A 125,596-nucleotide genomic window follows, 5' to 3' on the forward strand; every position below is an offset into this window, starting at 1 on the left:
TGTGTGTACATACATACCACCTCTTGTCTATCCATTCATCAGTCGATGGACGTTTGGGCTCTCTCCATAGTTTAGCTATTGTTGACAATGCTGCAATAAACATCGGGGTGCATGTGCCGCTTCAAATCTATATTTTTGTATCCTCTGGCAAATACTTAGTAATGTAATTGCTGAATCATAGGGTAGTTCTATTTTTAACTTTTTGAGGAACCTCCATACTGTGTTCCAGAGTGGCTACATGAGTTTGCATTCCCACCAACAGTGCAAGAAGTTTCCCCTTTCTCTGCAATCTTGCCAACATCTGTTGTTTCCTGTGTTGTTAATTTTAGCCATTCTGATGGTGTGAGGTGGTATCTCATTGTGGTTTTGATCTGTATTTCCCTAATGAGGAGTGATGTTGAGCATCTTTTCATGTGTCCGTTAGCCATCTGGATGCCTTCTTTGGAAAAATGACTATTCATGTCTTCTGCTGCCCATTTCTTAACTTGATTATTTATTTATTTATTTATTTATTTATTTATTTATTTATTTATGGATGTTGAGTTGGATAAGTTCTTTATAGATTTTGGATACTAACCCTTTATCAGATATGTCATTTGCAAAAGTCTTCTCCCATTCCCTAGGCTGTCTTTGAGTTTTGTTGATTTTTTCCTTTGTTTGGTGTCCTTGTTTAAAGTTACCCCCACTCAAAAATTTCTCCAAGTGTGCAGGGAGTGTCTCTCATGTTCTCCTAAATGAGGCCAAACCACAGTTCCTGCCATTCACTACTGTTAAGGTACTCCAGCCCAGGTCTTTGCTAATTGCTATCTACACACTGCTACTGGCTCTAGCTCCGTGGGGATCACCCTAGCCACCAGTGTCTTCATTTCTATGATGCTGTTAGAGCTGGAACTGCATTGGGACTAAGGGCCCCTGCCTATAGCCTGCCCAACTTGAATGACCCACCCTCAGTCTGAGTCCACTGCTCTGTAGCTTATCCCCAGCCATGCCAAATGTGATACAGCCACCTCAGTCCTGGAGTACATGGTGAAGGGATTAGGCCTCCTGGGACATTCCCCTTGATATCTCTCCTTTCACCCAGGCCTCCTCCAGCAGTACCCCCAACTGCTTTTATCTGTATTCAACCATTCCTCTCCTACCTGAAGCCCACTTCCTAGGCCTTTCAGACTGTGCTGTGATGATCAATTCAAATAAATTAGGTGTATAAATGAGGGTATTATTTACAGCAGTGATTCTTTTTTTTTTTTTAATTTTTTTAGCGTTTATTTTTTTTTTAATTTTTTTTTCAACGTTTATTTGTTTATTTGGGACAGAGAGAGACAGAGCATGAACGGGGGAGGGGCAGAGAGAGGGAGACACAGAATCGGAAACAGGCTCCAGGCTCTGAGCCATCAGCCCAGAGCCGGACGCGGGGCTCGAACTCACGGACTGAGAGATCGTGACCTGGCTGAAGTCGGCCGCTTAACCGACTGCGCCACCCAGGCGCCCCTACAGCAGTGATTCTCAATGGGAGTGGGACATAACAGGGGAGAGGAAGATTTTGTGCCTCAGAGCAAATAAAAAAGCTGCTTTTCTAATTTATGGAGATAATTTTTTTTTTTGGTCACAACTTCAGAGTGCTGCTGACATCTAGTGGGTTAAAACTCTGTCTTAAAAAAAAAAAAAAAAAAAAAGATGCTTCTTAAACATCCCACAATGCTGGACAGGTTCCCACAACTAAGACTTATCCAGCCCAAATATTAATAGTTTCCAAGGTTGAGAACTCTGCCTTATATCTATTTCTTAGAGGAGCTACTGCTTAACTTTCAGTTTCTCAAGCAGATTTCAGAATAGTTGCCATGTTTCACTTTCTATCTCCCTTTTTCTCTAGTTTCTGTGTTTCACATCTTGATAAGAATAAATTCAAGAGACAGTGCATTACTGATTTTCCCAAGAATGCACCCAATCCAACATTCTGTGAAAAAAAAAGATTGATATTCAAATTTCATCTAGTAATTTTAATATGTTCAACACCCACCCACCAGTCAGGTCTTTGTTTCTCTTCAAACCTGAAAATGTATATTCTTTAAATTTTTTACAGATGGTTTTTGCCTTTCTGAATTTGAATTCCCAACAATATAAGTAGACATCCAGGATTTTTTTCCTTTGATGTTTACCTCTGATTGCTTAGTTGCTAGCCATTTAAACTTTAATAAGTAAAGATCATCTCTTGGCCCAAAAGTAGCTGAGAGAAAGGAAGGAAAAGAAGTAGGAACAAAGAAGAAAACACATGATCAACACACTGGAAATTTAAAAAAAAAAATTTTTTTTTTCATTTTAGAGAGAGCAGGGGGAGGGGCAGAGGGAGACAGAGAGAGAGACAGGTAATTTTAAGTAGGCTCCACACTCAGAGTGGAGCCCAACACGGGGCTGGATCCCCCAACCCTGGGGTCATTACCTATGCTGAAATCAAGAGTTGGACAGTTGCACATTCAAACAACTGAGTCACCCAGTTGCTCTGGAAATTTTTTCAAACACTGGACCACTATCAGATTTTTATAATTCCTTGGGAAGGAGAAAACTCTGGTTTTATTTTTCTGCCCACAGTAAAACATTCAGGGGAGAGGAGTTAAGATGGCGGAGGAGCCGGGGGACCCTAAGTTTGCCTCATCCCTCAAACACAGCTAGATAAATATCAAACCATTATGAGCATCCAAGAAATCTATCTGAGGACTGAGAGAACAAAACTGCAAATCTACAAGTAGAAAAATGACCACCTCATGGAAGTTGGAGCTGCACAGAGTCTATTTGGGGGAGTTGATAAGAACCGTGGGATCTGTGGAGGGGAGAGAGCACTGTTTACAAGACTACTGCAAGTTATTATAAGCAGTGGAGTGTAAAATCTGAAGTTTTAGAAGTCTGCACCATCACTGGGGTTGGGTCTGGCCAGCTTAGTGGTGCTCCTATGGGGAAGGAGGGCCAAGAGGAGCAGGTGGTGTGGTCTGAGGATCCCCTGGGTCACACAGGGAGAAACAGTTCCCCAGTTTGGAGTGCCCTTGGGAGTGGCAGCATGGCCTATCTGGGGACAGAAGAACTGGTGGTGCCAATGTCCTACACTGTTCCCCAGCATAGGAATGGGGACACTGGCTGAGGTCAGTGAGCCTTGATGCCAGCTTTCTGCTGCGCTTTACCATAAACTCCAAACTGCTGCACGCTCGTGCAGCTGCTTTTCTGGGAGAAACTGGCAAATGGCAAAAGTGTGGTGAGACCCTCCAATGGAGGATCAGTGAGGGGTCACGCTGCACAAGTCCCTAAAATTTGGAGTTTTGAAATCCAGCCCTGCGCCTGAGATAAAACACAAGAGTACTGTGCCACCTGCTAGGCAGACTGCTCATTCACACACAGGGTGCAGGCAGGCATCTGATGGAAGCTGGGGACACAAGAGCAGTGATTGCTCTTCTGTGAAGTCTTCCTGAAGAGTGGTGGGTGGGCGTGAACTCTCCACTCCAGGGATGAGATACCCAGGCAATTGACCAACTTCAGTGAACAAAACAGCACCACCAAGACACTTACACCAAACCCTGCCTCCTGCACCCTGAAGGTGCATCTCCACTAGGGCAAGTCCACCTGGGAATCAGTGCAATAGGCCCCTTCCCCATAAGACCAGCACAAACCCTTCACATACACCAAGTTTACTGATCATAGAGTGCTGCCAGCTGTAGGGAAAATAGGATCTCGCTTCCTTTAGATTTTTATTTTTTAATTTTTAATTTTTAAATTTTATTTTTTGGATCTAGCTTCTTTTAACAAGCAGACCAAAACACACCTAAGATCTAGCTTTTTTTTTTCCTTTTCTTTTTTCTGGACAAAATGACAAGATGGAAGAATTCACCCCAAAAGAAAGGACAGGAAGAAGTAATGGCCAGGGATTTAATCAATACAGATATAAGTAAGATGTCTGAACTAGAATTTAAAGCAATTATAAGGATATTAACTAGGCTTGAAAAAAGCATAGCAGACACTAAAGAATCCCTTACTGCACATATAAAAGAACTAAAATCTAATCAGGCTGAAATTAAAAATACTATAACCGAGGGACACCTGGGTGGCTCAGTCGGTTAAGCATCTGGCTTTGGCACAGGTCATGATCTCACAGATCATGAGTTTGAGCCCCACATCGGGTTCTGTGCTGACGACTCAGAGCCTGGAACCTATTTCAGATTCTGGGTCTCCCTTTCTCTACCCCTCCCCCACTAGCACTCTGTTTGTCTCTCTGTCTCTCAAAAATAAATAAATATTTAAAAAAATACTATAACTGAGATGTAAATGTGAATGGATGCCATGACAATGAGGATGGATGAAACAGAAGAACAAATCAGTGATATAGAAGATGAAATTATGGAAAATAATGAAGCTGAAAAGAAGAGGGAAATAAAGTATTGGATCACAAATGTGGACTTAGGGAACTCAGCGACTTTAAAGCATAATAACACTTGTATCATAGGAGTCCCAGAAAATGAAGAGAGAAAAAAAGGGGGCAGAAGGTTTATTTGAGCAAATTATAGCTGAAAACTTTGGGGAAGGAAAACAGATGTTGAAATCTAAGAAGCACAGAGAACTCCCATTAAATTCAACAAAAGCTGAGACATACCATAGTCACCAAGACATATCACAGTCAAAATCACAAAACACACAGATAGGGAAAGAATCCTGAAAGCAAAAAGGGGAAAACAGTCCTTAACCTACAAGGAAAGACAGATCAGGTTCACAGCAGATCTGTCCACAGAAACTTGGCAGGCCACACAGGAGTGACAGGATATACTGAATGTGCCGAATGGGAAAAATACGTGGCCAAGAATACTCTACCCAGCATGGCTTTCATTCCGAATAGAGGGATAAATTAAACAGTTTCCCAGACAAACAAAAACTAAAGGATTTTGTGACCACTAAGCCAGCCCTGCAAGAAATATTAAAAGGGACTCGGGGTGGGGGGTGAAGGAGACCAAAAGCAACAAAGACTAGAAAAGAACAGAGAAGATAACCAGAAACACGAGCTTTACAAGTAACATAATGGCACTAAACTAATATCTTTCAATAATCACTCTGAATGTAATGGACTACACGCTTGAATCAAAAGACATATGGTATTAGAATGGGTCAAAAAAAATAAGACCCATGTACATGCTGCCTACAAGATACTCATTTTAGATATAAAGACACCTGCAGATTCAGTGTGAAGGAATGGAGAACTATCTATCATGCTAATGGATGTCAAAAGAAAGACAGAGTAGCCATAAGTATATCAGACAAACTAGATTTTAAACAAAAGACTATAACAAGAGATGAAGAAGGGCATTACATTATAATTAAGGGGTCTATCCATCAAGAAGTTCTAACAGTTGTAAATATTTATGCCCCAATGTCTAAATATATAAATCTAAAATATATAAATAAAATCTAAATATAAATAAATTTATAAAAAAATAAATAAATCTATAAATAAATCTAAATATATAAGTCAATTAATCACAAACATAAACAAAGTCATTGATAATAATAAATAATAGTAAGGGACTTTAACACCCCATTTACAACAATGGACAGATCATATAAGCAGAAAATCAACAAGGAACAATGGTTTTGAATGACACACTGGACTAAATGGACTTAACAGATACATTCAGAACATTTCATACTAAAGCAAAAAAAATACACATTCTTTTCAAGTGCATATGGAACATTCTTCAGAGTAGATCACATAGTGGGTCACAAATCAACAAGGAAAAAAGATTGATATCATGCATATTTTCAGACCACAACACTATGAAACTTCAAGTCAATCACAAGAAAAAAAATTAGGAAAGAGCACAAATACATGGAGGTTAAAGAAAATCCTACTAAAGAATGAACGGATTAACCAGGAAATTAAATAAGAAATTTTAAAATACATGGAAGCAAAGGAAAATGAAAACAAAACGTTTGGGATACAGCAAAGGCAGTCCTGTCCTAAGATTGAAGGATACCGCAGGGCACCTGGGTGGCTCAGTCGGTTAAGCGGCTGACTTCGGCTCAGGTCATGATCTCACAGTCTGTGAGTTTGAGCCCTGCGTCAGGCTCTGTGCTGACAGCTCAGAGCCTGGAATCTGCTTCAGATTCTGTGGCTCCCTCTCTCTCTTCCCCTCCCCCAGTTGCACTCTCTCTTTCTCTCAAAAATAAACATTAAAACATTTTTTTTTTTAAAGTAATACAGGTCTACCTCAAGAAGCAAGAAAGTTCTCAAATATACAACCTAACTTTACACCTAAAGGAGCTAGAAAAGGAACAGCAAATAAAGCCTAAAGCCAGCAGAAGAAAGGAAATAATAAAGATTAGAGCAGAAATAAACACTATAGAAACAACAACAAAAAAACCAGAACAGATCAATGAAACTAAGAGCTACTTTTTTGAAATAATTAGTAAAATTGATACACCCCTAGCCAAACTTATCAAAAAGTGAAAGGACCCAAATAAATAAAATCATGAATAAAAGAGAGAAATCACAACCAACACCACAGAAATACAAATTATAAGAGAATATTATGAAAAATTATATGCCAACAAATTGGGCAATCTGGAAGAAATAGACAGAGTCCTAGAAACATACAAACTACCAAAACCGAAACAGGAAAGGATAGAATATTTGAGCAGACCCATAATCAGCAGAGAAATGGAATCAGTAATCAAAAATCTCCCCCAAAAAACAAAAGTCCAGGGCCAGATGGCTTCCCAGGAGAATCCTACCAGACATTTAAAGCAAAGTTAATACCTATTTTTCTCAAATTGTTCCAAAAAATGGAAATGGAAGGAAAACTTTCAAATTCTTTCTACAAGGCCAGCATTATCTTGTTTCCAAAACCAGACAAAGATTCCACTAAAAAGGAGAATTACAGGCCAATATCCCTGATGAACATGAATGCAAAAATTCTCAACAAGATGCTAATCAAATCCAATAGTACATTAAAAGAATTATTCACCACGATCAAGTGGGATTTATTCCTGAGCTTCAGGGGTGGTTCAGTATTTGCAAACCAATCAATGTGATATACCACATTAATAAAAGAAAGGATAAAAACCAAGTGATCCTCTCAATAGATGCAGAAAAAGAATGTGACAAAATACAGCATCCTTTCTTGATAAAAACCTTCAAGAAAGTAGGGACAGAAAGATCATAACTCAAGATCATAAAAGCTATATATAAAAGACCTATCACTAATATCATCCTCAATGGGGAAAAACTGAGATCTTTCCCCCTAAGGTCAGGAACATGACAAGGATGTCCACTCTCACCACTGTTATTCAACATAGTGTCGGAAGTTCTAGCTTCAGCAATCAGACAACACAAAGAAATAAAAGGCATCCAAATTAGCAAGGAAGAAGTCAAACTTTCACTCTTCTCAGATGACATGATACTCTACGTGGAAAACCCAAAAAACTGCTAGAACTGATCCATGAATTAAGCAAAGTTGCAGGATATAAAATCAATGTACACAAATTGGTTGCATTTCTGTACACCAATAATGAAGCAACAGAAAGAGAAATCAAGGAATCTATCCTATTTACAATAGCACCAAAAACCATAAAATACCTAGAAATAAACCTAACCAAAGAGGTGAAGATCTATACACTGAAAACTATAGAAAGCTTATGAAAGAAATTGAAGAAGACACACACACACACACACACACACACACACACACACACACACAAAATGGAAAAACATTCCATGCTCATGAATTGTAAGAACAAATATTGTTAAAATGTCAATACTACCCAAAGCAATCTACACATTCAGTGCAATCACTATCAAAATAACACCAGCATTCTTCACAGAGAACAAACAATCCTAAAATTTGTATGGAACCAGAAAAGACACTGAATAGCCAAAGCAATCCCAAAAAAGAAAACCAAAACTGGAGGCATCACAATTCTGGACTTCAAGCTGTATTACAAGCTCATCAAGACAGTATGGTACTGGCACAAAAATAGACACATAGATCAATGGAACAGAATAGAGAACCCAGAAATGGACCCACAAATATATGGCCAACTAATCTTTGACAAAGCAGGAAAGAATATCCAATGGAAAAAAAGACGATCTCTTCAGCAACTGGTGTTAGGAAAACTGGACAGCAACATCCAGAAGAATGAACCTGGACCACTTTCTTACACTATATACAAAAATAAACTCAAAATGGATGAAAGACCTAAACATAATACAGGAAGCCATCAAAATCCTAGAGGAGAAAACAGGCAACAACCTCTTTGACCTTGGCTGCAGCAACTTCGTACTTGATATGTCTCCAGAAGCAAGAGAAACAAAGGCAAAAATGAACAATTGGGACCTCATCAAGATAAAAAGCTTCTGCACAGTGAAGGAAACAATCAGCAAAACTAAAAGGCAACCGATGCAATGGGAAAAGATATTTGCAAATGGCATACCAGATAAAGGGTCAGTATCCACAAAATCTGTAAAGAACTTATCAAATTCAACACCCAAAAAGCAAATAATCCAGTGAAGAAATGGGCAAAAGACGTGAATAGACACTTTTCCAAAGAAGACATCCAGATGGCTAACAGATACGTGAAAAAAATGCACAATATCATTCATCATCAGGAAAATAAGATCAAAACCACAATGGGATACCCCCTCACACCTGTCAGAATGACTAAAATTAGCAACGCAGGCAACAACAGATGTTGGTGAGAACGTGAAGAAAGAGGAACCCTTTTGCATTACTGGTGGGAATGCAAACTGGTGCAGCCACTCTGGAAAACCGTATGGAGATTCCTCAAAAAAAATTAAAAATAGAATTACCCTATGACCCAGCAATTGCACTACTAGGTATTTATCCAAGGGATACAGGTGTGCTGTTTCAAAGGGGCACATGAACCCCAATGTTTATAGTCCAAACGTTCACTAATTGCAAATGACACAATATTCTATGTAGAAAACCCAAAAGACTCCAGTAAAAATTTGCTAGAACTCGGGGCGCCTGGGTGGCGCAGTCGGTTAAGCGTCCGACTTCAGCCAGGTCACGATCTCGCGGTCTGTGAGTTCGAGCCCCGCGTCGGGCTCTGGGCTGATGGCTCAGAGCCTGGAGCCTGTTTCCGATTCTGTGTCTCCCTCTCTCTCTGCCCCTCGCCCGTTCATGCTCTGTCTCTCTCTGTCCCAAAAATAAATAAATGTTGAAAAAAAATTTGCTAGAACTAACAGATGAATTCAGCAAAGTCACAGGATATAAAATCAAAGTACAGAAATCTATTATATTCCCATACATCAATAATGAAGCAGCAGAAAAAGAAATCAAGGAATTGATCCCATTTATAACTGCACCTAAAACAATAAGATGCTTAGTAACCTAACTAAAGAGGTGAAAGATCTATACTCTGAAAACTATAGAACACTTATGAAAGAAATTGAAGAAGACACAAAGAAATGGAAAAGCATTCCATGCTCATGGATTGGAAGAACCAACATCTTTTAAATGTCTATAGTATCCAGGGGGCGCCTGGGTGGCGCAGTCGGTTAAGCGTCCGACTTCAGCCAGGTCACGATCTCGCGGTCCGTGAGTTCGAGCCCCGCATCAGGCTCTGGGCTGATGGCTCGGAGCCTGGAGCCTGTTTCCGATCTTGTGTCTCCCTCTCTCTCTGCCCCTCCCCCGTTCATGCTCTGTCTCTCTCTGTGCCAAAAATAAATTAAAAAAACGTTGAAAAAAAAATTAAAAAAAAAATAAATGTCTATAGTATCCAAAGCAATCTACACATTTAATGGAATCCCTATCAAAATACCACCAGCATTTTTCACAGAGCTAGAACAAACAGTCCTAACGTTTATTTGAAACACAAAATGACACCAAATAGCCAAAACAATCCTGAAAAAGAGAAGCAAAGCTGGAGGCATCATGATTTTGAACCTCAAGCTATATTACAAAGCTGTAATCATCAAACAGTTATGGTACTGGCACAAAAACAGACACATGGATGAATGTAACAGAACAGAAAACCCAGAAATGGACCCACAACTATATGGTCAACTAATATTCAACAAAACAGTAAAGAATATCCAATGGAAAAAAGCAGTCTCTTCAACAAATGATGTTGGGGAAACTGGACAGCAACATGCAGAAGAATGAAACTAGGCAACTTTCTTACACCATACACATCAATTCAAAATAGATGAAAGATCTAAATGTGAGACAGGAAACCATCAAAAATCCTAGAAGAGGATATAGGCAGCAACCTCTTCCACCTTCCAACCTTCTACCCTCCATCCACCAGTGGATGTAGCCACTTCTTACTAGACATGTTGCCAGAAGCAAGGGAAACAAAAGCAAAAATGAACTATTGGGACCTCATCAAGATAAAAATCTTCTGTACCGCGAAGGAAACAATCATCAAAACTCAAAGACAGCCTAGGGAATGGGAGAAGACATTTGCAAATGACATATCTGATAAAGGGTTAGTATCCAAAATCTGTAAAGAACTTATCTAACTCAACATCTAAAAAACAAACAGTCCAGTTAAGAAATGGGCAGCAGAAGACATGAATAGTCATTTTCACAAAGAAGACATCCAGGTGACTAACAGACACATGAAAAGATGCTCAACATCACTCCTCATCAGGAGATCAAAACCACAATGAGATTCCACCTCCCACCTGCCAGAAGGGCTAAAATTAACAACACAAGAAACAACAGATGTTGGCAAAGGTTGCAGAGAAAGGGAACCCTCTTGCACTGTCGGTGGGGATGCAAACTCTGGAACACAGTATGGAGATTCCTCAAAAAGTTAGAAATAGAACTACCCTATGATCCAGGAATTGCATTACTAAGTATTTACCAGAGGATACAAAAATACAGATTTGAAGCGGCACATGCACCCCGATGTTTATTGCAGCATTGTCAACAATAGCTAAACTATGGAGAGAACCCAAACGTCCATCGACTGATGAATGGATAGAGAAGAGGTGGTATGTATGTACACACACACACACACACACACACACACACACACACACACACAGGAATATTACTCAGCCATCATAAAAGGATGAAAGCATCCCATTTGCAACAATGTGGATGGAGCTAGAGTGTATACTATGCTAAGCAAAATAAGTCAGTCAGAGAAATACAAATACCGTATGGTTTCACTCATGTGTGGAATTTAGGAAACAAAACAGATGAACATGAGAGCAGAAAAAAGAGAGAGGGAGGCAAATCATAAGAGAACAAACTGAGGGTTGATGGAGGGAGGTGGATGGGGGAAGGGCTAAATGGGGGATGGGGATTAAGGAGGGCACTTGTCATAATGATCACTGGGTGTGGTATGTAAGTGATGAATCACTGAATTCTACTCCTGAAACCAATATCCCACTACATGTTAACTAACTAGAATTTAAATTAAAAATTGGAAGGAAAAAAAAACCCTTTCAGTACTTTTTCTAAAATGTGGTTTCCCACTTAAGATAAAGATTACAATAGCCTTCAGGCCCACCACATTACCTCTCTGATCTATATTCTTATGATTTTTTCCTTGTTCTCACCACTCCAACGACACCATCCATGCATGCCAAGTATGCTCCCTCCTCAAGCGATTTGCACTTAGTGTTTCCCATGTCTGGAATATTCTTCTCTAGCTCCATATCTACAGTGTTCACTTCTTCACCCACCTCAGATTTTTGCTCAATTGTGACTTTCTCAATGAAACCGGCCCTTATGAACATATTTATACTAGCAAAAATCACCCTGGAGTCAAAACCTCTCTATGCTTTTTCTCCATAGCACCATCTGATATATAATATTTTATTTGTTCTTTATTATTTCTATCTCCCATACTAGAAGATAACTTCCATAAAGCTAGGTCCTCTATCTTCATCATTGCTATATTGACAGTGCCTTGAACAATGGTTCTTAGCAGTTGTTCAATATAACTTGTTGAATGAATGAACGAATAAATCCAAGAGGAGCAAAAATTTTGGTTTATGGATATTTGGCATTTTCTGCTTAGACTACCAATACCACCCCATCTTTACGAATCTCATTATACGGAGCACGGTTGGCAAAGGCACAGAAAGCAGGCACTCTCACACAACTGTGAGTGGAGGTGTATAAACCTCTTTGCAAAGGTATTCTGCAATACCTATCAACTTTTTAAATGTATATGCATTTTGCCCCCCAAATCTCTTTAAATTTGCCCAACGGAAATAATGGCACGGGTGCACAGCACTGCACCTGTTTTGTTTGTTTGTCTGAATCAAGACTGGAAGCAGGGGCTTCAGTTTCAGCTTAGGATGCAGGAAGCTGGAAAGAGCATCGCTGCCACCCTTAAGACAAAAATAATGCTGAAGGATCTCCTGGCGTTTTATTTAAAAATAAATGAGGTTGCTCGAGCGCCACGCAGCCTCAGCGAGACAGGGGAGAGCCCAAAGTCCAGAGGGCCAGCTGCAAATTCCACACCGAACCACCGCGAGGTCCGTAAACGTACCCCCCACCCCCACCCTGGGTTCCTCAGCCCCGCTGGGGCCCCACTCAGCTCTCGCATAAGTTTCCGTTTCCTGGAACTGGACTCCGCCTAGTCCGGGATCAGATTCACTTTTCAGTTTCCTTTTCCCGCTCGGGTCCTGCGTTTAACAAAGCCCACGCCTGGGCAGCGACCTCGCGCCGCCGACGCCCCGCGGGAAGCGCGCGCCGCCCGCCCGCACTCCCCGCGCACGCGCACACGCCCGCCCGCGCGCGTCCCGCCGCTCGGCAGCTGGGGATCCCAGTCCTGAGGAGAAAGCCCGAGGGGACAGCCGCCCCTCTCCTCCCTCCCGGACGGCCCGCAGCGCCCAGCCACCATGAGGTGAGGGCTTTCCCCGCTTCTGCTCTCAGACTGCGTAGGCCTTTGTTTCAAGCCGGTGTTTTTCTTTCATTCCGTTGCCAGCGCAGCGGCACGGCCCTGCCGGGGGCCGAGCCCCTTGCACCCTGCAGCCGGGCGTCGTGTTCGGAGCGCTCCCCGAGAGCCCTGTCCCGGTCCCGGGCGTCTGGAGTCGGGCCTGGCGGGGAGGGTGACCGCGCGCGCTTCCCGGGAGCTCCGACCCTCCAGGGCGTCCGCGGTCAGGACTGTCGGGTCGGGGAGCCAGGCGACGCGCCCCGGGAGCCTGTGCCCTCCCTGCGGCTTTTCTCCGCGGCGGCGACGGCCGTGCTTGGTTGTCGGCCGCCCCCGGGCCGTTCCCGGGCGGCTTCTACGTGGCACGCGTCGCCTGAGGCCCGTCGCCTTCCTCCCCTTCCCGGGACCGCAGCTGCCATTCCCCCCGAGGTGGACAGACGCGGTTTGGCCGCAGCCCTGCAGTTGTCACCTAGGTCTACTACTGCCATTTTGCCTTTCCGATTCTGGGTCTGAGTCCTTCCCTTCCTGGGAGCTGCCTTTGTGCCGCGTCCAGATTCTTATTGTTCCCCCCAATCCGCTATTTTACGGGGGTGTCTTCATCTGTCTCCTTTACTGCCTTTTGGTGGTGGGGTCCTTTTCTCGCCCGTTTCGTATCCCCGGGGGCTGGCACCCTGCCCGGTGCGTGATTAGTGAAGCAGTTAATAAGTTGACGGATGAGATTTGGGGCTCCTGAAGCTGAAAGCCCTTTCTTCTCAATCCTGACTCTGAACATCTACTACTTGGGTGACCCAAAGCAAAGTTGCTTCCACGCTCTGAGTCTGTTCCTTATCTGTGCAAATTACTGGCATCCAAATCTTAGGCCTGTGGGCTTAATGCACGGCGTAGTACCTAATATTTGCAAATGTTTACTATTATTTTAAGTAAAAAAGAAATTTAATAAGTGCCTCGCTTCTCACATCTGTAACAAGGGAGGGAGGTATCAGGAAGGTGCCTGAAGAAACGAGGAGGAAAAGGGGGGTGCTCTGTATGTGTATGCAGGATGGGCTGGAAGAGGGGTGGACCCCAGTGGGGACTTTCTCCCAAGGACGATGAAAGACTGCTTCTTCCTGAGAAAAAGCCCCAAATTGCCTAAAGATAAATGTTGCCTTTTCAAACACAATAGCCTCTCTCTGCCAGCTTCCCAGAGACTGAATTTAAAAATTAAGCAGAGTTTAAAAAATAACATTTCTCGAGGCATCAAGTTGTGCATAAATTCCAGAGCCTGGGCAAGGCACTTCAGTGACTGAATAGCCCATTGAGATCTCACAACCACATTCGAATTACCTGAGGCAGCCCTCCTTAGCGTTCTTGAGCGGGGCTGGTGTAGACCTTCACAACAAAAGCAGATGTTCATTTTACTCTGTGGATGGACAGGGGGCTGGTTAGCCCATTTGTCACCCATCTGGGCAGGCTGTTAAGGAGATGTCTCGCCTCTGAGTTTGGTGCAGTTACACCAGAGTAAGGAACAAACTACCACGGGACAGCCATACCAGGTTTCCCAGTCAGGACCATAGGAAATAGTCCAAAACTTATTTTCAGAATCAAAACATGGAGCCAGACAGAGAGTATGCCAAGATATAAAGACAAGTGGGATAGGGAGAACTGCAGTGGGAGAAAAGTTTGGAGCCACTAGCAGGAAGCGAAGAACTAGTAAGAATTCCCTCCTCTGGAATCCAGGTACTTGTTATGCTGATCGCCTATACCTCTGGGCTGGACGTGCCAGAAATTGCCAGCATGTAACTACATTCATTCAACAAATATTTATTGAGCTTCTGTTAATTGCCTGGAATAATAGATTCCAGGGACACAGTAGTGAAAGATACAAAACTCAGAACAAGGTCCCTATTCTTATGGGGCTTAATTTAAAATGGGAGAAATAGGGGCGCCTGGGTGGCTCAATTGGCTGAGCATCTGGCTTCGGCTCAGGTCATGATCTCACAGGCTGGTGGGTTCAAGCCCCACATCGGGCCTGTGCTGACAGCTGAGAACTTGGAGCCTGCTTCAGATTCTGTGTCTTCCTCTCTCTGCCCCTCCCCAACTCGTGCCATGTCTCTGTCTCTCAAAAATAAATAAACATTTAAAAAAATTGCCTTTAATGGGGGAAATAAACAATAGATCAATACAGAAAGTGTTAAGAGCTACAAGGAAAATAAAATAGTGTAATGGGCTAAGAAAGTGATCTAGAATGGAGGGGGCTATTTTAGATAGTTCTGCCACAGGTGGCCTCCTGGGTAGGGAATGTTGGAACTGAGTTACAGGAAAGAACTAGTCATGTAAAGACTTAGGAGCAGAACATTGCAAGAATAAACACAACAGGGATAAAAGTCCTTGAATTCGATATGTTTGAGAGAGGAAGAAGGTCAATATGTCTAAAACAGTGAATGAGGAGAAAAGTAGGAGGAGAAAAGATTGGACAGATAGATAATACCAAGTCCTTTAGGGACTTCTAGGACATGACAAGGGCTGGATTAATATTTAAGGGTGACGGGGCGCCTGGGTGGCGCAGTCGGTTAAGCGTCCGACTTCAGCCAGGTCACGATCTCACGGTCCGTGAGTTCGAGCCCCGCGTCGGGCTCTGGGCTGATGGCTCAGAGCCTGGAGCCTGTTTCCGATTCTGTGTCTCCCTCTCTCTCTGCCCCTCCCCCGTTCATGCTCTGTCTCTCTCTGTCCCAAAGATAAATAAACGTTGAAAAAAAAAAATTAAAAAAAAAAATTTAAGGGTGTTGGGAAGCCATTGGGAGATTTTAAGCATGAGACTGACCTATCTGGTTCACATTTTCAAAAGTTTACTAGTACTCTGAGGGGATCAAGAGCCAATGCTGGGAGACCAGATATTTGCTCCACCTCAAAGGAAAGGTGATTGTGGTTTAGACTAGGAAGAAATGGAGTAGAAATGGAGAAAAGTGGATGGATTTGAGATGTATCTGGGTGATAGAATTAACAGGACTTCCTGTTGTATTGGATGAGAGGTTGAGGGAAGAAGAGAAATCAGATTTCTCCTAGATTATTTGGCCTGTGGAACTAAGAGGTGCCAAAAAAGATGAGGTCCTGAGGAGCAGGCTCAAGGAATCCAGATTTCTGGATTGGCTATGTTTGTTTGAGATGCCAGTTGATGTTTATTTTTAATGTTTATTTATTTTTTTTAATGTTTATTTTTGAGAGAGAGAGAAAGACAGTTTGAGCGGGGTAGGGGCAGTGAGAGAGGGAGACACAGAATCAGAAGCAGGATACAGGCTCTGAGCTGTCAGCACAGACCCCAACCCGGGGCTTGAACTCACATCTGTGAGATCGTGACCTGAGCCAAAGTTGGATGCTTGACTGAGCCATCCAGGTGCTCCTGAGATGCCAGTTGAACTTCTAACTGAAGATGTGAATAAAAAGTCATTAAGTTTGGAATTTAGGGCAAAGATCAGAGATCAAAGAAATATATTGGAAGATCATCAGGTCTACGTTAGAAAGTCTTGAATTGTGGGGAAAAAATATTTTAATTCACTTCTCTTAATAATAATGATAATTGGATCTTGATAACTAAGAGTTTTGCCCTTCCTTTGCACCATTTCAAAAAAATGTTTTAATCTTTATTTTTGAGAGAGAGAGAGACAAAGCAAGAGGGAGACACAGAATCCAAAGCAGGCTCCAGGCTCTGAGCTGTCAGCACAGAGCCCAACTCCTGAGCCAAAGTAGAACGCTCAACTGACTGAGCCACCCAGGCACCCCTGGTTCATTTTTAAAATATTTTTACCCAGCTTTTTTGTTGTTTGAGAGAATCACTAATCATCCTTAAGTAAACCTCTCTGCCACTCCTTATCTAAAGCACTGTGCACAGCAAGTCCTGGCGAGAAGTAGTTCATCTAAAACAACTGCAGCAATGTACAATGTTGTGACTTTAGAATGAGGGTTCATATTTGAAACCATTGTTTTCTTAACCTGAGACCTTTAAGTAAATATCTGGCATATCCTTTCTAATGGGCAGCCACACAGACCTCTTACCTGCTCTTTAAGCTGCTCTCTAAAATCCCTTTATTTTTATTTTTATTTTTATTTTTTTAGGTCATCCTGAGGCAAAGTGAATTTTAAATACATTATATATATCACGTATTTTAAAGCAAGCTCTTCTGTAAACAACCTCTAATTTTTATATTAAAGAAGTAGTATACCATTATGGTCGAAAGGCATTAGCTTTTCAGTCAGGCAGAACTAGGTTTGAATCTGGGCTCAGCCAGTTTATAGCTGTGTAACCTTGGAAACGTATTTTAAACTCTTATCTCCCTGTCTTCATCCATAAAATTGGGAAAATAATAAAAGATTCTTAGAAAAATTACATAGAATTCGTATAAAGTGCTTGGCACACTGCCTGGAATATAGTAAACTATCAATGAATGGTAGCTTCAGGGTTGTTATTTTTTTTTTTTTTTTTTTTAATTTTTGTGTTTTTGCTTTTTTTTTTTTTTTTTTTTTTTAAGTTTATCCATTCACCTTGAGAAAGAAAGAGATCATAGGGAGAGGGGAAGAGAGAGTGAGAGAGAGAATCTCAAGCATCTCTGCACTGTCATTGCAGAGCCAGATTCAGGGCTCGAACTCATGAACTGTGAGACCATGACCTGAACCGAAATCAATAGTCGGATGCTCAACCGACTGAGCCACCCAGGAGCCCCAGCTTCAGGGTTTTTTTGTTTTGTTTTGTTTTGAGTACTCATCTGATTCTAGATAGTATGTTATAAATAATATAACATTCATACTAACAAACTGAATCTGCAGTGAGCCCAGGTCCTTTGTTTAAGTTGTTTTTTAAAAATATGTCCTTGTCTGTCATTTAATTTAGCTCTTCACCTTGAATAAATAGCAGAAATTTCAAGTTAAAGGAAAGCTCTAACCTGTTGGGCTTGAAATCTTTTTATCTGTTAAGCCCTATAGGCCCAGTGTCTCTAACTCTCCCATCCCATATAGTAGCCATTAGTCATATATGTGGTTATTGTAATTAATTAAAAGTAAATAAAAAATTAGATTCCTTACCTGTACTAGTCACATTTCAAGTAATCAGTGGCCACATGTGGCCAGTGTGTCATATTATACAGCACACATAAGAACATTTCCATCATTGCAGGAAGTTCTTTTGGAAAGCTCTGGTGTAGAACCTACTACATATGCTAAAATGTGAGACCTGTATATTTAATTTTATTAATTAATTATAAATTTAAATGCCCCCTAAATATAATATTAAGTCAATTATTTATGTTTACATTTAGTATTTATTAAAATTGGAAAACAATTCATGGAGTAGTATTTGAGTTATAAATATGAAATGGTTTTATTTTTCCAATCACTACTACTAATGTGCAATTAATTCAGTTCTCTAACTCTTCTGTTACTTTTTGCTATTAGGACAGCCCCTTTCCAGTTCCTAACGACTCTGTCTGATTCCATTTAAAACCTCAATCTCATATTTTTTGGGTTTTTTTTGAGAGAGAGAACATGCATGCACAGGCAGAGGAGGGGCAGAGGAAGAGAGAGAATCTTAAGCAGACTCTACACCCAGCACTAGCCTGGCATATGAGATTATGACCTAAGCCAAAATCAAGAGTCATACACTTAACCAACTGAGCCACCCAGGTGCCCCACCATATGTGATTTAAAGCATTCTTCTCCTCCTTCTCACCCCCCACCAAATATTGATGTAAGTGCTCTACAGAAAGGGAAATATGATAGACTAGACTTTAGGATGACTGGCAAGGTGGGGGTGCAGCTTTAGCTAAGGTGATTAGGGGTACCACTCTTTAAAGCGCTGACATTTGAGCCAAGACAAGAATTGTGAGAATAAGTAAGCCCTAGAACTCTCTTAGGAAAAGTTTACAGAATGTGGGAATAAAAAGTACATGCAGATGCCCTTAGGTAGATACGTACTTCGCAGAAGAAATAACAAGGAAAATTTTTTAAAGGACTGTATGGCTGGAGCGCAGTGAGTGGGAGGAAAGTTGTACAAAATGAGGACAGAGAAGTAGTCAAGGGCTGGATGACATGGTTAGGAGTTTGAGACCGGAGATAAAGATTTGAATATTAACAATGTATAGCTTCGCTTCTGCGTCATGTTCTATCTTTCTTGCAGTTATCCTCACCTCTCTCCCCCAAGCATCATTTTTTTCCCTTACTACTGGATCATTCCTATTGGCATATCATTAAGTTATTAAAAATATTGTGAGTAAAAATTATTTTGACGATTCCCTCAGCCTCCTACCTTCCTTCCAGATATAGCTCTATTTCTCTACTTCCTTCATAGCAAAATTCCTTGATAAGAGTGGCCTGTATTCCCCATATCCACTTCTTTACCTTGCATTATCCCCTCAACCCACTCCAGTAATATTTTCATCCCTACCATTCTAGTGAAACACTTAACATGGTCCTCCACAGCTTTACTCCTGCTAAAACTGTGATCTCCTGTCTGCCCTCGATTACTTAATCTCTTAGAATCATTGTACACTTGAATATTGATCTCTCTTTCTCAAAATAAACATTTTCTTCCTTAGGCTTTCATTGATACTAGGTTTCTTAGTTTTCCAGCTCCCTCACTGATTATTCTTTCTTGGCCTCCTTCCCTGGTCATTCTACTCTGCTTCATTTAGAGTGTCCTGCGGCTTAGTTTTTGACCTTCTCTGTCTATGCTCACTCCTTAGGTAATTTCATTCTAGATATTGTGGTTTTAAAGGTCATCTGCATGTTGATGACTCCCAATTTTATATCTGTAGTTCTAACTTCACTCCTTGTTCCTGGTATTTTCTTCATTAATATCCAACTTCATACTTGGTATCTTCACTTGAGTGTGTAATAGACATCTCAAAATTAATATTTCCAAATAGTCCTCTTGATTTATCAACTTACTTCCTGAATTCAAAAGCATAGGCATCATCCTGCATTTCTTCTTTTCCTTATGGCCCTCCCTATACCCAGTCCATCAGAAAGACCTGTCAACTCTGCCTCAAATATAACGAGTCCAGTCCTCACTAACCCCATACTGCAACCACAGTGTAAGCTTGCATCATCTCTCCTTGGATTTCCTCTACAGCTTCTTTCATGTCTCCTTCAGGGAGATTTGCTCTGGCCATGTTCTTGAAATTTTAACCACTTCTCAGAACCCCTGCCAACTTTCCATTCCCCCACCACCACCCTTTCTGCTTTATTTTTCTTTTTATTACCATCTCACATACTCTATACTTTCATTTATTTTTTTTCCATTTATTTTTTTGTCTTTTCTTGGTACACACCACTGCCCTATCTATTATAAGCTACATGAAGTCAGGTTGTTTTTTCTCTTTTGTTAATGGGTGTATCCCAACACTTAGAACAGTGCCCTCTACATTGTAGGCTCTTAGTACATCTTGGTTGAATAAATAATTTCCCTATCAGTTTCCCAACTTCCTCTCTTGATGCTTGATTGTCCATTCTCCTCAGAGCAGCCAGAGGGATTTTTTTTTAAAAACTCTTACTTCAAATTGCCCCTTTCAAAAAGGCTATTCATTCACAATTATAACGGAAGTACTCCCCCAACCACCATCACCCTTAATCCCATTACTCTGATTTTTTTTTTCTTAGCTTAATTAGCACTTACTACTATCTGGAATTATAGTGTCCATTTGTTTTCATATTGATTTGTTTACATATTTGTTTTCCATCAACTCCTTTTGTTCCTTCCTCTCCCAGAATGGAATTGCCATGAAGAAAGGGCCGTTTTCGAACTTGTTCACTGCTATATCCATACAACTAGAATATTGCCTGGCATATATGACATGAGGTGGTCAATAAATGTTTTGAGGGCACTATTACTATAATTCCCAAAGACATTAATATAACTATATATTTCACATACAAGTGGGTGGAGGATTCTGTGTGCATCAGAAAGGGAAATAAACATACATTCACACACACATGCCCTGTATACTGTTCATCCCATAATTAGGGCATTTTCGTCTTTGAGAGAAGACTTAAGGAATTTATTTTCTGTACATTTCTTAATTATAGTTAATAGTAGATTTAGAAAGTCTTTCCTGACTGCCACACCACCACTATCAGCAAAACAAATGAATAAAGCCAGAAATGTTAATTAGTTGCAGACAGTAGAAACCTAATTCAGAGTGGCTTAAGCAGACAGAGAGAGGTTATTTCCTTAAGTAAATAGAAGTCCAGAGCAGACGAGGTGATCCAGGCAAAACTAGTTACTGTCATGAACAATTTCTCTTTCTTCCCATCTAAGCTGTGCTTTCCTCTCTGTTAGATTCTTTCTCAAGCAGGCTGACTCTCCCCGAGTTTGGAAAGATGTCCACCGGCAAATCTAAGCTTATATCCTACCAACTTAAACTTTTTAGAAGGAAGGTGGATAGTTCTATCAAAGTCCCATTTCAGCACAATTGTATTTTAATTGGACTATCTCTGAATAAATCCCTGGGACCAGATGATGGCCGGAATATCATGTGTCTTCCCAGACTAAGCAGTAGACAGCCCATTTCAAATCACATAGACTGAGAGTAGAGGGAGATGTTCCAGAAATGGAAACCAAAAGAGGCATCCTTACCAAGTAAAAACCACAGATGTCCACAGCATCGGATTACATATGTTTCCTGGGTCACTTGCGAGAAACTTCATGCTGAGTTGTAATTGACTACTTATAAGGTCTGTATAAGCAGGGCTGTGTCTTGTTCGCAGTTACATACCAAGGGTTATCTAGAAAATCTTACACATAAAAGGTTCTCAGTAATGAGTAAATATTTCCTTGTCCTTCCTTTCCCCTTCATCTTCCTAGTTTCAGAGATAGTGTTTCCAGTGTGCCCTGCAGATATTCCACTGTGCCTTGCACAAAGGGAGCTCAACAAATACTGTAAAGTGAATTTTAGGGGCAATGATAGGGTAATAATAAGTATTAGCTATTGTTGCCCACAACCCCAGAGTTCAGAAGGATGTAGCACTTAATATCAAATTTACTAAGCTTACTAAATTTCCTTTTGCCTTTCCCCCATCTATTTGGAAATATCTGTTACTCTCCTTTTATCTGTCTCAAACTTATGCTTCTCCTCATCTTGTGGTATACCAGTTACTGTGTGTTTCTGTGACTTTTCTCTCTGTGGAGTTTCCTTCCTTTCCTTCGTCTCTCTCCTCGTCCTTCCTTCTTTCACAAAAATGATGCGTTGGTATGGCTTCTGTGTCTCCTCCAGTGTGCTTCTTTTTCTTATTTCTCACCTCCTCTTCTCCCCCTTCCTACTCATAATACAGAAGTGTAATTTTTATATTAATTATTGACTGTGTATATAGTTATTATTCTTAATTTTTAAGGCAAGTAAATAAAAACATTTTAAATTCCCTTTTGTAAAAATTGGAGGTACTGGTGGGTTAGTGACTGCCAAAGGAAATATATATTCTGTGACATAGAAAACCCTGACATCTCTCCAGAGCTGCTTTTGCAATAAATAATGATAATATTTCTAGACTTTAATTCTACACCAAGGAAATTAGTATAAAGTTGTAGGGGACTAGTGCTTGAACTGTAAGATCAAATAAAAGATAGAAGTGTTGTTAAGCAAAAAACAGTATTTAAGGTTTAAAGATTGATTATTTCCTTTATTTCTTCAAAGTTAAAAAGGATTTTATCTTTGCAGTGAAATTCCTAAGGACTCCTTGAAGGCCCTTCTGTTGGAGTTAGAATGTCACTTTACATGGAATTTACTTAAGGAAGACATTGACCTGTTTGATGTGGAAGATACAATTGGGCAACAGCTTGAATTTCTCACCACAAAATCCAGACTCACTCTTTATAACCTATTGGCCTATGTGAAACACCTAAAAGGCCAAAATCAAGATGCCCTAGAATGCTTGGAACAAGCAGAAGAAATAATCCGGCGAGAACATTCAGACAAAGAGGAAATACGAAGTCTGGTCACTTGGGGAAACTATGCCTGGGTATATTATCACATGGACCAGCTCAAAGAAGCTCAGAAGTATATAGACAAGATAGCAAACGTTTGTAAGAAATTGTCTAGTCCTTCTAACTACAAGTTGGAGCGTCCTGAGATTGACTGTGAAAAAGGGTGGGCACTCTTGAAATTTGGAGGAAAGTATTACCAAAAGGCTAAAGCAGCTTTTGAGAAGGCTTTGGAAGTGGAACCTGACAATCCAGAATTTAACATTGGCTATGCCATCACGGTGTATCGGCTGGATGATTCTGACAGAGAGGGGTCTATAAAGAGCTTTTCTCTGGGTCCTCTGAGGAAAGCTGTTACCCTGAACCCAGATAACTCCTACATTAAAGTTTTTCTGGCACTAAAGCTTCAAGATGTACATGCAGAAGCTGAAGGGGAAAGGTATATTGAAGAAATCCTGGACCAAATATCATCCCAACCTTATGTCCTTCGTTATGCAGCCAAATTCTACAGGAGAAAAAATTCCTGGGACAAAGCTCTTGAACTTTTGAAAAAGGCCTTGGAGGTGACACCAACCTCTTCTTTCCTGCATCACCAGATGGGACTTTGCTATAGGGCACAAATGATCCAAATCAAGAAGGCCACACGCAACAGACCTAAAGGAAAGGATAAACTAAAAGTTGATGAGCTAATTACATCTGCTATATCTCATTTCAAAGCAGCTGTGGAAAGAGACTCTATGTTTGCATTTGCCTACACGGATCTGGCCAACATGTATGCTGAGGGAGGCCAGTATAGCAATGCTGAAGACATTTTCCAGAAAGCCCTTCGTCTGGAGAACATAACTGATGATCACAAACATCAGATCCACTATCACTATGGCCGCTTTCAGGAATTTCACCGCAAATCGGAAAGTACTGCTATCCACCATTATTTAGAAGCCTTAAAGGTCAAAGACCGGTCGTCCTTACGCACCAAATTGACAAGTGCTCTGAAGAAATTAGCTATCAAGAGACTTGGTCACAATGCTTCAGATGTGCAGAGTTTAAGTGCCCTAGGGTTTGTTTACAAGCTGGAAGGAGAAAAGAGGCAAGCTGCTGAGTACTATGAGAGGGCCCAAAAGGTAGATCCAGAAAATGCAGAATTCATTACCGCTCTCTGTGAACTTCGACTTTCTATTTAAACACATACTCTAGGAGATTAGTTATAAGCTTTTGTCTCCATTTTGGGTTGTATTTTTTGTTTATTATTTTAATCCATTGTTCATTATAGAGCCAATTCTTTTGAATGATTATTATGTACTAAGCATTATGCTAAATACTATTTTATATATGTAATGATGAATCTTTTTGCTGTTTTCTTCTCTTTTAAATTCATATAATCTTTGAGAAACAGAAACATTTCAGCTCTTATAACTCTTAAAAATGGTTTGGTCATTATGACTTTATACCCTTTATCTTTGTTATTTATAATAAGTTTTTATTAAATTTTATCAAATTTCCCATATTATTCACACAGTGAGTATAATTCTGCATAAACGCTTGACACCTAGGTCAGGAATATTCTTTCAGCAGAATTATATTAGTTAAGCTTTTAACTGTGTAGCTTGCAGAAGATGAACCCTTCAGTTACAGATGTTCTCACTTTGAGAACCTGATAGTCACCTAAAGAATCCTCTTTGGTGAAAGAAAAATGTTCATAATAATAAAAGACTTGTTATCTATGGTGCCTTTAATAAAAGGAGAAAAATCTAGAACAGGAAAAAAAATTTCTTTAAATACAGAACTAAGGGACCCATGAGAAATCACAAGCATTATCTCCCAAAATGTTCATTAAGTAGCTAGAAATAGTTGTGAGAAAAAAAAGTGAATGGAAAATCATATCTCAAGTTTCTCTGGTTCTTTTAACTAGAAGAATGAACTTAAACTAATCTAGATGAAATTAATTTTATTCTTTCACATTAAAATTGCAGTATTTTTAGTTTAAAATCGTTAAGCTTGAAAGCAGACTAATTGGGAAATTGGGAGAAATGATAGACAAATGGGTAAAATAGATGTCCCTAACATACATCCCTAGATTAACAAGATTTCAGTGATTTGGGTTTCGGTCTGGACTGGATCATTCTCATACCCCCAATTTCTGATCTTTGGTTCACTATTTCAGTATTCTGAAGTTACTTCTGTGAATCTTTTTCTTTTGTCTAAAGTTTTCAGACTGACATGTTTTCCTACAGATCCTTTCAGTTTTAATATCCATCTTGAAGGGTCACTGCTTAAGAGCGCTTACCCCAGGGGACATTGTTAATTGGGATATTGCTAAAAGTAGCATCTCTAATGTTGCTTCTTTGATTATGGACTACACAATTATATTTACCACCACAGTATTAGTGGGAAAGTGTGCCATGTGATTTAATTCTCCATACCTCTACTGTAGCTCTGAAAACTACTGTATATATGTTTGTGTGTTTTTTACTTTTTGTTACTTTTTAAATTTTTTTTCCTGTTATGGTTTTGATTATTACAAAAGTAATGAATTCTCACTGTAAAATTTCAAACTTAGCAGAAGCATATGAATTTAAAATAAGAGCACTCCCCTCACCCTTCCCTAATTCTATGCCCCCATGGTAATCTGTTAACAATTTAATATGTATCCTTCCAGATATTTTTTCAATGCATATTCAAACATACATCCATACTACAATGTATTTCATAAATTAAATTTTTAAAAATGTTTGTTTTACTTAAGCCCCTGCTGTTTTTGTTTATTTTGCTCATTTGCTTATTCAAGAAAGAAGAATGGGAAGGGAATGATCTTTACTTAAGTATTTCAGAAATTTGGGACTGAAGTCCTGACCTATCAGTAGAAGCCTGTGTTACACTCTGCAGCAAATATTTTATTTTGCAGCAAGTCATTTTCCCCCACTGGGATAATGTAATTAAGGTTATATTCCCAAGTAAGGAATTTGCACACAATGTAATACAGATATGATATCAAAACAATGGCACAACTATAAGCCTCTATTTAAATACTTAAATAGAGTCTATTAAGTGACTTTAAAATTCACTAGAGGGGCGCTTGGGTGGCTCAGTCAGCTGAGCATCTGACTCTTGATTTTGCCTCAGGTCAGGATCCCAGGGTCATGAGATAGAGTCCCACGTGGGACTCCACACTGAGTGTGGAGCCTGCTTAAGATTCTTTCTCTCTCTCTCTCTCTCTGTCTCTCTCTCTCTCTGTCTCTCTCCCTGCCCCTCTCTCTCATGCTCACTCTCTTAAAAAAATAAATAAAATTTACTAGATATTATAACATACCAACATATATAAGAAGTCATAAACACCAAGAAAGTATAAAATTGGTATATGAAAAATACAACTCTATAAAACACTGAACTAAAATTAGTGTGCTTATAATAACTGTAAGTTTTGTCACTAATTTTGGGCTTGCCTTCCTAAAATTTAAAACTAGAGATAATTTCAGAGAGTCTTAGGTTTTAAAAAGACCTCAGAGTTCATTCACCTTTATCAATTAACCATCAAAACTTGGAGCTTGAATTATCTTCCTAAATGATAATTTCATCTTCAGATAGTCCTAATCTTAGAAATTTGTTCCTTCCATTTAACTGCATACTTTTGGCCTGAAGTGTATACATTTTGGTCTGTCTTTAGGGGCCTCAAAGATCTAATCCTTTTTAGAGGTGACATTTTGTATCAAAACTCTTGATTGCAGGTGGCATAAAACCTAGCTCAAACTGACCTAAGAAAAAATGGGAATGTAATGGCTATTGTAATTTAATAGTCTAGGGGCAGTACTAGGTTCAGATAAATTTGAGGGACGAGTCACCAAATACATATCAGTGGCTATTATTGTAAGTCAAGTGATGCTGAGTAGCCAAAAACCAAGTGTCTACTATATATGTCTAAAAGTATTTGAAGACAATTGCTCTCTGTCCCCTAAGAATTCTTTAAGTTAAGCATGCTATTTTCTTTCAGCCCACCCCCATCTCCATCATGGTCAGTTTTAGTTCTCTCCAAATTGTCTCTACCCTTTGCTAATGGTTTGTGCTCAAAGTTTAACTTAATACCCAAACTGAGGTTTTAGGACTATAGTAGAATGATCCTTTCTTTTTTCTATGAACTATACTCCTATTAATGTGGCCCCAACCAAAATATCTCCTTGGTATCTACCCATGTGTAGGTTTTTCCACCCATGCCATTTAAAGGTATGTTTTTCATATCCTATACCTGAGCATTTGGCTTTTAAAAGTGCTTTATGTCACTTGGTAGCATTCAGCACTTCAATTCAGATAACCCATACGTCTTTAAAAAGTTGAGGAAAAATTTATATATAAAATGCTACTCATTGCAAATAACAACAGATAATGGAATCCCAACTTAAGTTGTCTTTAAAATAGTAGCAGAAATAAATCTTGTTTTCAAGCAAGACCTACTCTTAAGAGGTGTGACCAAGACATAATCACTCTACTCAGCTCTGATCAGATTTGGCTCCATTCTGAGAAAGCTCCATCTTTGTGATACTAAGATGGCTGCCGCATGTACTCTTATCCCAATGCAGTGGAAAAGAGTGTATTTGTTCTCCCAGCCGCTTAAGAAGTCTAGCTTTGCTCTCTGATAGGACTGCCTTAAGTGATATGCCATTCTCAAATCAGTCATCATGGCCAGGGAGGAAGTTATGCTCATTAGTTAGGCCTGAGACACATAGCTGACCCTGAACGAAGAATGGGGAGAAAATGGACTCCCCTAGAAGCATATGGATTGCAAGCTGCAGGGGTGAAATTTTCAGGAAAATTGGTAGTGGATACTGACAGCCAAAACACCATGGGTATATAGATTCAAATTAATACCTTCTAACTCCACTGCATACATTTCTCGGTAGCAAGTAAAATATTTTGGAAAGGAGTTAGAGTCATTCTTATCACTGAAGCCCCCAGTAAACTTTCTGATGGGATCCCAAGTGCTGTGTCTCCTTATTCTGGTTCTCTTAATTCCTCTTCTTTATTCCTTCAGATCTGCACTCCACCTTGGCATCATAGAGGGCAGCCTGGTAAGGGGGTGGTATGTGGAAGATGGAGGGAAGGAAGAAGTCAAACTCACACTGTAGTGATGGCTACCAACTGTAATTCAGACAACTTCAAAAAATAAAACAACCAGAGGCATTATGGACTGTGTTAATTGAATAAACTATATCCAGTAAAGCTGAGCAGCCCTTGAAAGGGCCATCACCAGCTTATTCACCAGCTGCTGTGAGGTCTCCAGGTCTTGAACATGACTAGTTCAAATTCAAGGTGACAAAAGTAGAGAATAAGAGTGGGCATGGAAATATCTGGACATCAAAGCCCAAACAGATTACATACGTGAGATATATACTAAATTAGCATTACGGTTTTTACGTTCCCTAGGTGAAATTATTGTACTGCAAAGTTTGAGAGCCTCTGGCCTAAAATATGGAAAATAAGGACAGAGAACATATTCTCTATCCATCATCTATCTATCTAATCTATCTATATTACTAAGCTACTAAGTGATGAGACTAGGACTTAAAACCAGACCCAACCTAAATTTGTAGTCTACTCTCTCTCCATCATATCAGTGGTTCACAACCCTAACCCTAAATTAGAGTCACTGATTAAGCTTTTTAAAAATAAAATCCCAAGGTTCCCCCCACAGACTACTAAACTAGAACCTCTACGGGTGAGATCTGGAAGTTTACATATTTACAAAGCACCCAAAGTGATCCTGAGGATTAGCCAGGTAGGGAAATAGCTGTTACAGCCTACACCACCACTGGTGGGTGGCCTTGTTGTTCTATATCCTATGCATTTCATTTGCAACTAGAAATCCTAAGGGCAACTGTATATGTGTTAGGTGAAAGTTAACAGTCCAAATTTAGACACAATTCTCAACCTGTTATGTGCAAGCTCTCCAAATAAAGAGGTTAGGGGAAATAACTGAAGGAAAAGCAAGAATAATGATCAGTCGGATTTGGGAAGGGTCTTGCCTCAGAATGTCAGCCTAACTTAGAATTCTGGAGCCACATCAGCTAAAGTAGAATCAGATAACCTAGGATTACCTTGAACCTCTTCCCAAAATTCTACCTCATCAATTATATTGAGTCTCCTCAAAATCCATCAGAGTTGCCCACTAAAAGTTTCCATCTCTCCTTCTCTCTCACGTGCATATATACCTTAGCCCTTTCCACTGCGAAATTGGATTTTCAGGATCAGCTCTCTCTTTCCCCCTCCCCATGGCCTTTCTCTGGGACCTCAGTATGAACTATGGAGCCATCCTGTTCTTTAACCTTAAAGTACATAGTAACTCCAACATTTGCCACCTAATTCAGAAAACTCTCATATTCGGGGGCCATTGGGACAGTGAGTCATAGAAAAGGGTATTCATTTCATCTAACTTGTTTTTAGAAATCAGCAAACAAGAGCTGCCTTATACGCAGAAGTCTTTGGGAAACATGGCCTACTGCAACACTTATCAAACTTTAATGTGCTTGCAAATAACTTGGGCATTTTGTTAGGTAGATACTGATTCTGTAGATGTCACAGAGGGTCCGAGATTCTGCAAGATCCCAACTAATAACAACACTGCTGTCAGGTAGGAGTGTACAAAACTGTTCGTCAAATTTGGCTACATATTGGGATCACCTGAGAAGTTAAACTATTGGTGTGTGGGTCCCACCTCAGAGGCTGACTAAATTGACAGTATGATTTTTATGTTCCCTGGGTGAAATTATTGTACTGCAGAGTTTGACAGCCTCTAGTCTACAATATGGAAAACATAAACAGAGAATAAAATTAATTAGGCTAATAGACTTAATTCTGGGGATCCTAGATTTCCTCAAGTATCTTACTTTTATTTGACTTTCTCAGCATATAACACAGTGCTTGGTATATAATAGGTCTAATAAAAGTTGCCTAAATTGAATTCCATAGTTTTTGTCCCCACCTCTGAAAGCTGGCCTTACTAGTTGACTCAAAGCCTGTGAAATGGGTCTAAAATCAGACTAGTTAGATAAGCTCATCATTTGGCCTGATAAAGTCCAGAATTATCGGGCCCGAGTTTATTTCTTTGCCTATTAGACAAACCAAAAAATATGCTCAAGGAAAGTGACTGTAATTGATTTCAGGTAATTTGCCCCTTCAGGAAGACAGAAATGCTTCTCTCCGAGACGGAAGGTGCTCTTGGAAGCTGTTTTGTTCAGCACTAAAGCTATGCTACAAGCCTCACAAAAGCTGAGATAAACCCTTTCAACAGGCAAATCAGCTGGCAGGAAAACCAGCTTCAGAGTAATGGAGCTTTAAACATTTTCTGGGGGCACCTGGGTGGCTCAGTTGGTCAAGGATCTGACTTTGGCTCAGGTCATGATCTCACAGTTCCTGAGTTTGAGCCCCACATTAACAGCACAGAGCCCACTTTGGATCCTCTGTCTCCCTCTCTCTCTCTCTGCCTCTCTCTCTCTCTCTTTCTCTCTCTCAAAAGTAAGTAAACATTAAAAAACAAAACAAAACATTTTCTGTCCTTTCTGGGTGCAGAGCTGACTTTAGCAGTTGATCACATTCCCTCTGCTGGACTTTCAATGACAATAAAACCGGGCAATATTCTTTTCTAAAAGTCCAAGATGCAAATTACCACAGTTCAAGAAAAACCGCATAGACCCACAGAACTTTGGAACGAGGAGGACCCTGCTCTAACCAAACATATTGATAAGAAAGTTGGGATCCTAGGTGGTGATGTCACTTAAGATCTCACAAGTTATGGACTATGATTTCTTCTCCTTGCTCCTGGTTCAGCAACACTCTTCACTGTTTGACAGTTTCTACCTATAATCAGTAACATTTGTTATACCAATTAAACTTTGACAGTTTGGCCATGATATGCCTATGCCTGTATGATATCAACCACAACACAAGCAGGCCCAAGGATGGTTCTTTTATGGAATGTGTTTATTGTTGAGATTAAAGAACATGAAAGAAATGTAAAACAAATGAAAATGTAGCATGCTTTTGTATAATTGGTGGATTATAAGAAATGAAAATCTATTTGGCCTTCACAATTAGAATAGTTTCCTCTGAATAGTTCAGGGGCAATAACATTGTAACCCTAGTGTGGTGGCCATGAGAAGCACCTCTAAGATCTCCAGCTACATGGAGACTGAGGGTCCCATCTGCTATACACTGACATCCATTATTGAATTTGCACTGAGGCCATTCTTGCTGCCATGGCAGGGACACCAACTCAGGCCCTGACCTGGGAGACGCACAACTCCTCTGACAGATGACTTCGGCTCAAGGATTCTCGATCAGCCTTGCCAAATTTTACTTAAAACTCTACTGTACCCTGGGGCACCTGGCCGGCTCAGTTGGTGGAGCATGTGACTCTTGATCTCGGGGTTGTGAGTTTGAGCCCCACGTTTGGTGTAGAGATTTAAAAAATCTTTAAACAAAACAAACCAAACCTATACTGTACTCTAAGATGCTTCTGCCCAACTTTTCTTCCTTCTCTCTCTCCTACACTTGGAGACAGACATGAATCACAGTCAGATGGCTCTCCAGCCTCTCTTTGCTCCAGTCCATTTTCTCTCACACGTGTTTCCCTAATGAGTTTTTTGTATTCAATCCTATGTTTTGTATTCAAAGTCCTAGGATTTTGTATTCAATCCTATGTTTTGTATTCCATCCTATGCTTTTGGAGGTCAAATTAACTCACCTATTGAAAGAAATACAATTAGATGACTCTAACTGGCTGTCGAGTAAATCATGTTTACCTAATATTAAATGCTTTTCAACTTTTTGGATCAGTAATATGGTTAAAGAACAGAACATAATCTTTCTAACCTTGTAATTTTTGAGTTGGAAAAGAAAGGGGGAACGAGGTTAGGGGAGGGTAGAAACCAAAAAAAAAAGACCTTATCTTGCAAAAAGGGAAATCAAGACACTGAGTTACAATCTGACAGAAGAAATAAAGGTTTAAATATTTTATTGTACATTATAAAACTAATTGATAAAGTAACTAAGAATTGAGCCATAACTGTCTCAAAGCTGTGAGGAATTGGAATAGGAGTTCTTCAAATTCATAATTAAGTCCTCTCTTAACATAGCAGGCAATCAATAAGGTCTACATTAAATAGATCAAGAAATAGCATTGTAAGCCCACCACAGGCACCCACTGTAGGTTAGGATGGACTCCTCCCCTAACCCTGACCTTCCTCTCTCCCTCCCCACAGAACAACAGAGTTATTTTATATTTAATGGCCACAACTTTTATCATTTACCTCTCTACTCTGACATTTCCTCCTCTCTTCTCCCCCAGGACCAAGGCTCTCGTGCCTCTCCAATTCTCTTCTTAGCCAAGGTTCTCTGCATCTTTGAGATGTGGTTTCTTCTCCTTAGCTTCCTCTTTCTCTGTGATCACGCCATATATCCCTCATCCTACCCCAAACAAAACTACCACCTTCTCTGGAAGTTTCATATTTTCTAAAATAAATTTGTTCATTAAGCATTTGTTGCCATTCACTATAAATGAATTAAAAAACAGCATCTAATTACTAGAAACATGCACAGAAATGCCATGTATGTATTCCCATATCTGCTCCGAACCTAGAGGTCTTTATAAGTGATGAACTAGAATTCTCATCATCTCCTTTCATGTTGGCACCTAGGCAGAGTAAGCAATGAAATAAGGTGAGATGTGTAAGTTTTGGGGAAGCCGTATCTTATGACAGGACATAGACGCTTCACAGATAAACTCCGAAGGACAAGCATGGATTGGTGTCATTTGGATTGAATACTGAAAACACTGAACATACTGGCCTTTCCTCTTCTTCAGGAAAAGCCGTTTCTGTCTAAGCTTCTTCCATTCCTACACCCGGGGTAAAAGGGAGTAAAGGTAAAGAAAGAAAGAGAGGAAATGCAAGAGTTCAGATGTCAGTCTACTGATGAGTTCCTTCTATACCTGTCCCTAACTAACCATCAGACTGGAGCAAAGCCCTAAGAAAAAGGGAATGCCACATCTGTAGATGCTGGTGACTCAAGAATAATCACGGCTAACTCTTATTTAGTACCCACTATGTACCAGGGGCTGTTCTAAGTACATTACATGTATTAAACTTATAAAATCCTCACAAAATCCCTACAGATAGCATTTTTATTCCTTCCTTTGCATGTGAATAAACTGAAATTTGGAGAAATTAAGTTAGCCCACGAACACACAGCTAAGAAGAGGTGGAAAAGGGATTCACACCCTAAATGTCTGGTTCTAGAATCTAGCACTTAACCACTGTATAGTGTTTTCAAGATAGTCTTAAAATTGGTAATGAAGGATGTGGGAAGATAGGACCAATTTTTACAGAGACTGTAGGAAAATGCTACAGAGGATCACACCAAGGTCAGACATTCTACAATCATAGGTCACCCAACACTGTTTTACATAGGGTCCAAAAACTCCCCGGACGGAATTATGAACAAAGAAGAACTGGTTGTTCGCACTAGCTGCCTTTGATGCTGGGATTCAAAGCTGCTCTCAAACTCCAAAGAATGGCCTTAAGAAATCAAGGAACTCAATCTAAGGGAGAGGCCTATCTCAAGGTGGATGTTGGAAAACAGAGATTTGGAATGAACCTACTTTTGGAAGGCTGGAGAACCAGTAGACAATTAGAAGCCAGGACACCCAGTCCTTCGTCCTTGGGAGAAAGGATACGTCTTCCACACCAACCAGAGTCAGAACCTTCTCCCAGTGCGGAGAGCAGCACAAGAAGGCAGGGAAGGAGAGTGCTGTAAAAATGTAACCACCAGAGGTAGGCTAGGACCACCTCCCCTTTAAGATGGCCTGGGTTTGCCTTGGGCCTCCAAGCTGTGGATTTTGGAAAGTGGCTCTGAGCCCTAATCCCACTGAACATTGATTTAGTGTAAGAGTAGCTTCACATGACTTTCCTTCTCCACATCACATTAATTCCAGCAACCTTATGTGCCAATCTCACCAAAACACACAAACAACAACATAAGAACTAAAACAAATCCAAAAATATATAAGCCACTTATATATCATTTGTATATAAAAACACTTCACTGAGGGTTCAGGGGGAAAGAATCTACAACTTAAAATTTAATATTAGATAATCCCCCCCTTTTTTTGACAGAAAGGAGGGAAAGAGGGACAGGGTAGAGAAAGAAGTAAGAAAAGGAATGTGAGAGGGATTGAGGGACAGGGAGAAGAAGGAAACACCCTCAACCATTTCTTGATGACCCTGCCTCTTTCCATGATTCTGGGCCTTACCTCTTCCCTTTCTCTCTTCTCCCTCTGAAATAAGAACCAATTCATCCATTTTTCTTAAACAGCAATTCAGTTCTAACTCATCCTCATCCACAGACCCACTTAGACGTAGCCAAACTCATCAAGTTGCTTAGTTCAATAAAAGGGTCTTTAACAGAAATATACTTCCCTTTGAAAGCAATTGTTGTTATACACAAATAGCATCTCCTCACAATTTCATAGGAATTACACATTTTTAAGGGAATCCAATCCCTGAATCTCGTAATTTGTGTACAATACAATAAACATGATGTTTTACGTTTCCAAATCGACACAATACACTCCTCTATATCACTTGGTTTCAACATTTCTCAAAATTTGACTTCTGATAGGTGTTTGAGATTCTGTGTCTCACACTCTAACACTTCATTAACTCATATCAAAGCAATTAACATATTAGTAGGGGACTGGCAAGGGGACCCAGAATGGCAATCTGGATTCCTAAGGAAGACAAGAAGACTCAGAAAACAGTTCCTCTACATTACATTTACCAATTGCTATCTTTAGTCAAATCAATCAAAAACCATCGTTCATATTAACTTTGATATTCCACACAGAAAACTGACCCAGACAATCAAAATGCTGAAAAATACAACATAGCATCTTTATACCTGTATTTATGTGTGCTGCAAGATACACGTGGGATGGGTAATGAGCAGGGAACTGGGGGCTGGAGGAGAAGGAAACAATAATAAACGTCAATGTTTATTTGAAGGCTGTCCTTGTCCAATTGAGCTATAATTGGAGGAGTCAGCAAATTCTGGGAGGTGGTCTCATAATTCCAGCAGATGGCAGTACCGCATAACATGTCAAAACAAAACCAAACCAAACCAACAAAAAACTTCCGGAAGCTGTGGACCCTTTAAGATAGAAAACTTACAAAATGATTCCTTCTTACTTATTTTAGTTTTCATTTATTTAAGTAATCTCTACACTCAACGTGGGGCTTGAACTCATGACCCCAAGATCAAGAGTCACATGCTCTTCTGCTGAGCCAGCCAGGCTCCCCTAAATGGTTCCTATTCAGAGTTGAGAAGTGAACATCGAAGTATATGGGTTATAACCCCATTCCCTGAAAATTCCCGTTTTCAAATTAGAGACGCCAAATGCAACCCCAAATCCCAGCAATCCGCAAAGTCCCAGACACCGTTATGGATCCCTTCATCAGAATATTTGTTAGTGTTAACTTAGTGCTGCATTGGCCTCGGATATCTATCTGCTAGAACCTCAAAGAGCCACATGAAGCAGCTGCCCCACATCCCTTACCCCTGCTCCCAGCTTCTTACCTTAAAAAGAGTAGAGGCCGGGGCGCCTGGGTGGCTCAGTTGGTTAAGCGTCCGACTTTGGCCCAGGTCATGATCTCATGGTTCACGGGTTAGAGCCCCACGTCGGACTCTGTGCTGACAGCTCAGAGCCTGGAGCCTGCTTTGGATTCTGTGTCTCCCTCTCTCTCTGCCCCTCCCCTGCTCATGCTCTGTCTCTCAAAAATAAACATTTAAAAAAAATTAAAAAAAAAAAAAAGAGTAGAGGCCGATTCCAACCCATTCGGTCCTATACCTGAGTTGCTTGGACCAGCCTTAAATTTCTCCAGCCCTTAATGAATTCTTCCTCTTCTAACTCCTTTGCTTACGGTGCCCTGAGCCTCAGGTCAGCATTTAACAACTTCATGGTGTTGTTCTCATGGTGATGGTTTCAATTTACCAATTAGGCAATTAACTTGAACTCATGGGGCTGTGTTCCGTGTATTTTCAATTCCCCACCAGAAAAACACAATATCAACTCCGGATGAGGCGCTTAATACATAGCTTAGTTGATTAAATTCCTCTCACCAATTCTTAAACATATTTGCCAGCACGCTAATTTTCAGTAATGTCTTATGAGTTAGAGGCCAGCCATAGGGACTGTGCAAAAGACTAATTGTAGACTTCTCCTGGCCAAATACTGGTGTCATTTTCCAGTAAAGTAAAAGCGGCTTGTGTGGTGCCTGTTCCTGAAATCCCCTCTTCTCGTGCATGAGGCACACGTGCTCCACCTTTTCCTAATGTCCCAGGGCTCCTTGTGCATTGCCCCAGCCCCGGGCCTTCCACTCAACTTGAACACAACCGAGCTTTCCAAGTAAGCCTGTCTGGGTTGAACACAATCACATCATTTTTACTTTCAGGCCTCAATCGAAAGGTTTAGTTATTTAATATACATCTGCCAACCCTGCTCTTTGCCACCTTTATTTGCTTTCACAAACCTGCCCCATGATACCCCATGCTCTGGAGCTCTACTATTCATATAACACTTCTCACCAGTGTCTTACTGAGGCCAACCGAATGGGGAACATCTAACATGTCCTATCTGTTTTGGGTACAAGGGCAATTTCAAGCAAACCCAACCCTTCAATCAGTCCCATCCATGCTGTGTTACAATTCTCTTGAACAGCTTCTTCATTCCTTCTTGTTTTCATCTGATTTTTTTTTTTTTTCCATTCATTGACTCATTCACCAAGTATCTATTGAGTGCCTGCTACATTTTAGGCACTGGACTGACCGGTGAATAGTCCGTTGTTGTGATCCCCATCTTCAGAAAGCTTATGGTTTTGTGGGGATGACATTTTAAACGCACAAATGAGTATTACTTATAATTAAACTCTATTCTTTAAAGGAAAAGAACAGTGTTATGAAAATGAGTAATGAGGGTGGTGATGGTGTGGATATGTAATTTAGATGGGGCAGTGGTTAAAGATGGGTTGTCTAGAAAGTGACATGTAAACTGTGGCCCAAAAGTTGAGAAGTGAGTACAGTGAAGGATCAACATGCGTGAAATGACCTAGGGCACCTGGAGAGCCGGGCCCTGCAGTAGAATGAGCAGCGAGAGTATAGCCCAACGTGTGGGTCTGGAAGTTAGGTGGGAGCTACACCCCGCGCGACCTCGTAGGCCCTATTCCGGTGTGCGTACCCAGTGCTCACACCAGGCCTGTAACTTGTGATTCCAAAACAGGGTCTCCTCTCCCCTGTTGAATTTTGAAAACTAGAGTCAGATGTCCAAATTCTTCCACCTCTGCTTGGGCAGGGATCAGCAAATTTTAGACCCAGAGGCTTTCAGAGTCTGATGGAATCTCAGGTAACCACATGGCCCTTTCCCTCACTCGCATCTACTTCCCCACTCTGAGCCACAGCCAGACTCTGCTCAGGGCCAGTTGCAGAAACAAGTTATCTGGGAATAAGAATATGTCTTCAGCACAGCTAGCACTGGGGCCTCTCTTTTTCTCCCGTCATCGTGTTAGTGAGAGAACACCTAACTTGCCATCACAAGCGAAACAATTTTATGGGAAAACTAAAAGGGTTGCCTTTTTATTTTTTAATTTTTGTTTTTGAGAGAGAAAGAGAGAATGCATGCATGCCAGAGAGCACAAGAGGGGGAGGGGCAGACAGAGGGGGCAGAGGATTCAAAATTTTTTTTTTTTTAATGTTTATTTATTTTTGAGACAGAGAGAGACAGAGCATGAACAGGGGAGGGTCAAAGAGAGAGGGAGACACAGAATCCGAAACAGGCTCCGGGCTCTGAGCTGTCAGCACAGAGCCCGATGTGGGGCTCGAACCCACAGACCACGAGATCATGACCCGGGCTGAAGTTGGACGCTCAACTGACTGAGCCACCCAGGAGAGGGGGCAGAGGATTCAAAGCAGGCTCTGCACTGACAACAGCAAGCCTGATGTGGGGCTTGAACTCAAGAACCAAGCTGAAGAAGTCAGAGGCTCAATCGACTGAGCTACCCAAATGCCCCAAGGGTCATCTTGTAAAATGTTAATTTTAATACCTTTTAATGTCAACTAAATCTTAAGTGGGCCATAAATTAATTCCTTAAAAATAGGGGCACCTGAGGGGCTCAATCGGTTCAGCATCCAACTTCAACTCAGGTCAGATCTCACTGTTAGTGAGTTCGAGCCCCACATCGGAGTCACTGCTGTCAGCCTATCAGTGCAGAGCCCATTTCGGACCCTCTGTCCCCCTCTCTCTGCCCCTCACCTACTCGCACTCTCCCAAAAATAAATACATAAATGAATAAATAAATAAATAAACGTACGTATGTATGTATACACATATAGTGCTTTTACTCCTGAAAGAGGTCGCTGACACTTAAAATAACTAAGAGTAATAATCATCACTTTTTTCCAGAATTCAAAAGCACTTTCACTGATATGATACCTCCTTAAGCTTCAGGTGGATAGATCACGTGGGGGCTGGGGAAAGACAGAGGAAGAATTTTAACCTGTAACTTGGATGCCCAAAGTCCACAGAAAGAAAGCGGACCCAATCAGCTTTGTAATGAATGTGGTCCATTAATAGGTGATACTAAACCACCCCATACCCTCTGCTTGCAGGAATAAATTATTCTTGCCAGGTTCAGTTATTCCTTGGCAGCTGAAGGAAGACATACCCTGTCAGCATGTTAATGTATTTCAAATAGGTTCATCAAGGGGGAGGGTGAAAGACAGATAATTGTAGGTGCTGTGTGGTAGTTATGTCGAGTTCATTTTACTGTTCTTTTTTTTTGTACGTTTGAAAAGTTCCATAATAAAATGTTTTGTTTTAAATGTCAGTCTTTTGATCATGATTTAGTATTTTCCCATTCCCCCCTACCAAATATTTCTCTGTGTTATGGGACAAAATCCCAGTCGTCTCTCACTAGTAGCTGCTCTGGCAACAGGTATAAAAACCTATTGTTTGGTTTAGAAAAAAAAAATAAAGGCTCGAACTTTGAAGTATGAGAAGAGAAACTCAGATATCTACCTTGATGTTTCATACTAGCTCAGCTCAGTAAACAATTTCAGAATTAGACCCACTAAGACGAGGAAGGTGAGTGCCAGATAGACATTACCATCTTCGTCATCAAGGGGCAATGGTGCAGGCACTTAAGAAAGAATTCAACTGTTGACTGAGAAAGCATGACTCTGGTAATGCAGAAGGTGGAACTCTCTTTTGGGACAAAGTATGTTTCCCAACCTTCTCCTTCTCCCTGTTACACACACGTAAACGCTCCCCAAGAGAGGCCTGGATCAATAGACAGCAAATTAAACCACTTAGCCTGGAAGTAGTGGTCTTGCTAGAACCAGACTCTTGGGAAAACTCTTGGAAATTTCCATTCTAGAATCTTCCTATCTATACGAATTGGTAGATTGAAGCATAATCCAAAGGTTTTTTAAAAAATTTTTCTCGAGGGAGGGCCTGTTTCCAAATGGCTTTTCAACACACATAAGATAACCCAGATAGGCACAAGGGGAAGGAGGCAGGGTCCAGCATCAGATAGATTCCTGGCTTTACCGGATTTCCCTGGAGGCAATGGAAGTGCAGTGGCCACGTGATACCCCAGCTTCCACATCTATCAAGTGGTGACAATAGAGGTTACGGGGATTAGATAATACAATGCATAGGAAGTGCTTAGCACAGTAGCTAATACATTGAAAACACTCAATACATGGGTTTGGCTTTTGTAAATTATTTGATTGTTTACCACATCTTTATATGCCAGCTACATTTTAGCATAATCCAGACAAGCTCACTCGCCATTCAATCCAAACCCCTTGTACAGGGAAAAATGTGTTTCCAAACACAAATATAAACTCATTTTATTACGCTTTTGAAATAAGAAAATATGAGCATAAATATCTGATCTACTAGTAAAATCACAATCTGAAAAAAAAAAAAAAGGCCCAATGGTACAGTGTATCAATAGAAGTTAGCTTCTTTGCTTTTCTACTCAATTTCAAAGTAGAGCTCACAGTGATATGAAGAAATATTTAAGATGCAGAATCATCCTACCACAATTTTGTTCTTGATTCCACAAAACACATCATTCCTACGAATCTCTCCCTTTTGGAAAAAACAGTATAGGCACATGGAACCTTAACAGTAAAATTTTGTGGAGATACAATGGTGGAGTCTAAGATCTACATTTTCCTTGATGGTTTTCTAAAATTGCGCTCCAAATGGGCAAGTAAAATACAAATTTATGCATGTAGAAAGTAAAAATATCCCAAATACTTTAAACAAATTTTTTAAAGCTCTGGTTTCTATACTCATTTTTCAGGAACACTTATAATACTTCAGAGAAATCATATTGCAGAACTTGAGAACGAAAATTTTACTCTGGCTGCTAGGAAAAAATATGTCTAGGAATGTTTAGAACTATTTATATTTCAAAAAATCTTTAGGCTTGAAGATTCAAGAAACGATATCTAGTATAAAGTGCTATTCCAAACACACATAAGTTCATCATAACTTTGATTTTTTACAGATATTTTCCAAGTATTATTTGTAGATTGCAAATGATCTAGTAAGTGGGTTCAAAACTTAATTCTTGAGCTAAGTAAAAAGATAACAGGCGACATTCAAATTTATCTTTGGAAAGCAGCAGTGAAATATTACAGTTTTCTTCCATTAAATCAAGTCAGTATTTCATTCTGAAAGCAATGTATTAATATGCAATTTTATGAAATAATCCAGTTATAGGCGAAGACTCTTGGTGAACACGCTTCGTCAACCTAGGATCCTCCTCAGTGCCGACCAGGCATTTGTGAGACCGCCTGAGGGACAATGGATTAAATGGCCTTTAGGGTAAAAATATTTCTTTCAGGTTCAGATTTAAAATTTCTCTATAATTAAAATCCTTTTTCAATTGTGTAGTCTTCTCCTAATTTACAGGTGTGACACGATTTGGCGATTCAGGGCTATCACTCTGTGGATTTAAAAGCGGTTGGAGACAAGCTGGAGGCTCTGGCCTTTCTCTTCTCTTTGATACCCTCCCTCTGAAGAGTCAGAAATTGTCCCAAACTATAGGAAAATAGAGTACTTGAGAATGAGTAAACTATTCTAATCCAAGGAGTGAAGGTATGTGAAAGAGTTCTATGAACTGTAAAATACCACACCTCTAGCCTTCTTAACCTTCTCCTCCCTCTCGCCTGAACAAAGCTCTAATTAATGAGAGGGCTAGGATGCTGAGGTTAACCCCTGAAGCCTTCTCATTCATCTGGAGAGGCCCGTAAAGTTTCGAACGATTATCCATCAAGAGATAAAGGGCAGTGGACACTGGAACAAGAATTAACACAGGCAGAAAGGAATCTCACCTCTGGAATATCTCTAGAACAATCTTTTTCAGGCAAACCTCCCTCTTGGGTAATGATGAACCTAAATGTCTGGTCTGAAAAGAAAACTCCCATCAGACCCCTGCTGATTTGAGAATTCAATTCCTGCCCAGTTGGAATACTGCCAGCATTTTTCAGTTCCTAACAGGAATGTGTGTGCAAGTTCAATAAAAGCTTTGTTTCTAAAGACGTGTCGGTGTTAACATTTCAGGTGAGACTGAGGAATCACCCTTGTGACTTGGCGTATTCTGCTAAACTCATTATTATATGTGATAGGAACAGAGGTGAGGGCCGGGTCAGAGGTGAGGGGCTCAGTCTTAGGAAGAAGGCTTTCAGTGGAGGTTGAGAGGTGAAGATGCCAACCCTTCCTCACAGTGGAGATTCTCATCAGGGCTTTAAACAGAGTCACTGAAGAATACTTTAGATTCTTCAAAAGGCAGTGATTCCTACAGACCCCCTTCTCCAAAAAAGCATAAAGTAAGCTCACCTACACGTCATTGTTTCTCTTTACCTTCTGACTGAGGAAGATGGAGGGCCAGAGAGTTGGAGACAAAGCTTCCCAATGTCATCTTCTTTGGTCATGCCTTGAAATTACCCCCAATTACCACTAACTGCATCAGCTATGTCCTAACATTCTCCACGGAGTGATGCTCGTTGCCTGAAAGATGTGAGTTCAATTGTGAGCACAAATCCCAAATGAGGAAACTCTGAGCCAGTCCAACGTGCTTTGTTATTTGCTATTTTCCCCTACAAACGCGTTAATAAAACAATAATAATTTCCTCGGAAGGCAGTGCTTCTGCCAAAATAAAATGCTTCAGAGACACACACGGTCTGGTGGTCCCAACTCTCTCAGCCCTGAAGATTCCCAGGCTCCAGGCCACTGGTCATGTGGGGTTGTAACCAGACACCGCGACAGCGACAGATTCCTCATCTTTGTGATCTAACTCTTTTGCTACAGAGTAAGCCACCGATCCATTGGTCCATAGCTGCAGCTTCGGATCAGACTCTTTGGCCAGGAACTGCAGCTGGGTTTTTTTCATCTTCTTTACAAGTCTAGCAAAGCCAAGCAACACAGAACTAAATATCATTGAGAATCCACAGAGCAGAAAGGCTGCAGTGTAGCTGCCCGTCGTATCCACAAGCCATCCTGTAATAAGCAACAGCGAAATTACATTGTGGAGTTGACAATTCAATTATTTACCTACTCTCAAATCTAATCATTTCTTTTTTTTTTTTTTAATGTTTAATTTTGAGAAAGAGAGACAGAGAGACAGAGTGTGAGCAGGGGAGGGCAGAGAGAGAGAGAGGGAGATAGAATCCGAAGCAGGCTCCAGGCTCTGAGCTGTCGGCACGGAGCCTGACACGGGGCTCGAACCCACGAACTGTGAGATCATGACCTGGGCCGAAGTTGGACACTTAACCAGCTGAGCCACCCAGGTGCCCCAAATCTAATCATTTCGAAGGATAAGAACAATAGATTGCTAGCACCACCATTATAATTTTGACATGAGAAGCAGATCTAAAAATGTGGTGCAGCAACTGAAAATGCATTCTGTTTTCTAGGAAAAGTTCTTAAATGGATTGTCACCGCTAGGTAAAGTGTTTGGAGGAGTGTCCCATTCTTAGTAATCGCACAAGAAATATTGTTATTAATCCTAGAAAATATGGTAGAAAAGATAAAAATAGCATCAAATTATTGATGTTGGGATCACTTATCTCTGGTGTTAAGAGAATATAATTGTACCAAATGCTGGTAGTATTCCCAACACCCACATACTGTCTATCTTGAGTGACATTAACATGCTCCTGGATATAGAAGAATCCAAATTTTCGGCTGGATCCAGTCATTGTACCCCATACAGTGAAAATCAGAACTTTGGGCCATCTTAGATGCGGCCAACGCAAACTTCACAAGATATCATTCTGCAATCATGGCTTTTTTTTTTCTTCTTCTTTTCTTTAGCTCCTTTGCAACAAATTAATCCCAATATCAATTCCCGCTCTAAATTTTGAGGAGAACCAGGGCATATGATATGCAAAATATGGGCCACAATGATCAGGGAATCGATGGCATCAAATTAGACCTTGGCAGGCAATTATTTTACGATTAAAAAGTTTTTTTAAAAACTCCTCTAACTGTTGAGAACTGAGAGCAAACTGAGGGTTGATGGGGGGTGGGAGGGAGGAGAGGGTGGGTGATGGGTATTGAGGAGGGCACCTTTTGGGATGAGCACTGGGTGTTGTATGGAAACCAATTTGACAATAAATTTCATATATAAAAAAAAAAATAAAAAAATAAAAACTCCTCTAAACTTCTATGCCAAGAAAATCCTCTGGAAAAGTATATGATTTTTCCTTTCACCCACTTCATTAGTCAAAAACGGTATGCAGAAATTGTTACAAGCCCCACAAAGTTTCCTGTAATCCAAAGTACTCTCGAATATTTTAGTTATCCTGTGATTTGCTTATGCATTTCTGTAGCACCAAACAAAAGAGACTGAGTAGAGAGTTGTCATTTTAACGGTAATTAAATAAGAGAAGTATTATGGTAAGAACTCACACCCTAATCCTCCAATGCCTGGCAACGAGAATGTCTAATTTGCCAAATGAAGGCCATGAATCCAAAAAAAAGGATCCAGGAATCCAAATTTCATTTATGCACTGTGACTTTTTAACTGAATCACACTGCTCCCTCCAAGGTTGGTACACACAAAAATTGGCTACCAAGGGAGGATGGGGGGACCTTTTGGGGGCAGTTTCCAAAAAATGAAGCACTAAAAAGATGGTCCTGTATCACGGAATTTAAACTGACCAGGAAATTTTTTAAATGTTTATTTAGTTTTGAGAGAGAGAGAGAGAGAGAGAGAGAGAGAGAGAGAGAGTATAAGCAGGGAAAGGGCAGAGACAGAGGGAGATATAGAATCTGAAGCAGGCTCCAGACTCCGAGATGTTGGCACAGAGCCCAATGCAGGGCTCGAACCCACGAACCATGAGATCATGACCTGAGCTGAAGTCGGAGGCTTAACTGACTGAGCCACCAAGGCACCCCTAACCAGGAATTTTTATCTGCAGCTGTGAAACAGCCACAGTTTCCCCTAGTTGGCTGCTTTAGCAACGGCTGGGTTTGGAAATCATTCTATAGTTTCACTATACGCTAACTAATTTGGATGTAAATTAAAAAAAAATAAATAAATAAAAACACTATCCATAGTCTCTTAAGAATATAGGGCCCCTTTGGCTCCTTTGGCTGGCACTCAAGACCCTCCGCTATGACACCCACTTACCATTTCAGCCTCACTGCCCACTCTCCCCAAGTGGAATCCTGTACTCCCTCCAGACTTCCCTCTGAATGTGCCTGACTTATTTATAAGCCTGAACAGCTGCTCCATTCCACTGCTCCCATCGTTAGTGTGGAATGGAATCAAGACCCTAATTTTGGACTTTTTCTTTCCAAGTAGGCTAAAGTCTCCACTTGGCTGGAAGAAAATGATAAAACAAGGATACAAGTGAGCCCATGATACCTCGGTGGCTCTTGAATCCCTTTCCCTTTCGCTCTTCCCAACTTAACTTCCAGTCCCCATCGTCTGCGTGCGAGTTGACAGTTTTCACATCGGTATGACAAATGGAAGAAGTGTCGGGGGGAATCTCTCTGGAAACTTACCTGCGATGGGTGGGCTCACCAAGTACGGCACTGCATGAAGGAAGTACACCACACCGAGGGCTGATGACAAAGACGTGGTCCCTACTATTTCTGCAGTCACTACTGGGATCAGAGTCACGTAGGCACCATCAAAGTAGCCAAAGGTACAAGAGAAAGGCACGAGGAGGGGAAGACTCTGGAGCATTGGGAGGCAGAGATAGCAAAGCCCATCCAGTCCCACGGCAAAGAGGTAGCAGACATACCGGTACTTCTTCAGGCACCTGTGGATTTGAAGACCAAGAATGAGTGCAGAATGCACAGCTTCTATCAAAGAGCTTTGGAACCATGGCCATGCAGCGATAAGCACTGCAGTTATTTATAGAGAAGGCTTCCCGTTATCCATGTCGTCTACCTCTCTTTCTTTTGGTATAGGAACACACAAGACTTCATCTTCCCAGGAAACATGGTGTGGCACAAAATAGGCTCTAAAACTAGAAAGACGGAAGTCCGAATCCAGTTCTGTCACCTACTAACTGCTGAACTCTAACCTCCATTTCTTTAAGCTGTATAATGGGAAGGTTACCTATCCCATACGGTCACCCTAAGGATAGTTGTAAAATAACAAGTCGAGTGTCAGGAGACTATTTTCTAGCCGTCTACCATATTAGATGCTTCCAGGTACGTCACCCATTGGTGTCTGCTACATCACATGTGGTCAATAACCCAAGTTACACAAGGGAGAAGCTAGAATATGAAGACATTAAAATGACTGGCCAGAGATGATGTCAGTCTTGTACTAGGACTAAGTGTTATTTTCAAGACCTCCCCAGTGGTACTTCCGTTACCTTTTCCCCCTATAGCTCCAAACTCATCATTGATACCAATTATTTCAAAGACTCGGTATAGTATCAGCCCTGGCCATTTATGCTTTACAAATGTTTTTCAACCCGCAGTCTCATTTGAGTCTCACAAAACGCTAAGAGGTCAACAGAAAAATAGTGCACTCGCCTGTTTTACAGTTGAAGACCCCTGAAGATCTGAGGGTCACTAATTTTCCCTAGGTCACAGGGATAGTAAGGGGCAGAGCCAGCAGAAGAACTTAGGTCTGGTATAGCCCCTGAGCAGAGATGCCTCTATCAAACCTACACTGGGGTTGCTTCTTGTGGTCTTAGTTGTCAAGATAGAGACCCCAGCTCTTCCCGCTTTTCCTTAGCCATTAAATTTGGAATTAACTTTAAATATTATACTCATAGCACTGGAGAATGGCTGTTGGACACTGAGTAAGTACCAAAGACATAATATGTGAGAAGCCACGTGATGACTGCTCTCCCAGGTCACAGCTCGAGTGTGAAGAGAATCTGAGTATCTCACTCTTCTTCAATCCAAGCAGTAAGCATTAGCTTAAGAAACTACCTAGTGGATTTGTTACAACTTGGGTTTCTAAGCCTAAAATCATACTGTAAGTATTTGCTATCCGCATGGTCAAACACAAATGTGTGGCTATAAATAATGTGTTAGTTTTGCACCTAATCTCCCTGCCTGGACTCAATTCTGTTCCTCTCTCCATTTCCAGCCAGCCTCTGTGTTTTTTGTTTGTTTGCTTGTTTTGTTTTGTTTTGTCTTTAAACTAAAACCACAACACCCAGCCTGAGCACTGACTTGACTTCGGATGGAATGAAATGTGTCACCAGAACTTGTGGTTACCACAGGTTTCTGCAATTTAGACATACCCATCATCCTGAACCGTCTAGAACAGAGGTTGGCAAACCATGGCCAAATCTAGATCACCACCTGTTTTTGCACTATCTGTGAACTAAGAAGCGTTTTCTATTTCTGAGTGGTTGGAACAAAAAATCAAAAGAACAATACTATTTCAACGTGTGAAAATTATCTGGGAAATTAAAATTTCAGTATCCATAGTAAAGTCCTACTGGAACATAGCCACTCTCATTTCTTCACATATTGTCTATAGTTGTTTTGTGCTACAACAGCAGAACTGAATACTTGTGATCACATGACCCATGGAGCCAAAAACGTTTACTATCTACCTCTTTACGGGAAAAGGTTTCCAACCTCTACCTAGAAGAAACAGCAGGGGGGTTGCCCTCAGATACTGAAAACTCATTGACGTCACTCAGATGTGGGTTTTGTACAGGGTAAGGGGATGAGGGGGATCTCAAAGCTGGGAGTCCCCTGGTAGGGCGCCGACTGTGGTTTCACGGATTTTACCTTCTGTCAGTTAGCCATCCAAATGTGATGTTGCCAATAATGTCAATCACCCCGAGAATGGACATAAGGAAAGCAGCTTGCTGGTGACTCACTCCGACACTCAGAGCATAAGGTACCAAGTACACAAAGAGAGGGCTGCAGCCGTAAGCCATGAACAGAACAGAGATGGCTAACACAACGAAGTCTGACATCAGTAAAAAACTGTATTCCTGTTGCAAAGAGCAACAGAGGCAGGTCTGCACCCATTTTTTAGTCAAAGTTGCACAGGGAGACACTCGCTTAAAGTCTTGTTTCTGAGTTCTACAGATGTGGTCCTGCTCTGGAGTTGTAGGGTCCTCTTTCAGAGTAATAGGCCGCATCAAGGCGCCGCAAACACAGAGATTCAAAACGAAGCCCCCAAGAATGAGTAACGCTCCCCGCCAGGAAAACTGTTCAATAAGGAGTTGAACCACCGGAGCCAGTATGAAGGTGCCAATGCCACTTCCTGACATAGCGATCCCGTAAGCAAGGGCCTTCCGTCTGCTGAAATATTTGCCAACCATGGCAATAGCTGGAGAGTAACAAAGTGCAAATCCGAGACCTAAGGATGAAGAGAAGTATATGAGTTTTGGTATACTGTGAAACAAAATATTTCAGGATAAACTTATTTGGATTAAAGAGAATCTGACCTTCTGTCAAACCCTTTTAAAACTATTTTCTACACCAAGCTAAAGAGGAGTCTCCCTGACCAGTCATTCATAGTTTGGGAAGCACAGTGTGTGTGGATGGATGGATGGATGGATGGATGGATAGATAGATAGATATCTACAGATATCTATATCTGCCATATTTTTTTAAGGTTTGCTTCCAAAGCCATATTTTTTTAAGGTTTGCTTCCAAAGAAGAAAGTCATATATATAGATATATATATAGATAGATATATGAAATGAAATATATTTTAATATATGAAATATTAAAATGAAAGGAAGAGCTTAAAAAATCATTACACGAACTGAATTTGAATTAACTAGAAAACGAAGATAATGCTGACCCAAGAAACTTATTCTCCCCACCCTATACCTCTTTTTATCTTGAATTATCCAGAGGATTACTTCAACTCTTCACTGCCTATGAAAACACAACTCTGATCATCTGGACCACTCATGGAATTTGAGTTTAAATAGCATATATGACCCCATGAAAGTTCCAGAATCATTTCACATAATGGGGAAACTTCATGCCAACTTTGTGTATGAACACAGCATGTACACATAGTAACCTGAACATATTCCTTAAAGTCAGCAGAAAGCCTTTTAAGGATTTTCAGTTTCTATTCCTTTTAAGTCAAGAAAATCTGAAGAGTGTAAAACCTTGAACTCATGGCATCTAAATGGAAAAACAGAACGACCTTTGGCTCCTATTCCCATCTGCAGTGCTGGGTGACCAATGATCCAGATTTGCCTGGACTGATGGGTTTTCGGGATACGAGATGTTCAGTGCTAAGACCAGGGCACTCCTTGGTAAACTGGGATGACTGGACACCTAGCGGTTGGGACTTTTGGGTTACATGGAACAGATACCTTTTTTTTTTTTTAAGCGGACAGAGCCAGATTTATAAAATCACTATGAGATTATGTCCTTCATTGACCAGATCATGCTACCCCTACGGCCCAGACTGAGTTAGTGCTATTCCCCATTCCTCTGAGTGATGGGGCAAAATGCCACTCCAGTGCCACCGAGTGACCCCACCTTGATGCTATGCAGTGCCCTTAGGTATGATTTATGGGATGCACATAGATTACTTCTCTTCTTGCAGGGTTCGTCATAATTCTTTAAAGCATAATTCCATCACATTGAGAGAGAATGCATAATCTAAAAATCTTCACAATAAGGGGCTTTCTTTTTTAAACTGTAAACCCCCATTTATTGGATGATGCTCCTCACTCACTATAAAGCAGGGGCAACTCAGGTCGAGCGCAGATAGTGTTTTGGTGTCTCGGCAAAGATGTTGGGAGAATGATGACTGCTGAAAATTTATGGTGCCCTGGCTAACATCTCATTGCTTCTGAGTACAGAATCTCAGCCATCCACTGCTACCAGAGGGGAAGCCGGAAATCACTTCTATCATGTGGCTGAATTGAAGGAGTGATACATTTTCATTCCAGGAGTGCAATCAATTGCATTTCCAGCTCTTTTAACTGCTAGGTAGGTAGACATAAGCTAAGTCAACTAAATTATGCAAGTATGGGGCACCCAGGTGGCTCAGTTGGGCGTCTGACTTCGGCTCAGGTCATCATCTCACCGCTTGTGGGTTCGAGCCCCGGCTCTGTGCTAACAGTTCAGAGCCCGGAGCCTGCTTTGGATTCTGCGTCTCCCTCTCTCTCTGCCCCTCCCCTGCTCATGCTCTCTCTCTCTCCTTCAGAAATAAATAAACATGAAAAAAATTTTACGTTACGCATCTAACAAGATGACTACTTTACGGAATACAGTTCTGTTGATTGCTTGACAACACCTGAAGGGGGTGGGGAGACAAGCGGTACAAAGAGCCCTTACCTGTGAGAACTCCCAGAGTGAGGTAGAGATGCTTCAGACTGGTGGCAAATGAGCCCAGGATGAGACCAGTCGATGCAAGCAAGCCACCCAGCATGATTCCCACTTGACAGGATAAATGGTTACTGACGACACTCCCAAGTGGAGCTTCAAAAACAATAATAAATAGGTTCAGCAGAGAGGCCTTGAGGGCACTGTGGAAAGGCTGTGGTGTTGCGTTGACAGAACAGAGAATGGTTGACCTTTACGGCATCAAGCCCGTCTCGCTCATTCCACATATTTGGAAACTGAGGACAGAGGAAATGACTTGCCTATGGTCACACGGAGAACAAGTAGCAAAGCTGGAATTAGGATTGGTTCTGCTGAGTTGCATTTCCGTGTGCCCTCCGCTTCTCCATTCTATTATAGTCATAATTCCAGGGCTCGGGGGTGCTTTTAAAATAGTGAAATAGCTCCTTATTTAAATTACATGCCACTTACACAGGGATGTGGCTTGTATGTTTCACATAGTATTAATCATGCATCATTAGCAATAATTATCACAGTTAACTAGTAGGGAAGGAAAGTAGGGAAGGGAAGGCAACACTGTGTGGCCAGTAGTGTTGTGCAGGAAAAGGCCAAGGAAAAAGACCATTCCACAATCTGGTACTGTTTTCGGCCTTTCGGAAACCCTGTGGATGAGAAATCAAAATCCAGAAAATCTAGGAAAATGCCTCACATCCGTAGTGACATTTGGGTTGGCCTCACTCTATTTGTGGTTTAACAATGTGTTATAATTGTGCCAGCTTTCAGGTTTATAGAATATTAATTAAGCTGGAATAGACCAAGGAGAAATTGAAGTTCAGGGGACTATGACATGTCCAAGATCACCAACAAGTATAGCTCAGGGCACCTGACACCAAGTTCAGGGTTATTTCACCCTGTTACTCTGTCTCCTTGGGCCTCCCAGACTGATGGCAGAGGAGACATGGGGAAAGCATGAGAATTCTTTCTATGGAACAACTCATGCTGAGCAGCATTCCTAGTACGAAGATCAGAAGAGCAAGTTCTTCGGGTATCGGTGGAGTATAATTTTGTGTTGGTCAGGTTGAAACTGGGGCCCGACTCAAATGTACGTGACAGAACCAGCCGTCAGCCTGATGTCTCCTGCCTAGTTAAAACAGTGGCAGTGTGTCTATATAATCTCTGGAGAACAGGAAGGAGCAAAACTGCCGAGAATATATCTAATTCTCCAGGCTGCTGCCGCTATGGCTATTGGAAAGTGACAAAACTTACACTAAACTCAAAGAAAAGTGCCCCCAGTGGGTGTCTGCAGCCTCTTCTCCATCTCCTGACCTCAACTAGTGTTGCCAGATGAGCAACATGGAAACTGGTACATGGAAACTGGATCCAACAGGCCTCAAGTCCTTGCATGGCCTCCAGTCCTTGAATTTTAAAATGCCGCATCTAATACGACCCAGCTGTATCACACAGTCACTGTGATCCTGTTGGTCACCGAAGGCCATTTAGTCCTCTTCTGGGGATAATAAATATTCTCCAAAAGATAACAGTGAGGGAAATGAGTCACCTGTGTCATCTGAGAAAGATAAACATGGCTCACTTGGCATGGTCATACAAAGGCTGTGACTAATAACATGACCCTGAAAACCAAGTGATAGTCTTCCTGATTAAAAAAACAAACAAAACAAACAAGAAAACAGGGTAGAAAACCCAAAGATATGGGGCGCCTGGGTGGCGCAGTCGGTTAAGCGTCCGACTTCAGCCAGGTCACGATCTCGCGGTCCGTGAGTTCGAGCCCCGCGTCGGGCTCTGCGCTGATGGCTCAGAGCCTGGAGCCTGTTTCCGATTCTGTGTCTCCCTCTCTCTCTGCCCCTCGCCCGTTCATGCTCTGTCTCTCTCTGTCCCAAAAATAAATAAACGTTGAAAAAAAAATTAACAAAAAAAAAAAAAAAAAGAAAACCCAAAGATATTATTTTCTGATCCCTTAAGACCTTCCAGGGTTATCAGTAGACAGAGTCAACTTAGCCTTCTCATGAAACGTGCTCTTCATCCCAGAACTGCTCTCAAATTCCTCCCAACAAAGGAAATACATTTCAGCACAATTCAACTGATTCCTGAGTATGTCCATTTTTTTTTCTAAAAATAAGTATGAATCAGTACCTAGAGTGGAATCAGTTGATGTTATTTATAAGTTATTAAATAATATGGGATTTCCTTTTTGCCACAAGACATGGCCTGAAGAGATAACAGTGGGTTTTTTTTAATACTAAGGATTCATTTAAATGAAATGATTAAATGGGTCTAGACTGCAAATAGATCATTCCAACTTGTCCCAATCTCAGAAACTCTCTAAGACATTCATTTAAGAACTTTGGTTTAAAACGTTCGAAAAGAAAAATCTCAAGACTAGCGTTCCTCTACGACATAGATGGATTGAGAGATTCCATGGATTTTGAGATGACTCTGTATGTCCTCTATAGTACCCTTGGGGTTTCCTGAATGAAATTATAGTGACGGTGAACGTGCTGATCACATGACTGTACCATCCTATCCTTCCCTCATACTTCTCTAAGAATGAAGGTTTACGCATGAAAAACAAAATCCATGAGCCACATTTTGAACCTCTGGGAAGGGAACAGAATAAGAACAAGATTTCTTGGCATTTGCTTAAGGAGATCATATAGGAATGGCTCATAGTGCGATCCAATGACCGTTTTCATGACTGGAGAATGAGGGACCATAGCATTTAGCAAAGAGAGGTCAAGCATATACTGTATGGTTAACTGTTTCCCAAATCAGGATGAGTCCTGTGAGGTCCAGCACCCTATCTCTATATGGGAGCACCAAATAGTATGTCTTTTTGAGAGTGTTAATCACCTGTTCTATCTGCCCTCAGCGAAGACCATTAATTCCAAGGGCAGGTCTGGTTGGGTTTGGCTGAAGGTAGGATCGGTCTCTTCTTTTTATATAGTCTTAGCCAACTTTTAGCAAAGCCCTTCTATTCATAAAAAGCTGGTAAACAGAAGCAGTGGAAGGCCAGTGTCACGTACAGTTCAAGAGTAACCAATAATTGTCTAGCCCTGGTGATACTCACCACAGAGCATGGTCACACAGTCTACAATGGAATGGATCCAAGCTGTTTGTGCATAATCCTGAGTGAAGTATGTCTGGAACTCCACAAAAAAAATGGAAATACATCTGAAAAATACAGTGCAAGAATTTTATACAAAAAAAAAAAAAATGAATGAGCATGGATCAAAACCACAGTTTCAAATTCTGGTTCAGCTGGTTTAATTGGTTTTCAGTGGTACATTGCTGGACCATAGTAGGTAGGAAGTCAGAATGGCCCAATGGCTACGGAGCCACTCTAAAGGATGAGAAAGAATGTTCATCCACTAGAAGGGCTGCTGAAGCCAAGTGGATATGAGGATCACCGCTGTAGGGAAGGTTTTACGGGAAATATGGCAGGTCAAAAATATGGGTTCTTTTTTATCTTCATATTTCACCAACATCTGTGACTTCTAAGAGGTTGATACACAAGTTAAAATTTGACAATTAAGAATTATACATCTCTCAGGGTGCCTGGGTGGCTCAGCCAGTTAAGCATTCCACTCTTGATTTTGGCTCAGGTCACGATCTTACAATTCATGGGATCGGGTCCCATGTTGGGGCTTGGGATTCTTTCTGCCCATCCTCTGCTCTCTCTCTTTCTCTCTCTCTCAAAAAAAGGAGTTCTACATCTCCTCTCCCAGCAATTTCAGTTCTAGGTTTTAACAAAAGGTAATAATCAAATGATGATAATAATAGTAATAATAGATACACATAAAAGGATATATTTTAAAGAACTATTTATAAAGGCCAAATATTGTAACCAACCTATTTGCCCATCAATAAGGGACTGGCTAAGTACATTTTGACATCAATAAAATGAAATATTTTTAGGTGTTAAAAAATGATGATTTGATATGTATTTATTGATTTGGGAAAAAATTCACAATACAATGTTAATTAAAACAAAGTAGTTTATATAGTAAAGGCTTATTTTGATAAAATCATAGTTCATATAAATAGAGAAAAAACCAAAAAATTACCCAGTCATTATATGTGAATGGTGACATTATAAATAATCACGAGAGAGAGAGAGACAGACAGACAGACATACAGAGACAGAGAAACTTTACACTGAAAAATTAATTAGGAAAAAAAGATGTAAGTGATTTTAGAGCAATGATTTGTATCACTGTACAAGTTTGAATGAATGTCATACAGATTAGCAAGTTTCCCAATTCAGGGCAGGAGCTTCTAGTACTCGATTACAGCCAGGGAAGGATCAGGTCTTGGTGAGGATGAGATAGGAGGTCGTCTCTCTGGATAGGGCTACCGTCTAACCCATCATGCTTCAGCAGCCCGCAGTAACCTGTTATTTCTCTCCCCAGCCCTTTCCAGTTGCTGCTAGATGTGAAGGTGGGTGATGGAGAAAAAAGAAGGAGGAGAATCAGGTAGAACCAGGACAACTGTGTTAGGCAGGGCCAGCTTTCCCAGCGTGCATCCTCTGCAATCGCACAGAATCTGGCACTCAGAAGCACAGAATTTCAGCTGTCACGGTCTTAAAATTTCTAACACGTTCATCTCTGAATTCATGTTTTGTAAGTAAAGTCCAAAGGAGCAACAGGGCATGCACGCGAGCAGAGGAGATACACGCACCACGTGTGTTTGCGACTCTCCGTCTTCCCATGGACACGTGTGGTATTAGACACATAAACTCTGGCAGACTCACAATGTGTGGGTGTTGGGTTAGACTCAGAGTGTGTGCAAGTTATGTTACATTGACAACTGAGTAAGCATGGGGGTAGGGGGAGGAAGGCTCTCACTCCTGAGAGAGGCCATGCTTTCCTTTCAAATCAGAACTTGTTTCAAATGCAGAAAGCAAGCAACAGTGTTCTAGGAAACACAAAGCACTGAGGATTCCTATATCCTCTCTGACTCAGGTTATGTCTCTGTATTTTACTAGCCAACCACTTACGCTGAAAATCATGACATGGAGGAAAAAAGAAAGGTAGGGCTACCCACCATTCCTTTCCCTTTCCTTCTCTGTCTTCCCTTATTCATCAGGAAGTGGAAGATAGAGAATGTTGACAGAAAGTGAGTGCATCAAGAAACGAAGTGAAAACGGTGGAGGTCGTTTTGTTTTGTTTCGTTTTGGTTTTTGGTGCAGGGTTTCCCCTGTTCTGGTGAAAATGAAATACATACACGTGCCTGAGCTCCAGTGATTCTGCATGAGTTCAACGCTCACGTTTGTGTTCAAAACGGGGATTGCAGGATGTAAAGATGAAAGGTAAACTCATGCTAGTAAGAACACCGAAGAGCAAATTAAAAACTCCATGAAGGGGCACCTGGGGGGGGGGCTCAGGTGGTTAAGCATCCGACTCTTGATTTCAGCTCAGGTCATGACCTCACAGTCTGTGAGATAGAGACCCACCTCAGGCTCTGCACTCACAGCGCAGAGAGCGCTTGGGATTCTCTCTCTGCCTCTAAATTTGCCCCTTGCCCGTGTGTGCACATGCATGCTCTCTCCCTCTCTCTCTCTCTCTCTCTCAAAATAAATAAATAAATAAACTTAAAAGAGAATAATAATTTCATAGACATCGCCTCATTATCAAAATAGTTAAGTGATCGTTAGCCTGGGTTTCTCAACCCAAGTCCTACTGACATTTTGGCCATCATCTTTAACAAAGACAACTCTTGGTTTTAGGGGTTGTCCTGTGTATCATACAGTGTTTGGTAGCATCCCTGGCCTCCACCCCCCAAATGTCTCCAAACATTGCCCACTGTCCCCTGGAGGTCAAAATCAGCCTGGTTGAGAACCACTGATCTAATCTATGGTCAGGTTTTATTCTACCTTATACATAGCTCTCAAATGCCTCCACAGCTCTCCATTCCCCTTATCATTCATAATTCATGCCCATACCTCTCTCCTGGACTGCAGCCCAAACCCTCCTAACTCATCTCCCTGAATTCACACTTGGCTGCCTTCTGTACATTTTATATGCAATGGTCAGTGACCTTACTAGAACACGAAAGAGATCCTGATGCTTCAAACTCTTTAACATGACTTCTGAGACCCCGCAGGAGTTGACCCTTCTCGGTGTTTCCCCTAACCTACACCATGCATTCCTCATTTCAGCCAGACTGAACTTATTTCCATCACTTTCAACACACCACCCATACTTTTTCACACCTCTGAGCATTAAAGAGTTTTCTTCTTTTCTAGGCTGCTCTCTCAGCTGCCCTCATTCTTATAGTCTAAAGATAGTAGTCAACTCCTCCAGGAGCACCTGGGTGGCTCAGTCGATTAAGCATCAGACTTCGGCTCAGGTCACGTTCTCACGGTTCAGGAGCTTGAGCCCCGCGTCGGGCTCTGTGCTGAGAGCTCGGAGCCTGGAGCCTGCTTCAGATTCTGGGGCTCCCTCTCTCTCTGTCCTCACCTGCTCATGCTCTGTCTCTCTCTCTCGCTCTCAAAAATAAACATTAATGGTCAACTCCTCCAGGAAGGCTTCCCTGACAACCTGAGTCTGGGCTTAATACCTCTCGTAAGTGTTTACGTGACGTGCGGGACACCTACCACACTACAGGGATATGGCGATTCCCTTTGCGTTGGTTTGTATTCTCCACTAGACTGTTGCTCTGTCACAGCAAAGACCATGTCTGCACTGGCTCTCATATCATTACCTGGGTGTTCATTAAATATTGTTCAAGGTTCAAGGTATCGCAGGGAGGAAAGAAAGAAGGAAGGAAGGATTAGCGTTGGTAAAGAAGTGACTAGAAGCGAAGGAAGTAAAAAAGGTTGAACAGCAACTTCAAGGACATGAATGAGAAAGGGAAGAGGAAGACTGGAGGGTGGCTGACCAGGAACGTGGAGCCAGATAAGGTGAAGTAGAGATGTGAAGAATCTGAGTTCATAAGCTGGCAGAATGAAGTATCAGTAGGAGGAAGATCCCGAAGCTAGAGGTGGGAAAGAACATGGGGTGACTAAGAAAAAAGGGTCCCAGATGATGAGAAGACATTTTGCGATGGTACGCCGGTCTCTTCTCTTCACTAAATCATTCTGAGGGATTTCATATTTGTGCGACTATGTTTGTCTCTTGTAACTTTTTTATCTTGTTTTATTGCTGTTTAGTTTTCTGATTGATGGTTTTCTTAACTGACCTGATTAGTCATATCAGTCAAACTTTAGGTATGCAAAGTTCAAAAATAATACCCGAGATTCTTATCTAACCATGTGAATAGGCTTGCCAGAGGCAAAATTTAATAACCATGAACATGCTTCTGATTGACTGTGACTTTCAAAAAACAAGGATCACTTCTTACTTGTTCTCAAAAGGGAAAAAAGTACTTTTCAAATGGTAAAGTTCCATGATTTATGGCTTCTAAACACAGGCATGACCTTAAAGAAAATAAATGTTATCGGGAGCACACGTGCTTCTCACTCCAGAAATAATTTTTATTGTCCTTTGGAAAATCTGTGCATCTGATGTGTCAGGAAAGCTGGGTCCTGATCGCTGATCCTCACACTGAGTAACTGAGAGTTTGGATAAAGCTTCTTAATCTCTCAGAGTCTCTTTTCCTCATTTCTGAAATAAGCAGTTTGATCAGCATAACTGGATCAGTCATAATGCATTCATTAGATCATGCTCAGTAGCAAACAACTCCTAACATCCTTCAGTGGTTGATAGGCTCTGTTCCTAAGAATAAGGAAACAAAATTATCATGCAAGTATCATCCTTCAGTGGTTGATAAGCTCTGTTCCTAAGAATAAGGAAACAAAATTATCATGCAAGTGTCATCTGTATGAAATACCATTCTCAAAGATACTCTCCCTCAAGGGGCCAACATGCCTAGTATCTCCGTCTTGCCACTCTGCTATAAAATTCTTCTCAAGGCACCTGGCTGGCTCAGTTGATGGAGCATGCGACTCTTAACCTCGGGGTTGTGGGTTTGAGCCCCTTGTCGGGTGTAGAGATTTCTTAAAAAGAAAGAAAAATCTTGGGGCGCCTGGGTGGCTCAGTCGGTTGAGCATCCGACTTGGGCTCAGGTCTTGATCTCACAGTCCACAGGTTTGAGCCCTGTGTCGGGCTCTGTGCCGACAGTGCGGAGCCTGGAGCCTGCTGGGATTCTGTGTCTCTCTATCTCTCTGCCCACCTCCCACCCCCCACCCCACCACTTGAGCTCTCTCTCTCTCTCTGTCAAAAATCAATAAACATTAAAAAAAAAATTTTTTTTAAGAAAAAATAATCTTAAAAAATAAAACTTCTTCTCTGGCTCCTATAGAGCTAGATGTTGACAACATCTGGTATTTGGGAAAGATGGTTCTCCAGTTGATGAAGTCATCCAGTGCATCAATGTGGAAGTGATCCACTGGCCAGTGTAGCCTAGTAGTTAAAAGCAGTACTACTCACTACCCTTGTGACTCTGGACACATTATTCGACCTCTGTGTGTTGTTTCAAGGACTAAATGATTTAATAAATGAAAGGTGCTTGGAACAATGTTAACCAGCACAGAACAAGTACTCAGCTAACATTAGCTACTATTTATAGGAATTCAGCCATTGTTAAAAGAGATCCCCAATTCCACAGGACTCTAGACATCTACTGCAACTAAGTTAATTTGGATCCAGAAGATGTCAAGAAAAATGGGTCTTTTTTTAATATAACTTTAAAAAAATTTTTTTTCCAACGTTTTATTTATTTTTGGGACAGAGAGAGACAGAGCATGAATGGGGGAGGGGCAGAGAGAGAGGGAGACACAGAATCGGAAACAGGCTCCAGGCTCTGAGCCATCAGCCCAGAGCCCGACGCGGGGCTCGAACTCACGGACCACGAGATGGTGACCTGGCTGAAGTCGGACGCTTAACCGACTGCGCCACCCAGGCGCCCCTAATATAACTTTTTAAAAATATTTAATTTGAGGGGGGGGAGCAGAGAGAGAGTAGGAGAGAAAGAATTCCAAGCAGACTCCATTCTGTCAGCACAGAGCCCAGTGTGAGGCTCGAACTCACAAACCATGAGATCATGGCCTGAGCTGAAATCAAGAGTCAGACACTTAACCAACTGAGCCACCCAGGTGCTCTTTTTTATAGAACTTTTGTTTTCCTTTTACTTTCTGATTTTTTTTTTTTTTGATGAGCATGTACTACTTTTATTTTTTATTTTATTTATTATTATTTTAATTTGAGAGAGAGAGAGTGAGTGGGGGAGAGGGGCAGAGGGAGAGAGAGAAAGAGAATCTTAAGCAGTCTCCAAGCTCAGTGCAGAATCTGACGCAGGGCTCGATCCCACAACTCTGGGATCATGACCTGAGCTGAAATCAAGAGTCAGACACTCAACAGACTGAGCCACCCAGGTGCCCTGAGAAAAGTTAGGTCTTACAGCTGGAGGTTTTCTTTGAACATTCAAATCAAGTATTGCTTTTTCAACCATCAACTCCAACTCAAGCTGTCAGTTCACAAACAGAATGTCACATAATTTCACGATGAAATGTGATTCTTGAAATAGAGAATGTGTTTGGTAATAAGATATCTTGAGGCAAAAAATAAGTACTCAACACACATTAATGAACAGAGAGTATAAATAAATGAGAATGACGGCTGTAATAGCCTAGACAACTTCGAGCTTTATGTAAACTTTACGTGTAAGGCGGCATCATCAGTTACAAGGCAAGAGTTGAAAGTTGATTTTAAAGTGGTCTGGATCATGACTGTATGGAGCATTGTTTGTAAATCAAAACCCAGGGAACAATATAAGTCCTTCAATCAAAATGTGTTAAATAAATTATGCACACATCCTTGTGATGGAATCTTAAGCTGTTTTTTTTCAGTGAGGTAGAGCTGTATGTGCTGAATATGGAAATACTTCCAAGAGATATAATTAAGCAAAAAATAATAAGTTCAAAACAGTGTGTACAGTATGATCCTATTGGTGTCAAGGAAAAGAATAATAATATGCTTTACAGATGGATGTAAGGTTCTTAAATTGGGGGGGGCACACCTGAAGAAGCTAATAACAAGGTTAACTTTGGGCAGTGAAACTGACATTCAGGAAGCGATGAGAAAAAAGACTATTTTATGTATCTCTGTATTGTTCAAATTTTTAGCACCTGGAAGTATGGTTTAATTTTTAAGTATACAGTTTAAACAGGGAAAAAAAGACTTAATTGCACAACAGAATAGGCACTGATCCTCTGAATTGACAAATCACCCTAGGGGCTGCTTTCCTTGGCCCTATCTCCAGTCCTATTGGCTGCTGCCTGTTCACGACACTGAGTTCCAATGCTGGCCGTGCCTTTGCACTTTTCTCCTCTAAACTTAATTTGGCTCAGCTATGCCCCTCTCAGCCTCTCCCATTAACCTCTGAGAACAGGTCTTTGCTACCTGCCACAACGCTCTTCTGGTTTCTGGCTAAACCCTTAGCAGTTCAGGAAGGGGGACTGCCCACTGTTATCACAAAGTGAGGAAAGCAGATAAAGTACATGCACCTAATGTAGCTTGAAACCTCTCTCCCTCTCATTTCCTCCTGGCCAAATACTATCCACTCTTCAAGACTTCACTCCAGGGACAACGTCTCTTGAAAGCTGTCCTGAACTCCCAGATCAGAATTAACCCCTCTCTCACCAGCGTTATTTTACACGCTGTTTTTATCCGATGTATACTTAGCCCATTTGGATTTGTATTTCAGTTATTTGTGCCCGCGCCTACCAGGCGGTGTTCCAGCATCTCTGTATTTTTGGAAAACACCTAGATAGAGCATTGTCCTCAATGAACGTATACCTAGATATTAGGGAACTTGATTTCCATTAACTTGAAGTTGAAAACTTAAGGATACAACCGAAAAAAATATGCAAGATTTTCAGCCTTGGGTGACAGTCATGGGTTCCACAGCAATTCCACTGTGATTGAGAAAAAAAAAAAATGAGATTCAATGTCCTGCCAAACAAGACAAGCCATATAAGATGCCAATGAGCATAAAAGACCATCAAGAAATCAGTGTCCTTGAGGTAAGTCCTCAATTTTCTACAGACACCTGCCCCAAGTCACTTCCATAGTTTCAGAGTACAACACTCAAACAATCCAGATGTCTCCAAGCCTTAATGTGCAGTTGTTTGTACATGAATTGGGGTGACAACTAACATGACTAATTGCCAACAGGACAAGGAGGGTAGAGAGCCTCCGTTAGAAGAATTTAGAAACAGCCGTCCCCTGGCACCATGACTTCTCATCACTGGTGTGACAACCATATGGAGATTAGGAAGTAAGATCTTAAGACAGCGATTCCATCACCAAGGCAATTTTTAGAAAACCTACGTCTGGTGATCCCACACTGTTCTACAGGATAAGGTGCAGAGTGTTTCAGGGGACAAGGAACTGGCCACAGAACTTCCTCAAAGTGCCTGCATCTTAGAGCAGAACAAAGGTGAAGACTGAAGTAGTCACTTCTCACAATGAAAAGGCACTAACAGAGGATATGTGTGTGAATATATACATGTGTATGGAAGATGGGGCAGATACGGTGCATGTGTGAGAAATAATGAGGTAGGAAGATAATCTGGTTTGTGTTGGAAAGAGTTGGTGGATTATATGCGCACATGCAATGGCAAGTAAACAAGACAAGAAGTAAAAAAGACTAGAAATCCAGTCCAGTTCTGTCCCACTAGACCAAAACTGTAGGTAAGTTACTTAACCTATGTTAGCACCAGTGTCCTAATCTATTCGTGGGGATATATAAAACTATTCCATCTAAGAAGGGTCATGAGGGGCGCCTGGGTGGCTCAGTTGGTTAAGCGTCCAACTTCGGCTCAGGTCATGATCTCACGGTTCGTGAGTTCAAGCCCCGCATCGGGCTCTGTGCTGATGGCTCAGAGCCTGGAGCCTGTTTCAGATTCTGTGTCTTCCTCTCTCTCTCTCTGACCCTCCCCCGTTCATGCTCTCTCTCTGTCTCAAAAAGAAATAAACGTTAAAATAAATAAATAAATAAATAAATAAATAAATAAATAAATAAAGGGGTCACGAAGACTCCACTACCTCCTTATAAAGATATCAACCTCCTTATAAAGCACTGAAGTCAGTTCCAGAACTTTTCCATGTTGGAAATGATGGGAGCTTCCACATGTAAGAACCAAAAGATTCCTTTTTAACTCTATGACTCCTCACACCCACAACACAAGACCCATGATAGAGATGGAAAAAAAAAAAAAAAACAGACCCAATACCATATTATGTTAAACAAATCTATAGGTTTCTATGATACATAATCAACCAACTCTTATTTTACCAAACACAAAGAGCCTGCTTATTTCCTGCGTTATGTATTTGTTACTGATGCTTTTATTGATGATGTCATCAAATAAAGTTTACAGGGCAAATTACGTTCGGTCACTGCTAAGGGTGTGCTGCCAGAGAAGAGTAAAGAGTTCTACTTCAATGAAGGCATAAGTAGAGGGAAGAGCTAGCACATGCAGACCTCAAGCATACATTTACTCCAAGTATAAGTGAGATGAATGAGTCCCAATGTACATGGGTTTAACTTAAGCATATTCAACAATAGGGCCTTGGATAAAAGAACGAGGAGAAATGAACAAGAATGAGAGAAGCCTGTACTTACGCTGTTACTTTCCTTCAACCTAGAACTTAGCCTCCAGCCAAATGTAAAAGGAAGCAGAAGAATTTAAATTCTAGGTATTAAGCTTTCCAACAGCTCAGTATCTGGTGAGCCAAGAGGTTTTCAAGGATTGTTTTGACCTTATGTATTTTTCTTTTCCGAGATGAGCTGTTTACGAAAACAAACGGCTGGAATAGCCACAACATTTAGTCTAAAAATGTCCTCACATTTCAGGTGTATGTGCCAGATATTATAGAAGACACCACTATCCAGGACTTTCAGGTATTAGAAAATCACATTCCTCGCAAAGAAAAAGATATCCAAGCAAAGGAAATGCACGCGCGCGCACACACACACACACACACACACACACCCTGTACATATACACAGATATTTTCACAATGAGAGGTTCAGAAATAGAACGAAGCAGACTTAGAAGAAAAGACAAGCCAGATCATCTTAATAAATCTAGAAGAAAATCCCACCTACCTGGTGACTGCCCGAGTACAGATGGTAACAAGGAAACAGCCAGCCACAATCATCCAGCCCCAGCCTCCATCTGGAGGAGAGGTAGACCGAACTCGGTTTCTTCTTGCCATGGCCTCAGCTCTTTTTTTCCTCTTTTTCGAGTTACTTCAATAGCCCAGTTGTGATCCTGGAAGAGGTTTGCTGTCCAGTGACTTCCTGTTGGCATTCAAGACTGGCACAGACTGCTACCTGGCACACGGGTTACTGGCCATCTAAAACCAAAAACCAGGACATATTTGTATTTTATGGTCATATCCAGAGGCTGATTTTTCACTTGACAAAAATGATCATTCTTTTCCTGTTAAATACGGTTATTTGTAGCTATGGATCCTGGACTGGGGCAAAGGCCATTAGCTGTCCTTGATACCCCTTCTCCTTCTGTTCAATAATAGATCCTCCGAAATTTTAGCCAAATCCATGTCCGCCCAGTTTGATACCATATTTCCTAACCTCTCTTGAAGGTGGATGTGGCAACATGGTTTAGCCTATTTTTTTTAATTTTTAAATTTTATTTAAATGCAAGTTAGTTAACATACAGTGTACTAATGATTTCAGGAGTAGAAGTTAGTGATTCATCACTTACATGTAACGCTCAGTGCTCATCCCAAGAAGTGCCCTCCTTAATGCCCATCACCCGTTTAGCCCAATCCCTGCCCAATACCCCTCCAGTCACCTTCAGTTTGTTCTCTGTATTTTTTTTTAATTTTTTAATGTTTTATTTATTTTTGAGAGACAAACAGATTGTGAGTGGGGGAGGGGCAGAGAGAGGGAGACAAAGAACCTGGAGCAGGCACCAGGCTCTGAGCTGTCAGCACAGAGCCCGACGCGGGGGTCGAACTCACAAATAGTGAGATCATGACCTGAGCCAAAGTCGGATGCTTAACCGACTGAACCACCCAGGCGCCCCTGTTCTCTGTACTTAAGAGTCTCTTATAATTTGCCTCCCTTTCTGTTTTTAATCTTATTTTTCCTTTCCTTCCCCTATGTTCATCTGTTTTGTTTCTTTAACTTCACATGAGTGAAATCATATATTTGTCTTTCTGTGATTTATTTAGCTTAGCTTAATACACTCTATTTCCATCCACATTATTGCAAATGGCAGATTTCACTCTTTTTTATCACAGAGTAATATTCCATTGTGTGTGTGTATACACATATATATACACATACACACACACACACACACACACATACATACACACCACATCTTCTTTATAACATGGTTTAGTCTAAATGAAAGGGATGCAAGGAAAAATAATACGCCATTTCTGGCTCATGAGCTCAAAGGCCAAGGCACTTTCCCAGGACTTCCACCACTCCCTTTCCATAGACTGGAGCATGGATGTAAGGGTGAGACAGCTATGCCCACACACACCAGGACAGCGCCCTGGGGGCTGGACAGCTATGGGGTGGAAGGAGCCTGGGTCCCTAGATGATGGTGGAGAAGGGTTGCCTCTCGTAGCTCTGGACTACACATAGCTTTGCACAGTTACACAAAATACCAAAACGCTTCAATTTTATTTGAGCCTCTGTATTTTCAGTCTCTCTGTTACAACAGCTTAGACCACGTACCTAATTATTACACTGAATGAGTCTGATAGTAACTTCTTTGGCATTTCTGACTGGTGATGCTGTAATTTTTATTTTTTAATGAAAAATTTTTTGTCAATGCTGTATTTTGTAAGTGTGTAATTAAAGCAAGAAGAGAATGGCAAATAAATGAAACAGAATAGAGAGTCCAGCAGCAAGTATATAATAACTCAATATAGCTAAATAAGGTAGCAAAGATTAGTGGAGAAAAAAAAGGATTACTCACTGTATCATGTTACACCTCTCCCTCTAGTTCTAAACCTACTAGATAGGTCAGAGTTAAAAAAAAAATTTTTTTTAACATTTATTTATTTTTGAGACGGAGAGAGACAGAGCATGAACAGGGGAGGAGCAGAGAGAGAGGGAGACACAGAAGCTGAAACAGGCTCCAGGCTCTGAGCTGTCAGCGCAGAGCCCGACGCGGGGCTCGAACTCACGGACCGTGAGATCATGACCTGAGCCGAAGTCGGACGCTTAACCGACCAAGCCACCCAGGCGCCCCTAGATAGCCCCTAGATAGGTCAGAGTTAAATGTAAAAAACAAAAAAAAAAAAAAGGATAAAGAAATCATTAAAAATCTAGGCGAAAATAGAGGCAAATATTTATCTGATCTCTAGATAGGAGAAGGGCCCCTTGAGTTGTAAAGTAACGTAACAAACCAAGGGAAAATTTGGTTGATTTGTCTAAATTAAAACTTAACCTTTCCTACATATCAAAACGTGTAATAAATAAAACCAGATGATAAACCACAGACTTGGGAAAAAGATAGCAATACGTGGTTCAAAAAGTATGGCTGCAACTAATTCAATCAACTACCAGCACTCACTGTGTACTATGCGCCAGGCAGTATTTAGGGCACTGGAAATCCTATGGTGGGCAGACTCTACCGTACCCCTATGGTCCCTCCTCCTGTGTTCTTGACTTTGTATCATCCCTCCCCTTGAGTGTGGGTGGGACCCGTGACTTGCTCCTAACCAGAGTAGGGCACAGGTGACTGGACAGGAATCCCACGATGATGGCATCCTGTGTAAGGCTCAGTCATGCTAGAAATGAAAGCTCTCATTCTCCTGCTTGCCTTGAAGAGCAAGCTGCTACACTGCACACTGCCTATGGAGAGGGCCACGTGGAGGGGACTGTGGCCAGCCTGCTGGGAGCTGAGGACGGCCTCCAGGAGACAGCAGAAAACTGAAGTTCTCAGTACTACAGCAGAAAGGAAGCAGATTCTGCCAACATCCTAAGTGATCTTGGAAGCCGACTTCTTTTCCTCTATTCCTCTATTCCTCAACTGAGCCTCTAGTTGAGAACACAGACTGGCTGACATTTTGACTGCGGCCTGTGACACCCTGAGCTGAGGACCCCGTTAAGCTGTGCTGGATTCTGGCCTCACAGGAACGGTGACGTAAGGTGTTTCTCAGGGTATTTTTTAGTATGTTAAACAGACTTCTTAAATTACCATTAGGGATGAATTATTTAAGAGACGAAAATAAGAGTTTTGACAGGACAGATACATTTTCCACTGGACTGAGCAAATCACTCAGTGGTCGGTACGATTGTATCATGGTCACCAGAAGAAATCTGAAATAATATTAATTCAATGCAACACCATTTCAAATATGGCGAAGCCCGCATTGTTTGGAACACGGGCTATGTACCACTTGGTAAATGATGGGCAAATCAAACTATTAAGATATCTTTTACTTTAAAACCACAATTTTTGAAGGAAACGGCTCACGGTAGAACCTTACAGGTGTGCCTCTTTAAAGCCACCCGAACAAACTGGTGGCCTGTGAGTTCACGGTGAATGGGATCAGTTCCCTTATAAAAGGGGCCCTGAGAGCTCCTTTACCCCTTCTGCCATATGAGGACACGGCTTAAAGAAGTCTGTCTAGGAACCAGGAGACAGGCTCTCACCCAACACCAATCCTGCCAGCACCTTGATCTTGAACCTCCCACCTCCAGAACTGTGAGAAATAAAGGTCTGTCAACCACCCAGTCTGTGGTAGTTTTGTTACAGTCGCCCAAATGGACCAAGACACCTAAAACTTTAGATTTCCAAACTCTCTTGAAAAATTGGAAGTGCTAAAGATACCGAGCTGGCATTCCTTTGTTGAAGCTATCAGAAGGAGTCAAGTACCAGCACATTCCTGGATAAGGCCCATATTCCCCACGTCACCCTGTCCCTGACCTCCTGTATCACCCAGCCCTGCCGTTTCACTCGTATACGACACCTGACAGGCTCCTGCAACAGATTTTGAACGTCTGCCTGTACCACATTGCCATAACTCCAAGTTTCTTGAACAGCCACATGTGGGTCACATTTATGGGATACTTTTCGTCCAGCACATCTCTCTCTCACAATTTTAATGGGACTAGCATTTGAAGTTCTGCCCACACCTGCACACACACAACGAAATAACTCACTGCTTAGACATAATGAGGTGGCAAGTGTCATGAAATGACAGAATCAATTGTATGAGTCAAAAAGCCAAACTCAGAAACCTCTGCCTTGGTTCGGTCCTAGCCTCTTCATAGGTTTTCCCATTAAAATAACCCCAAGGGTAAGCTGTGTTCCAATTTAAGACTATACATCCACGAACCCATAAATGTCCAGCGTAAGGACCATCCCCAGTCAGTGCTGCCCAGTGCTGTTCAAAAATGCTCAAACAGGGACGCCTGGGTGACTCAGTAGGTTGAGCATCCAACTTCACCTCAGGTCATGATCTCACTGTTCTAGAGTTCGAGCCCCACGTTGGGCTCTGTGCTGACAGCTCAGAGCCTGGAGCCTGTTTTGGATTCTGTGTCTCCCTCTCTCTCTGCCCCTCTCCTGCTCTCTTTCTCTCTCTCTCTCTCTCTCTCTCTCTCTCTCTCTCTCAAAAATAAATAAACATTAAAAAATTAAAAAATAGAATGCCCAAGGAGGCAGTATAATACAGTGCGATAGATCAGGAATTAAAAAGTTGTTCAAATTCTTTGAACAGTCATCTCATTGCTGGGAAGTTATCCTAAGAAAACAATTTAAGAGAAGATGGACACTATGGGTGAAAAATAATAGTTGCATTATGAATAATGTATAAAACAGAAACAACTTAAGTGCTCAACAACTGGGAAGTGTTCGAGAGCTATGACACAAGCAACAAATGGAACAGTATCCACCCCTTTAAAACCATAAACAAGAAGATAATATCGTAATATGGGAAAACATTTGTGATGCAATGGTAAGGCAAAAAGCAGCCACTAATATTGTGTGTGCATTGGGAAGGAAGCGATATGAGACTCACGTAAAAGTTGTATATTCGTAACTGTCACAAAGAGTAGGAAGACTGTGCCAGAAGGAATGCAGTTGGAAACACTATGCAGAAAAGTATACAGCCAGTATGACTGTTATGATTCATTTTCAAAACTGTATTTGATACCATTTTATATATAGTTTTCTTAGGTAATTCAGATCCACTCCTGCACCGTGGACATGCGCACGAAAATTTTCTTTGCATAGTTTCTCGAGGACTAGAAAGAACTGTATCATTTATTGATGCAACACAATGAAACTTAGGTGATTGTTCAGTAGAAGATATGATGTAGGTAACAAGGCCTGGCAAAAGAAAATGTTCCGTTTCATTACAAAAACATTAAGCATCATTAACTTTTACTTCGCCTCTGCGGTCTCCGTTTGTTTCAGCCGAGCAGCTTCTCCCTGGCATTCCCACAATCTAGGAGTTAAGGACCAACTTGAGAGGATCTCTCAAAAGATACAATTGCATGAATCCAAATTAAAGAGGGGAGTAACCCTCCCAAGCAGCGCCGAGCTGACAGCACAGCGAACAGAGGTCTGTTGTTGAGTTAAAGTCAACCTGGGTAACACCACAGACCCAGGAACATTCTCACGGGGTTCCAGGGTGGGGAGAAACAGCTCTGAAAGCATCGGTGCGCAGTCGTATGATGAATCAGTCCTCTTGAGCAGGCACACGTGAGCCTCCCAAGCCTCAGAGCTGGGCACTGTCTTCTCCCCTTCACCGTGATGATGCTGAAGCCCAGAGAAGAGAAGGGACTCACCTGGCAGCGCTATGCGGAGATGCAGGTGGAGACGCGTGGTCTGGCGGATTTTGGATGGTGCGCCTGCCCATCCACCCTCCAGATTTCAGAGCGGCTATTGGGCATTTCTTTCAACAAGCCGTGCAAATAATGGTGAAGGCTGAGCACCCATTCGTGTGAGTGCTCATGACGAAAGAAAGGGGAGGGAGCCCACAGGTTAATAACACAAGGGTATACTGCCCAAAAAATAACTCGTGTTTCTTTCAAAACAGGTCACTTACTAGATTTAAACGCCTTCAGAAGAACACAAGTTAGACCAGGCTAACCTAGTTTCATAGAGACTTTGGAGCAACCTGCAGGTCCCCTACAGTATTAGTCTGCACATTCTTATAAATAATTAACTGGCCCGATACGGCACAAACATAATGAAAAAGTCCTTTACTGAGTTAATAGTATACCTAAAACAGTATGCAAAGGAAGCATGTTACCATCACGTAGTTCGTCATTTTACTAATCAGCCTCCAATTTATTTCATTTTGACGTCCAACCACTGAAATATAATTGCATTCTGCATCTCATTCTGGTTTCAGAAAAATCTTTTTGGAACAAAAGAGGCTCCATATTATGATGTCCCACTAAGATTACTCCTTCACAGTACAAATTAGGCTATATGCTCAATTTCACTTCATCCTCCTTGCTTTCAAAAATCTAGACATTTGCAAAGAATTCTTGCCAATGGTCCATAACTTTCCAATATAGCACTACATTTTGGGGGCAAATCTTTCATGTTGCCTTCAGTAAAGTTTTCTGAAGTGATCTCCTCTGTCAGAAGACCCACATATTTCTTACAGTCAGGACACTGCTGGAGAAAAGTCCACAGTGGTCCTGGAACCACTCATTTTGTTAGGCTCCCAACATGGTCTATTATTCTTTCCTTCCTCCATTCCCTTCTATGTCCAGTGCCTTAACCTTCATCAAGTACGCTTCTTTATTAATTGCTTTGCAGCCACAAAACAGATAAGGGTGTGTGGGAGAAAGATATCAAGAGCAGGAATCAAGACCATTGGGTCCAACTGATACTACTTAGTAATGACCCTGTGCAAATCACCTCCTCTCTGCTACCATTTCCTGATCTATAAAACCAGGGAGTTGAATTACTGATGTTTCAAACCAGGTGACTGATTATTAAGGACCTCTTCCCCCAGAGGTGAGTGACCTGGTAGTCCAGACACTCTCAGTAAACTCGGATTGATTCTACTCTTTGTTTTTACTTAAGAATCATGAAAGTTGCCAGTCTTTTTTTTTTTCTTCTGGCATTTCTAAAATATTCCTCTACTGCAGATAACTTTTGGAAATATCTCTTGATATTAGGTTGGCAAGCTGGTTTCCTCTCATTGGCCCCGTTCTATCATTAAGGCTAAGCCCAGAAGTTTACTGTTGTAGGAAATGAGAAGATGGGTCCTGTCCATAATAACTTCATCCATAAATAAGGAACCATAGGATTGTGCTGTAGGGGAAGTCTCCACCACACAAAGGGAAAGTAGAAGCCTGCCCAGAGATGAAGGGGAAAGGTTTTTTTTTTGTTTTTTTTTTTTTAATGTTTATTTATTTTTGAGACAGAGAGAGAGACAGAGCATGAACGGGGGAGGGTCAGAGAGAGGGAGACACAGAATCGGAAGCAGGCTCCAGGCTCTGAGCTGTCAGCACAGAGCCCGACGAGGGGCTCGAACTCACGGACCGTGAGATCATGACCTAAGCCGAAGTCATACGCTCAACCGGCTGAGCCACCCAGGCACCCCCTTTTTTTTTTTAAAGGAAGAGTGATGAGCTGCCTTTCCCATTCTCTTGAGTCCTGAGCAAGGGTAGGTAAGTGGTATAGCGAAGAATTAAACTGGGTATTTGGGGCAGGGGGTTGCAATAAGGCTTGTGCTATGTATCCTGTGGGTAACTGTGGAAAGACCCAACTTCATTGGGTGCCCTTGGCCTGTGATGTGTCAGGGCAGAGAGAAAGCCAAAGACAGTGCCTACTGACCGTCCCTCACCTCCCATGTGACACAGAAGTGGCTCAGATGCTCTTCCGTATTCTCAGTGGAGACATGAAATACATCTAAGCGATGAGAGGCAGGGCTGTGGCAAAGGGGAAACAGGCTGAGCCAAACGGAAATCATGGCTGATCTTCACACGAGGATCTGCAACAAGAAAGATGGGGAATCCCCCCAGGTCCTGGCCATAAAGGCAGTACGGACTGTAAGTTTCACCAGTAGCACATGCGTCAGCATGGTACACAGTGAGGACAGAAGCCAACACCCAGAGACCAGCCAGATGAGAGTCGCGGGCAGGACGCCCAGGCACCAACACCAAGGAAAGCTGTGCCTAGGCTAGTACGAACTCAGGGACCTGCATGCCAACCACCTCCTCCACCATTACGCATGAGTTCTCCCCGAAGCCAGACAGGCATAGAGGAGAGGGAGGGATAAACACCACAGAAAGGAGAAACAACACTTAGAGATTAACCTTGGATTTAGCTAAATATTGATCCCAGAAGACTGAGCGAAGATGCAAGAGAGTACTTTCAACTTGCAAAGGCTGCTAGAAACGTGTTGAAATTGAGGTGCAATTCATACACGATAAAACACACCCATTTTTAAGTCTTTGTTTTGATGACTTTTTGATGTATACACTCACATAACCACAACCACCACAACCAAGATATAGAACATTTCCATCACCCCAAATATTCCCTCGTGCTCCTCTGAAGTCAGTCTCAACCAACCTCAGCACCACGCCCCCACTGACTTGCTTTCTGTCCGACATAGACTAGTTTTGTCAGTCAAGAATTCCATAAAAATGGAACCACACAACAGGGACTATTTTGTTTCCAGCTTCTTTCACTCATGATAATGTTTTGAGATTCATCCAGGTTGCTGTGTGCATCTGTAGATTCCTTTTTATTATTGAATAGTAACCTACATAATGGATATACTGCGATTTATTTATGTAGTCATCTGTTGATGGACATGTTTCCAGTTTTAGACGATTATGAACAAAGCTTCTGTGACATCGCCTATACAAGTCTTTTTGTGGACATCTATTTTCGTTCTCTTGAGTAAATACATAGGAATGAAATTGCCGAGTCATGTTGTAAGTATATACTTAACTTCATTTTTTTTTTTCAACGTTTATTTATTTTTGGGACAGAGAGAGACAGAGCATGAACGGGGGAGGGGCAGAGAGAGAGGGAGACACAGAATCAGAAACAGGCTCCAGGCTCTGAGCCATCAGCCCAGAGCCCGACGCGGGGCTCGAACTCACAGACGGTGAGATCGTGACCTGGCTGAAGTCGGACGCTTAACCGACTGCGCCACCCAGGCGCCCCAGTATATACTTAACTTCAGAAGAAACTGCCAAACTTTTTTTCAAAGATGGCTGTACAATATTATTAGTAATATATCAGAAGTCCAGATGCTCCAGTGTATAATGGATTCACATTGTAGTTTCTTTTTAAGTTTATTTATTTATTTTTGAGAGAGATCACAGGGGAGGGGCAGAGAAAGAGGGAGAGGGAGAGAATCCCAAGCAGGCTCCGCACCAGCAGTGTTGAGCCTGATGCAGGGCTCGAACAGACGAACCATGAGATCACGAACTTAGCTGAAACCAAGAGTCGGACGCTTCACCGACTGAGCCACCCAGATGCCCCACACCTTTTAGTTTTAATTTGTGCTTCCCTGATGATTAAGGATACTAACCAGTTTTTTCATGTACTTATTAACTACTCATACATCTTCTTTTGTCTATTCAAATATCGTGCACATTTGGGGGGGGTGTCTTTTTATTGAGATATAAAAATTCTTTGTATGTTGTAGATACAAGCCCTTTGTAGACATATGTATTACAAATATTTTCTCCCATTCTGTGGCTTGCCCATTCGTTCCTTAGTGGTGTATTTTGAAGAACAGAAGCTATTACCTTTGACGAACAGGAATTTATTATTTTGTCTTGTATAGTCAATTATAGTATTTCTATATATTAGGGTGAGCGATTACAAATTAAAACTTAAAAATACTACTTTATAGTAGCATCAAAAACTATGAAATGTCCAGGAACAAACCTGACATAATATTTGCATTATTTTTACACTAAAAACTCCAAAGCAGTGCTGAGAGAGGTTTATAAATGCCTAAAAGAGAGAGAGAGCTACCACGTTCATTCCACGGAAGATGCCGAAATCTATCCAAGTTGACTGATCCTTTCAGTGGCGAGGAATCACAGAGGACGCCAGGTACACCGAAGGGCAATCTTCCAAGTATGCCATGAGAGGATTCCAACACTTTTCTGCACAGCATTTATAGCCTTTATAGCAGTGGAGCAAAGCGTTCCAGCTGGTAACCCTGCAGACTCGTAGCCTGGGCCAAACACAAGCTCTGACAAGGACTGAATGGGGAGGGAAGTTAAAGAAAGTCCTCTCTGCTTGGGTTTGCACAGTCTGTGGCTCAGGGACCCACCTATTTTTTCCATCGGAGTCTCTGGGTCTTAGGGATGACTGCTAACGCATATGGATTTATTTATTTTTGTTGCTCAATGATATCACATGTGTGCTATGAAAAATATTGTTCTTAGTAAAGAAAAACTAGTGATTCGCTTTTGCCCCCTCTCCTCTCTGCTTCTCTCTGCTTAGTCCTCCAACAGATCCTGGTAAAAGGGGAGTACAACTACTGACTTCGACCAGAAAGCTGGGGCTGTCTCTTGGGCACCTTTGGGCACTAAACTGAGAAATTCTGACTTCTGGCAAGGCAGCTGCTCAAGTTCCTACCTTGTGTGAGACTTCGGGGACAGGAATACGTTACCGAAGACCTAGAATAAACAGCAGAGCAATTTATATGGTATTTGGTCTACACAAGGGAGAAAAAGGTACGACTTGTGATTCCCGTAAGGCACAGAGAGCAGAAAGCAACATTCTTTCCCTCGCCGCCAGCTCCTAACCCACAGAAGCTGCTGAGTCTAGGCAACGTCAGAAAAAATGCTTACTTCTGCGTCTAATAGTTTGTTGATGGTGCAACTCATAACCAGGAGCTTGCTCCCACCGTTTTCTTCTGCAGTGACGGAGTTCTTTTCTCTCCTATTTGGAAGGGCATGTAAAAGAAGTGACAGGCCTGAGCTATAGCCCTCTTTGATAAAAATATGTGTGGGTAGGGGCGCCTGGGTGGCGCAGTCGGTTAAGCGTCCGACTTCAGCCAGGTCACGATCTCGCGGTCCGTGAGTTCGAGCCCCGCGTCAGGCTCTGGGCTGATGGCTCGGAGCCTGGAGCCTGTTTCCTATTCTGTGTCTCCCTCTCTCTCTGCCCCTCCCCCGTTCATGCTCTGTCTCTCTCTGTCCCAAAAATAAATAAACGTTGAAAAAAAAAAATTAAAAAAAAAAATATGTGTGGGTATACATGTATGTATACACACACACACACACACACACACACACACACACACACACAATATGCAGTCAGAGATCCCTGGGCCTGGGACAGTGTCTGGTATGAAGCTGGCATTCAACATTTGTGTGGTTCAGTGAATAAATCCTGGAGTCTAACTCCGTGGCCTTGCGGAGTCTAATTTTGCACTCTTACGGCATATGGAGTTATTAGGTGAGAATATGTTATATCAGAGGCTTCTTGGCTGCAGAGGAGAACCTCGGGGCTTGTGATGAATTTCATAGGGTCTTTCTGTTAGCTGACAGAGAGCCTTTTATTGGAGCACAGTGCCGCCTGTCTATACCACAACATTTTCCTCGCTCTGTAATCGCTGTTGCTGCCATGTGGTTGGGATGGGAGGGGCAACCAGTCCGTTATTTTGGTGGGCTAGAACTTAACCCCTCAGGTCATACAGGGTCGTGGAGAATGGCCGTTTGAAAGCCACAGTGAAGTCTGCACAGAGTGTGAACTCCCTGGGAGCGGGGACCCTTGACGCTTCAGTGCCTCGGACACTGGCACTCAATAAATACTTAGGGAATGAATATCCCCAGTTCTCACGTTCTGGACATTTTCTCAAATCGCATGGGGAAGGGGGAAGGGGAGCTTGAGGAATGGGGGGAAGAAATTACCCATCATTCTTTGTTCTTTTTACCCATCGTCAAACCAGGTTGACCAGCCTTCCCAGCATCTGGGTAACAGAGCCTTAAGTGAATGTACCTCACTGAGTACACCAAGCATGGCCAGATCCTGACCCCCGACCAGGCTAAACCTGGAAACACAACTTCACTGCTAGTATAATATAAAACCTCAGATTTTTCCTTCCTGAGTAGGGAAAACCTGGTTCTTCCCTCTGGGTGTTTCTCTCCCATGAGTCTCCTTAACCTCCCACACAAAACACGCTTCTGTCACTTCTGGTCACCAGACACGTGGAGGTTTCCCCCACACCAATAAGAATTCGACTCAATTCTGATACTGTCAACCCAGAGAGAGTGTCAGATCCCACAGGTTGAGGGTTTGGGCCCAGAAGTCTGCCTCTCACCTTACCTCCAGACACAAGCCTAGGATGTCATCTGAACTTCTGACCAACACACTGTAGACGGGCAGTTCTAATGACCTCTTCCTTGGGTTCAACTATTTTGCTAGAGCAGCTCACTGAACTCAGGGAAACGCTTGCTCGCATTTACCAGTTTACTGTAAAAGGGTACGATAAAGGACACAGATGAGCATCCAGATGGAAGAGACACATAGGGCAAGGTATGTGCGAAGGGCCGCGGGACTTCCACGCCGTCTCCAGCCATGACGCTCTCCCAGCACCTACATGCGTTCGCCAAACCAGAAGCTTCCCGAACCCCACACCACTGGGAATTTATGGAGACATCCTCACAGAGACAGGGTCAATTAGCTCCATTTTCAGCCCCTCTCCCTTCTCTGAAAAAGAGAGGTGGGTGTGAGGCTGAAAATCCCGTGCTTCTAATCAAGGCTTGGCCTTTCTGGTGACCAAGAGAGAGGCTAAAAATGCACACGGGTTGCTGGAGGGCTCACCTACAGGGCCTGGCACTCAGCCCACGGTCTGCCTCACACACTGCACAGGCCATCAAATTCCACAGGCCCTTAGAGATGTTTATTTTTGCGCTCCGCAGACTCTGCTCGCTGCTTGAGCCGCGGTAGGTCACGCAAAGGACAAGGTGTTGCCAAGGCTGAGAATGTGGTGTACTTTTTGGTTCAAGACCGAGGACCTGAGTTTCTTTCTGGAAATAAAAAAACTTGGAAAGGATTTTACAAAAATTCTTTCAAGATGTGGGTGGTCACCTCTGTCTCGATCCTGATAGAACGAGTTAGAACGGAACTAGTTCATTCTACTTTCTCCTAGTTTGGGGCCCAAGGAAAAGTCTGGTGAATTTTAACAGCAAAGGCCTTGGAAGTAGTTGCCAACTTCTTCATGTGTGAGTTTGCACTAAACGTTTAAAAATATTTCCTAAAATAAATAAATAAAATATTTCCTTAGCCAAACATGGCCACACCCACACATATGTGCTAATTTTATCTGAGAGAGACCGAGCCCGAGTTGGGGAGAGGGGCAAGTGAGAGAATCCCAAGCAGGCCCCATGCTCAGCACAGAGCCGATGTGGGGCTCGACCCCATGACCCTGGAATCATGACCTGAGCCAAAATCAAGAGTCGGTGTCTCGGGGTGCCTGGGTGGCTCAGTCAGTTAAATGCCCGGCTCTTGATTTCAGCTTAGGTCATGATCTCACGGTTCATGGGTTCAAGCCCTGCCTTCGAGCTCTGTGCTGACAGCACGGATCTTGCTTTGGATTCTTTCTCTCTCTCCCTCTCTCTCTCTACCCCCCCACACGCTCTCTCTCTCTCTCTCTCTCAAAATAAATAAACATTAAAAAGAACAGTTAAAAAAAAAAGAGTCAGATGCTCAACCGACTGAGCCACCCAGGCACTCTAGCAATGGTTATATTTTTAATATGTTTACTGATTAAGAAAATACATAAAGACAACAGTTAAAATGAATCTCACGGTATTTTCAAATATATTTTATTTTACAAATCACTAAGGCACTTACAAACATTTGAAAGAGCCTGACAACTGTGTAAGATATGACTCTGTTTATGGATGAGGATGCTGCGTGTGCATGTGGGTTTGCATATCCTGTGCTAACTCTCTTGTCTCCTTCCAAGTCAGAGACCCCCCGATTAGAAGCCCCTCTCTGTCTATTAAGGGTAGGGTTGGTGCCTTGGAGACCATAAATTCCTTCTGGTCTACTAGGTGGTTTTTTTTTGGTTTTCTTTTGTTTTTTTATCCAAGGTCCTTTTTTATCCAAGGCCAGGAAGTTGGGGAGGCTTCCACAAAGACATTTAGAAAGATGTGAGCTGTGTTCATAAACTCTAACAAAGGTCAGTAGAGTCCCCAGGGGGTAGTAATAGTGGAAGATATTACCACCTCTAGGTCTGAAGGACAGTTACTGGAACCTTCTATAAAGTCACCATAGAAAATCCTGAGCAAAGGAAAGCAGCCAGTCCACAAGGATCAGACAGTAAAAGAGCCAAGGACACAAATGCACCAGCCTCGCACTCCAGATGCCTTCCAAGTCCTCTCAGTGGCTGGACTCAAGGGGGACCCATTTGATGCAGCCCACACGTCAGTCTCCCAGGGTGGAAATGGATAAACAGTGAACTTGGACAAATGGAAGCCGTCCGGCACACCAGTGTGGGCTGTAAGCTTGTGTCATGCACCGGGGCTCTGGTTAAAAGATGAGGTCAATTCCTGAACCGCAGCCAGGCTTGCCTTTAGACAAGAGCAAGTCGCTCAAGGTTACCAACTCCAACCTTGTGGCTTATTTCAAATACAAAACTCAGTTGTGAAACTGAACCTCCTCCTTTGCTGCTCTTACTTTAGTCCCCACTTAGTTTCAGCCAGCACTCACCCTTAAAGGGACAATGCCCAAATCTGCCTCTCTGCTGCCGACATTCCTCAACTTGTGGACTCAAACTTCCAATAGCCTCCAGGGTACCTCACACTCACATGTCCAAAAGAGCACAGGCTATTCTCCCCTGGAAACACAGTGTGTGTGTGTGTGTGTGTGTGTGTGTGTGTGTGCGCGCGCGCACGCATTTAATGCTTTCAGTATTTTCCAACTAGGCATACTAGAACACTCTGAGTCCCCTTGACAACTCCCTAGCTCTCATAACCAGCGAGTACAACTCATGGCTTCTGCTTGTGTGCCTCTCACATCTGCCCTCCCTTGTGAATTTCCCTTTGTCTTGTACCTGAGCCACACTGAAGCCCACCCCAGTGTTCCTGGCTCCATCCATCACTTACAGAGTGACCCCATTTAGACTTCTCTGCTACTCACTAATTGCAACTCTTATTTAGTGTCTCAGTGCCCCAGCTGCCATATCTGTAGGACAGATCCATGTACAATACCTACAAATGGGGACAAAGGCCTTCTTTCAATTGATTCCATGTGTCAGGGACTCCAGCAGATGTGACATCCTTAACCTGTCTCAACCTCCTCACTTCCTTTTCTCCATAGGAGGAAAGCAGTTACCTGATTTGTGAGTTTGGGAGAAACAGATACAGTTGCACATATTCAGTTCCGCCTTTCTCACCCTTGTCTCCCCCGCCCCCCGCCCCTCCACTTGGGATCTGCCTGTTAGTAGACCGTGCTCATCCTTCTCAGGTCTTCCACACTATAAATGAGATAGGGGCAGGTGCCCTTGCCAGTAAGCCTGTGGTTGTCCGGGGCTGGCAGGGACTGCGACTAGGTAAATCTGTATTGTTTATGGGGAACGTATTGCAATCCTACTTGGCTGGTAGTCCCAAGCCTCGTTCCCCAATTATCGGTAATCATTAGCACTGGAGGTGGCATTTTGATCTTCTTCTGTTGGATATCCGTTTCTACCTCTACACTGGTTCAGAATTTAGGGAAAAGATGAGTGTTTTTTATTGATCCTTTCAAATCCCAATGCCTACCTCGTGGAGTTATTTGGAAAATGAAATAGGTAACCCATATTATATCACGAAGCATAGACCCTCCCCACAGCATAAGCGTTCAAATAAATGTTAGCTATTACTACCCTAATTGTTACAGACTGCCTCCATGAGCCATAGGAGAGGGATAAGATTTCAATATTTTATGATAATTTTTTAAATGTTTATTTATTTTTGAGAGGGGGGGAGGGAGGGGCAGAGAGGGAGACAGAGGACTGCCAGCACAGAGCCCTATGTGGGGTTTAAACTCACAAACCGTGAGATCATGACGTGACCCAAAGTTGGACGCTTATCTGACGGAGCCACCCAGGTGCCCTGATTATTATAATTTTTTATATTGAGATAGCGTGGGGGGGATAACAGTTATATCAAGTGGAACCTCAAAAACTGCAGAAGAAGACCTATCATCCTCCCCTCTCCAGAGACTTCACACTGGAGCACATATGTGTGTTCTGAGGCTGCGTGTGAAAAATGTTCTCAAAGAGCAGTTCCCTGAGAAGGAGGCTTACAAGAGGCTCTTAGGCCATGATGCAGCTGGACATAGTGACATAACACGGTTAAAAAAAAAATTTTTTTTTTTTTTGAGACAAAGCGTGAGTGAGGGAGAGGAGCAGAGAGAGGGAGAGAGAGAATCTTAAGCAGGCACAGGGCCCAACGTGGGACTCGATCTCACGACTGTGAGATCATGACCTGAGCTGAAGTCAAGTCATGCTTAACCGATGAAGCCATCAGGCGCCCCTAGAAAAACATTTTTATTTATTTTTTAAATTTTTTAATGTTTATTTATTTTTGGAAGAGAGAGACAGACAGAGACAGAGCACGAGCAGGGGAGGGGCAGGGAGAGAGGGAGGCACAGGGTCCGAAGCAGGTTCCAGGCTCTTTGTTGTCAGCACAGAGCCGGACTCGGGGCTTGAACTCACAAGCTGTGAGATCATGACCTGAGCCGAAGTCGGCCGCTTAACCGACTGAGCCACCCAGGTGCCCCTAGAAAGACATTTTTAAGAGAAAAAAGAAATCCACATTCCTCTGATGGGATCTCCCCCGTTAAAGGATTCCAGGGGTTCCCTCCTCCCTCTACTACTGACCTTGACGTCTTTAAAACTGCCACAAATACAAACGCTGGATCACATTTTTAAGCATGCACAACAGTGCGCTTGGGGTGGGGCCAGACATCTCCGGCTTAGAAACCCAACTCAGACAACTGCTGGCTGAGTGGCCTTGACCACGGGACTTAGCTTGCTGAATCACAGTCTACCGCTGTGTCTGTGGGAGTTAATAGTTCCTCTCTAATAGGGCTTTAATGAGGATTGAAGGGCGAAGTACACGTAAAAGCACCTAGCGCTGACCAAAAAATTCACGTATTAACACAGTACACACTCACAAAATACTTACCTAAGTTAAACTCATACCAGTTACTAGTTCCAGTAGTGACATGATTAGCAAATTATTAGTCAATGAGTATCTTCATTATAGCTGAAAGTACCCATGTTTCTTTTGCTAGAGTATCCAAAGGAAAAAAGCCAAGGAGCCACCCAATGACTTCATGTTGTTATGTCAACTTTCTCTTATGCTACAGAGACGATACAAAAGAGTAAACAATGGAGAGAAAGTGCCAGAGAAAATGAAAGAGAAAACAATACATCCAAGAAATACAATGTCTTTTGAACATGTAAGCCAATTTTCACTTCTTTGCAGTACTTAGTTGGTCCTTTTGAAATGCACACAGCAATTCTTTGCAGGCAATTACCTGTATACCAAACATCCGTAGCCACATTCTCTTCCCTTTTAATGACTTTTCCTAAGAGGTACAGGGAGGGCACGTCCAAGCCATGGATTATTATGAAGCCTTTCCCGATGATGGTCATGAGGACTGGGGCAGCACCAAAAACACGCCTATGCTGGGCAAACCCAAAGTCAGAACACAAAATGTGCGTGCTCTGAGCACACCTACAGAAAATACAGATGCATACAGACAAAATGAGAAAGGAATGTACAAAAATAGAAAGTAGTGGTGTGAGGAAAGTAAGATGATGAATGGTCTTTTCGTGTATTTTTTGAAAGTCTCATAATACTCATAGCCTTCTTACAAACAGTAACAAAACCATTTTTACACAGTTGTAACTAAGTAAGCTGGGTTTTCCCACTTTCCATACATTTATATATGCTTTTTTATATATTTTACAGAGATAACATTTCCCATTTATTATGTTTATCACGCTTATGTTTACTGTCTTTATTCAAACTTGTCAAGATCTTTCTCCTTCCAGTAATACCTGAGAGGGCTTTGCTTTGGGACCACTCTCTCATACATGAATTAAAGGGTACCCCTCACTTCTTTTCTTCCCAACAGGCTGAAAACAAGAAATCTATTTGTGGAAAGAGAAGCTGTCTGATCATATTTTAAGGTTGTCTAAGGAAACAATTCAATTGGCAGAGTTTAATTTTTATTGTTGTTTTTCTTTTCATGTATGTGTATGTGGTATGATGTGGTGTGTGTATGTAAAATAAATTTATTCCAGCATGGTCTTTCACTATAATTTCCAAGTTTGTTCTCCTTTTTTTTTTTTTAAATTTTTTCAACGTTTTTTATTTATTTTTGGGACAGAGAGAGACAGAGCATGAACGGGGGAGGGGCAGAGAGAGAGGGAGACAGAGAATCGGAAACAGGCTCCAGGCTCTGAGCCATCAGCCCAGAGCCTGACGCGGGGCTCGAACTCACGGACCGCGAGATCGTGACCTGGCTGAAGTTGGACGCTCAACCGACTGCGCCACCCAGGTGCCCCAAGTTTGTTCTCCTCTTACAAAGTGATGCAATATTTGTTGTTTATTTATTTATTTTGAGAGAGGGAGGGGGGGGAGAGAGAGAGAGAGAGAGAGAGAGAGAGAGAGCCCTCGCCCACATGTGTGCAAGCAGGGGAAGGGCAGAGAGAGGGAAAGAGAGAATCCCAAGCAGGTTCTGTGCTGCCAGCACAGAGCCTGATGCAGAGCTTGAATCCACAAACCGCCAGATCATGACCTGAGCTGAGGTCGGATGCTTAACCGACAACCACCCAGACACCTCAGTGATGCAATATTTGATGAGTAAATAACAGGGAATGAACATGTCCACCTTAACAACTGTATTGGATGGAATGAGAATCTGACGTTCTTGCTCAGGACATTCTAGGCTCCCATAAGAATCTCATTTGGTCTTCTTTGACCTGTGTTTTGAAAGAATGTGGACAATGACAGAATTGTCTTCTCTGGGGGCAAGGGAAGGAGTTACTTAACATCTTCAGAGTAAGAATAAATAAAGGCTTGAGTTATATTGGATACTTGCAGGATCTTGGAATGAGAATAATCTGAACCAAGAAAATAAACATTTTGATTTCTACAAGACAATCATCTATAAGATTGAGAAGTACAGCTTTGCAGGTACTTAATCACTCATGTCTTAAACTGGTATTCCTCACTTAGAATAGAGTGTCGAATAATATAAATTCAATTTACTTGGTTCTCATTTCTCAAAAACGCAACTAATTAAGAACACAGCAAAAAAGGCTGATGGGGGGGGGGGCGCGTGGGTGCCTCAGTTGGTTAAGCATCCGACTCTTGATTTCAGCTCAGGTCATGATCTCACAGTTCATGGGATCCAGTCCTGCATTGGGGCTATCATCGCACGATCAGTGCAAAGCCTGCTTGAGGTTCTCTCTCTCCCTCTTCCTGCCCCTCCCACATTCGCTTTCTCTCTCTCAAAATAAATAAACTTAAAAAAAAAAAAAGGCTGATGAATGGCTGAGGTCTATGTTCCAAAGGCCAGTGTGTTTCCACTGTATCTTCTACATGAACAAGTTATGGGTTTCAGGCCCACCAACGGTAAGCAATAGTCATAGTGTTGGGGGGGGGGGTTGGTATCACAGACAAATCTGTAACCAAGTGTGAGATCGCTGTTGACAGTCTGAGAGCAACAGAGACAACCTAGAATAAAAGAAACAAAGAGAAAAAGATAAAAAAAGAAAAGACCCAGAAAAAGTCAAGAGCCTGGAGTCATTTTGTAAAATTAACCAGAGCAGAGGCAGAAATCTCTAGCATTTGTGGCAATTAGCTGAAATAGTTCCTAATGAGCTATTTGGTCCCCAGAAGATGGAAGGGGAAGCTGATGCGTGTCTTGCAGGGTTGGTGGGCAGCAAGCTCACTGCCTGGCACGGGTGAGCATCTGGGGTTACATGGAAACGCCTCCTGTGGTTTAGGAAACAAACAAGAAGTCCACAAAGACTGAGAAATGGACATCCCCTCAATCTCAGACAAAGAACGAGGTTTAAGATTAAAAACAAACAAACAAACAAAGGATCATTAACTCTTTCTGGGGAAGAAAGATTTGAAAAACCAGAGCCAAATGTAATTTGTAATTTACATATGTAAGTTATGTGACCGTGACATGTACTAAGTAGAAACAGAGGGAGGAGAGGAAACCAATGTTACAGAAACAGAGGCCTCCTAGATCCCTTATTTCTCCTCTTCTCGACTCAGCTTCTAGTATGGATAATGTAATTCTGAGGAAAAGTTCCTTTTGCAGTTGGCAGTTCAAAGGTCCTAGGTCAGAAAGCAGTAGATACACAGTGTTCCAGAAGAGATCCGTGTTGCTTCCTAGCGGTGAATGGACCCCTGCAGGTCAAAAGACGCTCAAGGATGAAATTTGGAAGTATGGGATGAAATGAAGACCTTCTCACTGCCCGGCGGCAGTGCTCCAGAAAGCTGCTGGAGGGCCACCATCAATCCCTTTCACAGCTGGCTGGGAAGGAGGCCATAGGTTCTGTGGGATCTGTATGAAGGGTCAGATTCCTCCAAATGAGCATGGCCATCCTGGGCAAGGCAACAAGACTTCTCTAAGGGGGAATAACATTTGACTGACTAATTGGGTATTTAAAGGAAATACCCAGGATGGTGTGGCCAAAAGACAACTCAGCATTTTAATTCTATAGATGAATATGATCAAAATAGCAACAAGCTACTATTTTGTGAGCGCTGATCCACAGGCGAGGCACTGTGCTCAGGGAGTCACATACGCAATAGTCTTTCAGAAGAGGATCTGGGTACCTGCTCCTCACTGTCGGTGGCATCATGGTACCTTGATTTTGCATAGCAGAATTTCCCTTTCCTTTCTGAATTAATTCCAAGCCTCCAGAAGTGCTGAGAGCTTGGCAACCAACCCCCCTCACCCTCGAATAGACTGTGGGAGAGTCAGTGAGGTTTGAAAATAACCTCGCTTTGGGGCGCCTAGGTGGCTCTGTAGGTTACATACCCAACTCTTGGTTTCAGCCTAGGTCATGATCTCAAGGTTTGTGGGTTCGAGCCCCACATCAGGCTCCACGCTGGCAATGTGGAGCCTGCTTGGGATTCTCTCCCTCTCCCTAGCTCTCTGCCCCTCCCCCACACTCTGTCTCTCTCCTCATCTCTCTCATAATAAATAAATGAACTGAAACAATTTTTTAAATAATCTAGCTTTAATTAATTTGGGCATTGCAATACGTACGCCTGGGATACCAGCAGCAACAAACCAATTACAATGACAGTTCTCCACCAAATGATGCCTTACAAATCTACAGATGCTCCTTTTCTGAGCAGTATGGATTCCCAAAGGACCACTTCCCACTTATAAAAGAAATAAGGAGGAAGGATATGTCCTAGGATGGAAAAAGCTCAAGGGGAACTGAGATACAGACGATAGCCAGACATGGCAAGGTCTGGTTGAGATCATTCTGCACGGTATCAGGATAAGTAGAAGCTTTGATGTGACAAGAGTCAAAATGAGAACTGATATGTCAGGAAAGTGACTAGAGAGTGGCTCACTTCCCTGTCGGCACTAGATATCTTACAGCCTCATGGAAGGAGTCTTTCATGAGGAAAGAAAGAGTGATTATACTTGTTACTTTTAAACAGTTATCTCTACAAAATGTGGGTATATCAATATCAATGGTATTATCATTGTCAAAAAAGCCTTACAATTATTCTTGGTATTGTTTTCATTTAAATAAGGAAACCAGGCCCACCATTTTATAGACACAGTATTTTGACCTTAACAGTACTGCTCAAATGAATAATCAATATCACACTCAGACGTGGTTTCCAATGATTTTTGATGTTTCCAAAAATCAGTCACTTTCTTGGAGTGAATAGCCATTGTTGAGGACATTCAAAAGAATATGCTAAAGATTTAAAGCAGTTTCAAAACATGAGGCTCTAAAATATTGTGAACAATAGACTGACCTTAAAAATTCCTACGGTAGCTGCTTTTATGAGGATAATATCATTTGGATATGTATTTCCTTTTGAGTCAATAGTGTATTACATGTATCTAAACCTGTGAACACATAATAATGTTTGTTATTTCAGAAATGATGAAAAAAAAAAGGTGTAAATCTATTATTGAATAGTCCCTAAAGGTATCATCAGTTCAAGTGCTTCTGTGATCAAGAGAGTCAATATAATTTCTGGCCATCATCAAGGGGAAATGGGGACAAACTAAAAAAATGTAATTCCCCTTGTATCAAACATCAGCATCCATAATGCTACAGTTCCATTCACTTGAAAATCAAGAAAAATAGAACAATTTCAGAAGGGTCCACGAAAGATGACTACAGTGTCTCAAGACATCAAAGGTCTTCATAGGAAGAGAAATGAAAACGTAGGGCTCTTCTTCAGTAGGCAAAGAAATAGATCAAAGGTTAATGGGCTTGAAGATTAAAAAATCACGACGAGTAGGTATGATGAATCTGGACTTGCAACAAATCTCAGAACCTGCCAGCAATTCCGGAAGGCTAGAAGGGACTGCGGTGGCTTATATGTAATACAGTATTCTCTGATTCTTAAGTCTTCCAGCAATCCTACACCAACGGCGTGTCCACAATTCAATTCTGACACTATCAACCCAGAGTTAGCATCAGAACTTACAAGTTAAGGGCCTCGTCTACAAGACTGCCCCCGCTCCAGACGCCATCTCAAATTCTGGGCCACTTGTACTCCTGACTGACCAGCTAGAAACTCGAGTTCCTACGCCCCCCTCCTCAGGTTTGATAATTTGCTAGCACAGCTTACAGAGCTCAAGAAAACACTTTACTTACATATACGGGTTTATTATAAAGGATACAGAGGAAACCGATGAAAAGGTACATAAGGCAAGGACCAGAAGGGTCCCGAGTCGGGCGCTCCCGTCTGTGGACTTGGGGCGGGCCACCCTCCTGGCGGATGAATTCATGTGGATGTGTTCACCAACCTGGAAGCTCTCTGAATTGCAAACAGCCAGATGAGAAGTACTGAATGCCTCATAGGTGCTGTGTTCGAAGGGTGGGGCGACAAGAACGAAAAACCCAAAATCAAAAAACAAGAACCAAAAAACAAACTCCCACCTGACTCACTACAGAGCCCAATCTCTAGCCCCACTTCTTGCTGCTCCGAGGAAATTAGTGAGTATGGCTGCAAGTCCAAATCACATGGTCATTCTGGTGACCAGCCCCATCCTGAGGCTACCCAGGGCCCCACCCTACGTCACCTCCTTAGCAGACTCCGGTGTGCTAAGAAGTCGTTCCTTATGAATAACAAAAGACATTCCCCTATCACTCAGGAAATGCCAAGAGTTTTAGGAGTGCTGTGCCAGGAGCCAGGGACAGAGACGAAAAAAAAAAAAAATTTTTTTTTTAATCATACCACAAGTCTGTTAACATTAAAGTCTTATCTGAAACACCCAAGTAAAATAAATGTGAAATTCTATTGTGACGGGCCAGATGACTGTCTTTGGAACTTACACACAAAAATCTCATTCCACAACTCTTGGGCTCCTCATCTAGCTTTGAAAATACAAAAGAACTGAGAGTTAGAAATTAAAAAGAGGATTTTGGGTGGGGGGGGGGGCAACTGGGTGGCTCAGTCGGTTAAGTGTCCAACTCTTGATTTCAGCTCAGGTCGTGATCTCGTTTGTGGTTATGGGTTCAAGCCCCACACTGGGCGCCCTTCCCCTGTTCACTATCTATCTATCTATCTATCTATCTAAATAAATAAAGAAATAAATAAATAGGAGTTTTTAAAGACAATTTCCTTAGAGATGAGGGGATACCCCCACCCTACCTCAAGTTTAGAAAAAGTAAGGTGTCAGTGAAACCTTGGGGGGGGGGAGCTACTTGGACTCTGCATTTGAGAACAGAGGAGGGAGATACGAGTCCAGGCCCAGGGAATCCCAAGAGTGGCTAATACATGGGTTTGACCTTGGCATGAAGGAGACAGAACTCCCCTGTCCCTCAAGGTGACTCAACAGGTGCCACATAGTTTCCCCTGGGCCAGGCACAGACCCTGCTGAGGAAAGAACTGTCTAGAGCCATTACACTTCTGCCCAGGAGGGCCTCCTGATGGGAGATGGTTCTCTAACAGCAAAGGTCCATAATCCCTGGAGAACCAGGAGCCAAGGGGGTTGCAGGCAGCCAGATGAGAAGTACTACATGCCTCACAGGTGCTGTGCTCCAAGGGCTGAAAAACAACAAAAACCCAAAAACAAAAAACAAGAACTAAAAACAAACAAACATCACCCGCCAGATAAAGAGCTGACGAGTGTAACATTGTGCCCTACTCTCCTAATCCCCTCTCCTACTTAAGCCAGGTCCCAAGGAGTTAAAAAAAAAAAAAAATTACAGCAAGCTAGTGAGGAAGAAACATTAAGCTGGGGAAGGGGAAGGAATCATGCCTCCTTCTGCCACTACAAACAGCCAACATTTTAGTGGCCTTGCCTGGGGGAGGAGGTGAGGATTGACATTAAATTCACTTCTATGTTTCCACTACCTGCATGGGTTAGCTATTCTAATGTCTGAATCGAGACCATGCTCAGGACTTGAGGTGGCCATGGGGCCACCTGCTACCCAAGAATGGACAGAGAGCCATGGGACCTGTCCACGTTTTCATTTAGAGAGATGGCAGAGGGTTACTCCCTATGGAACACGTTCTAAAGGAAAACAGGAGATGAAAAATACAGTTGCAGCTTATTATAGTCTGTAAATAGTACTCACTCAACATACCATCACACAAAATGAGGTGTATCGATAGGACCCACAAAAAAATTATGGCTCTCATCTCCGGAGGCAATACCAATTTAGGTATAAGTAGATTCAAGAAAAGTTTAGATCAGTTCACGGATAATGTCAAGATTGGCTGCCAAGAGAAACAGGGAATATTTGGAAGATGCTGTCATACTTTGCACTAATATGATAACCATGTCCTCCCAATGGCTTCTTCTGTTTTCGGTGTCATACTAACAAGCAAACAAAAGATCAACTTCAATGTTTTAAAACTGTGCATGTCTTAATTGACCATAACCATTATATACCAAGATAAAATAATCTATCGTGAGCATTATCTCATTGACCAAGGCATTAAAAAAATATTTTTTTAATGTGTATTTATTTTTTGAGAGAGAAAGAGAAGCAGAGCTCAAGCAGGGGAGGGGCAGAGAGAGAGGGAGACACAGAGTCCGAAGCAGGCTCCCAGCTGTCAGCACAGAGCCTGACACGGGGCTCAAACTCACGAACCATGAGATCACGACCTGAGTTGAAGTCAGACACTTAACCGACTGAGCCACCCAGGTGCCCCTGACCAAGGCATTTTAAACAAGACTCTATAAAGATGATGATAAATGCACATAGACTATCCCCTAAAGGTTATTAACGTTCCCTTAAAGTTATCCTTCAGGTCACGTGGCCTGGGACAAGAGTAGTTTAGGAATAAGCATGAGGCCCTCCAGGCCTAAAAGAACTTGCAAAAATTAACTACAAATAATTTACGTGGGTTGAGTATCCATAAAATGGGACAAAAAGAATACTATGTTACATGCGCTATGGGGCTTATATTCAAAATATTACGGTATTTAAGCCTGAGACCATCCAGTGAGAAAAACAGCTCTTGTTTTCTTTCTGCCCAGCATCCTGTCCTTACCTAGAGGCGGCAGCAGCTTTCCTTGGGCATCTTATCTATTCTCCGTTCACATGCCTTGAGAACCTACACGCTCCTGGAGAGGCCTGGCCAGCTGGAGACACTGACTGACCGGACACTTATGAGCCAAAGCTAGAGCTAAGAGTCAGCTGCGGGACATTTGCCGAAACAGTTGGGAAAGAGTGCTTTCTTTGCATGGGCTTCCCAAGACCCAGAATGGATATAAAGAGCTGCGGGCAGCCATTTTTTTGTTTTATTTTGTTTTAAGTTCGTTTATTTGTTTTAGGAGACAGCGAGAGCACAAGCAGGGGAGGGGCAGAGAGAAAGGGAGAATCTCAAGCAGGCTCCACACTGTCAGCACAGAGCCTGACGAGGGACCCGAACCCCTTAACTGTGACATCATGACCTGAGCCGAAACCAAGAGTCGGATGCCCAACCGACTGAGCTGCCCAGGCCCCCGTGGTAAGCCATTTTTCTCTCCACTTTGAGAGACCCCCACCTAAAATGAAGCCAACCCAGGAAAGAGAAGGAGCGAGAGGTAAAGAAATACATATTTCTGGAATTGGGTAAACATCTGAGTTCGGCTATGTCTAAATTCTATCCCTGGGGTTCTCTGTTAAGTAAATAAATGAATTTGTTTTTTGATTTTAGTCATGTTGAATTTGATTTCTTTCAGTGCACCCAAAAATCCTTACTAGTTTTTGTAACCATTGTTATTCTTGTCTTACATAAATATGGCTCAGAGCCTACATGATTTTCCAAGATCGTGCAATAATCTGTGGCTGAGCCAGGATGCAAACCCAAAGCTGTCAAACTCCCTGTCTGTGGCTCTTCCCAATTCTCAGCTGGTTCTCCATCCCACATACTTATACTACCAGCATTCTACAGGCCTAACTGCATTTTTTACCTCTTTTTGCAGAAGCACTCACGTAATCAGATAGGCCAGCAGCCATGTCAGAAGCAGAAGGATCAGGAGAATGAGTTTGTGACATGAAGCAGACAAATGAAGGATGCTCACTAAAGCAATTTTGTGAAAGCAGACTATTACCAAATCGATCATCAGTTCCTTTAATACTTAAAGTTCTGGAAGCCTATGAAACTGAAGTACTATGAGCCACAAGAATAAAGTAGAGATAAAGAAAATCCAAGCAATCATACTGGCTCCATTCCTGTTGGTAATTTAATCACCCACATGGTATCATTTTTTTGTCTTGAAGAACTATAATGTTCAGTATTGAATTTTTCGGTTACCTAATGCGAAAATCTGCCAAAATTATTAAATAGAATGTTTTCAATCCCACAGAGAAATCTGTCAGTCAAGGATCAAGGAGGATATATAGCTAGTTCATGAATAAAAACATGTGTTCTGTCTCACACTGTTGATAGGAGTATTAGTTGATTCAATTTTTTTGAGTCATATTAGGCAGTATCTGTCAAAACTTTAAACAAACTTAACTTCAGACCCAAGGCTTCTACAGTTTGTAATGTCACGGAGCAACGCTCCCCCATGGGCTCAGATATATTTGTATTAAGGGCACATTAGCATTATTTAAAAAAAAATTTTAATGTTTATTTATTTTGGGGAGACAGAGAGACAGAGTGGGGGAGGGGCAGAGAGAGAGGGAGACACAGAATCCCAAGCAGGCTCCAGGCCCCGAGCTGTCAGCACAGAGCCCGACGCAGGGCTCAAACCCACAAACCAAGGGATCGTGACCTGGGCTGAAGTTGGAGGCTCAACCGACTGAGCCACCCAGGTGCCCGGTCATTAGCATGATTTATAACTCCAAACACAACGGAATAAATTTCCATTAGCAGGAAATCAGTTGGATAAATTGTGGTACATACAACTTCTGATTTAATACAGCAGGTTGAAAACACAGGTTTATATCTGCTCTCTCCTAAAACACCACTGATAGTAAAGAAATTAAGAAAGAAGCCACAAAGACACAGGGAAAGGAGAGAAGGGAACAGCAGGTTAAAGAGGTGAACCACCTGTGGGAAGCTGGGAGTGACCCAACAGATGGTATATACAATGTAGCAAGACAGAGAACCGAACCAACAGGGAAGGAATACAATAAAAAGTAAGCCAACTGCAAAATCTCAGAAAGTGTCAGGCATGAAGGAACAGAGGATTTCTAGAGGCAGCCAGAACTGGATGGGGTTAAAAATAGGAGGATTGATGGAAGGTCTTTAAAAGTTCTTGCCCCCTAGACAATTAGCCTTCCCCTCCCTGGAAGAAAGCTAGATTTTACTCTGTGGATAGGCTGCACACCTACTGGGGATAGCAGACTACAGGAGAATAGAGCGGGGAGGCGAGGCACCACAGGAACACAGGGGATTAAATAGAAATCATGTTAAATGGTGAAACACCCTGGCCCCATTAGACTAGCAGTCAGCCTTCTAACCTCCAGGCAGAAGACTGAGCTCTATCTTTGGAGTGACTGACCACGCTGAGGAAAAAGGCACTGTCACTCGGGGGATGCAGGAACTAAGTCCAACAAAATTGCCAGATCCAACAAAACTCATTCACAATGCAGCTGCCAATTCATAAGACCTTCTGATCAGCTTCTTAGTGTCTCATTCCTAAATGAACAGACAACCAAAGATCACCAGATAATTAAAAGCCTCTAATACAAGAGCTGGGATGGGGGATTCAGAAGGGGAGGAGGGTGGGGAATGAACTCAGAGGAAATAAGGACAATTCAGAGCTTAAAAGAAAAAGGCAAGGATGGGGCGCCTGGATGGCTCAGTCGGCTAAATGTCCGTCCGACTCTTGGTTGCAGCCCAGGTCATGATCTCACAGTTTGGGGTTTGAGCCCGGATTCGGCTCTGCACTGATCGTGCAGAGCCTGCCTGGGATTCTCTCTCTCCCTCTCTCTGCCTCTCTCTCTGCTTGTGGGCGCTCTATCTCAAAAATAAATAAATAAACGTAAAGGCTTAAATAACTTGAAATTAAATAAACTTAAAAAACTTCAACTTAAAAACCACTATAGTTACTATCCTCAGACACACAAAAAAGTGCATAAATGAAACAACGAAAGGAGTCTTTAAAAAAGAAACATTTGGGAACTAAAACACACTTGGAATCAAAAATAATGATGGTGGAAAGTTGGAATTTAGGGGCGCATGGGTGGTTGAGTCAGCTAAGCATCTGACTTCAGCTCAGGTCACAATCTTGCAGTTCGTGAGTTCAAGCCCCACATAGGGCTCTGTGCTAACAGCCTGGAGCTTGGAGCCTGTTTTGGATTCTGTGTCTCCCTCTCTTTCTCTGCCCCTCCCCTGCTCACATGTGCTCGCTCTCTCTCTCTCTCTCTCTCTCAAAACTAAACATTAAAAAAATTAAAAAAAAAAAAAGAAATTTAGAATGTAATAGGAGAATTGGAAGGTAAAGCTTTGTCTACCCAAAAAGCAGACAAAAACACAAAGACATAGAATATTAGAGTGGAGACATAAGAAAATTATTGGATTAGTTCAGGAGATCCAACGTTCACAATAGGTGTCCCCTAAACACAGAAAATATGTGATGAAAACATACCTCACATGTGAGTGTGCAAAAATCTTAACACAAAACCCCACAGCCCCCCATCTCACACTATTCACATACATCAGCTTCTGGTGTGCTATACAACTAAAATATGAAAAGCAAAACAATTAAGCCTTAAGAAGACCATGCTTACATCATCCCCCTTGCTTCATCTCAGCACGTAGGCATTTTATCATCTCATACTATCATGAGGAGAAGATGAGTGCAATACAATGTGATAGTTTGAGAGAGAGAGAGAGAGAGAGAGAGACCACATTCATATAACTTCTATTACAGTATACTATTATAATGGTTATATTTTATAATTATTGCCGTTAATCCTCTTACTTTGCCTAACGCATAAATTAAACTTTATCATGGGCATGTATGTTTAGGGAAAAACATGGTATAAATAGGGTTCGGTACTACCCTTGGTTTCAGGCATCCTCTGGGGATCTTAAAACGTATCCCCTGAGGATAAGGGGGGGGACTACTGTATGCATATGCTGAGTCCACTCAGAACCCATCCCTCTGGTCATGTGCCACATTGATCAACACGTTCTCCTTGGGTATCAAGCTTCTTCGGTTTTATTTATGTATTCTTAAAGAGTAGAAGTAGAAACAAAGAAATTCAGAGGAACATTTACTATTTATGCCAATAAGAAATGTATATCATTCTTAAATCAAAATACTGTATGTTGCATTGTTTGCATCCGATTTCTGAAAACTCAAAGACCAGGTCTTTTCAGCTTCAGGAGGAAAGCACGATGGTGCAACAGGGGTCCCTGGCAAAAGCACAAGGGAGAATTCCTCATGGTGCAGGGGAAAGAGCACTGGGTTAGGGGCTCGGAGGCCCAATCTGTCTACGTATGCACAGCTGGTTAAAGGCAGAGTGGAACTAAATTCAGATCTCCTAACTCCTAATCTAGCATACATCCTACTATATGCTATTGCTATCCTGTGTGCAATTACTGATTTAGGAGTTAGAAGGGTACGGGGAGGGCAGTGCCTAGGTGGATCAGTCAGTTAAGCATCCAACTTCAGCTCAGGCCATGATCTCTCACTCCGTGAGTTCAAGCCCTGTGTCAAGCTCTATGCTGACAGCTTGGAGCCTGGAGCCTGTTTCAGATTCTGTGTCTCCCTCTCTTCCCCTCCCTCGTGGCACTCTGTCTCTCTCTCTCTCTCTCTCTCTCTCTCTGTCAAAAAATAAACACCAAAAAAATGTAATTAAAAAAAAAAGGAATTAGAAGGGTATAGACATCAGGCAGAAAAAGAAAACCCAAAATTATTTCATTAAGAGCATGTCTCTGTTAATTAAAAAAGACCCTTTCAATCATATATAAACTAACATTTTCTTTTTGAGGTCAAAACTATATTTTAGGTACATATGTTAACTAGGTAATTATTCCCTCCAAATAGTAAACTTGGGCACTCAGACGACATAAAATGAAGTTAGAAATAGGTACAATTTTATTTTATCTAATTCTGTACTACTTAAAAACATAAGAACAAAAAACAAAACAAAAAATATAACAAGGAACAAGTATTACTTTTATAACCAGAGAAAACAAAGACAGTAACCCTTACTAGTTCAATTGATTGGGGTTAATGACATTGGCTATGATGCATATACGATGGACTGTAACATGTAATTACCGACCAGGGAAGTTGTTCCAGATATGTAGATATGTGGATGAATTCAGTTGTAAAACTAGGCATGATCTCTTTTTTTTAATGAAATATATATAAGTATTTATAAAAAATCTGGAACATTGGGGCGCCTGGGTGGCTCAGTCGGTTAGGCAGCCAACTTCGGCTCAGGTCATGATCTCGCGGTCCGTGAGTTCGAGCCCTGCGTCAGGCTCTGTGCTGACAGCTCAGAGCCTGGAGCCTGTTTCAGATTCTGTGTCTCCCTCTCTCTGACCCTCCCTGTTCATGCTCTGTCTCTGCCTGTCTCAAAAATAAATAAAAATATTAAAAAAAATTTTTTTAAAAATCTGGAACATTATATAGTAAAAAGTCAGGATATAAAAAGGGAAGACCATAGACTATAACTGTAAAGTTGGGTAGAAAGAAGCACTGTTTATCAGACCCTGCTTAAGACTCTCTAATGGTTTCTCCCTTGCCCTGAGAATATGACCTAATATCCTTATAACATAAGGCCTTGAATGATCCGACCCTTTTCAATCTTCAAATGTCATCTTCTAGAACTCTTCCTCTCAACCATGGGAGGAGCAGTATCCTTCTTTCTGTTCTCTGAACTTGCCAAATTCAAATTCATTTCTGCCTCATGACCTTTGCATTTGTTCCTTCATGCCTAGAAAGCCCCTTCATGCCAGCAAGCCCCCCTCATGTCGTATCTTCACATAGATGGCCCCTTCTTACCATTCAGATCTTAGGTCAAATGCCTCTAAGATAGCCCCTCCCCACCATAATAATTTACGACGTTCCCTGTCCCCCCCAAATCCTAGTAACTCTGCACTAATTAGGCTTTTTCATTTTCATGTAGCTACCACTATTTGAAGTTGTCTCATTCATTAACTTGTTTCCTGTTTGTCTTCACTACAAAACTGTAAGCCCCATGAGGGAGCGAATCTTGCCTATCTTCTTTAAATGCTGCTGGATTCCCAGCAACTAGAACAAGCCTAACATACAGCAAGCCCCCAACCAATATTTATTGAAAATGCAAGATTCATTGCCTCATAAATAGAAGACAATTTGATCCTCACCGCGTTGCTTTCCATTTCAGTGACGTAGGTTGGCTACTCACAGATTCACAACTGCTTACAAGAGGAGCGGAGGCGGTATACAGCCTGCACAACCTCCATCTGATGCCGGGATTCAGGCAGGAGTGATGCCCACCGAAATACTCCTGGTACGACAGAGAACTGGATCCTGCATGCGTTCACCAGAGGACGAGCAACGCTCCTGAGAATTCAGCATCTTGCCCAGGGGTTTGCAGGGTTTCGGAGCCACACTCTGGAGGGCTATCAAAAATGTGTCAAGTGCCTTGAGCCCTTGGGATTACAGAAGCAAATAAACATCACTCATCTTAGCTCTGCATCTGCCGGGCATCGATAAAGTCAATACCCATTCCATAAGGAGCATGCACTAAAGTTTCCAGCTGCCAAATCACACGGGTTGCCACAGACTGAGACCAACACGACGCTTATGAATATTAATTTGGCAAAGGATCAGGAATTCCCCGACTTCATATCCATTAGACCTCCATCTGTCCAAAGAAGCCAGCAGTCGTCTCTCTTTTACCTCTTCAGCAGAAATTGAACAAATGAGAAGCAACAGTGCCTGGCAAAGCTTATAGGAAACGCGTGTTCTACCCACAATTAAAATTACTATCTGAGGTCACGGTCAGGGGGTTCCTGTTTGTACCTTGTCAATGACAGACAAGCACTCAGTTCATTTCTCTCCAGTGAATGTTCTCAAAAGCAGCCCCACATCATTCAACAACAGGCTTTTTAAAAAGGACGGGGCAACTCTCTCTTAGCATAACAAACATTATTAAATTACAAATACATCGAAATGGCTTACTTCTCATGTAACTGGCTTCCACCTTTTTTCTCATTACTTTCTTTTTATATTAAAAATGTCTTACTGAAGTGGTAGGTCCGTGGTTAACCTCAACATGTAAACATGGCCTTGTTTTATTTAAAAAAGGTTTTAAAATGAGGTGGTGACTTAACTTTGGTAAAAAGAAAACTCAGGAACAATTAATGTAACGCCATCTAACCCATAGTTGTTATCCCGATCCCACTTGGAATTACAAAAGGTCCCTGTACCCTCCCCCATCAACCTGTGCAGGACCTCTTTCAACGGCTGCCTGCCTTCTCCCTGCGGATGCGCATAATGGTGAACAGCCTAAAATGAGTGGTTATGCACTGTAGGGAGAGAGGGGAGGGAGGGTGCAGCGGGTGCTGGAGCACATGGATTCTAGATGTGCCTAGAGAAAGAGACACGAGCAGGTGAGTCAGAGGCAGTGACCTGAAAAAGACCACGGGGCCAGCTGGGTCAGGGGTGGGTGTGCCCAGAGTAACCAGAGACGAGCCCACAGTCAGGCTGTGGGCAGGAACAGTGCCTACAGTGGAGTCTGAAGTTGCCTCCATACGATCTGGGCCACCAAGGCCTGCACCAGGCTGGGGCTATGCTGACGGAAAGGAATGGCAGGCATGGAGGAGGCTGGAAGTGAGAGGAGAAGGTGGCAGAAAGCCAAACCCAAAGTTATCGACGGCTTCTCTCTTGAGAGGTCTGTGAGAAATCTGAGCACAGGGAAGAAATGTGGAGATAAAAGCAACAGCGATGCCTCATCCAGATGTAACATGATGAAGATGTGGAATTGCTCTCGCGCCTCCCCGATACACAATTTGTCCTCAGCTTCCACTCCTTCCATCTCTATGAGGCCCCAGGCTCAGTTGTCGGATCTCACCAGTCTGTCTCCTATCTGCACAAGATCAGCACAAGTGCTAACAGCTCAAGTTTGGACGGTTCCGACAGTCTCTTGGACTTTGCTTCAAAATCTTGGCCCTCGAACTCGGCAGCCAGAATCGTCCCGTCAAAGCAAAGCAACCAAAAGAGGGTCCCCACAAAAGGTCATTGGTAATTGATTAAAACACCCAATTACAAGTACAGAGAGCTTTAACTGAAGCCTCTCCTTATACCCGTCCCTGGCTCCCTCTCCACCCCTAAAAAAAAAACAAGCAGAAAGCCATCCTTTCAGCTACCACATCAACAAATACAGTAAGCAAAAAAAAGGAATAAATTATATTACTGTAAACTGGACAGCCCTTATTTTCATAAAGGTAGTAATTTGCTCCATGAAAGCTTTTCTTTCGGTTCTTTCTGAACTGGTACATATGCAACCCTCCTCACTGCTTTTTAAGCCGACACAGAGTCAATCTTGTGATGTATGAGCCTTGAAACTCTTTGGAAAATTACAGAGCATATAATTCACAGAATAGGAAGAAAGTAACTTTCCCTTCCATTTGCCATCAGTTAAGATGACCGGCCCAAACCTTGCTGAGTAAACACCCCCAAAAAGGAGATTTCTTTGTGCTAAAAATCCAAATGGGGGAGGAAGTGGCCTAGGGCACCAGAAAGCTGACACCTGGTTATAATAGTTTCCTGCATCTCATCCAATGCCAAGAAAACCTGGTTCTGCTTCACTGGGCAGAGGAATGAGCAGCAGCCGGGCCCCAAGCACTGGAGCATCCGTGGACGGCCTCAACGTGAAGAGTGGCAACATGACAGGGGCAGCCTCAAGTCCAAAATCAGCAAGTTGTGAGGACCCACGTGAGCGCTGCACAGCCAGAGGCAAACAAGTTGCTGCCGACATCTGAACTGATAAACCTTGACTCTGAGTTTCAGGCATTTTTAATTACATGTATTATACATCCTTAATGCAGAAAAAGGAGAGCATAGAGCAAAAGGAGAACAATCATCTACAAAGATGACAAAAATCATCTACATCCTGCCACCCAATAGGTACTGTTTTTATTTGGAGTAAATCCTTTGGAGAATTTTTTTTTTCTATATCATGTATGCCTGTCAATACATCTTTTTAAAAACAACACCGAGACTTCATATCCATTACAATGGCGACTATAAAAAACAAAAACAAAACCCGAAAATAACCAGTGCTAGCAAGGACACAGGGAAATTGGAAGGCTTGGGCACTGCTGGTGGGAATGTAAAATGGTGCAGCCTCTGTTGGAAGACAGTATGGTGGCTCTGCAAAATATTAAAAATAGAATTACCATGGGACTGACCAGTTCCACTGCTGGGTATATGCCCAAAAGAAATGAAAGCAGGGGCTCGAACAGATATCTGTGCAGCTATCTTCATAGCAGCATTATTCATAAGGGCCAAGAGGTAGAAGCAACTCAAGTGGTAAACAAAATAAAATTTATGAACATCATGGAATATTACTCAGCCTTAAAAAGGAAGTTCTGACACATGTTGCAACATGGACGAACCCTGACGACATTATGCTAAGGGAAATAAGCCAGTCACAAAGTGACAAATACATGACTACACTTAGGTGAGTCAAATTCATAGAAACACAAAGAATCGGGGCGCCTGGGTGGCGCAGTCGGTTAAGCGTCCGACTTCAGCCAGGTCACGATCTCGCGGTCCGTGAGTGAGTTCGAGCCCCGCGTCAGGCTCTGGGCTGATGGCTCAGAGCCTGAAGCCTGTTTCCGATTCTGTGTCTCCCTCTCTCTCTGCCCCTCCCCCGTTCATGCTCTGTCTCTCTGTGTCCCAAAAAATAAATAAACGTTGAAAAAAAAAAAAAGAATGGTGGTTATCAGGGGCTGGACAAAGAATGCGAAGTTATTGTTTAACGGGTATGGAGTTTCAGTTTGAAGTGATTAAAAAATAATGTTCTGCAGATAGACGATGGTGATGGTTGCTTAACAATAGGAAGGTACTTAATGTTATTGTACTCTTAAAAGGGTTAAAATGGTAAACTGTACATTACATATATTTCACCATACCTCAAAAAAAAAAATCCAAAACTGGGGTGCCTGGGTGGCTCAGTTGGTCGAGTGTCTGACTCTTGATTTCTGCTCAGGTCATGATCCTAGGGTAGTAGCACCAAGCCCCGTGTAGGGCCCTGCACTGAGCATGGAGCTTGCTTAAGATTCCCTCTCTCTCTCTCTCTCTCTCTCTCTCTCTCTCTCTCCTCCCTACCCCTGCACCTCTTCCCCACTTATGTTCTTGCTTTCTCAAAAAAAAAAAAAATCCAAAACTGTAATCATTTTATCTGTACTTTGTTCTTTTCATTTAGTTTGACATCATGAATGTTAATAAATGTACTCTGATCATCGTAATGGGTGCAAAGTATTTGTGTGAATTTACTATAATTAATGTCACCAATCCTCTGTTGTCGGACAGTTGCATTGCCTCTGACTTTTCTTGTCCCAAAAAGATGTTGGATGATTCAATCATGTGACATATCAGGTCACACTACATTCCCAGGGAACCCTACCTAGGGTCATTCACAAATATTCTGGAAAGCTTGCACTTCACTCAAGAGAACTTGCTGTTTGCTCACCATTAAAAATATTTATTAAGTCCTAGTACCTTTAATATGTTACAGTTAGTAACAAATATAATGAATACTAATTAAAAATATTTATTAAGTACCTGTATACTTTCAAGTTTACTACAGAGGGAAAAAGCTAGACAAGGTACGAATTGAACATGAAAGCCTGGGCAATATTCAAAATATTTAGCAAAGGCTGTTAGCTGCACGGATCACTCAGAGGAGAGGCCAGCTGAACAATGGGGTCAGCCAGATCAGAGCATATTGCCTATTAGATTAGCTCTCTTAACCCCAAAGGAACCATTTAACCAGGAGGGTGAGGCTAAATGGAAGTTCTCAAGTAAAAGTTTCTGAAGACGGGCACCTGGGTGGCTGGGTTGGTTGAGTGTCTGACATTGGCCCAGGGCATGATCTCGCAGTTTGTGAGTCTGGGTCCCGTATCGGGCTTGCTGCTCTCCGTGCATAGCCACTTCAGATCTGCTGTCCCCCTCTCTCTGTCCTTCCTCCACTCGCATTCTCTCTCTCCCCAAAATAAACAAAACATTAAAAAACAATTTTGTTTAAGTTTTTGAAGAGCCCCTGTATTTTATCGGTTGCCCAAAGGAATAGGTGCTTATTTGGAAAAAGAGGAGCAAAGCTCTAGACAGGGAACATTTGCTATCCCTATGGGACTGGTCTAGGGCCCAGGGGAGAGGTCTGGTGTCCACATGTACACAGGTGCTGGGGAGCACCCTTGGTCACTGAGACGTTAAAGAGTAGGCCCTTCAGACTTCTGTGAGTGTCTCCTGTTAAAGGCAGATTCAGATTCAGCAGGTCTGAGGTGGAGCCTGAGATCCGAATTTCTGATAAACTCACAAGTGAGGCCTGTGTGCTGGTCCACAGACCCCAAGTTGAGGAGTGAGGTGTCCTGACGGTAGGTGGAAGAGAGAGAGAGTAAAGAGAGAGAGCAGGACTCTGAGGAATCTCAATCTCTCAAGGAGGGTCAGGAGAAGTAGAGGTTGCAAGGAAATTGAGAAAGGTAAAGATAAATCCAGGAGAGCACGGGGTCAGAGGTCAAAGAAGAAAGGAACAGCATTATCAACCCTACTGGCAGATCAGGTAAGACACTAAAAAGAGGCACTTGAGCCTGTCCTAGTCCACTCGGGCTGTCGTAACAAAATACCACAGTTGTGGAGGCGGGAAGTCGGAGGCCAGGGTGCCAGCATGGTGGGGCTCTGGTGAGAGCTCTCCTCCTGGGGTTGGCAGGGGGCTAAATTCTGGCTGTGTGCTCACATGGCCTCTCCTCAGCCCTCCCCGTTCTTCCTCTTCTTCCAAGGACACTAATCTCATCACGGGGCTCCACCTTCACAACTTCACTTAAACTTAACACCTTAAAGGCCCCACCTTCTAAGACCACCCCATTGTGGGTTGGGGCTTCGACATATGCAGGGGAGACACAAACGTTGGGCTCCCAACAGTGCCCACTGGACTTTGTGTAGATGTAAAGACGCCCGTGAGGCGTTTGGCAGCAATTTCAGTGGGTGATGGGATTACTTGAGGGCACACAGATTCGCGGTAACAACCCAAGACCACTTCTGTAATACAACGTGGCCTGTCGGGACTCTCAGGTCCCCCCAGCGGAACATGCCCCAGGTCGGGACTGCTGAGACGCTGGCGTGGCAAAATCACTGCCTCCGGGGTCAGCACAGCACCCCCCACATGCAAGGCAAGCAGGAGCTCGTGGGTACACGCGCCAAGAAGTTCCTGAGACAGGAATCCGGGCCACAGACATTCACATCCTTAATACCCGCTAAATTGCTAAAGACAGTCTCCCAGGCATCGAAGGCTGAACAGAACAGAGGACTCTAATCCCTGCCAGTGGCCAGCGCTTTCTCTCTCCCAAACTATCAATTTCGCCTCACTTTGCAGACCCAGCAGAAGTTCCATCTGCAAAAATGAGGTAAGAGCAGGTCACAAATGCTCCTTATCCCCATTTTCCCACAAGAAGCTCAAAGAAAAGGCACATGGTTTCTGAGGTCCAAGCTCTCAAGCGTGTTATTCTAGTGACCTCATCAGAGTCACACGGCTCCCGGTGGGTGGGCGTGGGGGTGGGGGGAGCTCCCAGCGCAGGGGAGCCCCGAGGGAGCTGGGGTGGTTGTCAACGGCACTAGGGCATCACCAATTAACACAATCCATGCAAGGACAGATGGCCTTTTTCCCAATGCTCTATTTTCAATTCAGTAGCAAAACTGGAACGAAATAGACCAGGGGCTGCCTTGTAGAGCCAAAAGTATTTTATAATTATGGTTATTTGGCAAATTAAGGCAACAGAATGAGCAGGATGCCAAAAATTAGCCACCTCAACGTCTATTGTAATTACAAGAATCTCACTTATCCAGAAACATCAGCTATGTGAAAAGGGCCTCCAGGCAAACAAAGCTGGGATCTGGGCAGTTTGGTTACAGGAACACACCAATGTGTCTGACTCATTGACTTTTACTCTAGAGAGAAGTCTAACTGGCTTGGTTATTTGTTTTTCAAGGCAGTGACAAATTAGAATGTAAACTCCAGAAGGGCAGGGATTTCTGTCAGCCTTGTTGGCTGATATATCCCTGGCACGAAGAACAGAACTTGAGGATCTGTCCAATGGCGAAAGAATGTTTTCCTCAATTTGGCGACAGCCCGCTCCCTCCCTATTAGGTCAAGACTCAGCTACTTCACGCTTGAGTTCCCAAAGAGGGGCGATTTTGCAAACCCTGGTTTAACTGCCATGACCGACCATTTCCTTGTGAACGGATACTGTAAATAACTGGTAAGATTTCTTTTGGAATAGATGTATTCTCTCTGTGATCTTGTTCCCAGGAGTTATTTGCTCTGCACCCTGTTTTTTACCTGGCAAGGTGACTGCCTACCTTGTTTCCTACTAGATTATAAACTCCTTCAAACTTGTAATTGGGGCAGCTTGGTTGAATCAAGCTGGAAGGGGAAATTTAGTTCAGTGTCTACCAGTCTTCACTACTGGAAGGTTCTCAAACTGAACTCCACTTGGACAGGAAGAGAGTAATAGTTTTTAATCCCCTCCTATTAATTGGCAAATCACAGGAACTAAGTGGCACTGTAATTTCCCATTTGAATTTTAGCACTTCTTTTGGGTTAACATTCTGTCCAAGGTACGAGACTTTGGGGGCCAACTGATATTTCCAATAAGGGTGAGGAACCCCCTAAATCCATGATAGGCAAATAGTTCAAATTCAAAATGAGGGGCGCCTGGGTGGCACAGTCGGTTAAGCGTCCGACTTCAGCCAGGTCACGATCTCGCGGTCCGTGGGTTCGAGCCCCGCGTCGGGCTCTGGGCTGATGGCTCAGAGCCTGGAGCCTGTTTCTGATTCTGTGTCTCCCTCTCTCTCTGCCCCTCCCCCATTCATGCTCTGTCTCTCTGTGTCCCAAAAATAAATAAACGTTGAAAAAAATAAAATAAAATAAAAATAAAAATTCAAAATGAAAATAGCTTCTTGAGTCCTACTGGTGGAAGGGGGAGATTAGAAAATGTAAAATGTAAACTTGATTCACTCACAATGTAGAATTTAAGAAACAAACAAACAAGGGGGGACAGGGTAGGAGACAAGACAAGGAACAGATTCCTTTTTTTCTTTTTTTTAGTTTTTATTTATTTTTGAGAGAGAGAGAGACAGAGCATCAGCAGAGGAAGGGCAGAGAGACAGGGAGACACAGAATCTGAAGCAGGCTCCAGGCTCTGAGCTGTCACAGCCCAGAGTCTGAGGCGGGGCTCACACTCAGGAACTGTGAGATCATGACCTGAGCTGAAGCTGGCATTCAACCAACTGAGCCACCCAGGTGCCCCCCCCTTTTTTTTTTTAACATTTATTTATTTATTTATTTATTTATTTATTTATTTAGAGAGAGAGAAACACAAGAGGGGAGGGGCAGAGAGAGAGGGAGACACAGAATCTAAAGCAGACTCCAGGCTCTGAGCCATCAGCACAGACATGGGACTCAAACCCACAAACTGTGAGATCATGACCTGTGACCTGAAGTCAGACGCTTAACCGCTTAACCAACTTAGCCACTCAGGCACCCCAAGAAACAGATACTTAACTATAGAGAGCACACTGATGGTTGCCAGAGGGGAGGTGAGTGGGGCTGGGGGCATTAAGGAGTGTGCTTGTCCACACTGGTAACATATGGGAGTGCTGAATCACTATACTGAACACCTGAAACAAAGATAGCACTATATGTTAACTATACTAGAATTAAAATAAAATAAAAAATAACGTAAGCCTCAGATATGAGAGAAGGTGGGGGAAGCAGTATGCCCTTTTGTTCCCTTCTGTGAAGTCTGAATTATTTTAGAGGTAATTTTGAAAATTCATATCTGGAAAAAGAAAACAAAAAAAGCAAATAAAGAAGGTGCCATTTGAATGTAGAAAGACCTGGTTTGAAATCCAGGCTTTCCCACTGACTTGCTGTGTAAGCAACCAGGTAGGAGTGGCCTCCTGGGGCTCCAGTGTCCTACGTGCTACATAGGGTTGTCCTGGGCCCTCCCTCCAACCACTTAGCTGCTGCCACGGCACTCTCTGTGTCCCCTCCAGCCCTGGTCACACTGTGTGCTCTGTTGAGAGTCCCCTGCAAGGTCCCACTCTTTTGCTTTTTCCTATTATCCCACTCAACACACTAGTGTGAAAAACTAGCTGAGGAAATGTACAAAGAGCAAAATACACATACAAATTGGCTATGGTTGCAATTACGATTTTTTAAAAATCTATTTAAGAATAGCAGTGGTTTCTTCCCCTGATTTTCCATTGGCTTCGTAGCTTCATTCATCAACAGATCTGGTGGGGTAGGAAGAATTGGGGAGAGAAGTATTTTAGGAACCGTTGAGAGAATTACAGGGGAAGTCAAGTCATCCGAATGGAAGTCGTTCTATTTGCACCACAACACCAAAATAGATATCCCATATTCATACTGCATCAGCAAAAAACCACAGTATATCTCTTCATTTTCCCCATCAATTTGCTCACATATTGTCTAAGAGTATAGCAGAGCTCCCAGCATGAGGGCCAGAACTAAGAATAAAAAGCAGATGTGCATCAAAGATAGCCCTGCAGGGAGTCTATTTGCAAGCAGCAACTCACACACTAAGGAAAGGATAAATCAAGATGGAGAAGTTTAGTTTCTCCCCAGGACGTTAGGAACTAATGGGAGGAACTGACATAGGCGGGACCTCCTCAAAATCCAGTAGGGGCTGAGCCACAGTAACACTGTTTTTATTATAATTGCAAGGGGGGACCTGGGAAAACGTAAGTTGTATGGTATTAGAACAGTTCAGATTTTCTGGAAATACCTTATGATCCCGGGCATATAAAACACCGTAGAATGAGAAAACACATGATCCCCAAGTAACACTACAAGTGTGCCGGGGCGCGTAGGGGGGGCTCAGTCCGTTGTTAAGCGTCTGACTTCGGCTCAGGTCATGATCTCACGGTTCGTGAGTTCGAGCCCTGCATCAGGCTCACTGCTGTCTGTGCAGAGTCTGCTTCGGATCCTCTGTCCCTTTCTCTCTCTGCCCCTCCCTCACTTGCTCTCACTCTCTCTAAAATAAACAAACATTAAAAAACAAAACAAAACACTACAAGTGTGCCATTTTCACCATTCAAAAACCTTCCGTGAACCAATCACGCAATCCGTATAAAAAGTTCAGACCCTCTGACCCAGATTCTCCTTCAGGGAAACTATTTGAAGGACACAAAACCAAAATATGAAAAAAGTTCACTTTGCAATGATGTTCACAGCAGGGCAATTTGCAACATCAAAAAACCGATGCCCCACCACCTACAGACTTCATTACCTGAGGATCTCATGACCACTAAGCCTCAGTACAAATACAAAATAAGGCTTGACTTCATGAGGCTCAGATGAGGCAGCACAGACAAGCACCTAATAAACACTTATAAATCCCTCTATTTCAAGAGCAGAAACATGCAAACGCTTATAAAAGAAAAGCATCAAAAGCACGTGCACACCTGTGTGCGGCAAATCCCCGGTGCAGGGAGCCCTGCACTAGTTAGCCGAAGGCCATCAGTGGCAGAAAACAGAGCAATTGTCAGAGGCACCACAAACCAGCTGCCACTTCTCAGTCACACAGTCCGAAAAACTGAAATCCGTACATGAAACGGAGCACCGCCCCGCCCCCCTTCTCTGTCCCTAGCCTTACTTTTCCAGATCTCAGCTTAACAGAGATCAGAAATAAAGCACTTAGGAGAACACCTTGAGTATAATGGTTGCTCAATCTGTGTTTAGTGAGTAATGAAGAAAATGCATTAAATGCCTTCTGCAAGTGCCTGGAACATGTAAGTGCTCAGTAAATGAAACTGTTATCCTTATTATCATCATCATTATTAAATGAAAAATTAGCATTTGTATAGCTCCTTAAAGTTTATATAAAGTGTTTTCGAGTCCCACAGTGATCCTGTAAGAGAAAACAGAAGCTCACAGAATAATTTGTCCAAGTCCTTACTGCCAGCAAATGTTGACTTGGGGACTTGACGGTCCTCCAAGGCCCCTTCCCCTTGAGGAGGCTGGAATTTTATAATAATGGCCTCAAGTCTTCTCTCTATCATGGACGTGATTCCCAACATCCCAGTCCATCCCAAGTGGTTAATCAAGAATCATAGCAATCCTGTTCCGCCAGCCAGTCATGGACTGATTTAAGGAAAGGGCAGTGACCCAAACTTTGCCAGCGACAACAAAGTCTTTCGGGAGCTTCTTGGAAAGATTTCATCACTACTGAGCAGATGCCGTCGCTCCCCTTCCATGTGGCCCTTCAAACAACCGTAGCCATCTGAGGACCATGGCAGGGGCAGAGCCAAGAGAATCACAGAGAACTAAAGTCAGAGCGCAGACATTTCTGCTCCTGGACTTTCCACCGCACAAAGGATCCTTTTCCTTACCAGTGAAGCCAGGCCAGGTTGGAGTTTCTGTCCTTGTACCCCCAAACTGCCCACCTGATATACTCTCTACAAATGCCATTTACACATCGGGCCCAGCACACATGTCCTTTCCCCTGTGCAGTAGCCCCAGATCCTCACATGTGGGTATTCTAAGCTTACATCAGATCTAATTTTGACTTCCAAAATCCTGAATGGGCAGAGGAGGAAAGCAGACAGTGGTATGCACAGCTGTACAAAGGGAATGCATATTGCTGGTTCCCATCACATGGCTAACTGTAGAAGCAAAGACACCACACTGAGTCCCACTCAAGTTTCTGGCCCCTCTCCCATGACCCCCACCCCCACAAATCACAACAAAGCTCGACAGCTGGAAGCCTGATGATCCCCGGTTGCTTCCCCGCCCACAGAGTGCTGTACTGCACACTACCAGAGAAAAGAAAGAGGAGGGAGAAGGAAGAGGAAGAGGGGGTTTCGTGAGAGCACGCAGTCCTTTCTTGGCAGGTTGATAAGGACGATCTGGCGAAAGCATCAGAAGTTACTTGTGAAATGTGCTGTTTTGCCAACGGATACTTGCAAGTTAGTTTTTCAAAAACGACAGTGCAAAATAGAAGCTATTCAACTGTCTTTTGACAATGTTCTATTGAGAGCGAGTGATATTTATTGCATGCCGGATATCTGTCAACCTTTTGTATCTTTCCCTGGAACTGTAACATACTTGTCTTACAGCTTTCTAAAGTCCAGACCAGTCCACGGGGCTAGTGGGCACCATCTTCCAACAAGAGAAAGGATCTAGTCAACATGTCCCCAACATCTTGGCTGATCTCAGCCTCAACCTTGAGCTCATCACAACCCTTAAGATTCACCTCCGTTCGATAAAGAAGATGTGGAGTATTCTCGGCAGTATCACTGTATTGGAGTATTACTACGTGGATGGAACTGGAGGTGTTATGCTAAGCGAAATTAGCCCGTCAGAGAAAGAAAAATACCATATGACTTCACTCATATGAGGACTCTAAGAGACAAAACAGATGAACATAAGGGAAGTGAAGCAAAAATAATATAAAAACAGGGAAGGGAACAAAACATAAGAGATTCTTAAATATGGAGCACAAACAGAGGGTTACTGGAGGGGTTGTGGGAGGGGGGATGGGCTAAGTGGGTAAGGGGCATTAAGGAATCTACTCCTGAAATCATTGTTGCACTATAGGCTAACTAACTTGGATGCAAATTAAAAAAGATAAAGTTAAAAAAAAAAAGATTCACCTCCATTTAATTTAGCCATGTACTCCCAAAGCCACATCATCAATCATCACCTGTGCTAATCCTCACTTCTGGAATCTACAGTTGTTGTGAGATGTCAGTATCCCTCCCAAACCCCAGCCTTCTTCTTTTTTTTTTTTTTAAATTTTTTTTTTTTTGAACGTTTATTTATTTTTGGGACAGAGAGAGACAGAGCATGAACGGGGGAGGGGCAGAGAGAGAGGGAGACACAGAATCGGAAACAGGCTCCAGGCTCTGAGCCATCAGCCCGGAGCCCGACACGGGGCTCGAACTCACGGACCGCGAGATCGCGACCTGGCTGAAGTCGGACGCTTAACCGACTGCGCCACCCAGGCGCCCCTCAAACCCCAGCCTTCTATCCAACAGCAATTCCCTAACTCCTACTGCACCTAGTTTCCAACCTCCCTGAGCGCCCAGGTCCCTGGTTTCTCCATTTTCTCCCATTTCCTCAGCTTGTCCCACTCCTTAGGGGCTAGAGCTCATTCTCTGTTATGTCATTTGCTCTTTTTCTGACACCCCCACTCCTTCCAAACCACCAATCCCCAATTTTGAATCAATGCAGACCATCCAAACTTGTCCGTCCCTATAACCGGTAAGGCAAGTTTCGCTAGAGGAAATCTCTCAGCCTTGCAAATTAAATGGCACAGTTAAGATTTCCAACACGTAAACTAAGTGCTCGAAGTGACTCAGCAACAATATCAGCACCTGCTCCATCTGCACAGTGGTTATTCAAAATCTTAAGTACTCCATGTACCCCTCGGCAGGATGGCGAACAGCTTTAGGGGCTTCCTGGTTCTGTTTCTTAGCAGCTGTACAACCTCAGCAAGACGCTGAACCCCTCCCGGCTTCAGTTGTCTTGTTTTTAAAATTAGGCTAACAACTCCCTCCTCACGTGATTGTTGCAAGAACTCAGAGAGTTAACACATGTAAAGTAGCCTTAACGATGCTTAGAACATATAAACTGTCCCAAAAATGCTGTTACTATTTTATAGGGAAAATGGGGGCCGCTTTTACTCCATTTTTCCCCTCCAGCTTATTCCTCCCGTTCATCCCTATCCACACACATCCCTGATCCCTTTTGTTCCTTTCAAAAGAAAGACCTGTCCTTTTATATTTTTCAGGTTAGTATCCCCTCTTCTAGTTTCTATATTTTGAACCTAGACTTTTATACTGGATCCTCTTTAGCCTACACAGTTACTCAAGTATCTCTCATCTTTTTTTTTTTTAATTTTTTTTTTTATGTTTATTTATTTTTGAGACAGAGACAGAGCATGAACAGGGGAGGGTCAGAGAGAGAGAGGGAGACACAGAATCTGAAACAGGCTCCGGGCTCTGAGCTGTCAGCACAGAGCGTGACGCGGGGCTCGAACTCACGACTGCGAGATCATGACCTGAGCCGAAGTCGGTCACCCAACCGACTGAGCCACCCAGGCGCCCCTCAAGTATCTCTCATCTTGAAAGCAGGAAGGAGAAATGTGAGAGGGGAAAGAAGGGAAGAGAAGACAAGGGAAGAAACCCCCCTCCAACCGTGCCACCTTCCCAGGTGCCCCCAGTGACTTTTGTCCCTTCACAAACCCAGCCTCTTAATGATCTGTCTACACTGTCTCCTCATCCCTCTTCTCACTCCCTCCTCAATGGAATGGAATTTGGCTTCTGCCTCCCCTACATACTGCTCACACTGTGTTAGACATCGTCACCAATGACTCCTAATTGCCAGTGGTAACTCTGCCATCCGTAATTCATTGACCTCTCGGCAGCATTTGGCACTCTCTCGCTGTTGAAACTCTTTCTTCCTTGAATTTCCGTGACAGGAGTCCTCCCTGTGTATCCTTCTTCCCTACATACCCATACTTCTTACTTTCTTTTGCTAGATCCTTCTTCCTCTGACCACTCATTCGATGGTGTATCATTTATTCACTCATCCAACAAACACTACTGAACTCTTACCATGTCTCAGGCACCGTGACAAACGCTGGGACAAGTAAGGCATGGACAGCTGAAGCACAAGTCCAGAAGGCACTATTCACCGTGAGACGCAACTACTCAGGCACGTGAGTGGCACTTTCTGGAACTGTGCAAGGATTTTTATCTTTGATCCATCTCACGTCTCTCTATAAACACTCTCCTTGGGTGCTTACTTCCACACACAGGACTTAAACCGTGAACAATGGCAGTGACACTGTAAAGAAGACATAGTCTCTGCCCTCACCGTTGGGCTAGTGAAAAAGATCAACATGTAACTAGAGTGGAAAAAGAAAGGCACGATGACCAAGAGGTGCCCTGGGTATAACACGAACGAACACACCCCAGTTATCCTCCACGATTTTTGGACCCATTTCACACGTCATCCTTTACATGCTCCCCGAGTAATTACATCCAATTATGTCTTGTTCATCCAATCCTGTCATGCTCAACTGAGCCTATTGGCTGGTGATGCCCACCTTCTGGACTGCTTGCCCAGATTATCAAATCGCCTAACCAGCCATCTCCACCACATCCCCATAAGGGCAGCAAGCACGGAGAATATAAATATGAATAAAGCAAAAGTCTTACGTGAGGCATTAACCTTACTTCCCATCTGTATTATTTCAACAGGCCCCCAGTGTGTCACCCTCTTGGACCTTTCTTCAAGCCTCATTCAGACATACATGTTTGAAACACAAGCTAATTTTTTCACCGAACCCCCAATCCCACCCCACCCCTCTGTTTAAAGGCCTCCAAGGACTACTCTTAGCAGCTAAAGCAAAACTGAAACTCAGTGGTGTGGTACACAAAGACCCTAAATGATCTTGCTCCTGCCAGTTCTTCTGGTCCTATCTAGCATCTAGCCATATGCATACACTGCAGGTCCGCCATACCTAACCGCCCTGAAGTCCCATCCACGGTGTGACTTTCCCACCCCAGTGCCTTTGCACGTATTGTGCCTGCACCTGTTGTTTGCCTCATGAATTTCTACCCTTCCTTAATGCTTTGATCAACCTAGGCAGCATGAAGCATCTCTGGCTCTGAACCAGGTAGCAGGTGGTCTTTAGGGGACTCTTCACAATGCCGTGACTATTTGTCCACACATCTGGATCCCCTAGGAGATTGTAGGCCTTTGGATAAAATCCTCTCTATTCTCTGTGGGCCCTCAGTACCTGACACAAGTACCTAGCACGTGCTGGGTACTCAGCACACACTTGCCTGAGGAAGCGGTAAACTCACTGAGTTATTTTAACATTACTTAATCCCAACATGTTTTTTATTAGGGGCTTTAAAAGTAATGAATTCCATTTCATCTGATTCAAATGTGTCTTCCCAGCTTAAAAACTATTAAAATTTAAAAAACCCAATGGGGCGCCTGGGTGGCGCAGTCGGTTGAGCGTCCGACTTCAGCTCAGGTCACGATCTCGCGGTCCGTGAGTTCGAGCCCCGCGTCAGGCTCTGTGCTGATAGCTCAGAGCCTGGAGCCTGTTTCAGATTCGGTGTCTCCCTCTCTCTCTGACCCTCCCCCGTTCATGCTCTGTCTCTCTCTGTCCCAAAAATAAATAAACATTGAAAAATAAATAAATAAATAAAAATAAAAAACCCAAACTGACGCATTGCGTTAACGTTGCCTGTGTCTGCCACCCATTAGGTATACCATCGTGCAAGGGTTTACAAAGAAAGCAGAAAACATTCTGCTTTTCAAATCAGCAATTCCAAGATGCTGATTTGGATGCAGCAGCTATTCAGTGTCATTTGAAATTTTAATTAGACCTTCACCTCTAATAAAATTAGAATGTCTGGTTTTCTGTACTTTATCTTTTTTGAGTGGGGAAGAAGTCAACCAAAAGAAGTAGAAGTGAGAGGAAATAAATGTGCGGTGCTTAATTTTTTGATACAACGACCAATCTCCTTATTGTTGGAACCCCCTAACTATTAAGCAAAATATTTTTGCCACTATCTTATTTATGAACATTTATTTATTCTTTACCATGGTACTTTGAGCTTTTCTAAGAGGGTTCATGAGTTCATAAATTATGTTAATACACTGTTGCCTGTTGAGACTTGTAAGTAAATGTGCCAAACAGCTGGCCAGCACTGAAGGCAGGGTCTGTGTCAATGAAACAGAAAAAAGCTTCAGACCCTTTGGAATGCAGACTCACCCCGGGGCTTCAGTGGGACCTTACCCAGAGCCTAGCAGTCACCACTCTGGTTCCACAGGGGAGAATGAAGACATGGGGGCAACGTCTGGATTTTAAAAGTCAAGAAACCATAATGCTTCTTAACAAATCACTGTAGGCCAAAAATACTGCAATGGCTCTCTCACTACCAAACCCATGAGGCAATCACTCAAGTTTATCTTCTTGTTCTGTTCGTCAACACACATACAGAAGGAGCCCTCTAGGTGGGGCACTTGGGCGGTTCAGTCGTTTGAGTGTCCAACTCTTGATTTTGGCTCAGGTCGTGATCCCAGGGTTGTGGGATCAAGCCCCACATTGGGAGCCACACTGAGTGTGGAGCTTAAGATTCTCTCTCTCTCTCTCTCTCTCTGCCCTCCCCGCTGCCTCTCCTCTGCTTGCACATGCGTGTACTCTCTCTCTCTAAAATTAAAAAAAAAAAAGAAAAAGAATAAGCCCTCTAGGATGTAGGGTATTCAAAGAAACAGAAAACATCCTTGGATGGTTTCCACAGTCTATGTGCTCTGACCTCATCCCCTACCCCCACCCACACACATAGACAGTCATACTCCAACTCTTTTGACAGTTATGCCCAAGTATACGTGGGGAAATGGCAAAGTAAAGAGGAAACTCCATTGACCAAAATGTGACTACAGAGGGTACCTGACCCAGAACAGCCATTCCTCGGGATTTTATCTTTGACTCACCTCATGTCTCTCTATAGACGCTCTCCTTGGGCGATTACTTCCATACATGCGGGACTTAAACTGAGTCTCTACGCGGATAACTCCCAATCTATGCGTCTTGCCCAGAATATCTAACTGCTCATTTGGCTGTCTGCACAGGCACAGAGGATATAAAGTTAGTAAGACCAAGGTCTTCCCATGCTTTTTCAACACAGGTGCACAGTAGCAGTTAGAAACAATAAGGAGCTACCAGAATGACATAAATCAAATTTGGCAGGGTTGCAGAAGCAGAAACTTACAAACACGTGGCCTAATCATTTACCAACTTGTTTTCACCAAGAAAGCCTTTGTTCAGATAAAATCTGACTTGGAAATCCAAAATGCGAAACCAAGAATAGCACACCTGCTCAGGTTGCAGTCGAGACCACCAAAGGGAACCCCAAACTGGATGCAGGACATCTTTCCCCCTCATTGTCCCCATGCCCCATAACAGCCCCCGCGACTCCTTGAAACTCCCAGAAATCTGCAAAACACAGTTCAAAAATGACTGGCCAACATCCATGAAGGTGCTACTTGTAATACAAAAATCAACAGGGAAAGCACATTTGGGGACAGCGAACTGGTAACAGTGGGTGAGAATTCCCAACAGTATTAGAAGTAAAATAAGAACAAATGTCATTAAACATAAAGTCAGTTCTAAGAAGTGCACTGGATCAGCGTCTTTCACTGTGTCTATCACCTTATCACATTTTCTCAAAGACAGTAAATCTTAACGGTAAGGAAAAACTTAAAAGTAGACACTATTGGGGCGCCTGGGTGGCGTAGTCGGTTAAGCGTCCGACTTCGGCTCAGGTCACGATCTCGTGGTCCGCGAGTTCGAGCCCCGCGTCGGGCTCTGGGCTGATGGCTCAGAGCCTGGAGCCTGCTTCCGATTCTGTGTCTCCCTCTCTCTCTGACCCTCCCCCATTCATGCTCTGTCTCTCTCTGTCTCAAAAAGAAATAAACGTTAAAAAAAATTTTTTTTAAAGTAGACACTATTTTTTTAAGTCACATAAGGCAAGGTTTAAGCTGCTTGCTTCTACGAGTCTTAGGTATTTCTTACAGAGAAACCATGTTTTTTCAAAATTTATTTTGATACAGTTAAACAAAAAGTATTCAGAAACAAGTTTGAACATGAAGATTCCTATCTATCAACTTGAGGAAATGCATAATAAACAAGGACACATCTTTAAGTTATTATAGAGGAAACCGATTATTGTAGAAAAGACCAAATTACTGTCCTCAAGAAAAACAATCACCAAAACATAGAACAAGTAGGGTGACTGATCAATTATTGGTTGGTTGACTGTAATAACACCAACTTGGTCGATTTGTTTTTGGGTTGGTTTTTTTTTATGTTTTTTGGGGAGAGGGTGCACAGACACATGTGAGCAGGGGGGAGGGGCAGAGGAGAGAGAGAAAATTTCTTTTTTTTTTTTTTTAATTTTTTTTTCAACGTTTTTATTTATTTTTGGGACAGAGAGAGACAGAGCATGAACGGGGGAGGGGCAGAGAGAGAGGGAGACACAGAATCGGAAACAGGCTCCAGGCTCCGAGCCATCAGCCCAGAGCCTGATGCGGGGCTCGAACTCACGGACCGCAAGATTGTGACCTGGCTGAAGCCGGACGCTTAACTGACTGCGCCACCCAGGCGCCCTGAGAGAGAAAATTTCAAGCAGGCTGCGTGCTCAGCGAGGAGCCCTAGGCAGGGCTCAATCTCACAACCCCGGGATCATGACCTGAGCCAAAATCAAGAGTTGCATGCTTAACTGACTTGGCCACCCAGGCACCCCTTGATTTGGTTATTCTGATATTGTACTGACATAAGCTCAGTGAATTCCTCCCACAGGAGGAAAATCAGTGAAAATTCATTCGACCATTGGGAAAGCTTCCCATATACTGAGTGAGTACCATATAGAGAAATTGTAGTACTAATTAAAAAGAAGAAAAAAGTCTCATGTTTAATATTTTCATCAAGTATGTTAAGAAATCATACTTTGTTTCAATAAAAGTTGTTCTGAAAAAGTGTAAAATTACTAAGTATTATATACATCAGGTTCACAACCCTGCCTACACATGAGGTTCACAAGGGGAGGCTGAAAACCACTGGTGCCCTGGCCCTAACTCAGACCTAGTGAATCAGAATTTTTGAGGACGGGTCCTTGGCACAAATACTCTTTTTCCCTCCTAGGTGATTCTAGTGTGAAGCTAGCGCTGAGAACCATTGATATAGTCTTGAATCAAGTGACTGATCACTGAGCAGTCAGGCCTCAACTTGGACAAACCACTTTTCTTTTTAATTTCCTTAAGTAATCTCTACACCCAACTTGGGGCTCAAACTCATGACCCCAAGTTCAACAGTCGTGTGCTCTACCCACTGAGCCAGCCAGGTACCCCTGGGACAAACACCTTCTTTTTGATGGCAGTGATGCCTGTGAGTGGGCTTCCGCATTCGTGACCCGTTAATAATGATGGTCAAGATTGCTTTTTGCTAGTTGTCTGGTTGACCAACATCAGACTGAAGAAATAGCTCTCTATTCTCCCTTCAAGCAGATCTAACTTAGTTGTGAGTGTGGGTTTGGGTTTTGTTTGTTTGTTTTGGGGGATTTTGGGGGGGGGCAGTTCCTTCATGGGCTATGAATGCAGGTGTTTTGAAGTCACAAGTTTAGAACGGTGAAATTACTATTTCAAGAAACACGACTGGTTTCAGTAGGTAAATATGAGCTTACTCCCGTGGAAAGTATTCCATCCAAAAAAGTAAAATTACAAAAATCACACCCTTTGGCCTCCCAGATAGGTAATTACAGCTTTAATCTGTAATGTGCTAAATAAACCAGAAAATAAACCAGTGGATTGCGCTCAGAAATATTTGAAAAATTATAAAGTTAACAAATGTTTAAGTATTGGGGTGGTTAAGATTTTATGTGGCTACTCTGTTTATATATAGTAGTCATAAGATATCTTGGGGGGAGACAGACAGTGACTTTTATGGGGATTTAAAGCTTGAAGACTAGGTTCAGGTCCCCTTTATAAATAGGAAGTAACTAACATTACATCCATAAGAGAGGCATAACATTCCATGTTTATAAAACATGGAATTTCTCTCCAGAAGCAGAGGGATGAGCTATTTTCAAGATACACGGGTACTCTAAGAAACTGAAAAATTAAGATCTCTCTTACCTGGGGCAGTCAGAAGTCAGTAAAAGCAGAGTCAAAAAGTTGATACGACATATTTCAAACATTGTATTTCAACATTAGTCACATAAATACAAGCAAAATCACTCACTAACCTTTAGCTATCAGGTCACGACCGGAGTTCTGGGTTGCCTTCTTGGTGAAACCACACCCAAATTTCCTGCTTCTGTTTCTTAAAAGCATTTGTACCTTAAAGTCACTTGTGGAAAAACCTGAGTGCAAAATCTTTCTGGATTTGCTTTATTATAGTTTTCCAATCATTTATAGCTGTCGGTTCCATGCCTAAATAGTAGCAGCCTGTTGGCTGACTTTTCTTTCTCTATTTAGCTTCATTATCTTTGGGGGAGGAGGTTGAGATAAAATTTACTGTTTTAATCATTTTAAAGGCTACAGTTCGGTGCACTCACATACTACAAAGCCATCACCATTATCTAATTCTAGAACAAAGCCATCATCCCCAAAAGAAACCATGTAACCCTCACCAGTCACCCTCAACTTTCCCCACCCCCATAGCACGGCAACCACGAATCTACTTTTTGTTTCTATGGATTAGCCTATGGTGGGCGTATCGTACAACATGTGGTCTTTTGTGTCTGGCTTCTCTCATTCAGCATAATGTTTTCATGGTTCAACCGTGTTGTAGCATGTGTTGATACTGTTTTTAAAAATAACTTAGGGGCGCCTGGGTGGCGCAGTCGGTTGAGCGTCCGGCTTCAGCCAGGTCACGATCTCGCGGTCTGTGAGTTCGAGCCCCGCGTCAGGCTCTGGGCTGATGGCTCGGAGCCTGGAGCCTGTTTCCGATTCTGTGTCTCCCTCTCTCTCTGCCCCTCCCCCGTTCATGCTCTGTCTCTCTCTGTCCCAAAAATAAAAAACGTTGAAAAAAATAAATAAATAAAAAAATAAAAATAAAAATAACTTACTTTTGGGACACCTGGGTGGCTCAGCAGATTAAGCGCTGGCTCAGGTCATGACCTCACGGTGCATGGATCCGAGCCCTGCATTGTCACTGTCAGTGTGGAGCCTGCTTGGGATTCTCTCTCTTTCCCTCTCTCTCTCTGCTCCTCCCCCACCTGCACTTTCTCTCTCTCAACAATAAATAAACTTAAAAAAAAATGACTTACTTTTATGCGCCTATACGGCAATCAATTTAGTTTTTATAGAAAAGGCATTCTTTGGCATTCCCATCTCTTCGCTTTATGTGACACGTCATTAAATTGCAAAATTACACTAGCAAGTTCTGCTGGAATAAACAGGACTATGAGCAAACGCCACTGTAAGCATACACCTGGGCTGATAAAAGCAAAGTACACCAGTTTCTTGTGATGATAGCTATTTGCCATAGTGGCCCCTGTGCTCTGAGCAGCAACCAATAGGTGTTTCAGAGGGAAGGAGGGCACTGGCTAACCCAATGTGTTGTTTTAGTGTGGGTCAGTACTCCATTACCCAGGAGTACTGGGGGGGGGGGATGGATGGAGGGGATGGCATGCAGAGGGGGTAGAAGTGATAAGTGTTTATTACTTACTCATTAAGTAAAGAAGGAGCACATTAAATAATTAATTAATGGCGTGTAACTTCCTACCTGGCTACAGCAACTCATCCCATTCATGAGTGTGGAGTAAAAGAAGGGGTAAAGGAGACGGGTACCTGATGGGTGTCTGAAGTGGTGGGTGGATGAAGAAAATCAACTCATCTTGGGTGCCTAGCAGCCGTCAGAAATCGTGACTCTCCTCCAAGTGTTTAACAGAGATCACTTTCAAATGGGACATTGTTAGATAATGACACTTCCCGAAGTCCTTTGATGTAGAACAAATTAGAAACAGACAGAGAGGACATCTTTGTACTCGGAATCTCCCAACATCAAATGTGGATTTGGTGTTTCTCAATTCAATTATTATACCCCTCTAACGGGTGAGTTTTGAGATATACGACAAAGGTTCTCTCATAAGCAAATAGCTTCCAAATTAGCGATTTTTAAAAGCAAAGCAGTTGGTTAGGTAAGGAATGTATAAACAGCCCCAAAAGCTGCACTGAATACTTTTTTTGGCTGTGTACGACTGAAAAACTGCCAAGTTCATTTTGATAAGCCTTTGTTAAAAACAATAAACATGCCTAAGCTTGCAAACCATGCTGTTTTGAAGAAAAAGCAAGTGAGAGAATTAGAAAATGCTTAAAACTGGAATGTCTGAATAAAAACTTCCCTGGTAACGGATTTACCAAGAAGTCACAACACTGTGTGGCCTATGGGATAGTCAGGGGGATGGGAGACAAATGTAAAGTGAGAAAAAATGAAAGCAATACACCATCTTCATAAATAAATAAGAAGCTACATCTTACAAACTAGTACAATTACAGTATGTAACACTAACACGGGTACCCTAACACTACTGAGAAAACTAATCCTTCCATGCTTAAGTTTAATGTCACCAAGGCAGCGATATCCCTGCACTAAAGATAATGTAATTTAAGAGACTCCGAATGAACATCCATAAAATAACCAAATGTGGGACTTGCTCTTCGTGAGTGTATAGGAGGGTATCGGTTTATAGAAGTCCAAGTAACTTCACTGAATTCGCTTCTTTCTTTTCAGTGATTATAAAATCAGCAGAATCATAGGATTGGAAGGAAGATAATCCGGAACATTTATGTCCATTTCCCTACTTTAGGCAAAACTGAAATTCTTTTTTTTTTTTTTTTTTTCAAGTAGGCTCCACACCCAGCACAATGCAGGGCCTGAACCAATGACCTGGAGACCAAGACCTGAGCTGAGATCAATGGTCAGATGCTCAACCAACTGAACCACCCAGGTGCCCCTGAAATTCTCTTCTACCTGCCAAACAAAATCTGGAAAAAATTCTCATGAATGAATTGTAACTTGACCTCCGCAGGAACAACTTTCTTTGTTGTGTTCACTGATCTATCCCAAATGCCCAGAATACACCAGGCACATAGTAGGCATTATATAATGCAGCAGGTAAATATCTGTTAAATTGAACTAAACTGAAAAACATAAAAAAATGTGCAATGCATAAAACACTAAAGAAGTCAGCTTAAAGTTCCCGTCTCAGCTCTACAATATGGTCATGGTGTTCCTTATAACACACAAATGATCCTCAAGTTGGCTCCAATATCATACATTACACCTTTTACTCTAACCAATCATCACCATCAAGAGCTGAGAATCAGAAGACGTTCCAGGGAGAAATGGTAAATTCAGTCCACCTGTTTTGATTGCTTTTCTTTTCTGGATGTTCACCTAGGACATATCTGCATATTCATCGTTGTTCAGGTAGAATGTAAATATTATTTAAAATTAAGGGTTCACATTTTTAAAAATTGGACTCCAAATACAATTTGACTAAATCAACCTCTCGTTTATTTCAAAATCACACCAGTTAAAATAAATAAATAAGAAGAGGAAAAGGATATGATCATAAGTGATTCCAGTATTATCATTGTAGTTCAAAATGGGGCACCTGGGTGGCTCAGTCGGTTAAGCATCCAACTTCGGCTCAGGCCATGATCTAGCGGTCGGTGAGTTGGAGCCCCGCGTCAGGCTCTGTGCTGACAGCTCAGAGCCTGGAGCCTGTTTCAGATTCTGTGTCTCCCTCTCTCTCTGACCCTCCCCCGTTCATGCTCTGTCTCTCCCCGTCTCAAAAATAAATAAATATTAAAAAACAAAAACAAAAACAAAATGCCTAGCGGCAATACACTTTGAAAGTCTAAGGAAGTGGGAAGGAGAAGGCCTGGATTGTGGGCTTGGTTCCATCACCAGTTACCAGTAGGAGTTTAGCCAATCCTTGACCACCAGAATCTGAGCTTCCGGGCCTGCAAGGAGAAGGGTTTGAGGAGATGATCTCTAAAACCCTTAGCAATTTCCAAGATCCTGTGATTAGGTGAGCAAATCCCAGTCACTTAATTACTCCTTATTTAATCGTTTGTTTTCTTTAACAAACATACATTGGGCACCTTGGGAAGGGTCAGACACCATTAGCCCAGTCTGGCGTGACATTGGGGGGGGGGGGGCGAGACAAACTCCGCAGGGTCGGTTGATGATTTTAAAAGCTAGTGACCTCAGATACCTATGGAGACAGTGTATTTCTTTTTTTTTTTTTTCAACGTTTATTTATTTTTGGGACAGAGAGAGAGACAGAGCATGAACGGGCGAGGGGCAGAGAGAGAGGGAGACACAGAATCGGAAACAGGGTCCAGGCTCTGAGCCATCAGCCCAGAGCCCGACGCGGGGCTCGAACTCACGGACCGCAAGATCGTGACCTGGCTGACGTCGGACGCTTAACCGACTGTGCCACCCAGGCGCCCCAAGACAGTGTATTTCTAAATGTGTCAGGCCTGAAGTCTTTTCTTCCTGGGTTAAGCTGGCTGCGCCTTCAGAGTACCCCCCTCTCAGCCAAGAAACAAGTTAAGTTGCACAAATGAGAAAGAACCCCATCAGACTGGAATGGTTTAACCAGTGTTCTAGTAGGTTCCATCCGTCTCAACATTAAAAAAAAAAAAAAGTTATAAGATGGTCAGAAAGCTGGGCTGTGAAGACAGAAGGCTAACCAAATAGCCCCAGGTTTTACTGGGATCGTGCTTTAAAATTGTGCTTGCCAACACTTGACCCTGAGTCCGCACTACTTTCCTTGAGGACAAGAAACAGCTGAAAAATTTAATTCAATCAACTGAGGCTGGTGTGTTGTTAGTACACCGCCCACGAGGAATAAATATTACCCGAGACAGACGAAGATTTAAAAAAAGACACTGAAAACCGAATCCAGCCGACAAACGGTCTCTATTACTTCGGGCAGTCCGCCTTTGGAAAGCACAGGAGATGGAGATCAAAGCCGCTTCCTCTCCAGCCACCTGCCCAGAAACTGCCGGAGCGCTGGCCCGACACCGACACCGACACGACGAGCGGGCACACGTCCGTCTCCTAACCCTGCAGGCGTCCCGAGGGACCCGGGTTGGGGTGGGGGCTCCCGGAGCGAGGCTGGGCGCGGGGGGCCGCGGCAGCCGACGGAGCGCCCTCCGCCAGCTCCACCAAGCGCAGCCCGAGAGCCCCGCCGCGCAGGATGCCTGGGTCAACTGATCCCCGCGCCCCGGGGAACTGGGAGAAAAAGAGCCGAGGGGGCTCCGGGCGCCAGAGCCGCCGGCGGGAGGGTGCGCCCGGTGCAGCCCAGCGGGGCCGACCCCGGCGCCCCGCAGCCCGCCCAGGGCGCGCGAACCCCCTTCCGCCCGGCGCCGCCGCGTCCTCACCTCGCGTGGACCGCTGTATCCCGGGCCGTGGCGCGCAGACATGTCTTCGGGGCGCACCCACCCGGCCGTGTCCCTGCGCCGTGGCCCCCGTCCCGGGCCCCAGCCGCCGCGGTCCGCGCTTCCGAGGAGGGGCGGGGAGTGCTCGGGGCGGAGGCGCCGGCGGGGCTGGGGCCGGGGGCCCCGCGGGCAGCGCGGGAGGAGGAGGGGAGCGCGGCCGGGAAGAGCCCAGCGCCCGGGTGCCGAAGCGCACGGGCAGGTCCAGCCCCCGCCGCGCCAGCTCCGCCGCGGACTCCGTCGGGCGGGCGAGAGGGGTTTATCACTGCGACCCGCTCTGCGCGCCGCGGCTTGGAGCGGGGTGAGGGGCGCGGGGGCGGAGGGACGCCTGGCGGTTATGTAACGGGTCGGCCCTCTGTGTCCCGAGCCAGCTCGCTCCAGGACTGCCCTCCCCTCCCCGGGGTCCGCCGTGACCCTTAGCAGCCTTGCGCGCCCCTGACCTAGGCAAGCAGAGGGGGCCCGGTGTTCTCAAACAGAACTTTTCCCTGCAGCGTCAGCGAGCAGGATCTCCAGGGAAAAAATCGAGGGCTCCCTTAGACCATCTGGCCCGGATCTGTATTCTGAGGGCCAGCGCTTCCCATTTCACAGCACCGGAAACTGAGGCCATTCGGGGCCTTGTCTCTTGGAGTTACGTGTACCTGGATTCAAATCTCCTGAAAAGCTTGTGACCTTGCGCAAGTTACTTAAGTCTCTGAGCCTCAAGTTTCTTCACCTGTGAAACAGGAATAATAATAGGGCCCACTTCCTGTGTTTGCCTAGAGGACTGGACGAAGGAGGTGCAGGTGCCCCGGGTGTAACTCGCCCCCAGTAGGCGTTACTGCTGTTGATTATGTTGCGGTTCGCCCAGGTCCTCAAACTTGGCCTTGAAGGCGGCCGTCTCAAAGGCCTGAAGAAACAGCTTCCTGAGCTTGCTCAGAGGTACCCCCACGTAAGGCAGATTCTAGGCTAACCTTTCTGGAACTCACTCGGGCAGAAGCAGGTTCCAGCTGCCAGTCTGATTCCAGCTTCTTGGGCTCTACACCGTTGCTACTCAACAACATCGTTGTCATCTGGGAGCTTGCTAGAAATGCAAAATCTCCGGCCCAACCCCGGCACCTCTAAATCCTAATCTCCATCTTCACAAGCATCCCTAGGTCATTTAGTCGGTTTCAGGAAGTTTCAGAAAGAGTTGGAGTTTTTGGAAAATTTGAGAAGGGGACTGCAAAGTTACTGAGCAGTAGCCACGCGGTACTTTAGGATATTTAAAAAACAGGCTAAGTCAAGTCCTTCCTCATTTTACCCTCTGGCTGTTTTGTTTCTTCTCCTTCCCGCAATCGCCTGCTGTTTGTAAATCTGGACTGACGTTCCATTTTCAGTGCAAAAACCTCTGGGTTGCATCTAAGTAATGATTAGCGAATCTATGTCTAAAACACACGTAAGAATTAGAAAATATGGCTCGTAAAAGAATTCATTAGCATTGAAAATGGACTTCTAAACGTAGAGCGCTGGAGCGCCCTGAGCTCTCATCTGTGAAGGTCTTTAGGTTCAAGGCTTGAGGGCTTTTGCATTTCAGAACATTGTTTTCAGTGGCAAATAAGGCCGATTCTCCATTTAAGTAATGTAGGACGACCAGTTCTTTTAAAAAGTTTTGGAGGGGCTCCTGGGTGGCGCAGTCAGTTAAGAGTCCCACTTCAGCCAGGTCACGATCTTGCGGTCCGTGAGTTCGAGCCCCGCGTCGGGCTCTGGGCTGATGGCTCAGATCCTGGAGCTGTTTCCGATTCTGTGTCTCCCTCTCTCTCTGCCCCTCCCCCGTTCATGCTCTGTCTCTCTCTGTCCCAAAAATAAATAAACGTTAAAAAAAAAAAAGTTTTGGAGACTAGAAACAAACCTCACAGGCTTCCCTCTAACCAAAGTCATCGCTTACAGAGAGGCTCTAGCAAAGCCCAAAACATGTGTTTTGTCTATTTCATTAAATGCTGTGTGTTTGGGTTTGTTTGTGATTCTTGGAATGTTCAGATTGAGTCTGCCCGATAGTAGCTCTGGCAGAATGATTTCCGTCTTTTGCAAGTTGAGTAATTGCAGATTGTTGATGATGTGGAGGGTAAGGCTGCAGGCAGGGCCTGATTTGGAATGGTCACGCCCATCTGCCTACGCAGGGCTGTTGAACAGGCTGATGCCATGCGGATGGACCCTGAGGAAGAAGGGAAGATGGAAAGAGGAAAGGAATCTCTTTTCTCAGAGGCTGGGGGTTTGGAGTAGCTAGGGAAGGAAGGGGAGGAGAAAGACCCGTGTGCTTGCCCTGGAATCCAACCAGGAAGGAAAGGAAAAAGGCCGCATTTTTTCCTAAACAGTGCTACCTAATAGAACGTTCTTCCAGGGTGGGAATGTTCTGCATTTGCACGGTCCATACGGCTCTGAAATGTGGCTATTTACCACACTTCATAATTTTGATTAAAATGTAATTGAAATGCATTAATACAAACGTAATTAAAATGTAATTACATTTTTAGTTAAAATTCAGAGGTCTCGTGCGTGTGTGCTTGGGTTTGAGTGTCAGTCTGTTGCACTAACCAAGTTTCAAGCGCTCCACACGAACACCGGACAGCATATCAAGCTTTTCCTCAGCACAGAAAGTTTCAGTGTGCAGCAGGATTTTGACGAGGGAGTGAGCCCCGGTATTCCAGCTGTCCCAAATCCTTGTCAGAACCTCATCTGGCCTACGGTGGGTGGAGGGGTTGATAATTAAACCAAGATCACTGAGTCCTCGTGAGGGTCAGAATGGGGTAATCCATACAATGTGCTGGACACAATTCCTGCCTATAGTAAACGTGCAAAAAAATCTTAACCAGTATAAGCATTAATAGTCATTTTACAGTAAAAAAAAAAAAAAGAAACAAATTTGTTGCGGGGGGGGGGCACATAGTACAACAGTTACATCCTTATTAGTCAATAACTTTTTGCTGGTGTGGTCAGCTGCTCTGGTACCACGGCTACCATTTATAGCTGCGCTCCAACCCCTCCCCTCCCCTCCCCTCTTCCCCCCTGCTCAGAGCTGGGCACTACCTGTACTATTCTAGCCCCGAGGCTCGGCATATTTGCTCCAACCCCTACCATTTGTGTCCAATAAGTAACAAGTGTGTTAACAAAACTCATACGGTACCATAGTTCAGGGGAATCAATTTTCAGTGGAGATTCTCAGAAGCGTGACACCTTAGGGTACATCCATTATGGGAAGAATTGTTTGTTCCTGTTATTTGGTCAAACAAGGATGTGTGGACTCAGCAGAGAGAAATGAGAACATTGGCTCCAGATAAGTAATACTTGGGGTGTCCACGTCAGACTGGAAGCTACCAGAAGCTTGGGGGTTGGGGCTGGCAGTCTGAGGCTTTTGCCTGAATGAAAGTTGAAAGTTTATTTTCAGGGCTAACACAGAGTCTAAGAATAATTACAAACAGCATAAAAAAGAAACAAGTATTATCTGCTGTCAGTTCTACCAATTAGTTATACAAATTATACATGGAATCGGATACAGGGAAATTCTTCCCAGCACACCAAGAAACACGACCTTCCCGAACTCCTATTCTTGGCCCTTCTTTAATAAAATCACATCCTGTGGGCAGCTTTCGGGTTCCACTTTCCTTGTTGTCTTCCTTGGTTCCTTTTCCTGCACTTCTTTTCTTACGGGCATTGTCTTAGAATTCAGCCCCAATTCCTCTGCTCTCTTTACTTAACCCATCTCCCAAGCCCCCCTTGTCATGCCTGTAGCTAACAGCTGCCTGTTCGAGGCAGTAAATTTCCGGTCCTGACCTCTGAGTCTTCTTGCCAGGTCCCCAGGGGACGTTGTCACTTCACTTCTCCCCACCCCGTCACTTCCAACGTTGACCTGTGAGCAACTGGACTTATTAGGTACACTCTGCCATTAGTTGCCCCCAGACTTTCTGTTTTATTCTCGTTGATGTCACCGCCCTGGTCTTTGGCGCTAAAATTCTCTCATGTCCCGTGACTTGAAGCCATGGAATGATTTTAACCCCTTTTTCTTCTTCATGGAGTCACGGTATAACTGAAAGACATTGAATTTGGCATCAAAAGACCTAGGTAAACACCTGTTTTTTTGCCACCCGTTGGCAGTGTGAACTTAGGAAATTTTCTTAGCCCTCTTAAGCCTTGTGTTTCTCATCAATAAAATTAGACCAACAGTACCTTTCAAAAATTATGACTTGAGCTGCTACTTATCTTAACCTCTGTGCTAATTAGGTTAGACTCTCACTCTCCACACTAATTACATTTTGGACCTGATAATTCTTCATTGCGAGGCTGCCCTGTGCATTGAAGGATGTTCGGAAACAATCCTGGTCTCTACCCATCAGATGCCGGTAGTAACCTCCCTGGTCATGACCATCGCTAAATGTCCCCTGGTCAGACATGGCCAAATGTCCCCTGGGCAGGGGCAAAATTGCCTCCTGTTGGCACCCATAGGGTTAGAGGAATTCTGGGAGGAGTGTCAGTGCCTTCCCCTGCAGGTCTGTGAGGATTCCAGGAGACGATGTACAGGAAGCAGCCGGCACAGAGCCTGACTAGGTCAACATCTGCAGGACGTGGGTATCCGCTAACCCATGAGCTCTGTCAATGGACGTGTTTTCCGAAGATCACCGTTGAAAAACATTTTTAGAAAAAATTAATTTAGATTGTGTTGTTCTACATTATTCTATCCTAGAAAATATTGCTTTTGAATTTAAGCAACAATCAAACAAATTTCTTATGTTACATTTTCTTGGTGATTTTTGTTCTCTCCCTATCTATTCCCACTGCTCTCCAGACTCAGGTTCCCTTATGCGTAGTTTGCTACAACTAGTAGCCTTCCATTAGGTTAGTGTTCCCTTACTCCTGCCCTTCTGGACACCGACCCCTCCCGATACTGCTTATGACCTGCGTTCTTTCTACTGGAAACTGGCTGTTCCTGTTTCCCCTATTTACTCTCGTTGAAGTGGAACTCCTCTGTTCGTGTGCCCAAGTTCTCTTCCATCCAGCCTTCCTACCCATCCTTCATTGTC

At 42.8% G+C, this 125,596-nt stretch overlaps 2 protein-coding genes across 2 annotated transcripts; one reads left to right on the forward strand and one right to left on the reverse strand.

Moving 5' to 3' along the window:
* The first annotated feature begins 12,609 nt into the window (after positions 1 to 12,609).
* On the forward strand, positions 12,610 to 25,567 carry IFIT5 (interferon induced protein with tetratricopeptide repeats 5). Its single transcript, XM_040485826.1, has 2 exons — positions 12,610 to 12,858; positions 22,563 to 25,567. Exons 1-2 carry the CDS (start codon positions 12,854 to 12,856, stop codon positions 24,004 to 24,006), a joined length of 1,449 nt encoding a protein of 482 aa, XP_040341760.1. The 5' UTR covers positions 12,610 to 12,853; the 3' UTR covers positions 24,007 to 25,567.
* A 14,056-nt stretch (positions 25,568 to 39,623) lies between these two features.
* SLC16A12 (solute carrier family 16 member 12) lies at positions 39,624 to 120,620 on the reverse strand. The gene is given in 8 exon segments (XM_040485827.1): positions 39,624 to 42,432; positions 44,947 to 45,206; positions 47,155 to 47,734; positions 49,687 to 49,830; positions 52,778 to 52,881; positions 62,824 to 62,935; positions 62,938 to 63,074; positions 120,513 to 120,620. Coding segments are annotated over 7 exon segments (1,554 nt in total). The 5' UTR covers positions 63,029 to 63,074; positions 120,513 to 120,620; the 3' UTR covers positions 39,624 to 42,169.
* Between the last annotated feature and the right edge of the window lie 4,976 nt (positions 120,621 to 125,596).

This window comes from Herpailurus yagouaroundi, unplaced genomic scaffold (genome assembly GCF_014898765.1).
Source record: "Herpailurus yagouaroundi ecotype Mexico unplaced genomic scaffold, PumYag 163, whole genome shotgun sequence".
NCBI classification, from domain to species: domain Eukaryota; kingdom Metazoa; phylum Chordata; class Mammalia; order Carnivora; family Felidae; genus Herpailurus; species Herpailurus yagouaroundi.